The 144,179-nt window shown below is 43.9% G+C and overlaps 3 protein-coding genes and 1 pseudogene across 10 annotated transcripts; 2 read left to right on the top strand and 2 right to left on the bottom strand.

Moving 5' to 3' along the window:
* Positions 1–38,654: 38,654 nt before the first annotated feature.
* On the top strand, positions 38,655–42,410 carry NXT1 (nuclear transport factor 2 like export factor 1). The gene is made up of 2 exons (XM_045981122.1): positions 38,655–39,081; positions 41,670–42,410. Exon 2 carries the CDS (start codon positions 41,723–41,725, stop codon positions 42,143–42,145), a length of 423 nt encoding a protein of 140 aa, XP_045837078.1. The 5' UTR covers positions 38,655–39,081; positions 41,670–41,722; the 3' UTR covers positions 42,146–42,410.
* An 8,755-nt stretch (positions 42,411–51,165) lies between these two features.
* On the top strand, positions 51,166–74,535 carry GZF1 (GDNF inducible zinc finger protein 1). 6 transcript variants are annotated; one of them, XM_045980689.1, is made up of 9 exons: positions 51,166–51,233; positions 56,867–57,000; positions 60,559–60,642; positions 61,080–61,333; positions 66,712–68,110; positions 69,441–69,535; positions 71,109–71,276; positions 71,852–72,009; positions 72,424–74,535. In XM_045980689.1, the coding sequence occupies exons 5-9, from the start codon at positions 66,735–66,737 to the stop codon at positions 72,670–72,672; spliced, it is 2,046 nt and encodes a 681-aa protein (XP_045836645.1). In that variant the 5' UTR covers positions 51,166–51,233; positions 56,867–57,000; positions 60,559–60,642; positions 61,080–61,333; positions 66,712–66,734; the 3' UTR covers positions 72,673–74,535. The 6 variants fall into 6 exon arrangements, with proteins under 6 accessions (XP_045836645.1, XP_045836640.1, XP_045836642.1 ...); XM_045980684.1 differs by having other exon boundaries at positions 51,167–51,233; positions 72,378–74,535; XM_045980686.1 differs by lacking the exon at positions 60,559–60,642 and having other exon boundaries at positions 51,167–51,233; positions 72,378–74,535.
* A 1,761-nt stretch (positions 74,536–76,296) lies between these two features.
* Positions 76,297–128,703, bottom strand: NAPB (NSF attachment protein beta). 3 transcript variants are annotated; one of them, XM_045980690.1, is made up of 11 exons: positions 128,531–128,703; positions 106,823–106,902; positions 103,995–104,111; positions 101,985–102,031; positions 101,753–101,830; positions 90,177–90,232; positions 89,926–90,010; positions 81,808–81,912; positions 80,743–80,811; positions 80,321–80,371; positions 76,297–79,303 (listed from the first exon to the last, which is right to left on the bottom strand). In XM_045980690.1, the coding sequence occupies exons 1-11, from the start codon at positions 128,626–128,628 to the stop codon at positions 79,193–79,195; spliced, it is 897 nt and encodes a 298-aa protein (XP_045836646.1). In that variant the 5' UTR covers positions 128,629–128,703; the 3' UTR covers positions 76,297–79,192. The 3 variants fall into 3 exon arrangements, with proteins under 3 accessions (XP_045836646.1, XP_045836648.1, XP_045836649.1); XM_045980692.1 differs by lacking the exon at positions 128,531–128,703 and adding an exon at positions 121,388–121,558; XM_045980693.1 differs by lacking the exons at positions 101,985–102,031; positions 128,531–128,703 and adding an exon at positions 121,388–121,562.
* Positions 96,486–97,127, bottom strand: LOC123926696 (annotated as a pseudogene).
* Positions 128,704–144,179: the final 15,476 nt, after the last annotated feature.

Raw genomic sequence — 144,179 nt, 5'->3', positions numbered from 1 at the left:
TTGCTAGGAGTTCATGCCTTACCCTCTCAGCTGATTTTCTCAAACATTTTGCAAATGTCCCAGTTCCCAGAACTCTCTGTGCTCATCCAAGATCCATTGGGAACAAAAAATATAAGATAAAATAAAGATCAGTTGCCCACGCCTCAACACGAGCAAGTCTGAGAATAGGACCAAGCTCTCAGGGTTAAAGCCCCTGCTTGGGAATGAGATTCACCCATTTCTGAAAAGGCCATAAAACAAAACTACACATCTGCCTTCAGCCTCTGTGGGAAAGAATTTCTGGAAAGGCCACCATTATTCCCCTACAACACTTTGCTTGGGAAGCCCTCTCCTGCAGGCCCCAGCTGAAGCCCACTGAGAACCACAAGAAGGAATCACATGGTGCCCAAACAAGGAGAACTTCTCATGAAGAGCCTGTTCCACAAACGGCTTGTACTTGAGCTGATCCCACCTCAGCCTCCTTCCTTCCTTCCTTCCTCCCTCCCTCCCTCCCTGCCTCCTGTTTCCCTCCCTCCATCCCTCCTTCCTTCCTTTCTTCCTATTTTTGTTTGCCCTAGTCCTCAAAACAAACAACTTTTAAGCTAACAACAAGGAGAGGATAAAACCAAAATAACCTTCCTGTGTGGTTGCTGCCTCCAGATCTTGCAAGCACAGAGCCCCATCTGACTCTGCTTTATCATCCTTCTCCCGCCCTGACCCCTGAACACTTAATCCCCAAGGTGAGGTGCTGCTGTCCTAAATGGGTCCCAGGGTAGTGAGCAGCCTTGCTCTCTGCCTGTGGAGCCCACACAGAGAGCTGTGCAAAGGGTAGGGCCAAGTAAGAGAGGAATTCTGGTTTCCATTAAGTTTACACCAAGTTAACCACACAGACCTATTCTCCTCTGCTAATTCCAGACATTCTGATCTCTAATGTGCTATGGGGTGCAAAACACTCTGGAAGCCAGAGAGGGGGAAGACAGAGGGAATGAAGCATACTGTCATAAACACCCAATGTTGACTACGTAGACAGGTACATGGAAAATCAAATTATGGCCAATCAGGTCACTCACAGGGTGCTGAAGCTGGTGGCCCTTTAGAGGAACCCCATTCTGATCAGGCTACCCTCAGAGGCCCCAGCCTTCCTCCTTTTCCTGCTTAACCCCTGCCAGGCCCTGCTTGGTAAATTCTGAGTTTCACAGGATGTAAGAGCTCATTCATCAGAATAAAAATGGCCACAATTTTCAAACCATCACCTTTTGATTATTCATTTTTTAAGATGAAGTCCAACAACAGAAACTGATATCTGGGATTACCTAGAAACTAGAAACGATTCACATTTGAATTTTCCCCATAAAATTTGAGAATGCAGAACCAGTTAAATACATCAACTTGGACAGATGCTATGCACCCCCTAGCTGCCCCCTTCATTACCCAGCAGCCCAGCATTTTCTACTAAAGTTTCACTGCTGAGCCTCCCACCCAACTCTGTGAGGACAGTTACACTGAACTCCATGCTGTCTTCTTTCCTGCACGTACTTCGTGTGTTCATTTATTCTCTCATTCGCTCATTATTAGAAGAGTTTCAAACTACAGTAAATCTGAAAAAGTCTGGTGGCCAGGGCAAGGAACCAGGTACACAAGGGAGCAGAGGTGGGAGAGAAAGAAATATAATGTAACTAATCAGCATGCAGGCACACATTTACTATTCAGTGTTTATGGGATCTCATTGATCTACTGATGGAAACACTTGTAAATAACTAAGGACTGACCAGGCTGAAAGCAATGCACAGTCCTCCTTTTACCTTCTCTGAAAGAGCCTCATGGAATTCTGTATGCAGCAGCACAATAATGAGAGTAGCATTCCACCCACAGGTGTGGCAACAGACACTGTCTCAGACACTGACAAATGTCCTCTCAGAGGTAACATCGGTCCCCTTGAGAACCACTGGTTTAGAGTGACAACCAAGAAGAACTGAACATTTCTTTGAGGGGAAAACCATGATTTATCTAACCTCTGTTCTGCAAGATCCTTTTTCAGTAAGAATTGGCCTTAAAAGGCTCCACCACCGCTCCTCCATTGGCAAGCAGAAAGCAAGATCCCAAATTCTACAGTGATTTGTTCCAAGTATCCTATTCTTCAAGATGTTTTTGTACGCAGTCTCCCTGAAACCAAGGTTTTACTATATCAAGTTTTTATCTCTTCCCCCCTGAAAAAGCTGTAACCCCTTAGCTAGGAACAGCTTCTTTGTTCACGCTTTCAATAAATATTTCCCGAGTACCTGTTGTCTTCCAGCTCAGTTTTTAGTAATGAGGATAGAGCTGTCAACAAAGCAGAGACAAGCCAGCCCTCAAAGAGCTTTCTGTCTTGTAGAGAGGAAGGGGGATCTTGCACAAGACAAAGAATGCACAGTCTCGGTGGCAGTCTTGGAGAAACCAAGGTGCCAGATGAAGCGGGGTGGGGAAGTGTGAGCTGTTCCAGGCAGCAGGATCAGAGAGAGTCTCTCAGGTGAGCTGACACTTGAACAAAGACCAGGATGAACAGACAAAGCCAGCCCTGTTTGTGTCTGTGGAAACACATTCCACCTGAGTGAACAGCAACTGCAAAGGTCCTGAGTGCTCTAGGAAAACAAAGAGGGTCTTCTGGCTACGTGGGAGCAGACGCGTGAAGGTGTGAGTAGGAGATGAATTAGGTGGGATCAAGGGAGGCACAAATTCCATATCATGCAGGGACCTTTTTGGTGTTGGCAGATTTCAGTTTTGGGTCAGAGAGGGAAGACTTTGGAGGATTTGGAGCAGAGAACAGTGAAGGACTTGGGACTAGGGCAGAAGCAGAAAGACTATATAGGACATGTGTGTTCATTGGGAACAACACAAAATCCCCAAGTAACAGACTCCAAAGACAGACATTTCTCTCTAACGTAAGCCAAATCGAGAGGTAAGCAGATCAAAGTTGATATTATGACTCCAAGGGTCCTTCCAGCTGGCTTCCTTGACAGCCTGAAGTGCTGCCTCACAGTTCCCAGTTACACTTCAGCTTCGGCCAGCACACGGATGTTCCAACCAGCAAGAATGAGGAAAAGGTGAGGAAGGACCTGTTCTACACACGTAAACTTATTTCCTGGGAGCTGTATATGACAGTTCTGTCTTTTCCTATTTCAGGTCTCCCTTCAGAGCCACCATGTGCTTTTCGTTAAGAAACAAAAACAAAAACAAAATGGTTTCTACTCCTAAAGAGAAAAAGGAACATAAGTATTGGGGAACCACCAGCTGGCTTTACCAGGAGGCTACTGCCCCTGTGCAGGTGAGGGGACTGGGAGTGGTCAGATTCTGGAAGTATTTTGGAGGCAGAACTGACGGCTTTGCTGAAGGTTCCGGCGTGGGTGTGAGTGACAGAGAGGAGACAGAGTCTCCTTTCACTGCCTTAACAAACTCATTACCACAAACCAGTGGCTTTGAGAAACACATGTATTACCTTACAGCTCTGTAACTCAGATGTCTGCCTCAGGTCCTGCGGGGCTGCAGTCAAGGTATCGGCAGGGCTGTGCTCCTTCTTGATGCTCTAGGGGGGAGCTTGCTCCCTGCCTTTTCCAGCTTCCAGAGGCCCCGCATCCCTGGCTTGTGCTGCGACACTCCAGCCTCTGCTTCTTCTCCTCCTCCTGACTCCAAGCCTCCTGCCTCCCTCCCATCAGGAGCTTGTGATCACATCAGACACATCTGGATAATCTGAGATAATCAAGACCCTCAACTTCCTCACACATGCAAGGCCCCTTTGGCCACGTGAAGTAATATGTTCCCAGAGTCCATTAAGTAGGGTTTGGGCATCCTTGGGGGCCATTACTCAACCTCCATAGAAGTTCTGACAGAACAACTGGGAGACTGGACTCGCCCTTTAGAGAAATGGAGAAGGCGAAGTTGTATGGGGAGTTGGGGGAGTCACGCAATGGGTTTTGACTGTGCTGGTTTGAGATACCCTACTCTCCCCAAGAGGAGGCATGGGACACGGAGGCTGAAACTCAGGGATCCGATCAGGGAGTGTGAGTTGGGAGTCAGCGAAGCTTGGGTGGTTGTGCAGCCTCAGGACTGGATCTGACTGTGTAGGCCTGGGAAGAAAGGATGGGGCATGACAACTGAGTGCCACACACAGATACCATGAAGGTAGGGAGGAGAGGCAGAACCAGCATATGAGACTCAGGAGTTTCTGGTGGGGAGATCCCAGAAAGTGTGTGCTGTTCTGTCGGTGTCACTTGGGAACAGAGAGAACAGGAACCCCCTCCCTGCCTTTTGCCCTCTGCACCACCCTCCTCTCAGCTCAGGATAAACACCATCGGCTGAAGCAGAAGCAGGAGGCCAGGCAGGCAGCAGGGACAGCTGGATGGCCTGCCTCTCCGGGCCAGTGTTGTGGTCCTATTAGCCACGTGAGGTGCTAGGCTGTCTTTACTGCCCATGTGACCCACAGACCCTCCCCACCCCTGCCACGGCCGATGCGGAGGCTGGGCCAGCCCCTGCAGGTTCTTGTAATTGCAAGCAAAGTCATCAAGAAATCATGACGAACAAGTTTTATTACTCACAGTTTCTAGAGGGGTACACAGCACACCAAAAGCCATACAGCCTGGTCTTGGGGACTGGGGGGAACACACACGCAGACCTGGGGCCCTGCCTTTACTAGGGTCCGGGATGGAGTATCTAGGGTTTCACAGGTTCACTCTGCACTGGAAAAATTAAGGTCTAAGAGTGGGAAGGGAGAAACAGGGTCACTCACGTGGTCAGGTGTCTAGGCCATCCAGGGGTTCCTGAGAGAGAACCATCATGGGTGGGGCAGCCTGTTCCCTATACAGTTATGTAGCCAGAAGCTGTGTCCTACACCTGCCAATACATTTGCTTGAGATGGATGTCTGGAACGGTCGCCTCAGCAAAGTCTCAATGTCAGGCATTGGTGCTCCGGGCACCCGCATCCTTTGGGACCAGTTCTTGTCTTTCAAAGAAAAGCTCATTTTACTGGGACCAGGCCCCACCCTCCTCAACCAACGGAGGAGGGTGCTATCCTTTCTGCAGCGGTAGTTCTCAACCTCAGCTAGACAGCTTTGAAAAATGCTCACGCTTGGGGACAGCCCCCTGCATTCTGAATTTAATGGATCTGAGGTGAGGCTTGGACCTGGAAATTTTCAAAAGCTTTCCGGGGTCTCTCGTGTGCATTGAGGGTTGGGAACCTCTGCTCCACAGCAACCAGCAGGCTCTGAATTAACCACAATCCTGGCAAGGGGCGACAGCACTGTACACCTCGGCAGCTGGAAGTCTTTGTGTTCTAACTCCTCACCAAGTGCCGGTGACCCCGAGGAAGAGCGAGGGCTCTCACGTACAGCCCGCCAGAGGGGGAAACAGGGCAATCACTCTGGAACACAGTCTGGCATTTCTCACAGAGTGAAATGGACCCTGAACCACAAGACAGCAAATTCGCCCAGATATTTACTCAAGGGAAATGAAAAGACAACACCACAGAAAGACTTCCCTACAAATGTTCCCTGGAAGCTTTATTTCTAATAACCCCAAACTGGGAAAACCTGCATGTCCAGCAGCAGGTGAATGGAGGAACAGACTGCGGTCCCACCATACAAGGGCTCCTACTCAGCAGTCAAAAAGGACAAACTGTGCCTACACCTGACATCATGGGTGACTCTCAAAGGCTTACGCTGAACAAAGGAAACCAGACATAAAGAATACGATTCCATACAAGCGTGATTCTATTCCCAGCAGTTCTAGAAGAGCAGGAGCTAATCCGCCTCGACAGAGAACAGATTGCCTGGACCTGGGGGGCAGGGGGACTGAACTTTGAGGATGATACGCTATTATATATCTGATGGGCGAGATGTCTACACAGGTGGTTTTTTATCAAGGTGAGGCCTTCATCAGGGTGCCTAGGCTTGGTGCAGCACAGATCCACTCTCTCAGCACTGTCCATGTCCCCCCTTCAGCCCCCACTTCTCCCTTCTGAGAAAACACCAGCCTGCAGCCACCTGTCTCCCCTTTGTCCTTCCAGTCCTGCTCAGGACTCCTGGGTCTTTCCACCTTTCGCTCAGCACCACAGAGGCCCCCATCCATATGAGCAAAGGGCCCTCCCTGCAAATATGTTCTGTGGCCACAACCCAGATGGTCCTTGCCTTCCTGCATCGTATCCCATCAAAAAGCAGACGGATGTAGCTAGTAGCTGCTGGACTGATCAGGGACGTAAATCTAAATGAGGCTCAGACACTTAGTGGGGGTAGGGGGATGTGCTGAGGTTCCCACCTCTGTGCAGGAGAGACTCCTGGACCACCCCCAGCCAGAGAGCCTATACCGAGAGGGTCGGGCCAGGATGGGGGACTGCGTTGGCATGCAGATCCTGACTGCAGCTCTGGGTGGGCTCTGGGCGGCCAGTCTCTAAGCCGTTTGGACAGAGCAATAAAGACAGCCCTAATGCCCACCGTGGCAGAACGGATTAATGGATCATAGCCTAATACACAGTGGAGCCATCTCTATCCTGGAGAATAAACAATCTGCAACTCCACACAACCTCACAGTGAGCCTCAGATCATAACGTGGAGAGAAAGGCACCGCCTACAGAGGCAGCGGGCTGGGTGAGTGCATCTACGGGAAGTTCAAAAGCAGGCAGATCAAATCTGGGCTGCTGGCTGCCCAGACTGTGGTTTCATGTGGGGGGTAACGGACTGGAAGCATAGGGGAGATTATAGGGTGCTCAGTATGAGTGCAGGTTTCACTAGGAGCTAGACACAGAATGTGGGAACATTTTGGAATGTTTTGTGTGTGTTATGTTTCAATAAAACAATTAAGAGTTGGGGGCTACTGTTTGCAGCCTTGGTGGGGACCTATTTCCGTACATGTCACCACCTCAGGCCCACTTGCTGCTATTAGAGTCTACACAGGAGAGAACTGAGGACTGGAGGTGATAACCCCCTGCCCCACATGAGGGTGGAGGTGGGAAGCCCCCGCCCGGAGCCTGGGGCACTGGGTCCTTGAGGGGTACAAACAGATCCTCACTCTCTGTGCTCCAGCAGCCGGCTCCATCTGCCCACACAACCACATTATCAGAAGGTTCACCTGCAGGAAAGCCTCAGGGACATAGTTACCATCACTAAGATCAGCAGGAGGCACAAGGAGCCAAGATGCAAGGGCTGCTCTGGCGGGTGCTGGGCTGCTGTCTGGGGTGGAAGCCCCTCATCTGAGAGGACACTGGGCAGGTGCCTGGGAGGCCACCCAAGTAGAGGGTCAGCACTAATGCTGACCTATGCTTCTCCTTTACTTTTTTTGTTCTTTTAAACTCGACTCCCAGGGATCAGGGATTTACCTGAAAGTTTAGAGTCATCCAAGAGCCATTCAGAAAATGCCAATAGGTTTGCAAGCTCAGCCCCAGCCTGATAGCAAGAGTGTCTGCCCTTCAGGGACATGAAGTCTCCTGCACACTCTAATTCATACCGTCCTCCCTGGCACTGATGTGTGTGTTGGGGGGGGGTGGTGAGGGGGGGGATAACACCTCGAGGTCGCTGTTATTAGGATGTATGATGTAAGTGGTAATACCTTACCACTATGGTGGGATATGCCACGTGGAAACAGCTCACTGTTGTGGTGGGATATGCCACTTGGTAACACCTCATCGCTGTGGTGGCATATGCTGTGTGGAAAGAGCTCACTGCTTTGGTGGGATATGCCACGGGGTAAGAGCTCACCGCTGTTGTGGGATATGCTGCAAGGGAACAACTCACCTCTGTGGTGGGATATGCCATGTGGTAACACCTCATCGCTATGGTGGGATATGCCGCGTGGAAACAGCTCACTGCTATGGTGGGATATTCTGCGTGGAAACAGCTCAGTGCTGTGGTGGGATATGCCCTGTGGAAACAGCTCAGTGCTGTGGTGGGATATGCCCTGTGGAAACAGCTCACCGCTGTGGTGGGACGTGCTTCGTGGTAACACCTCACCGCTGTGGTAGGATATGCTGTGTGGTAACAGCTCAGTGCTGTGGTGGGATATGCCATGTGGAAACAGCTCACCGCTGTGGTAGGACATGCTGTGTAGTAATAACACCTCACCGCTATGGTGGGATATGCCGTGTGGTAACAGCTCACTACTATGGTGAGATATGCCATGTGGAAACCACTCACTGCTACTGGAATATATGGTAGGTGAAAACACCTCGTTCCTGTTATGATATATGTATGATAACAACTCAAAGCTATTACAATACTCGATACATGATAATACTTCCCTGATGTCATGATATGACGTGTGATAACACCTCCCTGCTCTAATGATACAAGCCTTGGCCCAGCTTCCTGCACACCTCTTGTGTGTTCACAGTGACAGCCTCTGACCCCGTATTAGTGCCAACATGTATATCAAGAGTCCCTGGGAGGACAGGATAGAGGGAGGGCTAGCCTGTTTCATTGACTGACTATATTTAAATTAAGTTTTATAAGTGTATGTGATTTTTTGAATCACATAAAAATAGAGGAAGATATCATATGGGAAGTAAAGTTCTCCCTCCATCCCCACACCACTCTGTTACCACAGGGCCCAGGGTGGGAATGAGGATGCTAGGCAGACCCATGCTGCCCAGGGTGTCCAGCCAACAGCAGCAGCAGGGTAACTGTGGGCCCATTGTCAGTACAAGTGTTCTGAGCCAGTCAGACTGCTGGCTTCAACCTATAGCTCCTTCTTCCAGACTTTGCCAGGGAAAGTAGACCCTGTCATGGAAATCCAGGATTTTAGTTCATGCCTGTAAACCTGGTTGGTCATGGGTGTTAAGCCAGGGAAAGAGGCATGCTGGGGGCAGGGTAGGGTGATCAATCATCCTGGGAATGAGGGTTTCTGGGGCCATGGTGCTTTCGGGGATGAGATCAGGACAGTCCCGTAAACTGGAGTGAGCAGACACCCTGTCTCCAGCCAAAGAGAATGAAGGAAGGTTGGAATCCTGAGGCAGGGCCTCCTCCTCCACCCTTAGCCATCTTCTACCCTTAGAGAAGAGACACTACATGGTGTTCTTGGTGGGGGAGCCTCTTGTGCTAGTGGGTAGAGTTGATGCAGAGCCATAGAGATGGTGTTTACCCACATTCCCAGGGACAGCCATACAGCAGAGCAATCCAGGGCCACACGGAGCTACATCACCTGACCATGTCAATACCCCCACCCAAGGAGGCAGAAACCCACTTTTAACTTGTGTGCATCCACCTCCCATGGGAGGACTCTGGATTGCACAAAGCTCACTGACTTCTTCAGCAGACGATGGATGGCTGAGCTCTTTGACCCTTTCTGTCTTACTATATCAACTGCTTCTAGAAAGAAATGGCACACACAGAGGTCTGGACACCCTGGCAGGGTGGAAATCACCACTTAGTCTGTACCCCACCGTCAAAGTCAAGTGATCCAATTGTGACATGTGGAACAAGGAGCCCTCCCTTTGTCCCACAGTCTGAAGACCAACTTGGGAACTCTCAAGGTGAGCAAAACTGCCCTAACCAGATTGCAAAACTGTCATTTCCTGGTATGGGCCTATACCTGCCACATAAAGGGGAGGAATTTGGGGTCTGGAGTTAGTTCCTTAGGCAGGACAGCCCAGAAGACATTGAGTCAGCCCTTCCTAGAGCCCATTTTGTTGTTACTCTGAGTTTAATCAGAACACCATATTTCCACTTGTCCCACCACAGTCCACCCCTACCGAGGGGCTATGAAGTCAGGCCCTGGAGTAAAGGGACATGGTCTAAGCTCTGCTTTTCCTTCCCAGAACTCAGAGATTTGGCAACCAGAAGGCAGTCTCTAACCTGCATCAAGCTAGTGCCAAGAGTGAAGAGGCCCAGGGAAGCACCATCTCATGGTTAGCATAATTCCTGACGAAGGTACTTAATAAATACGAGGCATATTTAGCCTGTACTGGGTAGACGGTAATGAGTTTTGGCAGGGTCTCGGAGAACATATGAGTCCCTCCCTACTCCCTGCCCCACCCCCTAGAGCCTAGCAACCACATGGGCAGCCAGCCCAGGCCACTGTATCTGTGCAAGTGCCAGATGCTACCTTAGACCCCCCACAGCAGATTCCCACTGCTGTGTGCACCCTGGGCTGGCCTTTCTAGCTGCTCATTGAACACCACCATCTTGACACCCATTACCAGCCTCTGCTGCAATGTACACACATGAGAGGGGGAGACTATGTAGACATGGGCGAGCCTGCCAACAGCCAAGGCCCTTGCAACTAGCTACCACTAAGCTTGTACTTTGTCCTGGACCCTGCTATCTGCTCTGGCCCCCAAGGCTGCATATGTGCCTGCACCTAGCCTCTACCACTAAATAGGCACCTGCAACAGGCCTCTGTGGCTGAACTTGTGCACATCACCAGCCCCAGCTACCACCACTGCCTGCTCTGGTCCCGAGCCACTGGACCTGGAGAAGAAGATTAGGACCTCAACAGCCCTTGCATCCACCTTACAATGCTTTCCAAGGACCACCCAGTTTTGGTGCTGAGCTGGAGACATCAAGCACACCAGACTCAGTGCTGTCACAAACCCCCCACACTTGGCATCCTGCACTTCCACACCCAGGGTCACAGCACACACCAGCATGCCCCACCTGCAAATGAAAATCTTCCCTTACCAAAGTCGGCTCATAAAATCTAGAAGAGGTGATTACTTCCTTAAATTCATAGACAAAAGTCTACAGGGATCATGGAGAATCATAGGGGGATAAAAAATACCCTAAGCCTCCAGTCACTGCCCTGAAGAAATGGAGATTCAAAATCTTCCTGACAAAGAAAAAAAACAAAAAACAAAAACAAAGAATTGTTCTAAAGATATTCAGAGAACTTCTGGAGAACACACATAAAGAATTTAACATATAAAAAGAACCAAACAGAATTTCACAATTACTGAAATAAAGAATTTAACAGAGAGCTTCAACAGCAAACTTAACCAAACAGAAGAAACAATCAGTGAGATAAAAGACAATCTACTGAAACAATAAGAAACCAATTAGTAATGGGAAACTATATGAAAATAGGGGCACCTGGGTGGCTCAATGGGTTAAAGCCTCTGCCTTAGGCTCAGGTCGTGGTCCCAGGGTCCTGGGATCAAGCCTCTCATCAGGCTCTCTGCTCAGCAGGGAACCTGCTTCCCCCTCTCTCTCTGCCTGCTTCTCTGCTTACTTGTGATCTCTGTCTGTCAAATAAGTAAATAAAATCTTTAAATATATATATGTATATATATGTATGTGTGTGTCTGTGTGTGTGTGTGTGTGTGTGTGTGTGTATGCAACACAGGTAAAGGCAGTCTGTGGCCAGATTCATAGTGCTCAAATACTCTAATATGGGAGGGTGCTAACTACTTAACTCCACCACGAAGGTTCAAGGACAAAAGTATAAGAAACAATTATGGCCACAAAAATTTGCTAATGGATATGCAATATAAAAACAGGTACACTGTGACATTAAAAACATAAAACTGGGGGAGTAAATGGGTGGAGTTTCTGTATGAGATTCAAGTTAAACCATAATCAGTGTAATATAAACAGCTATATCCCTAAGAGGTCATATGTAAACCTCATGATGACCACAAAGCATAAACCTACAGTAGGTCCACAAAAGATAGAAAAGGCCATCAAAGCATATGACTGCAGAAAAATCAACACTGAAAGGGAGGCAAGAGGAGGAGAATGGAGCAGGGGAACTATGAAACAGCCAAATAACAATGACTAAGACTGTATTAAAAGTCCTTACCTACGGTAATTACTACAAATGTAAATAAGTTGAATTTTCTGATCAAAGGACATAGAGTGGCTAGATGGATAAACAAACAGACAAAAAGACCACTCAAGACTCACTCTGGCATTAAGGACACACACATAGACTCCAAGTGTAGAGATGGAGAAAGATATTCCATGCAAAAAGAAACCAAAGACGAGGCCAAAAGCTGTAACAAGAGACAAAGAAGGTAATTATATAATGACAAAGAGGTCAATAAATCAAGAAGATATAAATCATAAATATATATATATATACACACCCAACAGTGGAGCATTTAAATATATTGAACCAAGATACCTAGGAATAAACCTAACCAAAGAGACTAAGAATCTATACACAGAAAATTATAAAGTACTCATGAAAGAAATAGAGGAAGACACAAAAAAATGGAAAAATGTTCCATGCTCCTGGATTGGAAGAATAAATATTGTGAAAATGTCTATGCTACCTAAAGCAATCTACACATTTAATGCAATCCCTATCAAAATACCATCCATTTTTTTTCAAAGAAATGGAACAAATAATCCTAAAATTTATATGGAACCAGAAAAGACCTCGAATAGCCAAAGGAATATTGAAGAACAAAGCCAAAGTTGGTGGCATCACAATTCCGGACTTCAAGCTCTATTACAAAGCCGTCATCATCAAGACAGCATGGTACTGGCACAAAAACAGACACATAGATCAGTGGAACAGAATAGAGAGCCCAGAAATCGACCCTCAACTCTATGGTCAACTAATCTTCGACAAAGCAGGAAAGGATGTCCAATGGAAAAAAGACAGCCTCTTCAATAAATGGTGCTGGGAAAATTGGACAGCCACATGCAGAAAAATGAAATTGGACCACTTCCTTACACCACACACGAAAATAGACTCCAAATGGATGAAGGACCTCAATGTGAGAAAGGAATCCATCAAAATCCTTGAGGAGAATGCAGGCAGCAACCTCTTCGACCTCAGCCGTAGCAACATCTTCCTAGGAACAACGGCAAAGGCAAGGGAAGCAAGGGCAAAAATGAACTATTGGGATTTCATCAAGATCAAAAGCTTTTGCACAGCAAAGGAAACAGTTAACAAAACCAAAAGACAACTGACAGAAAGGGAGAAGATATTTGCAAACGACATATCAGATAAAGGGCTAGTATCCAAAATCTATAAGGAACTTAGCAAACTCAACACCCAAAGAACGAACAATCCAATCAAGAAATGGGCAGAGGACATGAACAGACATTTCTGCAAAGAAGACATCCAGATGGCCAACAGACACATGAAAAAGTGCTCCACGTCACTCGGCATCAGGGAAATACAAATCAAAACCACAATGAGATATCACCTCACACCAGTCAGAATGGCTAAAATTAACAAGTCAGGAAATGACAGATGCTGGCGAGGATGTGGAGAAAGGGGAACCCTCCTCCAATGTTGGTGGGAATGCAAGCTGGTGCAACCACTCTGGAAAACAGCATGGAGGTTCCTCAAAATGTTGAAAATAGAACTACCCTATGACCCAGCAATTGCACTACTGGGTATTTACCCTAAAGATACAAACATAGTGATCCGAAGGGGCACATGTACCCGAATGTTTATAGCAGCAATGTCTACAATAGCCAGACTATGGAAAGAACCTAGATGTCCATCAACAGATGAATGGATAAAGAAGATGTGGTATATATACACAATGGAATACTATGCAGCCATCAAAAGAAATGAAATCATGCCATTTGTGACGACGTGGATGGAACTAGAGCGTATCATGCTTAGTGAAATAAGTCAATCGGAGAAAGACAACTATCATATGATCTCCCTGATGTGAGGACATGGAGAAGCAACATGGGGGGGTAGGGGGATAGGAGAAGAGTAAATGAAACAAGATGGGATTGGGAGGGAGACAAACCATAAATGACTCTTAATCTCACAAAACAAACTGGGGGTTGCTGGGGGGAGGTGGGATTGGGAGAGGGGGAGCGGGCTATGGACATTGGGGAGGGGAGGCGAACCATAAGAGACTATGTACTCTGAAAAACAACCTGAGGGTTTTGAAGGGTCAGGGGTGGGAGGTTGGGGCAACCTGAGGGTTTTGAAGGGTCAGGGGTGATAGGTTGGGGGAACAGGTGGTGGGTAATGGGGAGGGCACATTTTGCATGGAGCACTGGGTGTTGTGCAAAAAGAATGAATACTGTTACACTGAAAAAATAAATAAAATGGAAAAAAAAAAAAGAATGTTAAATATATTGAACCAATGCTAATGTATTTGAAGGGACCAACAGACAACACTGTACTAACAGAAGGGAACTTCAGTATCCTTTCAACAGTGAGTAGATCATCCAGATGGAAAATCTACAAGGAAATGTTGGACTTGAGTAATACTTTAGACCAATGGACCCAACAGACATGCACAGAGCATGTCATCCATCAGAAGACTATATATTCTTCTCTAGCACACACAGAACATTCTCCAGGATGGATCATATGTAGGTTATAAAATGAGTCTTAGCAAGTTTAAGAAGACTGAAATCATACCAAGTATTGCTTCTGACCACAATGGTATGAAATAAGAAATCAATAACAGAAGGAAAGCTTAAAAATTCACAAATATGTGGAAATTAAATAACACAATCTTGGACAATCAAAGGGTCAGGGAAGAAAACAAAACAAATAAAAAATATCTTGGGACAAACAAAAACAGAAACAAAACTTGTCAAAATCTATGGAAAACAACAAAAGCAGTTCTAAGAGGCAAGTTTGTAGTGATAAACACCTACATTAAGAAAAAAGAAAGATCTCAAATAAATAACCTAACTATATGTTTCAAGGAAGTAGAAAAGTAACAAATTGAGACCAGTTAGCAGAAGTTAGGAAATAATAAAGATCAGAGGAGAAACAAATAGAGACCAGAAAAAAAAAAAAACTATGAAATATGAATAAAACTGAGAGTAGGATTTTTGAAAAGACAGAATTGACAAACTTTTAGCTAAAGACTCAAATAAATAAAGTCAGAAATGAAAGAGGAAACATGACGACTGATAACCATAGAAATATAAGGGGTCATAAGAGACTGCAAGGGCCAATTATATATCAGCAAATTGGGTAATCTAGAAAAAATGGATACATTTCTAGAAACATATAATCTAATAAGATTGAATGAGGAAGAGTGAAAATCTGAACAGACAAATAACAAGCCAGATGATAAATCAGTATCAAAAACCTCCTACTGAAGAAAAGCCCAGGACCACATGGTCTCACTGGTGAATTCTATCACCCATTTAAAGAAGAATGAATACCAATTCTTGCCATACTTTTCCAAGGAATTGAAGAGGAAGGAACAGTCTCAAACCCATTTTAGAAGGCTAGCCTTGCCCTACTAAGCCACATAGGACACTATAAAGAGCTCTTTCACTAAAAAGAGAACTATAGACCAGTATCCCTAAGGAATACAGATGCAAAAAAATTAACATACTGAATTCATCTGCAAATTTAAAAGATAATGCACCTTGATCAAGTGAGATTTATCCCTGGGGTGCAAGTACAGGTCAATGTATGCAAATCAACGAGTATGACACATACATACGTACAATGGACCATGATTCAGCCTTAAGAAAGAAGGAAATCCTGCCATTTGCAACAGAGTGGATGAACCATGAGGGCTTTATGTTGAGTGAAGTAAGTCAGACAGAGAAAGACAAATACTGTATAATATCACTTATATACGGAATCAAAGAAGCCAAACACATTGAAACCAAGAGTTGAGCATTATTACCGGGAGCTGAGAGGGTGTGGAGGAAATGGGGAGATGTTGGTCAAAGACTACAAGCTTCCAGTTATAAGATGAATAAGTTCTGGGGGTGCCTGGGTGACTCCGTGGGTTAAAGCCTCTGCCTTCAGCTCAGGTCATGATCTCAAGGTCCTGGGATTGAGCCCCGCATCGCTCAGCAGGGAGCCTGCTTCCTCCTCTCTCTCTCTGCCTGTCTCTCTGCCTACTTGTGATCTCTGTCTGTCAAATAAATAAATAAAATCTTAAAAAAAAAAAAGTGGGTTAAAGATGAATAAGGTCTGGGAACATAACGTACAGCGTCATGACTATAATTAATACTGTACTATATACTTGCAAGTTGTTAAGAGAAGGGATCTTGATGTTCTCACCACACACACACACACACACACACACACACACACACAAATGGTAACTGGGATATGATGGAACCATTAGCTAACGCTATTGTGACAGTCATTTTGCAATATTTAAGGGCATCAAGTAACATGTTGTACACATTAAACTCATACAATGTTATATGTCAATTATTTTTTAAAAGTGTATTTATTTATTTATTTGAGAGAATAAGAGCAGGGGGAGGGGCAGAGAGAGAGGGAAAGAACAGGGGGAAAGGCGGGGGTGGGGGGTGGGAAGAGAATCTCAAGCAGATTTCCCGCTGAGCATGGAACCTGACATGGGGCTTGATCTCACAACCCTGAGGTCATGACCTTAGTTGAAATCAGACCCTTGACTGACTGAGGCACCCAGGTTCCACGTTATACATCAATTATATCGCAATAAAACTGGCGATAAAACCCAAAACAATATTTTTTAAAAAGAAGAGGAGATTAGGACACGTGCACAGTGGGAACACCACGGGAAGAGAGGGAGAGAAAAGACAGCCACCAACAAGCCAAGGAGGAGACCTCAGAAGAAGGCAACCCTGCCTACTTTGTCACGGTAGCTGGGGCAGACTAACTCCCCACCCAAACTAATGCCTCACCTTGTGAACCTGGGGTTCCTTATCTGTAAAATGGAAATAATCTTAAAACCTACCTACAACAGAAATGTTGTAAAGAATTCTGTAAAACATGTATAAAGCCATACACAGATGGAAGTAGCTATTATTTAAGACAGTAAAAACAGTTGTTAACTCAGAATCTTGAAAAACTGTTTCCAGTTTTGAACATCAATTTGTCTTCCTTTAAAAAAAAAAAAAAAGTCTTGCAACTTGGGAGCTCCTGCCAGTCACGAATCCTGACAGTGCAAGATGATAAGTTTGCCATCGTTTTATACAGCTCTTTAAAATGAAATACCACCTGATCTGATTTCCAGATCATGAGGTTTGTTCCTAAACAACAAGCACAGGCTTCAGGAAATACTGACAAGAACAGAGCTTTGAAAGAGGGCCTCAACTATGTCAGCAGGGTCATGGTTGGTGAAGATGAGCCATAGCTGGGTGTGTCTATGTCCTCTCCCTCAGAGTCACCTTCTCCTCTTCTTCAGGGAAGCAGTGGATCCCCAAGGCAGACCCCCAACCCTGGGGGTCTAGGACCTATGTCCCTGGGGCCACTCCATATGTCCTGCCCCAGGCCCAATGTAACCCCGTAGCTCCTAGCTGTTTCTCCTGTTCCCAAACCACCAAGGTTTCAAACACCACACTCTTATTCTGGGCCAGGAATGTAGGCTTCATGATGCCACCTCAGGCTAGTTGATCTCAGGTTGGCTGAGGCTTGTGTTCTGAACACCCATAGAATGAGCTGCTCTCCTCCCTCCACCCTGTGGGCTCCTCCAGCAGCCGACCTTCATGCACTAAGACCCACACCCCCTCCCAAAGTGAGCTGTGAGGTCTCCTGACTGTCATGCAGCATGGCCCCACCAAGGTACACCCCCTCTTCCCAATCAGTACCTTAGAATCTCACCATTCCCTGGGCCCTGTGGGTATCCCAGCACGTTCTGACCTAGTACCCATCCATGCCTTCTAGTTGGATCCAGACCCATTTTACGCTCAGCAAGCCTGAAGTTAATGAGACCCTGTGAGGCTCGCTGCTGTTAAAACCAACAGTGGGTTCCCTCCATTTAAAAAAATTGGTTAAATAAGGCTGGGTCAGTCTCCCCAGGACAGAGGGACACCTTCTCTTTGGTTACATTGCCATGCTCACCAATGTGCTTATTTGCTGCCTTCTGAAAAGATTATGTCCTTGAGAACTGAAATGTCTACCCCAGGTTAAGAATTTGATCAGAAAAAGTAAGATATCGTTCTTGGTTCCATGATATGTCTTGGATGCATTTTTTGGCACACCATACACAGACTGAAGCTGGGAGAATTTCTCCATCAAAGACAACGGAACTCACTCTTCTTCTGAGTGACTACACTCCACTCTCAATAGTTTGGCACACACAGCTCAACCATGCAATAAAACTTCACGAAGCACAGTGGAACTCCATAATGTCCCCCGTGATCACCTGCACATATGCTGTGCCTCCTTGGCCTTGCACTTCTCCTTTTGACTTTTCTTCTTTTCTCCTTTACCAAACACATATGATGGGGGATGACTGTCCTTAGAGACAGGGCTAATATTGTCTTCCACAGAGGAGAAATTCTGCACATTCTCTCCTTGAAGTTGCTCCAGAAAGAACAAAATGGGCACAAACACTTCCAGAAAGTGGGGAAAAATCAGTCTCACAGAAAGCCTACTTCTCAAAATTCAACTCACCTGGATGGGAGGGGATTTACCAAATGTGCATGTTCCCAGGCCCTGTCCAGGTTCACTGACGCAAAACATCAGAGATGGGTATTGGGAATCTATCTGCATTTTGAGCAAGCCTCATGGTTGTACATCGCACACAGTATGAGAATCAAACTACAGATATTTAGCAACAAGGACCTGTATGAGGGAGCTGATCCAGCAGCTCATGCAAAATGGATTCAACTGGGGAATGCTACACTCCTGGAGGAGGTAGAAGAAGCCGGGAGGCGGTAGCAATGACCCAGGTATGAAGTCATGGAAGGGAGGAAGGAATGGAGAAGAGCAGGGCCACATACAGATGGAGAGAGAAGGGGCTGAGATACTCCTCTGGAGCCAGGTCTGTAAAGGCTAGCCTGAGACAGAAATATAGGTGCCCATGATTCAAGGGAGGGCTCAGGAGAAAGACTGAGGGATCCAGAACAGGTCAGGTAATTAGCTGAACAAGGTCCTTAGCTTCAGCCTGGCCCCGCAGGAGTGCTGGAGCCTGAATGGTAGCCATGGGGCTGCTTCCACCTAGAAACATAGGCATCATTGGTGCAATGACCAGAATAAGGACCCAGGCAGGGCAGGGACTACCATGCACCCTGGAGACAACCAGGACCTTCCAACTTACCCACAAAGCATACAAGCTTACAGGACAAAATATATTCCTCAAGAGCATGTTAGTGTCCTGATGACGGGAGGCAGGATTTATTGGCATTTAAAGGAGAAGGTTAATGACATCTGGAGAATATGCTGCTTCTTCCAGGATCTGATGGTTTTGTTTGCCTAGTTTTTCTGTTTTTCTTTGGTGTTTTTCCTAAGTGAAGTACTAGAAAATACAACATGGGACCTATGGTGGGGCTGGGGGTGGAGGGAGAAGGGACCAATGCCATGTTTTAGGCATGACTGACTGGGAAGATGAAGGTATCATTAACAGAAATGGATCATATGCACATCACTTTTTTCTGTTTTTCAGCTCTTCCCTAAATCTGACCAGCTCTTCCCATATCTGACCAGGCAAGGCCCTTTTCCAGGGACCAATCCAGAGCACAAAATCCTCAAAGCCATCACAGCAGAATTCTGATGAGTCCCCATTCCTTCCCACCATAAATCTTAAAATACATTAGACTCAACCCCTTCATTTCCACTGCCAGACCACCTATCTCAACTTTTAGGATAAAGGTGAACTATTGATTGACATTTGCACAAACCTTTGCTTAGCAGAAATTTTTAAATATTTCTCGAGAATCATTCAAATAAAATGCCAGACCCCGGGGAAAAAGAATCACTTCACCAGAGGTGGAACTCCTATTTTCCTACCAATACCAGTAATGTCTCCCTCAACCACTCATCCACACACACCCAGGCACTCCCTTTTCTGGTTTTAAACTGGTTGGATGTGCAACATGGAGGTCACACAGGTTGTTTCGGGTGACTGAAGGTCAGCTGTGGGCTCTGATCTCTCCCGCCAGTGGATCCGTGATGGGAACAAGCCAGGCATAGCTGCTCATGGAACTGGTTTCCACCCGGGGTAAAAAATGATGTTTCACAGAATTAGGTTCTCTTTGGAAACTCCTATTCTGCATTGCTCATTTATAAAACATGATAGCCTTGTTTTGGTCAGTTTTGATTGGTCAGCAGTCCGTGGTCAATAAGAAGGGCATCAACCCTATCATCCTCTAACTCATCCTTGAAGGTTTTCATTAAAATTTTTAATTACTACCCAATATTGTAAAACAGCATCACCATCTCCTGAATAAATACTGCTTTCATAACCCTTGATTTCCATTTTATGTTTTTTATCATAAGTTTCTCAAGCCCTTCTTATATGGATTCAACTTATAAGAGCTATAATCAATGAAAAACAAGCAAAACATATGAATAAAGACAAATCATTCAGAACCAGGATGTCACTTGTCTTTGCCTCTGTCTGATGCCAACTAAGCCCTATTTTTCTTGTTTTCATTCCTCTGCTAACTCTGTTTCCCCAGCCTGTTTTATGTGGAGAGAGGTAAATCAGGTGGATATTCGAAGCCTCCCCAATCTCATTTCTCCTCTCCTTCATGAAACCAGAACATCTTTATAAAGCACTGCCCAGGGGGGCAGCCCGCTGCATTCACACCTTTGCTAAGGTGCAGGGTCCCAGATGTGACCTAGTTGCCTTTCGGTGCATGCTTCCTTTATCTGTTATGGATGAAAACTTTGGCTGAGGGGCCTGCACAGATATGCTTCATAAAAGGTGTTGGATGGATATCTACAAAGTAGAAATCTCCAGAGCTGGAGGCTAAGGAGCTGCTTCTGGCTTGGGAAGCCCAGACTGCCCCTCCAGGTTCCTCCCACCAGCACTCAGCCTAAGGCCGGCCCTTCTTGGTGGCTATCACCCCCGGATTCTCCCCTCATGTCTCTCCGGTGGCTTCAGGCCCCTGTCCTTCTTTCTGGGAACTGCATTGAAGCCCCTCCCCCTTAGCCATTCCAAAGATCCCCTAGTTCTCCCCGGTGGGTTCCCCCCACAAATCACCCACCTGCTTTGTTCTTTCAGGTACCTGAGTCATTGAGGCCTCCCCAGGTGACTGCATGAGCTGACCCATCGCACCTCTGCAATTTTTTCTGAGCTCATTCTACTCTGAAAGCAGCTCTGTTTTCCCATCTGATTCACCATGCCCACTTCTCTATCCCACTGGAAGTATAATAAATTCTAATATTCGACAGAGAACGAAGCACCGTGGAGAGAATAAAATACAGATAATACATTGGCTGATGCAGCAACACAAGAGACCTTTGGAAAAACATACGATGTGGTATGATAATGATGGCTGTCATTTATTGAGTGCCTCCTCTATGCCGAGAACACCAAGAATTGAGCTCCTTTGCTTCTCATTTTGTACACTCCGAACCAAGGCCAACCCAGTCAGCCAAGCCTGTGCTTTGTCTTCCACTTGTCATCAGTCCCAAATGCACCTTACCCCAACGCAAGATTGGGACATCCATACCCACCTCAACACAGTGTTCCAAAATTACACCAGTCCCCTCCTTCTGTCTCCCCTGTGTCATCTGGTGACATCACCACACATGGAGGGGTCCAAGTGAGGACCTGGACTCATCCTCATCCTTCCCTCCCCCTACCACCTGCGATCAGCCTCCATGACTTTGAGACTGTCTCCCAGATCGTATTTCATTTTGTTTCATCCTTCCCCACTCCCTGTTCTACTGCATTCAATAGAGTCCTTGCACTTGTCCTCCTGCTTCCATCTAGCATGCCAAAAGCTACCCTCCATGGTGTCAGATCATATAACAGCTCCCAGGCTGCCCTTTCCAAAGATGGCCACTCAAGCTATATCCCATCCCAAACGCAACACACATCAGAAGAGACACTGTCTGACTGCCAAGCCTAGGTCATAAAAGGGCTATCTGTATCCACCATCCATCCGTCACCTGCTCTCTCGCCCTCCCTCCTGCCTCTACCTCCTCTGCCCCCCTCTATAGGTGTGAATCTATATTGGGTTGGGAAGTGCATCCTCAGGTCTGGGAGTTTATACATACTCAGGTTGGGGAGCCTAGTTCTTAGGTCAAGACATCCATTCTCAGGTCAGTGGTGCATTGTTGGGTGGAGGGGCCCATTCTTGGGTGGGGGGACCCTACCTAGCAATGCAGTCCCTGACTGGAACATCAAGGTGGCCACTCTCCAAACTCCAGTTATTCTCTCCACACTGGAGATGCACAAGCCTCCCACAGTGTTTGCAGAGAGCTAAAGGACTCCATGCTCCTAAGGTACTTAGCAGGGGCCTGACTGTGGCTGCCTTTTGTATGCAATAGCTAAAGAAGTCTACCTCCTCACCCACCTTCCCTCCAGGTACAGGGGGCCCGGGCTCTGTCCTTTCTGAGCACCAGCACATGCCTGGCTCCCAGTGGAGGGCCACAGGATGTGTCATGAATCCTCTTCATATCAAGAAGGCTGAGCAGGAAGTGGGAGGGAGTTCACTGAGAAAGCACCATGGGGAGTTAGAACCTGAACTGGACCCCACGGGATGAGCAAGACTTGGCTGGTGACCAATGAGAGAGGCTGGCAACAAATGCTGGGGACTACTTCCCCAAGTGTTGGGGGAGGTCACTGAGAGGACATGACAGCCAGTTTACCCATGAGGTGGACTTCAGCAATCAGACACTCCTCACCCCCTCCCCGTCCTTGGAATGTGCATTCTGCTTGTCTGGCTCCCAGAGGTTGCCCCAAGGACATAGCCTTCAGATAGTGACCATCTGGATAGTATACATGAGTTGACCCAGCTAAGGCTTTTGTAAAAACTTTTTACATTTTGTCGGGCAGGTGTAGAGGGTGTGTGGGAGGAAATGAGGTATGCTGGGACCCTACAATAGCTCCCAGCCAACCCTAGATGGGCCTTACAGGCAATGCAGGTTGCTGTTGACAGGCTGAGCACACTGGGCTGCGTGCACGGCCCATGACCATGGAATACGAACCCATCTGCCCGCGTGTCTGCCTCCAAGCTGGTTACTGCTCCAGCATGTCTCCCGTGGACTCAGATGGACCAGCCGCTTACAGTGGCAATTCAGTTAAGCCTTCACTGTGACCACATTTGTCACAGCGGGAAAGTGAGAGGTAGACTGGCTATGTGGTCAGGACCTCTGGGCCGTGGGACAATGCCGCCCCCAGGTGGGTTTATCCCCTTGTGCAGGCTCTTGCTTTTCAGAGCCTGCTTCTTCTGCACTTAGGAAAGGATCCTGAGAGTACCCGTGTGCAGGGAGTACTGAGCTGAGCTACCCTTCCCCTCCTCCAGGGCCAGAGCTCTCATTCCCCCACATGAAGGGAGCTGCCCTGCCCAAGGGCCTGCCCCCTCCCTGCCTGCTGTGGTATGCCCTGGGCTCTGACCCTTTATTCTTCTCACTGTTGCCCACAGTCCTCACTCCCCCATGCTCCTGATTGAGGAAACCGTCCCCAGGGGCCCGAAAGCTGACCGTGGAGATTTCAGTGTGGCCCGGGCAGCAGCTTGGCTCTGCAACCACTTCTGTTTAACTTCTTGGTACAGACTCCTCCTGACTTCAAATTTGGCTCTTCTTGCTGTGCTGATGGCTCTGAACAAACTTCCTTCGGAAACTGACCATAGGCTAGCTGTTGGCTACCAAAGTGAGGCTGCTAGGGGTTCCACAGCAAATCCAGAGGTGAGCTAGATGTTCCCTGTCCATCCCTCTGGCCCAAGGCCCAAGGCCAGGCAGGATGTGGGCCATGCTGCAAGGGCTCACGGTTTCAGTGTCCTCTGAACTAAAGACAGATGTTTCCACGGAAAATGGAAGGGCTTTTCCAAGAGCAGCTCTGGTAGCATTTCTTGGAGACTTTTGTTCTCTGGGGCAAACTCGATGAGCAGCCTCACACAGGAGTGTTCTAGACCGTCAGATACCTCACAGCTGCCTCAGTACCCTCAGTCCTGCCACCCCCCAGGGTGCTGTGGAGCTCCCAAGCAGGGTTCTTGTTGGAGCCATGTTCGGCAGGTGCCCCGGAGGGCAGTGGTCAGTGTGGCAGCCTCTGCCTAGGAGAGCTTTCTCAACTTGTCCATATCTCTGCACACCAGGCTGCCTGCATGGCTGCTCCCTAAGACCACGGGCTCTGTGTGCTCCCCAAAGTCTCTGTTCTCCAGGGGAAGGAGACCTGTGCTGGCAGGGCATCGGGGTGCCACGTGGCAGACACAGAGCTGCACAGCCTCTGGGTCTGTGCTTTCTCTCACTCAGTGATTCTTCCAGCACGTTTTCATTCCTGGGGACCCTGGGGCACTTCAGTTTGGCTGCTGTCACAAACCCCGCCCTGTACCTGGGTGCAAGGCTGGGCCTACCCAATCAGATCAGTCCGTGCTTGGTCACAGCAGAGGGCCTGTGGCACTCACTCTGACTGTGTAACAAATCAGCCTGAAACTTAGTGGCATGAAACAACCATTACACTCATGACGTCTGTGGGTCAGGAATTTCAGTATAGTGTAGAAGGCTGGTTCCTATTCCTTGCTCTCTGGGGCCTCAGCTAGAAAACTCAGAGGCACGAGGCTCATTTACTACACACCTGAATGTCGATGTTGACTGTCACCTGGGCCTGGGCTCCTTCTCACATGGGCCTCTCCAAGTCCTCTTTCAGACTGGCCCTGTTCAAGCTTTCTCACAGCATGGTAGCTGGGTTCAAGAGCCAGTGTCCTGAGACAGAGACAGGGAGAGATGGGGAGGGATCAGGTGGAAACCATCTCACCTTTTATAACATGGCTGGAAACTCAACTTCTGTCCAGATCCCGGGGTGGGGGGGTGCATTAGCCATATAAAGGCAGGTGGGATGGTTGATCTACAACACTGTGTGGCCACCTGAGACAACACAATCTGCCACAGCCCTCACCAGAGACTTGACAGGTGGTAATAATGAGAGGGCTTCTGTTGCCTCCCCTATTTTATGGTTGATGAAGTGTGGGGGGTGGGGGGATGATTAGTTAACTTGCCCAAGACCATGCAGCTGTAAACAGCAGAATCAGGACTTGAACTCAGACTGCCCAGAGGTTTCCATGGACTTAATCATGGTCTCAGGAAATCTGAGAAGCTATTGTATGCATTATATTAAAAATAAAGAAGAAGGAGGAGGAGGTGTTGGAGGAGATAAAGAAAAGAAAAAAGTAGGGTGGAACAGAATATGAGAAAATAGGACCAGTCAGAGAACATGAGATCATGCAAGAAATCTTAGAAAATAAAAATACAGGGGCACCTGGGTGGCTTAGTTGATTAAGCCTCTGCGTTCAGCTCAGGTCATGATCCCAGGGTCCTGGGATTGAGACACATCCAGCTCCTTGCTCAGCTGGAGAGAGAGAAGAGCAAGGAATCTGCTTCTCCCTATCCCTCTGCCTGCCTCTCCCCCTGCTAGTTCTCTCTCTCTCTGTCAAATACAAATAAAATCTTAAAAAAAAAAGAAAGATATAATTGGCAAATTATGACAAATAATAAATCAAAAGAAAGGATGCAAGATAAAGTGTTTTTGTTGTTGCTGTTGTTTTACTTCCCAGATGTATTAGGGATATCCAGAGAAACATACGACAGAGAGAGAGAGAGAGAGAGAGACTAATACTACGAATTGGCTCATATGATTATGGAAGGCAAGAAGTTTGATGATCTGCAGTCTGTAACCTGGAGAACCAGGAAAAGCAGTGGTCTAATTCAGTCTGAGACCAAAAGCCTGGGAACCAAGACTGCTGATATCAGAGTGCAGGAGAAGATGACCATTTCAATGGCCAATGAAAAAAGAAAAAATCTGCCCTTCCTCTGTCTTTTTCTTCTGTTCAGGGCTTCAATGGATTGGATTAAGCCCACCTGCATTAGTGAGGGCAATTGTCTTTTCTTCTTCAGCTTACAAATTCAAATGCTAATCTCTTTCAGAACCACCCTCACAGACATCCCCAAAATAATATTTTACCAGCTATCTGGGCATCCCTTATCCCAGTCAAGGTGACATGTAAAATTTATTATCACACAGGTCATAAGCAAAAGAAAGAGAGAGAGAGAGAGATTTTCAAATTATGAGAAAAGGTAAAGAAAGTAGAGAGGAGAAATTCAGGCAGGAAAAAGAACAACAACAAAAAACAACATTTCCCAAGTTGAAAGAAATGCATGTAAATTGGAAAGATCCAAAAGTCCATAAGGAATGACTCTAGTGGGGCATCTGGGTGACTCAGTTGGTTAAGCATCTGCCTTAGACCTGCACAGGGTTCCTTGCTCAGCAGGGAGCCTGCTTCTCCCTCTGCCTACAACTCCCCCTGCTTGTGCTCTCTCTCTCTCAAATAAATAAATAAAATATTTTTTAAAAGGAATGACTCTAGTAGTAAAGGGTATTTCAGTCAATTAACTGTATTCTTGAAAGGCTGAAAAACTGTAGGAGGTGATTAAGGCACATTATTATCTTGTCAACAGCAAGAGCAACAAAGATAAAAATGATTTCGAAATTCCAAGAAAAAGGGATGCCTGGTAGCTTAATTGGAAAAGCATGTGACTCTTGATCTTGGGGTTCTGAGTTTGAGCCCCAAGTTGGGTGTAAAGATTATTAAAAATAAATAAATTTAAAAAAATTAATTCCAAGAAAAACAAAATGTTACACCATAAAGACATGATCCAAATAGGAAGCAAAGGAAAGTGAGCAAGATTTAAGAAGTATAGAACAAGAGAACATATTGAACTTTGAATCTGAGAACATCATCCTTGGGGTGGTACAGATTTGGGAGAGAGAGAAGAGCAAATCCTCACATACTATGTGGATGTGTAGTGATCCAGAGTTACACAGGCATAGTAATGTAAACTCTATTTATTCTCAATATTTAAATTCCATCTAGACAAAGAATAAGAGATATAATCATTGTAGAATGGAAGGTAAATATACTCAAACCTGACACTGTAAATGCAAAGGTATTCCCAACTATATTAGTTAGGATTAGATTTTATAGGATCTAACAAATGAGCCCCAAATGATGTAAAGAAAATAGGCTTGTATTTCTCAGTCACTTAAAAGAAGTCTGCATGTAAGCAGTCCAGAACTCTTAAGGCAGCTCCATGAAATCACAAGGAAGCCAAGTCCTTCCACCTCCACTCCACCATCACTGGGATATAGGGCACATCTTCCTGGCCCAAAAGGGCAGTGAGAGCACCAGTCATCACATCTGCATTTCAGGTAGTAGAATGGAGAAAGGAGGGAGATTGGCCCAGCCTGCTTACTTTTGGGAAGTCCCATAGAACACTTCAGATCATATCTCATCAACCAAAAGAGTCAGACATCACAGCTAGTTGTGAGAGAAACTAGTCAGCACAGTCTTTAGGCTGGGTGCCCGTATGGGACAGCATCTCATTCTGTATGATGATGAGACTTTAGGAAAGAGGGTTGAGAAAACTGCTAACCACCTCTGAGAGAGCAGAGAGCTGATATTCCCTACCAAAGGTGGAACAAGAAGCAGAGGGGTGATCATTTATTTAAAGCTACAAAGGTCACTAAACGTGATGGAACTAAACATGATGAAGTTTGCTAAGAACCTATCTTGTAGGCTGTTACTGAGCTCTCATTGTAATGGGGTCATTGAAGATTGTCTAAACTTGTTAAATCAAGTAATTGAATCACAAGTTGATTGTTTCGATTTATAGAAATAACAGAGATCAAAGTCCCTGAGGCAAACACTTGCAATTGTTTCTATTTTAAAAATCACTCTACAATGATCTATTTAAAAAATAGAAACAGTTGCAAATGTTTGCCCCAGGGACATGGATTGGGAGGGGAAGAAGGGTAGTACAAGAGGCACTAGCTTTGCTTTATAAACTCTTCTACACATGTGCCAGAAGTTTGACTTAAGTTTTAAAATTAAATTCAAGGCAGCCTCTGCTTCCACTCAGGGGACTGTCAGAGGACTGACAGTTACAAGAAAGTGGATTGAGCTATCTAGCCATTTGCTGACCCCCAGGAAGCCAGGCCCCCCAAGGACTATGGAGGGTGAGAGGAGGAGGCTTGGGGCAGGGGCAGCTCTCCTGGTCAGGGCCCCGAGGGTATGCCCTGCAGAGATGGGATCCCTTGCTGCCTTGAGAACCTCCAGAGGTGCATGGAATAGGAAGCCCAGACTGCAAGTGCTGACCATCTGATGCCCTGGGGAGAAGCCAAAGGGCAGGCCTCTGTGGGGGTCAGTGTCATAGCAACTCCTCCCCCATGTGGTCTGGATCTGGCTAATAAGAGTTGGCCCCCTGGGGGACCTGAGCTGATTCTTCCACCCTCTCACTCGTTTAGCCATTTTGTCCTATTGTATACTACTCATTCATACTGCCTTGAAACTACCCCTGGACAGAAATTCAAAATACCAAACATCTGACCAAAAACAGTAACAAAGTGGCATTTTACGACAGCATCTCAGGGATTCTAAAGAGAAAACACCAAAAAATGCAAGCTCTGCTGCTTTGGGAAGGCAAACGGACATCCATTTTCCAAAAGGCTTCTAAAACTTCCTCTTAGGTAAAGAAAAAAAAAAAAAAAGTCCCGCTGCACAGCCACCTGTCAAGTCAAATAAGATGTCCTTGGACTTTGCAACATTTTCAAATATTTGGTCTTGGAATGGAGTCCTTTCGTTCACGGTAAGAACTGACTCAGAGTCCCGGGGCCATCTGCTCTGAGGCTAGCTCAGAATCCAAGAAGAGCTCTCTCTAAAGTGTAGACTGCACTCCTGTGGCCGCTGCTGTGAACAGCAACTCAGAATGAAGACCTGGAGGAGTCCAGACAGCTTCTTAAGTAGGAAAACTATGCTCCATGTGCAGGTCTGAAGTAATTGCCAGGAGAGTGGAAAATACGCTTTATTTAGTACTTTAACATCATGAAAGACATTATAACTCCAGGCTTGGATTTGGGGGTTATTTTTGTAGCAGAAACTAGGAAACCTCTGCGTCAATGAGCATTTCCCACCAGCCCTCAGCCTGGAACACCTTTGCGCCCTTATCCACAGGTGCTTTGTTCTTTAATTGAGAGCAGTGGTTCTCAAAGTATGGTCCCTGGCCCAGCAGTTCTAGCATGCCCTGGGGATTGGTTAGAAATGCAAATCTTGTCCTCACCCTGTCTGGAACTCTGTGGCGGAACACTGTCTGAAACTCTGTGGTGGAACAGTCCGGAACACTCTGGCAGAAACTCTGGGGCTAAGACTCTGGCATCTGTGAGCTAAAAACCCCTCCAGAGGATTCTCAAGTTTGGGAACTTCCACTTATAGTTTGTTAGAATTAGATATGGTTGGGTTTATTACTGCTTGTCACTGAAACAGACCTAATAACCAAAACACTGACCCTTCAAGGGACCAGAAGAACACCTCTGGAGATTCCCCAGGAGTTTTAATGGTGAGAGTCTTGTCTTCTTCTTCTTTTTTTTTTCTCTCTTTTTAAAGATTTTATTTATTTATTTGACAGAGAGAGAGCATACAAGCAGGGAGAGCAGCAAGGAGAGGGAGAAGTAGGCTCCCAAATGAGCAGGAAGCCCGATGAGAGGCTAGATCGCAGGACCCTAGGATCACAACCCAAGCTGAAGGCAGATGCTTAACCAACTGAGCCACCCAGGCGCCCTGAGAGTCCTGTCTTCTTGCTCAAGGCTCAGAGTGGATTCCCCCAGCAACAGACTCTGAGACTCAAGGATAAGCAGTGTATTGGGGAAGTGATCACAAAATACACCTGTTGGGGCGTAGGGAGAAGCCAGAGAGGGTGTGTCCATGAGCAACTTGGCACTGTCAGAGCCTGAGTTCAGTCCTGGGGGAGCTCCTGAGGATGCTGGAGGGCATGTCCCACCCAAAGGTCATGAAATAAGGGGTATTTATCCTCCCTTCCCCTTCTGTCATTGATGAGGGAGGATCCTGGGTGCAGCCCCTTGACACACACATGACCCTGGGACATCCTGCCCTGCCCCGGGTGAGCCCAGAGTCTGTGGCCAGAGGACCTTCATCCAAAGAGGAAATGGAAGGCATCCCCATCATCTGCTCCCTGCAGCTTCCCCAGATTGTTGGCAAGAAGGAAAATTCTTGTAATTCCATTCTGAGCTCCCAAGACTCTGGTTCATTATTCAAATCCTCCTCACCCATCAGGGCACCAAACCCATCAAGTCAAGTACAATTTTGTTTTTTCTTTTTCCTTTTTCTTCCTCCTCCTCCTCTTCTTTTCCTTGTTTTTTCCTTGTTTTTCTTCTTCCTCCTCCTCCTCCTCCTCCTCCTTCTTCCTCTTCTCCTCCTCCTTCTTCACAGACACCCGAATCTCTTTCATTGAGAGGCATGGGGACCCAGAAGGTGGGCATGAGGCCCTCTCACCATACTGCTTATTCAGCAGCTCTGGTTCCAGAGTCCTCCAACTTTATCTCATGATGCAGCTCCGGTGGCTTCCCCAGACACTCCCATAGCTCCCAGTTTAGAGCTGCCTCTCGGAAAACAAGGATCAGCCCAAGATCAACTCACCGCTCAACTATCTATGCTGACTCTGAATAATGGAAGGCCCACACAGAATGCTGCGCCCAGCCCGCATTTGGGACAGAGCTCTTCCACAGATGACCGAGATGGATCAGACAACACAAAACAAGAACTGTCAAAGGGGCACAGGAACAGTTCAGAGAGCAGATGCACCACAGACTGTTTGGGAAAGTGGGGAAAGTTGGGAGGACAGGGATACCTGGACCTGATCCTGAAGCTTCGAGGGAATCTTTGCAGATGTGGGGAATGCCAGCAGCACAGGCATGGTGAGAGAGCAGGCTGAGGGCTGTAGAAGGCAGCAAGCACCCTGTGTGGCTGGAGCTTGGCAGAGGGAGAGAGGAAGAGTGGGAGCCCATGTTGCATGGTGAGAGCCCTGCTCTGGGCAAATTCCTGATCAGAAAAGCCAATATCCCAGTAAGGAAAGGAAGAAAGATGGAAGCAGATGTTGGGATGCTGTCGTAACAAGCTGTGCCCCTCAGGGACAGGCATTGCCTATCTATCCATGTGTCAGCAGTAGGTATGTGTAGGGGCCTGGTTAGCCAGAGGAACTTACTTGTAAACCCCGGATATAGGGGCGGGCCAGGCCAGATAGCCATATCCAATCAGTGTGGCACACATATATTAACTGTGGTGAGTTGACATCTCATTGGTGTGTGGGCCGGGCTCAACCACCTCTATAAAGGTTAGTCTGTGAGGCTGGGGGTAGGAGTAGTAGGAGGAGTTAGAAAAGCCCTTAGAGGCGTGCCTGGGTGGCTCAGTGGGTTAAAGCCTCTGCCTTCGGCTCAGGTCATGATCTCAGGTTCCTGGGATCGAGCCCCCACATCAGGCACTCTGCTCGGCGGGGAGCCTGCTTCCTCCTCTCTCCCTGCCTGCCTCTCTGCCTGCTTGTGAGCTCTCTATGTCAAATAAATGGATAAAATCTTAAAAAAAAAAAAAAAAAAAAACGACTAGCCCTTAGAGTAGCCATTGGGAGCCAGAGTGATAGTCCTCGTTGGGAGCAGCGCTGTCCAGAGCAGCCTTGCTGCTGCCAGCGGCCTCGTGGCCCCGAGCCATGGCCCCACCACTACCGGTCTTGCGGCCCAAGCCTCGCCGCCTCAAGCCACAGCCTCGCTGGAGTGGCCTCGCCGGAGCCTGAGTGGCATCATTCCGGGGAGCAGCCTCGTCGTGGAGCGGCATCATCTGGGGAGTGGCCTCATCCAGGGAGTGGCCTTGTCGGAGTGGCATCATGGGGAGCAGAGTCTGTGTCGTTGGGGTTGTCGTCCTTGTCGTCCTCGCCTCTTCATCATCGGGAGTGCCCTCGTCGGGGCAGCGGCCTCGTCCGGGGAGCGGCCTCCCAGGGGAGTGGCCTCGCTGGAGTGGCATTGTCGTCCTCGTCGTCATCGCCTCTTTGCCGTCGGGAGCGGCGGCGACGTCATCGTCGCCTCTTCGTAAGAGATGGCCCTGACAGGTCGGTTTGATTTTCAATGCTTGGCGTGAAATAATACTTTGCTTGAATTTCGCTTTGTGTCAGTCTCGTTCCTTTGATCACAGACCCTAACAGTATGGTGCCCTGGTTTTAGAGGAGGAAACTGAACGCTCCAAGGGTTAGGTCACTCAAGTCCATCTGTCTAAGTTCCCATGTTCTCTCTGCATGACCCACCTGGATTGTTCTAATGGCTCCAGAGAAAGACAACTGAGCCTGAACTCCAGGATCCCCACAGCAGCTACGGGGGCAGGAGCGACAATTAGACCAAAGTGAAGTGCAGGAGGAAGGCACCTGCGCTCTCCCAGGCAGACAGAAGGGACTGACTGGCACACAGCAAGACAGAGCTTCATGAAGCAAGAAGAGCTTAACACACTGTAGAAATCACAGTCACTCCAAAAGGAAACCCTTCAGCTCCGAAGCAGTTTCTCCCCCTTCCTCCCTGCACACTGGCACATACCAGTCTGCATTCTGTCTCTCTGGATTTATCTAGTCTGGATATTCCATATAAATGGACTCATAGAACTCATAGGACCTTTTTTGTCTGGTTTCTTTCACTCAGCATAATGTTTTCATTGCAACATATGTCAGAATTTCACTTATTTTGTGACCAAATAATATCTCATTGTGTGGCTAAACCACAATTTCTTTATCCATTCATCCATAGATGGACATTTAGGCTATTTCCACCTTTTGGTTATTCATGTTCATATATTTGCGTGAGTACCTGTCCTTCATTCTTTTGCGTGTATACCCAGAAGTAAAATTGTGGGGTCACATGGTACCTCTCTGTTTAGTTCTTTGAGAAATAGCCAGTTTTCCACAGTGGCTGCACCGTTCTGCATTCTACACCATTATACATTCCCTCCAGCAATGTAGGAGGATTCTGATTTCTGCGCATCCTCACCAACAGTTGTTATTTTCCATCTTTTGATTATAGCCATCCTAGAGGGTGCTACAGAGAATCACTGGGGTTTTGATTTGCATTTCCAGGGCAAGCCATTTTACGGATCATCCATCATTCCCCGAGGCTCTCATGTTGACAGTTTTCACCCCTAGGCTCATGAAGGGCAAGAGACATCTTACTCTCCCCCATGTGGTCAGCTCAGGGCACCAGGGCTTAAGGAGGTACACAGAGGAGTTGGGTCACCACCCCCCAGATCCGTAGTTAGCCCATATGCCTGCGTGTCTGGGGATGATAACCCTGTCACGAGCCACCTCATAGGCCACACCCTCTAGTGATGTCTATGAAGGACACTGAGTGTGCCAGCTCACTCACTCTGCACTACGACTTACAATGTCTGCTGCAGTGGATACCACGGGTCCACCACGGGCCTGGGAAAATTCAACTGAATAAATATGGAGATCTATTTGGCTTTATTCAACAATTCATAAATTTGGCAGCATCCCGTCTAAGAAGGAGAGAGGAGCTCCCCTGAGTTGGAGAAAAGGAAAGGTTTTTAAAGGCAGAAAGGGAGCAGAAAAAGAAATTATTAGCAAATAATGCATTGTTTCAGGGAAAGTTGCCTTCCAAAGGGGAATGGAAGGGCCTTCAGGGTGGATTATCTCATTAGTGCAGAAGAGGTAATTCACGTGACTGGCTAAAGGTGACATTTCTGGGGGAAGCTGGAACTTTTAAGTCTTAAGTCTCGGTTTGATGGCATGAGATTTAGCACAACCGATCTCATTTGGGGCCTGCTGTATCCTTTTCAACAGTGAACTACAGGCTGATTTCCAAATGCCTAAGGGCTTTCTCCATATTTGGAAGGGAAACCTCTTGGCCCCTCTTGCCAGGGGCCAGAAATGCCAGGGAAATGACATCCTCCCCAGCAGCCCTCAACTCTCAGGAGTTGGTGTGTGAATACCCCAGCTCCCTCCTACCCTGCCCTCTAAGGAAGATCTATCTGAAGCCTGTGTTCTCCCACTGTTCTAGGCTGAGCCCTGCAGCATGGTTAGGCTCCACTGACCATGGTGGGAGCTGGCTGAGTAACAAATTGGGACCACCAATTCCAGTGTGTGGGATTTTCCCCCTGACACCAAGCAATTCTCCAACACCAGTTAGTTATCCTACAATTCAACTCAATGCTGACATTATCTACCTGGAGACAAGCATCAGATCCCACAGAGGAAGGGCTGAGTCCTAAAGACTGCCCCCTGCACACACTTCAGGTGTCACTTGCAAGTACAGGTTGTCACATATTTCTGATCTACTGGCTATAAATCAGAGGTTCCCATGATGCTCCCTTCTTTGGGTTCAATTAATTTGCTAGAATGACTCACAGAACTTGGAGATACATTTTACTTACTAGATGCTGGTTTGTCATAAAAGGATATAACTCAGGAATAATCACACAGAAGAGAGGCACAGGACAGGGATGGAGAGGATGCAGAGCTTCCCTGCCCTCTCCAGGCACACCACTCTCTCCAAATCTCCCTGTTTTCACCAACTTAGAAGCTTTCTGCACCCCATCCTTTTGGGCTTTTAGGAGGCCTCATAACACAAGCATGATTATTACATTATTGGTCAGAGGTGATTAAAATTCAATCTTCAGGCCCTCCACCCTCCTAGATGGTTGAGGGGTGGGACTGACAGTTCCAATCCTCTAATCACAAGGTTGGTTCCCCTGGCAACCAGCCCCCATCCTCAGAGATCCAAGGACTTTCCCAAAAATTGCCTCATTAACATAACAAAAAGGCTTTAATTAACACTTTTATGGCTCTCAACACTTAGGAAATTTTGACAGCTTTAGGAGCTCTGTGCTAGGAACAGAAGACCAAATATATGTTTCTTATTATAAATCACAATACTACATCTACTTTTTCTCAATTCTCCGCTCCCCTACTGGTGCTCCTGCACCTCCCAAACCAGTGACTTCCGCCTCTTGGAGAAGCAATCCAAACCAAGACATCTGCCCACCAGCCACTACATATACATTAATTCATGAAACCTACTTAGACACAGAAAACTAAGTCCATCCCCTCAGGGTTAAAAGTGAGTGAAACACTGACTGGAGCAGATAAATGAAACGTCATCTTTAAGAGAAAGGAGGCTTCTAGCCCCTACCACTATGAGGTCAGAGAACAGCTTGAAGTATTTGCCAGCTGAGTACTGAAACTCACATGAAGAGGGTGGTGCTGGTAGGAGAGAGCTCTGCTCATGAACTCAGTCTCTGGTCGCCCCCAGGGACACTTCTCTTCCTGAAAACACAGGCCCTTCAGCCCAGTCAGCTCCACAGCTCGTTGGCTGCAGGGATCATGTAATCACTGCCTCTCCTTGTTCTGACCCATGCTCCTTGGGTCACCTACTTGTGCTGCTGGGGCTCCTCCTCACCTGCTCACAGAGAATACGCCTGTCTTGCAAGGGGGCATGTGCTAGTGCCTGGGAAGTTGGTTCTGACTGTAGATAACAAACTGATACCTTTCTCAAAAGTACAGTCTTGACTAATTCTCAGAGCTCAGGAGAGAGCCACCCTCCAGACAGTGGTGAGTGGTATTGCCTTATAAGGCCTCTTGGGGCCCCATCTTCAAGGTTCCTTTGGCAGCAGGTGACAAACCTGATTCATACAAATGTCAATTTAAAGGGGAGGTATTGTCACTTGAGACTTTCTCCAAAAGCCTCAGTGCAGGGCCTTAGCAAGACTTGGGGATGATGGTGAGAAAGAGTCCTGGCTCTCTTGCTTTTTAACAGACAGCCATGAACCCTGGTGGCTTAACAGGGCAACAATCATTTATTTTGCTCACAAATCTGCTATTTGGGCTTGGCCAGGAAGCCTCGTTTCTGCCCCCATGTCACTCCAACCCCAGGTAGCCCAATCCAGGACCAGAGGGTCCATTTCCAAGGCCATCCACTCAAAGGACTGCTGGCTGCCAGGGTTCCCCTCCACACAGGCCTGCCCATGTGGCCTGGGCTACTCACAGCACATGAGTACCAAGAAAACCTGGTAGAGGCTTTATTTCAGAAGTTACACACTCACAGGAGCCTGCCTGAGTGGAGGGGAGTGTGGCGAGCAAGGTTCCAGACAAGATGTGGGACTAAATATTTTTGTGGGCATTTCTGGAAAATATAATCTGTTGCAATAAGGAAGAAAAACTACCTGGAATCAGGGGAGCCACTCTCCACAGCTTGTGAGTGTGTATGTGTAAGTATGAGAAGGGTGTGTGTGTGTGTGTAATCTGTTTCCCTCTCTTTCACTCTGGCAACTTAATTCTCCACATCTCCTTAATTTATTCTCTGCTCAAGGCTACACCTCAGCTCCTAAGCGTATGGGCAGTTCTTTCTGCCTTCCCAGAATCTTCCCAAACTCAGGGCCTCAAGTGACCCAGAAATATAGCCCCAGCTCACTGGTCCAGCAGCAGCTCATTCGATTCTGCTAAGACAGGGGGAGAAAAACCACACACGTTTGTTTTTGGTGACAGTGCACTGAGGGCACAACTGCCCAGCCACGGCTGTAAATTGCCTGTGGACAAGTGAAGCAGCCTCTCATGGTGAACAAATGCTGTTAGATCCTGCACCGGAGAGCTACGCTGGTGATGGGGAAAAGCTCAATCCTGTGTTTGTGGACCCAGACATCCATAAGTCTGTCTTCAGAGCCACCAGAGGCTCAGCCTATGTGACCAGATGTGCCCTTCCTCCCTGAACAGAGTCCACACAGCAAATGGGGCTGCTGGTTCCACCACTGCATAAGCTAGGCTCAATTTCCAGAGGATGTGCCTCTGATTTGGTGACAAATCCTACGAATTTGTCACTACACTTGTTCCAAGTTTAAAAGCCAGCTGTTGGGAGGAATTGTTGGCAAATAAGGAAGTTGCTGCCAATGCAAAACATCAAGTGTACTAAAGTTTTCTGGATGCTTCCTTTGTGCTTGGCCTGTGTTAAGCACTTACCAGGCCTTGTTTCATTTGTTCCTCATATCAACCCAAGGAAAGGAATATTATTACTGTTCCGCTTCTACTGATGAGGCAGCTGAGCCTCTGGGAGGTTAACTCGACTGCCACTATCACAATGCTAGTGAATGGCTGTTAGAGAGGACTCATCATATCTAGAATGTTGTGGAGCAATGACTTAAACCCCAACCTCCCTGTTTATTCAAACAGCACTGACTGAGGGGCGCCTGGGTGGCTCAGTGGGTTAAAGCCTCTGCCTTCAGCTCCGGTCATGATCCCAGGGTCCTGGGATCGAGCCCCGCATCGGGCTCTCTGCTCAGCAGGGACCCTGCTTCCTCCTCTCTCTGTCTGCTTGCCCCTCTGCCTGCCCCTCTGCCTGCGTGTGATCTCTATCCGTCAAATAAATAAATAAAATCTTTAAAAAAAAAAAAAACAGCACTGACTGAGACCTTGCTGAGGGTCAGACACAATTCTAGATGCTGGAGACACAAACCTGGAAGGTTCCTGCCCTCCTACCCTACGGTCGCTGGTGCTGGCTCTGCTCCCTCTCAGGGCCAAAGTCCTGTGCTTTTTACAAGGCTTCGGAGCTGGACTTGTGTTCTAACCAGCTTTTCTAGTTTTGAAGCAGCTTTGTGGCACTTAATTTCTGTCTTTCAGCCTCCTCATCTATAAAAACAGGAATAACAATACCTCTCCCAAAGTTACAAGAATGAAACAAAAAAACTTACATGGGAAACATGATGAGACCTGAAGCATCACAGCCTCCAACCTACCACACAGGCAGCAAGTCAACCCTCGCTCCATTGATTCGATGATTTGGATTTTTGTACATTAAATCCTAATTTCACTGTCCCAGACTTTATAAAGACATGTCTGGGTGGAGGAGGTGGTTTGCCTACATGAAATAGCCCATCCAGTTTCTAAATGTGTCATGCAATCTGAGAGCAAGGGCTCTCTCAGGAATGCAAGCAAAGGTACAGCAAAGGGTAGCCAAGACGGTGTAAGTTAAAGGCACGACACTCCAGAGTTATGGCAACATCAGTAAATTCACCATGTTTAGAGGGCTCCCAGTTTTGAAGGAATCATTCAGTCTCTCAGACCAGTGCATGGAGTTGAGGATCTTGTATCTGAAGAAACTTTTTTTTTTTTTCCTGTAAACTCTATTTCCCAAGTCCCACACTAACGGTTTCCATCCTGTTGAGTCTACCGTTTTAAAGAAAAGTTCAGGTTTCAGATTGGCTGAAATGCAGCTAGTTTCAGGACTGGAGAATAAAAGCACAGTACCAGCCAGGCCACAGCTGGAGCCTCGGAGCTCCTCAATTCCCAGGACAAGAGAGGAGGCTGCCTTTGTTTCCTTTTCTGGCACACTTCGGTTGCCTCCTCAAATTAGACTCCTACCACCCTGAACTCCTCTCTTGCTTTCAGCTGAGTTTCTCACTTAACCAAAATGGGATTTCTTCCATGTGTCCTTTAGGACGTCAGCTCGTAAGTCCGGAGGGACTTGAACTATCCAGGAAAGTAACCTGCTAAGATGCTTCACCAGGCAGAGTCAACACGGGTCCTGCTGGATTCACCTGCTCGACCACCGCGGGACATTCTGGCGCCCACTTAACTACGTCTGTGTGAAAGCCTTAGTTGGGTCACTGTTGCCGGTGGTGGTTTCCCGAGGTTGCTTCAAGTCGTCTTTTAACTAGAAATTTAACTAGAATTACCCCAACTGCAGGTGAAAGGAGGTCGTAGGGCAAGGATCTAACTCCGCCTCCCACACTTTCCCCATCCTCTCCGTCAAGCGGGCCTCCACTCAGCTGAGAGAGACTCGCGCGTCTCTACCTCCGGGGGCGAGACCTCGGAGATTTCATCCAATCAAGAATCCCACCTGACCAGTTGGACCGGTTTCTATGACCGGTTAAGCCAATGAAAACTCGACCGCTGATTTTTTTCCTGCGGTCTTCTGGGAAAGTGTCTCTCCCGGAAGCCGCTTCCGCCTTTGAGCCACAACTGGGCGGAGCTAGCCTCCCGGTGTTCCGTCCCGCTGGCTGGCACAGCTGCCCGTCATGGGAGGCGGGCGTGGGTGGAGCCGTGGGCTCTGGCGTCTGCGCAGCGCACGGCGGACCGCGCGCGGGAAGCCGCGGACAGCGCAGACAAGTTTCCGGGCTTAGGGATCTCCGCGACCGGGCGGATCCAGGAGGAAGGGTGGGAGAAGGGCGGCTCTTCCGGTTCCTACTGAGGCGAGCGGCGGAGGAACGCGGATCCTAGGCAGGCCCGCCCCGCGACCTTCGGGGGCAGGCCCTCCGTGGAGCTGGGGGTCGCGCGGGGGCGGGTGCTGCCGCGCAAGGTGACCGGCAGACGCCTGCGCGAGCCGAGGGCCTTGCCCCACTAACCAAGGTCGCCCGCGCTGACTCGAGCCGCCCACGTTGGCCGAGGTCGCCGACCCCCGCCTATCGGGGGTACCGCCCCCTCGCTGACCGTGGACGCCACCTCCGCCCGCACTGACCCCGGACGTCACCAGCCGCGAAGGTAAGTGTCCCCCACCGTCCCCCACGGCCGGCAGTCTGAAGACCCCAGGGCCGGCCCATGGACTCGCGAGATATCTGCCACGTGCAGCCCCACGGTCTCTCCCCATTGTCAGGAATCAGCCGGGTCTTGTCTTTTCCCTCGTGGTGTCGTTGCAGTGTTGCTTCGGGTTTTTGCCCTTGCGACGTGCTTGGCGATGAAGAGTCGGGGCACTGGAGGTCTCGACCCAGAGATGGCCAGGGCGGGCTGGCTTTGTTTTTTGTGTGGATGAAAAGCGAGTCACCGCCAGAAATGAGGCCTGTTGCATCTTCTCTGGTCCAGCTCCAGAGAACTTGATGGTGTGGGCTTGGGAGAGAAGGCGGCGTCCTCACAGCCTCATGCTTATCTCACTTTTCATGATTCTTTTCCCTGATTAAGTAGAGAAGGGCAAGCTTCCAGCCTGGTGGGTGGCAGAACCACAAGACAAGGAAGTGTTTATCCTACTGATACGGGGCCCGGACAGGTTGCTGAGGTGTGTTTAGAAAGTCGCTTTGGCAGAACTGAGCAGGGGTGGTGGAGGGGGTGTTTCTGAGAATGACTTGAGATGGTGGAGGGACTGGGGCACTTGAGGGTGAGGAGTATGTGGGTGTCCGGTGGTCAGGAATTCCAGCAAGAGAGAAATTGAGGCCGCTGAAAGGACAGCTTCAGACTAGCAGCCCTGGAATGGTGCCCTTAGAGACTTGATTTCTTAAGTGCAGGTAAAGGACAAGTGAAGGCTGAAGATAAGCAGGTAAAGGATAGTTAAGCAAAAAGACAGCATAGTCCTGACATTTTCAAAGTCCAGGTGCCTTCTTATAAAGATACATCAGGAGTGTGCCAGGACCTTGATCCAACCCCTGAGTTTCTCCCTTCTCCTTTGTAAAATTGTTTTATTCTTTTGTGGTGACCATTAATGAGGTGTGATGTATGTAAAGTAAGCAGCAGATACCCAGCTCAGAATCTGTGTCTGCTGAGGCTTGACTTTCCGAGAAGGGAGTGCAGAGATCTCTGTCTGTGCCTGGTCCTGTCACTGCTTACTTCTAGGACCAAGCTCCTTACCTGCTCTTTATGGTTCTTTACTAGAGGCAGTGGCCTCCACCTTGCTCAGTCCTTAAGAGTACTTGACTCTTTCCCAACTCTATGTGAAATCTGTTATCTATTTCATGACATGATATTTAAAAAAAAGGTTAATGTTTTAGAAATAAAGTTTAAGTTTGTATATTTAAGCATATCCATTATTTTAGTAACGTTCTCTCATGAACTTTTTTCTTTTAGTGAAATATTTTTTAAAAAATTTTTAAAGACTTATTTATTACAGAGAAAGGGCGTGAGCAGGGGGGAGGGGTAGAGGGAGAAGCAGACTCCCCGCTGAGCAGGGAGCCCACTGAAGGTCTGGACCAGAGTGACCCAAGCTGAAGGCAGATGCTTAACCAACTGAGCTACCCAGGTGCCCCACTTTTAGTGAAATATTTTAATGACGCAGAAGAGAGCAGAGAACTGTAGCAGTTCTACCATACTCTGAGAAAAACAAATAATAATATTTCTTTATGCTTTTGGACTTCCTTTTTTTTTTAATGAAAGGTGACATTTCAGCTGTAGTTGAGATTCTTTTTTTGATGCCACCAGCCCCACCTTCTATCCCATAGAACTTGTTTTTTTTTTTTTTTTTTTTTTTTTAAGATTTGTATTCATTTGTTGGGGGTGGAGGGAACGAGGGAGAGGGAAGAGCCAACTCTGCGCTGAGCTCAGAGCCAGATGGGAGCCTGGATCCCACAACCCTGAGATCATGACCTGAGCTGAAATAAGAGTTGGACGCTTAATAGACTGAACCACGCAGGCGCCCCAGAACTTGCCTTTCCATTTTTAACTCGTCTTTCATTTTGGCTCACAGGATTTGCCTGGTAGGTATTTGTGCTCACAGAAGCTAGGTGCCCTCCCTTCTTATTCCCAGTCAGATGCCAGGGTTGCTTGTCATGGGTTTGTGACCACTATTTTGGTACTGTCCTAGTGACATTTGCTTTCTTATCCTCTTAAGAAATCTGCCTTCTCTTTGCTCTCCCAGTGTCTGCTGGGTGAGCTCATGATAGGTTTTCTCAGACTCGCCACCAGCTGAGGATCATATGCCATCTGATTGGTCTTTATTGGGCCACTGTTGCCTTTGTTGTCTGTTTCTCCACTTCTCTAGGGGCAATCACACCCGGTCCATGCTTCCAGGAAAAAGTGACCTTCCATAGTCAAATGTACTGTCTTTTACAAAATGAGATTTTTAAAATTTGTAGTAATAGCTACCATAATTTTGAACATGTAGGTATCAGGCTTTTTAAATTAAGCACTTGGTGGACACTGTCTTGTTTAAGTCTCACATTACAACTGTGTCATGAATGATATTTCCATTTTAAAATGGGCAAACTGAGGCTTAGTAAGATTAGGTGTCGGCAAAATTTGAGCCTAGAGTCATCTCCCTACAGTATGTAATTGTTTTGCTACCAGTAGAAAAGGAGAATTATTCCACTGTTGGGGCAGAACGAACTGGGGTATTCACACAGGTTCTCTTCAACCTTCCTGCTTCGCAGCCTCCACTCCCTCAGGCGAAGGGGCACCTGGACCTCCTTCATCAGGGCCGGAGATGGCATCAGTGGACTTCAAGACCTACGTGGATCAGGCCTGCAGAGCTGCTGAGGAGTTTGTGAATGTGTACTACACCACCATGGACAAACGACGGCGCCTGCTATCCCGCCTGTACATGGGCACGGCCACCCTGGTGTGGAACGGAAATGCTGTTTCAGGACAAGAGTCCTTGAGTGAGTTTTTTGAAATGTTGCCTTCCAGTGAGTTCCAAATCAACGTGGTAGACTGCCAGCCTGTCCATGATGAAGCCACCCCGAGCCAGACCACAGTCCTTGTTGTGATCTGTGGAACAGTGAAGTTTGAAGGCAACAAACAACGGGACTTTAACCAAAACTTCATTCTGACTGCCCAGGCCTCACCCAGCAACACGGTGTGGAAGATAGCAAGTGACTGCTTCCGGTTCCAAGACTGGGCCAGCTAGTGGGGCCAGGAAAGGCCTCTGTTGTAGCCCACCTCTGTAGGGAAATGCACATCTCAAAACGTGGAGACACAAGTTCCTTTCTCCTATTCCAGGCCACACTGCCCTGGCTTAACTCTGCATTTGCTGGAGTCCTGTGAGCCCCTTTCTGAGTGTATTCTTATTTGTCATAGATACCTTTTCAAAGTAGTCAACTTTTCTATTTTTCTACTTGTCCGGTAGAGACCCTGGTTCTGGAAATTCTGACAAATAAAATAGTACAAATGTTGCTGCTTTTCCCTTCCTTGATGTGTTTGTCCAAGTTTTGAGGAGGGCAGAGTCAAAGGAGGGTTAAAGGCAGAAGCTTAATAGAAAGCACCTGAAATGAAATTCTTCAGGAAAATACTAAAAAGTTAATAACTGCTATTAAATGAAGCAGCTGTATTAACTACTCTTGTAAAGAGGAGGTGAGGAACTGCTTTTAAGAGGAAGCTAATTTTATGGATCCCAAAGATCGACTCTAATTGTGTTTTCCCACTGTAAAAAAAGAACAGAACTAGAAGGTTCTATCATCCTGTGACCAATAAATGAGATCTCATGGCCACGTGGCTTCCCCAGTTACATTTTCTTTAACAAGAGTGCTAGGTTTGAGATAGGTTTATGGGCTAGGATATTGGAATGGGAACTTCTGAGAAAGAGAAGAATACTGATGGGTAATGGAGGCACAGATGGCAGTTTCCTCCTCATGCCCCTCTCATCTAATTTCTGAATATCTAATGAATAGTGAGCGGGACAAAGTACCCACTGAAAAGAGGGTTTGACATAATGACTCAAGTTCTGGCCAATGATGGAGAATTGTGGGAATTTTCTTGTTTGTAGACCCTTCCATCCTCTGTCCTGCTTCCTAGAGAGCAGTTAACAATGGCCTGACCGCTGGCTCTGGCTCATTCTGGGCTGTGGAAACAGCTGTACTTAGAGGTAGGGTTGTGTTAAGTTGGAAAGAGCCTGGATCCTTGATAACTATGTGGAAACATCCAAATGGACCTAGTTCACCTACCCTTAGATTTCTTTTTTTTTTTTTTTAAAGATTTTATTTATTTATTTGACAGAGAGAGAAATCACAAGTAGGCAGAGAGGCAGGCAGAGAGAGAGGAGGAAGCAGGCTCCCTGCGGAGCAGAGAGCCCGATGCGGGGCTCGATCCCAGGACCCTGAGATCATGACCTGAGCCGAAGGCAGTGGCTTAATCCACTGAGCCACCCAGGCGCCCCCTTAGATTTCTTTTTAAATGAGAGAGATTTTATCTGTAAGACATTATTGGTTTGGGGCATGTCTCGCCTGCCATAGCAAAACCTAATCCCAAGTGAGGAAAAAGATTTGCAACAGGGGCAGACAGTGAGTGTGTTGTAGGGGAATGGTTCTGCATAGTGTCCTGGAGAACCACACTAGTCCCAGGTGCCCTCAAGAATTCAGTTCACAGGGGCTCCTGGGTGGCTCAGTGGATTAAGCCACTGCCTTCGGCTCAGGTCATGATCTCAGGGTCCTGGGATCGAGCCCCGCGTCGGGCTCTCTGCTCCGCAGGGAGCCTGCTTCCTCCTCTCTCTGCCTACCTCTCTGCCTACTTGTGATCTCTCTCTGTCAAATATAAAAAATTAAAAAAAAAAAAAGAATTCAGTTCACAGACTAATTGGGAGGCAAGACATTAAAATGGTAAATAAATTCAGTTTCAAAGCCACATATGAGTAGCAGTCAAATCACTCCGATAGAGATACATGCCTAGCAAGCAGAGACAAGAAGTTCAGCTGAGATGCTGGTGAAATACTTGCAAGATAGGAAGTGAGGTCCCAAATCACTATGTGGAATTGTCAGACCCTGGAGCTCTGTCCCATAGAGAGGCCGTGGAGTGGGCTGGGATTAGTGCAGAGACTGATGTGGTGGAGATGCTGGCCTTCAGATCTGAAAGCCCTCATCCTTAAGGGGTGAAGTAGGATGCCACCTGTCATCTTGGCCTTGGATAGAGGGTGTGAGTCCCATTAGGCCATCAGAGAGCTTGACATGAAATCTCTGGAGTCTGAATCACATTGGCCTGAAAAGCTTCAAGACAGCAGCTGTGGTGTTCCCGTGGGACAACAGGTTTGGGAAATTAAAAGTCTAGACAGCATTCTGAAGAGCACCAGGGCACCTCTGGTGGCCTCCCATTTTCCCCTCCAGGAACAACGGAGAGTGGGTTTAGTTGGGAAAGCACTCAGATGAAAAAGACCACCCTTCCCTAGACTACACAGTTAGTGTGCCCTGAGACCCGATGAGGACAGTGAGGTATACGAGGAATGGTTATGAGACACTTCAGGGAAGTCTCCCTGAAAGACTGGGGCAGCCAATCTTCCTTTCCTCCCACCCAATCTTCCTCTGCCCTGTCATTTGGAAAGCAGGTATGACAGTTGATGTACTAGAAGCTCTGTTGGGCCATGAGGCTTATTTGGCCATATGCAAGTGGTGGAGGAATGGGAAGCAGATCTTGGGGTCCCTGTCAACCTCGTGGAGTCCCTCAACAGCCTTGGATGACCTCCTTTGGCTCTCAGGGGCAACAAGAAATGCACTTTCATCTTCTTGAAGCCACTGTTGTTTGACTTAGACATGCAACTAAATGTACTCATCAGTAGCAAACTGGAGAAAAGTACGTACAACAAAGGACAGACATAGTATTTCTTTCCTATGTAAAGAACTCTCAAATCAGTAAGAAAAAAATAAGAAAAAAAAAGAGTAGTACAAGAAAAAGACAGGCAAAATAATATATGGAAGGGCGATAGGAAGGAGGGAGGAAGGGAGGAAGGAAGATGCATAAACTAACAATTTCCATCCCCCTCCCTGTTAAGCAACCACTTCAGTGATGGCAGGAGTTAACCATCTCCCATCTAGTCAGACTGGCAACAGCCAGAAAACCCCAGACCCCACTGCTAGCCAACATGGACCATCGGGGTGCGAGTGTCGATTTCTTCATAAGATGGGAGAGTGAGGGTGAAGAGAGTGAGAGGGAGGGGAGTTAAGCATTTTGGGAAGAGATTTCCTGAGAGGAAGTTGTCCCCCCACCCCAGCTCCAAGGGCCCTCAACAGGGAAGTGTGTGGTAGGGTGCCACTTCCCTTGCCTCTAGCCCGGGAAGAAAGGACTTCAACAAGGTCTGGCTACCTTGACATGGATAGTCAGGGGTCTATGAGACCCTACTGGACACAGCCTGAAGCAACCCAAAGGCCAGTGCTGTGGCATCCACCTGGGATGGCTGGGTTAGGTAGGCCATTGCTGCCATGTTGGGAAGGGTCTTAACTTTCCTCTGACATGGAACAAAAAAGTCTGAACCCTGGGGTTCAGTACTGAGGGGACAGTGTAGGAGGAGGAGCAGCGGCTGCTGCACTGGAGTGAGCCTGTACACAGGAGCAAGCCTGGGTCAGTTTTCCAGGCCGAGACATGGGCCTGAGCAGGGAGCGCAGGCTGGATGGCATCTGGGAAAGGCTGACAGGAATGTGGAGGTGGCCCTCAGGGTTCCTCAGAGTTGCTAGGGAGGCATGAGCCCCCAGAACAAGAAGTCTGTTTTCCAAGGCCAGAACACCTCAGTGATGGGGGGGTGGGGCTCAGAAAACCCATCAAGTACCCTCAGAGAGGAAAAAAATCACAAGTTCAGAGAGCACAAACTCCTCTTACCAGAACATTCACCTCCAAAAGCTCATGCTTGAGAAACTCAGGAGTGACAGAGGTGGGTGCAAGCGACCAGAGGGGGACCTCTGCTTCCGCCAAGATGGTGGCTGACCCAGCTGAGGGAAGGGACAAGGCACAGAGCCTTCTACTCACACTTGAGGCTTTGGGGAAGGAGGTGGAATTGAGGTGAATGCAGGACTGTTTCATCTAAGAGTGAGAATAGTGTCATCAGGGTAATGGGGAAGGTGTCCCCACCAAAGGGACCATGTATGGCAGCATGAACTGTGCTCTGGCCCCATCCCACAAATAGCCCCCTCAGACATTATTTGCTCTGTGGGTCTTAGCCAGATAGACTGATCACCCAGTTTGCCCAGGACGGGGTTCCTTCAGGTGGGCTTTCAGTGCTAAGATAAATAAAGTCCTAGAAATACTAGGACTAATTGGCATCCTGCTCTTAGCCCAATTTATGCTGCAGACCAGTAAACTCTAAATCACCCTGTGATCTCTGGAAACAGAGAAGAAGGGGAGTGATGGGAGCTGCGGCCACCAGTGCTGAGAATAGGAGGCCACCAGCCACCTGGGACTCCTGAGCACCTGAAATGTGACTCATGTGACTGAGGAACTGGGTTTTTGTTTTATTTTAATTAATTTAAATCTGAATAGCTACATGTGGTTGGTTCCGTCTGTACTGGATGGTACAGTGGAAGCAGAATTGCTGGTCTAGACATTCCCAGGTAGCTGCGAAATCCTGAAATGAAAGAGTGTCACCACCACTGGGGCCCAAGTGTCCAGAGGGGACAGGGAGCTCCTTAACTGGAATATGTCTCAGAACCAGACAGGGTTCCACAGTCCTTGTTGGGCACAGGACAGGAAATGCAGAAACCCCACTTCATCTAATGAGAGATTTCTCCTGCCCATCAAGGTTTCATGGAGGCAAGGTGGGAGAGACCTCAGCTCCCTGCCTGTGCTCTGCTGCTGTCCTTCTTGGGGCTTTACCATTACTGTTTAGTTGTCACCTCCCAGCTCGGAGAGGGAGATGAGTTAGGTGATTATTTGGCTTCTTTTCACTGACTGGCACAAAGAGATGAAGGCAATCCAGTTCCAGAATATTCTTTCTCCGGACAGGGTCAGGTGGGAGTGGAAAGGCTAGAGTATGTGCCTGACTCTTCTGCTCTAGCCCAAGGATGAGCTTTTTCCCTAAGGAATGTCATGCATATGTGTGAACTGTGCATGTGGGGGCCAGCTGCCATGGGTGAACCTTCCCCCAACACTCCTCCAACCACCCCCCACCTCCAATCCCAGCTGCACTAACTTGGCAACATTGCCATTGCATTTTTATACTTCAGGATTTCATAACTAGGTCTTTTTATAGGGCAAGGGAAAAAATAGCTTACAGAAAACTGCCAGTTACTCAGCAGATAGACTGCTCATATGCAAGGTGTGAACCTCAGTAGAGAACAGGGCTTCAGCAGCCCTGTGCACAACCACAAGGGAAGTGAGGCCTGCCTCTACACTACAGACCATGTGGAGGGCACCCCCCTGTGGAGGGCAAGCCCCTCTCCACCCCTGGCAGCCCTGTGAAACCTGTCTGTGGGTGGTGAACAGGTGAGTGGTTTCAAAACCCAGGGGTGGTCTTATGGTGATGGCAGAGGTGCAAGAGTTCAAGTAGGAAGAGGCCTGGCCCCTTGATGCCAAGGCTTATAACCGGCACACTGTGACTTCTGCACACTCCATTGGCTCAATCAAGTCATATGGTTGAGTTCAAAGTCAACAGATTTGGAAATAGACGCCACCTCTTAGGGAAAAAGCAGAAACACATGGGAAAGAGGGTGGTCATATGTGGGGTGAGGATGAGGCCAATGATCGGTACAATTTAGGCCCAATCCTGGAGCATGGGGGGGTGGGAGGAAGAATGGGAAGGGCTTCCTTTAGGAGTCTGACCCTGCAGCTAAGACCTGACAGGGGAACAGGACTAGGGAATCCTAAATTCTCCCACTAATCACTTAAAGTTATGTTGATTCTCTCAGACTGGGAAGGGCAGTCTGGTAGGAGCTGCTTTCAGAGCAGGTAGCTTTGGTGTCTTGGGGGGAAGATCAGAGATCAGATGCTGCATTGGTTGACTTAAAAACCAGCCCTGCCTCCTCTGAATTAGCCCTGGCCTAATTCTGGCACCATGTCTCCTTTATAAAAAAGCTGCAGGAGGGGCACCTGGGTGGCTCAGTGGGTTAAAGCCTCTGCCTTCGGCTCGGGTCATGATCCCAGGATCCTGGGATCGAGCCCCACATCGGGCTCTCTGCTCAGCAGGGAGCCTGCTTCCTCCTCTCTCTCTCTCTCTCTCTCTCTCTCTGCCTGCCTCTCTGCCTACTTGTGGTCTCTGTCTGTCAAATAAATAAATAATAATCTTTAAAAAAAAAAAGATGCAGGAAGTTCCTCTGTCCCATCTAGACAGAAGGCTAGGTCTGGGTGAGATGAGGTGCCTACGGTGCAAAATTTAAGGAGGTGCCACTGTCAGAGCCTAAAGGATGCCAATAAATTGAGGAAAATATCTGCCACAGGACAATGATGTTTTCTTAACAATTTAAAGAGAACTTCTTTACCATCTACCAGTTCCTTTACCATAATTTCTATAAATCAGTAAAAGGCTTAGCAAACTGGAAAACTTGTAAAAAGATTCATGCATGCAGATCATAGAAATACAGATGACCTATTAAGATCAGACAAAGCACTCCAACCTCATTTTTTTTATTTTTAATTTTTTAAAAGATTTATTTATTATTTATTTATTTTAGAGAGAGAGAATGAGAGAGAGAGAGAGCCCAAGTGGAAGGTGCAGAGGGAGAAGGAGAATCTCAGGCAGACACCATGCTGACCTTGGAGCCTGACACAGGGCTCAACCTCACAACCCTGAGATCATGACCTGAGCTGAAACCAAGAGTTGGATGGGACACTTTACTGACTGTGCTGCCCAGGCCCCCCTAATCTCACTTTTAAATTACATGTTGCTATAGTGGATGTTGTGGCCATTTCCCTGGAATACCCCTTGTAATAGATTTTTAAGGGACTGGACCCCTGCTCATCTCTGGGTAAACTTCAAATGGGTCTCAAGCAGTCAGAATAATCCTGTTGCCACTGCAAGGTTCAGGGACCTGGGCCAAGCAAACAACTGAGGAGCAGAGGGAAAAAGGAAATTGGGTGCGTGGTGATTTGATGCACCATAGAACTAATCCAACCACAAACCCCATGTGCACCACCTCCAGGTCTTTTGGAAGTCAATTCATCTTTTTTTCTTTTTTTTTTTTTTTTAAAGACTTACTTATTTTAGAGCAAGCCAGACAGCTCAAGTGGGGGGAAAGGCAGAGGGCAAGCTCATGCTCAAAACCAATGAGATTATGACCTGAGCCAAATCCAAGAGTCAGACACTTAACCAACTGAGCCACCTAGGCACCCCTCAACTAATCTTTTTTAACATGTAAGTCAGTGTGATGGGCCACTCAGCAACTTTCAATAAAGTTGTCCAACAGACATGAGTCATCACTCCTTTTCATTCATCATAATGATAATGGACCAAAACATTTTGCTGTACTCCATGTTCGTTAGGGTCCAGGGAAAGGAGCATTCCTGCTCGGTTTTGGGGGATGCTGATTGGTACAGGTTCTTCTGAGGGCAAGTGACATTTCAAACCCACTCTCTTATCCTTGTAGTTCCATTTCTATGTGGCAGTTACCATGGGTTTGAACCACATGGGTCCACTCAAACATGGATTTTTTACATTACAGGACTGTAAATGCATTCTCTCTTATAATTTTCTTAATATTTTTCTTTTCTCTAGCTTATTCTTTTGAAAGAATATAGTATATAATATATATAAACTATGTATTAATCAATTATGTTATCAGTAAGGCTTCTGGACAACAGTAGGCTACTAGTAGTTAGGCTTGGGGGTAGTTAAAAGTTGTATGTGGATTTTTGACTATAGGGGGGTCAGTGCCCCTAACCCCCTGTTGTTCAAGGGTCAACTCTATGAATATTTTGCAGATGGCCATAAACACACACCACATCTTCATACAATATAACTCGCAATAGCAGTCTTTGTGATAATTATGAAAACATCTCAAATGTCCAACACGAAGAGATTCAGCAAATTATAATATTCCCACAGAATGGATTATTGTGCAGCCTTGAAAATAATAAGAGGCAGACCTGTACATGGTATGAATGACATGAAATCTTGGAGATAAAAATGTAAAATCTTTGTAGATTATTAACAATAGTTATCACAGGCAGTGCAATCAACATTCCAAGAAGTATTCGAGGTGTTCTGCACTATTTCCAACCTCATTTTACAGTTGAGAAAATTGATTTTCATGTTTAAAAAAATGAGATTCCTTTTAGGCTTACTCTGTATGTGTGGGCTTTCTGGAAAGATTGGCAAAAACTTAACGATAGCTGTCCTTAGCGTTTGGATTTTAGGGCCTTAATGTAGGGACAAGGCATTTGGTGTATATTCTCTCAGACTCTCCATTTTTATAGTGTGCATGTTTTGCTTTTTCGATTAAAATTTCATTTAAGAATTGGGAGTATGTCTTCGTAGGCAGGTGTAAAGAACACCTGCAGGTATCCACGATGAGAGGCCTCACTGCTCCCCACAGAGCAGCCAACCTGAGGCTGACCTAGCGCAATGAAGTCCCTAGGAAGATGTTTCACTGAAACATACTGGGGTCTCAAAAAAATACACATTTAAAAAATTTAAAAGTCACCAATTAACCCTGTGAGAAGTAACTTAAAGTTCTAATGATCTGCCCAAATCTAAGGGGTCTCAAAAAAATACACATTTAAAAAATTTAAAAGTCACCAATTAACCCTGTGAGAAGTAACTTAAAGTTCTAATGATCTGCCCAAATCTAAGGCGGGTGCTAAAATTCAAACTTTGACTGACCCCCAAGCTGTGTAAATATGCTTCATTCCATCTGGGATAAACCACTTCTTGGTCTTCGGAAGCCTGGGAATACAAACGTTAAGAAAATGACCCACTAGGCGGCGCCGTCGCTCCTTCCCGAGAACCAACACCCTGCCGGGCTCCGGGTCGCCGCGGCCTCGACGCCTGACTGGCTACTCTCAAATCGCTGGTACTCGGGGACCCCTGCAAACCGGCGCCCTTGCCCGAAGCCGCCCTCTGAACCAAGAGCTCCCGCCCCTTAGCGGGACTTCCCGGGTCTCGGGATGGCGCCAACATCATCATCCTGTGACCACCGAGGACGAGCTGGAAGGCGGCCTGACAGCACCCGCGGCGGCGCGCCCCACGTGACCCAGCGCCCTAGCTCCGCCGCCTGCCCTCGGAGGAGCCCTGAAAAGGAGACGGCTCGGCGGGGTGGGGCGGACTTCCCAACAGCCAATGCGCGGTGAGCCGCCGGGCGCTCACTTCAGTGGTGAGCCTGGGAGTCCGTGAGGGGCGTGGCCTGGCCTGCAGGGCGGACTCGGGTGGCGCGGGGTGAGCGGCTGGGCGGTGTCCTGGTGGGCGGGGCCTGATGGGCGGGGCCTGATGGGCGGTCGCGCGCGTCTCCCCAGTATAGAGTTACGTAGGGTTCCCTCTCATCTAGTTTTATAGATTTGTTTTTTGAATCAGATCATTTCTTTTGAGACTAGTGTAATCTTCTCTACTCATTATGATAAAGTGTGCATTTCCCCAAGGTTTTCCAGGTTTACTGGAAGTAACAGCTGACAAAATTCCATTTATAGCATACTTTATAAATGTATACATTGTGTAATAATTACCACTAGTTCCAGTAAATAATTTTAAACGTTACTTCAGTGACTGCATAATAAACCAATGCATAGATATATGTAAATTATTCAGTCCTCTCCTTGTGGGTAAGTACTTTGTTTCTAAACTTTTAGTAATATAAATGCATTCCAGTGAGTGCCTTTACGTGAAAATTGTTCACTCCTTGTATTTCTTAAGGATAGCTAACGGGTAAGGACAGTTCCGTGGATAGATAGATTTTTTTTCCCCCTAACTGACCCTGAGATTGCATTCCCCATGCATACTTGTGCTGCATCAAACGTTGTGTTTAACCTTGGGCAATTTATCTAGATATTGGTCTGTCATTGTTTTTATACTATTTCATTTGTCGGTGAAATCTCTGTTATTTGCACACCTATATGTGAATTCTCTGTGTTCTTTGCTAATTCTGTTTTGGGTTGTTGGTGTTTTTTTTTTCTTATTGATTCCCAAAATTTCTGTAAAGAAACTTGACATAATTTCTACCTTTGAACCTGATTGTCTGGCATTTCTAAAGGGAACTGAATATAAAATTTATGATAATCATATCTGGTTTCTTCACTTGGTCAAGCACTAGAGTTATTATGACACCCAACTGAAGAAGTCTTTCTGGCAGTGAATGCTAACTATCGTACATGGAATACAGAATGCTAGCTGCTCTTGTCCACATATGTTGTTGTTTTAAAGATTATATTTATTTATTTATTTGACAGAGAGAGAGAGAAAGAGAGAGAGAGAGAGAGAACACAACCAGGTGGAGTGGGGGAGAGAGAAGCAAGCTTCCTGCCGAGCAGGGAACCTGATTTGGGGCTCCATCCCAGGACCCTGGGATCATGACCTGAGCTGAAGGCAGATGCTTAATGACTGAGCCACCCAGGCATTCCCACATATGTTGTTTTATGTCCATTTAGACTTCTAGCAGATTCTAAATACTTCTTGTGGTGTTTTAAATACTTACATAAGATTCTTGATAGTAAGATTGCAGTAGTGTTACAGCAAGGTTTTATTTGAAATTGTTCTATAAAAAGTGGTGCATCACCCTTTTTGACATTCTATGTAGAAGCAAAGTTGATTTAAAAGACAGATTAAAATAATGTAAATGTGATGGCTGGATATACTTATCTGAATGTGATGCTCATGATGAGAAGATATAAGCATTTTTAACTCTTAGTGGAACCTGAACTCTTTTCAAAATAAAGTGTCGTTTATCAGTATGTTCCTCATCTCCTGCCATGAATTATCAGATCAGCTTTTCTTGGAGACATTTTATTTGGGCTCAAATCCTGAATACTAAGAACTATTTTTTTAACTATTAAGAGTATTGAGAGTTTTGATAAAACTATTGAGAATATCATGCAGAAAAGATTATATATGTGCAAAAATCTCTTGCTTAAAAATGCATCAGTCCGTTGTTGAGGATATAGAGAAATTAGAAACACAGAATTACCATGTGATCCAACAATACTGCTTCTAAATATATACCTGAAAGAACTGAAAACAGGAATTCAGATACCTGCACACCAGTATTTATAGCAGTATATCACAATAGCAAAAAGATGGAAACAACTCAAGTATCTATCAACAGATAAATGGATAAACAAGACCAGTATATACATACAATTGAATATTATTCACACTTAAAAGATAATGAAATTTGACAGATGTTATGACACGGATGAACTTGTGCTAAGTGAAATAAGCCAGATCCCAAAGGCCACAGTTTGTATACTTCCATTGAGATGAGGTCCCTAGAGTGGTTAGATTCATAGAAACAGAAAGAATGGTGGTCGCCAGTGCGGGGGGAGGCAGACTAGGGAGTTATTGTTAATGGGAACAGAATTTCAGTTTGGAATGCTGAGAAAGTTCTGGAGATGGATGGAGGTGATGGCTATAGCATACTGTGAATGTACTTAATGCCCCAAAGGGCACACTTAAACTGGGTTCAGTTGGTGAAGTTGTTGTTATATATATTTCCTCATAACACAAAAGAAAGATGCAGTCCAGAAGCACTGTAAAAAGATAAACGAAGATCTTCAAGGAGCAGTGCCTTAAAGATAAAAAGTGTTTTTAAAAGGGAAATGACCTTTCCTTCACCTTTAGTGCTTAGAGCTTCCTTCACCTGTTTTTCTCAATGCCTGTGGTGAGCTGGAAGTCATGCAGTTGTTGCTGGCAAAACTGGGACTGTGCTGCCAACACCTTGCTGTTCTCAGTGAGCACAGGAAGAAGCTCACGAGCCTGTGTGAGATGAGCTTAGGACAGCCGAAACCAGCAACTTCCACAGCTCCAATTCCACTCAAAGCCATCAAGCACATCAAACCAAAAACTTCCAACAAACTGCATCTTAGAGATCTTTACAGATTCCTGTATAGAAACTGGGTCCCTCTGTGGGCTCAGCTGTGCTACCAACTAGCATGCTCTGAGAGAATGCATCAGTGGTCTCCACCAGAGAGTCCAGTGGAGAGAGGTCTGGTGTGACTGTCATTGTTGCAAGCCGGGATGGAAGGACGTTTGGAAGTGAGCTGAGGTTAACTTAAAGGAGGAGCGAACTTTGGCCTAGACATATAACTCTCTTAACATTTAAACACTTAAAAATAACCACAAATTAATATCTGCTGAAAGAGATTAGCCTGAGAACTGGTCTTCCTTTTCCTTTAGCAGATGGGCCTCTGGAGGCCTGTGAAGACTCTGAAACTATGTGCAAAATGACCTATGTGTATATGGTTGCTTTTTTTCCAGAAAGGAGATCCATAACTTTCAATTAGATTCTGCCAGAATTGTGCATCAATTTAGAAAAGTGCTCATTACAGATGTACTGTGCGCTGCCACTTAGGCATTCTGCAAATATCATCTGGTTTAGAATCCTGGAAACTCTGATCTGTGATCATAACCTGAATCCCAAGTGACAGGAGCACCGCCGCCGCGTGGAGTAGTCCTCAGTGAAGGTCGAAGCAACCCCTTCTGCCACTGGGGCTCCAGAGAACCTCAACAACCTTCCACGAAGTAGGCGCACTGAATATGTTCCTCTGGTGTTAGGGAAATGAAATGAAGCTGTGTGATAAGTGTTTCTTCCTTCTTGCTCAGTGCATCAGAACTGAATTCAGCCAGGAGAAGCTGGAAATAGTCACCTGAAATCATGTAGTTTTCTCCAGTTTGGCTTCTTTAGGGCATAAGACAATGCCCATTTCCCACATCACCATGTCCAGGACAGCACTGAGAGTCAAGTCTGTCAATTAGACAGACCAGGCATTGGCAAAAGAATGAGGAGGTTATGAGGATAGGAAAGGTTGGGAAGCTGCGTGGCAACTGCTGTGAAATATTCAGGGAACGGATGACACCAAAGGCAGCTGGCAGCCTGGGGGGGCCCTGTGCAAGAGACAAATGAGTGGTCATTCCTTGATTTATTCACTCATTCATTCATTCATTTAGCAAAGACTTAGGTGCCAGGATGCAGAGCTGGCTGCTAGGGTTTCACCATTCTGTGCTCATAAACCCCACAACCTAGTTGGAGGAGGAGGATTGTAATCCAACGACCACAAAATAAGTACTACATCACACTTGTCATGTGTATGACTACTGAGTGGTACTTGGAACCGTGAGCCTATGGAATGGGGGGCTCTGTCACAGTCAGGGCGCTTGGCTTTCCTGGGGAGGAGACAACTGAACAGAGGCTGAAGGGATATGTGGGCATTAAGTGGGGGAAGAGGGAAGATCAGGCCAGGATGTGCAAATGGCCTGTGCTGTGGGGCTGTGCAGCCATTGCCAAACTGGAGCCCTGGCCTCAATGCCCAGGAGCGTAGAGGTGAGAGATGGTGGTGATATGGCCAGAGAAGGGCTGAGTTCCTGGGCTCTTGCACAAACCACACTTCTCAATGTTCACTTTTGGATTTATGCAAACGGAATATGTGGCACTTTTCAGAGGCTATTTAATCACACCCTCTCCAGCTGCCTTTGGATTTTTACTGGAGCTGGGAAGCCTTATGGTCTGGGTAGAGCTTGCACTCTGGAGCTTCTTGGCTCCGTGGATCAATTTCTGGCTCTGGCCCTTCAGATCCTTATCCTCTGTGCCACAGTTCCTTCATTTGCAAAAAGGGCTAAAAATACTACCCCTTCAGAGTTTTGTGAGAATTGAGTAATGCTAGCAATATACTTGGCATTGTGGCTCACCCACTGTGAGCATGCAATGCATTTTGGTCTTATTTTCATTTTTATTAACCTGAGAATTAGGACCAGTTTGTAGGGAGGTTGAGGGGGGGGACCTATGTGTGTAGGAGAAAGGGAAGGTCCTGGGTGTGGTAGGAGCAGGAGCTGTCCTGGATTGCAGGAAGGCCACATCCTTAGCGCACATAGCTAGGGTAAACCCCATCCTGTAGGAACTGAGATAGCATCAGGAAACCCTCCTGAGGAAGGGGAGTGACTGTGGGATCCACTTCCCGGTGAACACCAGGGCTGCGTGTGGGTGGAAGGAGGAGGAGCCAACAGGTGTGGGAGGAGGGCAGAGATGTTCTAGAATGATCAGAGTTCAGCCATATTTTTTTTTAAGCTGGAACAAAGATAGCAGAGACTATACGTAGGTTTGTCCAAATCAGAAGCTAGAAAGTAGGGTGGGGACAGTCGGTGGAATTGCTTTGTCACTATTGGGTGTTCACCGTGCCCAGTAGCTAACCCACTTCCCCGAGGTCACTGACTCCTGTCCACACCCAGTAGGAGCAGGTGTGTGCAGGTGGCTTGAGGAGGGCCCAGAAGAATCTGCCCTGCATTGAGGAGGAGCCTGTGGTCTAGGCAAGCCAAGCCATCATCCCAGGCCACACAGTTTCCAGGCTCACTGACCCCAGGTGCCCTTCCACCAGGGCACACTGCTTTCACAAGGGCAAGTCCTTTTCATGCTGTAATTCACCCCTGAACAAAAAGAGCTACACGACAGTCATTAGCATTGTATTCAATTGCTCCTGTTAAGTTCTGCTTATTAGTTTTTCCTCTCTGATCAGATGGAGAAGCAGCAGCAGCTCATGAGTCGTAAAGCTGCTAACTGGATCCTCTGAGTGTCCTGCTCACTGCTGCAGGCTGAGTAGATCATGGGATCTGTGGGATCGTGGGCTGTGACGCTGCACCTTGCTCACCTGGGGACCCTGGAAGCTGTTCTGGTCCACAAAGTATCTTAGCTGTTTCAAGCAGCTACTTCAGGGACGGTCTCAGAAATGAGACACCAGACATTAACAAATAGATTGCTTTAGATGACATTTGCATTGATGAATTTGCCTCATTTCTGCAATTTATTTACAGGGCACAAACTGAATCAGAAAAATTGCACTGAAAGAGAAGAAGCTGAGAGACCTGAGTGCCAGGGTCTGCTGGAAATCTGTGAAGAAATGAGAGCCAATGGAAGGTTTGGAGGAACATCCCAGAATACCAGCTGTGTGAGTGGCGGGGCCTCAAGGTCTGGGGGCCAGGGATGGGAAAAGTAGATGTTTCCTACCAAGAAAAAACTGTGGCACGCGTGTGGACAGAGCCTTGTCAGCAGGTAGGCAACTAGAGTGGTCAGAGGCAAAGGGCACGGTGGGAGGAGCATGGAAACTAGATGTGCCTTGTGGGCAGATGGAAGGGAGCCCAGCAGGTAGGGGCTGCTACCAAGGTGGTGAGGGAGCTTCTAGGCCTTGATGGGGAGGCCCATGCCGTCATGGCTGCACTCTTCAGACCCCAGGGCCCGCAGTCCTGAACGACTGAATGACTGCAGTTGGGATCAATGTCCTCCAACTGCCTGGAGAGCAGCCTCATCCCAGCGTCCTCTGACAAAGTTGTCAGGAGAGTGTCTTGTCCTCTGGGGACCCAGAAAGAGGAAATCCTCTAGGCTTGTCCTTTCTGTCAGGAAGTGCAGTGTGCCAGGCACAGTGGAAGTCACACTAGGGGAGGCCCTATGAACGTGGGTGCTGCAGAGAGCTGTGCAGGTTCTGTAGTGAGCTGCTTGCAACATTCATGGTAGGGACTTGTGTGTGTGTGTGTGTGTGTGTGTGTGTGTGTGTGTGTGTGAGAGAGAGAGAGAGAGAGAGAGAGAGAGAATCTGTGTTCACCATAAGTTACGGCAGGTTTTGTCAGGGTTTAAACTTCCAACACTTTGACTTACTATCGGAATTGCTTAATGAAGAACCAGCAAAAAAGATAAGATGTTTAAATGGCAGATAGAAACACTTGCTTCATCACCAGAGAGCTGAGACTTATAATTTGATTTTAGAACTTGCAGGTTGGACTCTTATTTTGAACCTTACAGTTGGCAAGTGAATGAATTATCATTTAATGTTGTATTTATAAGAAGTTGAACGTGCACCAGACATTCTTTTGAAGATAATCAAAAATATAAAATACATAAAAATATAAAATCAAATTTTAATAACAACAGTAAGAATTTTTATATTGTAATGTAGATTCACTAAAAAAGAAACCTCTTTCAATTATAAATTTGAATGCAGTGTAATGGACTCATATGAGAAAATGTGACACATATTTCAAGAAGAGGCCATGATTTAATAGGTTTTCTGTCCTGAGAGTGTATCTTAGTGCCAAGAATTTTCAGACAGGGTCAGAAAGTGACAGTTAAATGGGAGGCAGGGGGGCAAGGGGAACCACTCAAGGTCAAGGTGGTTAGAGGATATGGAATGGTGGATTTGCCCTGGTGTTAGTCCATGCTCTCCAGAGAAACAGTAGCTAGATATATTGAGATAAATAAGAGGAGATTCATGACAGGAATTGAGTCATGCAGCTCTGGAGGCCAAGCCCCACACTCTGCTGGCTGCAAGGTGAGAAACAGGAAAACCAGGGAATCATTCAGTCTGAGGTCAGAGACCAATGGTGCACATGCTGGAGTCCAATGGCCCAAGAACTAGGAGCTTTGAGCTCCAAGGGCAGAAGATGGACGTCTTGGCTCGAGAAGAGAGAGAGCTGGCCCTCGCTTTGCCTTTTTGTTCCACTTGGGCCCAATGGATTAGATGATGCTGCCCACATTGGTGAAGGTGGATCTTCTTTATTCAGTCTACGGAACCAAATGCTAATTTTTCCTACCCCTGCAGACATATGCAGAAATACTATTTTACCAGCTATCAGAGCCTCCCTTGGGCCAGTGAAGTTGGAACAAAATTAACTGTCACACATGGGCTAAGACCAGAAACTAGAAAAATTGAGAGGAAGAAAAATCTCAATTCTTGAATGGGGAAATTTGTTTTGCTGTGGAATTCATCCTTTTTCGTTTCCATCAAGAAGGCTGCTACTTGTTCTTCAGCATTTCTGAAGCTGAATTTATGGTTGCCTGTCTCCTTACCTTCATCTGGAGGCCCTCCACATGACTCTTTTCAGATTGCACGCTTCCTTTTATAATCTTAGATAATCTTACTCAATCCTCTCTGGTCTCTGGATAATTCTAAGATCTCTTTGGTTCTGTCATTCTATAGTTTCATTTTATTGTGATTAGATATAAATTTATTTTTATCCATCCTTCCCAAACCTGAGAGTTTCTTTATTTAGTTCTGGAAAATTATCAGCCACTATCTCTTTGACTCTTGCCTCAGTCTTTCTTCCTTCTTCAAGTCCTACTGGGAATATACTAGACTTTATTATTCTTTCCTCCATCTTCCTTAGCCTCTCTTTCTTATCTCCCACCTGTGTCTCCGCTGCATTCTTGGTAATATCCTTAGGTCTGTTTCCAGCCCAGTAATTCTTCAGCTGTGCCAAACCTGCTGCTTACCTCAATGCAGCTTTTGATTTCAGTGAGTATATTTCAACTTTCAGAAGTTTTATTTAGTCCTCTTTCATATCTGCTTGTTCTTTATCTTATTCTCACATATTTAAGTCCTCCTTTTGTTTTAAACAATGTGAACATATTTATGGTGGAATCTGAGAGTCCCAGTAAAGTTTTTACAAGTCCAACCTGCTGTCTGTTCCACCATTGGTATCCACTTGCTCAGGAATCTTGCTCCCTTGTCCATCCCTCCAGAGCAGCTTTGCATTAGCTTCTACGGGTGCTCCTGGAATGTTTCTGGCCAGAGACCAGGCTTTCTGTTAATTTCCAAGCTAACGGGTTCCCAGGTCTCAGGGCAGCATAACTTGAACGACAACTCCATGTGCAGAGGTAGGCCCATAGTTATAAACCTTCAGGGAAGACTTTTATACCCCTAACTCAGGGTAAACTCAACAACTGCTTGATTCTCTGTGCTGATAGATTTTGTTTTCTCTAAACCATTTTTTCATTGAGGGTTGGGTTCTCAGCTTTCTGAGTCCCAGCTTTACGCAAGGTTTCACTGTTCTTACTTTTCAGACTCTGTGTGTGTGTGTGTGTGTGTGTGTGTGTGTGTGTAAATCCAGACTCCTAGCTCTATTATCAAGACCAGACCCACAGCCCCTTCTAGGGCAGTGCAGCTCACTCACCAACAGGCTTCATATTGAGCTCCCTCTTTATTTCTGGACCCCAGAGATTTTCCAGATTTCTTGCAAACTTGGCCATGAATTCAAATGACAGTTGCTATATTTAAGCTACCATTTCTAAGGATTTGTAGCAGGATTGTCAAGTTATTATATAGTTGGCTCTTTTGCTGGAATTTTTCAAATCTTGTTTCTACAGCCTAACTTGGGAAAGATCTTTGGCTCCTGGCAGGGTCAGCAATTCAAGGTGACACATACCATTCCTTTTGCTTCGCTTGCGGGAACAAAGTGGGGTTATAACGTAACTGAAGACACCCTGCTGGTGATCTGAGTGATCCAATAACTACCGTGTGGGAAACAAAAGACCAAGTAGAGAAGTGGCCACACGTCTGCAGTCAACAATGGAGCATGCTCATTGACTGAACACATGTTCCATGGTAGAGAGGAATAAGCATGCCTTCTTTATCTCCTTTTACTTTCTTTTTACTGAAAAATAAGACACAGATACAGAAAACTACATAAAGCAAATATTAAGCTGAGTAACAGACCTACTTGTAACCACCACCCAGGTGAGACAGATGTGCAGCCCCTCCAGCAGCCTGTCCTGTGCCCTCCCCAGAGCCGCTGCTCTACACCCAGGAGGTCTCTGAATGGTATGTGCCATCTTCTTGCCCATCTCTGTAGGTTTTAGGCTCTCCCCCAAGGAACTGCCATGTTTGGACACTAAATACCAAGGAGCTGGCACCACTAACCCACTAAAGCACATTCTTTTAGTGTGTCTAACACCACGGTGATAGGAGATGTTCCCAAGGCCTCCACCTGTCCAGGGGCTCTTAGAGAGGCATGCACTGACAGACTGGGTGAGCTGTTTGCCTCAAATCCTGTGGTTAAGAAGGAGTAATTTTTTTTTTTTTTAATCTAGAACCTACCGGTCTCTCATCAGCCTGTTTCCCCCTTGAGTCTTGATCCCCACACACAGGATGTGAGCTGTGCATTATATCTCATTCCAATGTTTACTTTATTTCTTGTAGTTTCCCAGTTCATGTAAATGAGTGTTTATCCACTGCAGTTACATCTTGTTTTTCTACAGAAAAATACATGAATCCAGACAAGACAAAAACTGCAGCCAGTGTGCTGGGTTGTGGTCCTACTTACCAGCTGACCAGGGGCAAGACAAGATGAAACAGATGTACCTGGAGGAACACAGGGGCAGCATCAGATCCTGGATCAGCAGGAACCAATCACAGGGAATCTGCTGGCTGTGAAGAGGAGGGAACAAATTCATTTAATGCAAATTTGAAGAAGAGAGAAAAGATAAAAATGATGATGGAGAAGAACATGGAGGTCAGTTCATCTTCAGAATGCTCTTTAGGACATATATTTCCCACACTGTATGTAAAACTTCCTCTGAGCAAACTAAATTTGCATTGTTCTTTCTGTAGACAAAGCTTTATGGCCTTTTTCTCTTTGGCTACCAGGAATCTCAGAGCCACATGTGCAGCCTGTTCTGGACACTGTAGGTGCTCTGGGCACCATCTCTGCACTTTTGTTTTTCCTGTTCTCTCTACTTTACATTTAGAAGTGTTTCCTGAGCTTAAAATCAGCAGAAGAAACCCAAGAGAAAAGACTGGCAGATCAGCAAGAATTTTAAAACCTCTCCATGATAAAGGAAAACTCTACACTAACTGAGACAGTGTGGTACTGAGGACAGTCCTGTGGATCAAATGAACAGAGTCCAGAAGTAAATGGTGGCATTCACAGTCAAATGATTCTCGACAGGAAGGACAGACAGTTTAATGGGGGAAGAATGGCCTTTCCAACAAATGTTGGAACAGCTGGATAATCTCCTGCAATTAGAATTAAGCAGGACCCCTACCTCATATGTATACAGAAGTTAACTCAGAATGTATCAAATTTAAATGTAAGAGCTAAAACTTTTAGAAGAAAGCAGGGATAAATCATCATGACCTTGGATTAGGCAACAGTTTCCAAAAGCAAGAAAGAAAAAAATAGACTGGAGTCCCTCAGAGTTAAAAACCCCTGTGCTTCAAGATACCATCCAGAAAGTAAAAATAGATACTTACAAAATATATCTGATAAGTGACTTTCATCTAGAATATAAAAGGAACTCTTATAACTTAGTAATAAAAAGAAAAATAACTAAAAAAATAGAGGATATGAATGAATAAAAATTTCTCCAAAGGAGATACACAAATGGCCAAAAAGCACTGCAGATTTAAGTGAGGATGCAAATCATCTTTTAGCAATGTAAAACAAAATAATAAAATAAAAAAAATTATTCTGGATCTGGGGCCACAAGTGAAAATTGTGTTCATACCAATTTCCTGGAATCATGGATTACAAATGGGAGTGTGCCTAAGCAAAGATGCCTCTCTTTCACTCTTCAAATACTTCAAATACTCTTCAAATACTGACTTAGTACCTACTATGTGTGGGAAGCTGGCTCCTGTTGAGATAAAATTGAAAATAAAATCTTCTCCCCAAATCTCTATAAAGGTAGTAAAGAAAACACTTGTATTACTGAATATGCCTTAAACCAGAATGTAACATGCATGACAGGCAATTGACAAAGAAATCTCAATCTTGTCATGTTAGCTGACTAGGTACAATCTGTCTCAATGTAAACAGTAATAACTAGTGCTCCAGTAAGAGGACTAGACACTACTACTGATCACACATAGTTCATGCTCTCTACCTGGTGAGTGGGATGACTATCTAGGTCATCTACTTGGTTTATCCAGAGTAAAAACACACTTCTCATACCTTTATGACAGGAGTTAGTTGTGCAACTTTGGAACAAGGCGCCCATTAAAGTTAGTCTCCTAGGAAACCGGGAGATTGGGCGCTTCTCACTGGATGCTTACCCTGCGAACAGATGGCTCCGGGAGCCCTTGAACAAAGCTGTTCTAGGTTCTGGATCATAAAGCTGACTCAGGGTCTAGCTAGTCTTCATAAGGAATTAGGTACATCTCACAGAGAGAATACTTATAATTATCACTTTTCTAAACTACATGTTCAAAAAGGAGAGGGAAATATTTGCAAGAGAAAGTTAAGCGTCTTATTTTTAATCTGCGTTTTATAGTCCTACAAGTTACTGACACACTCTGAGGGTAAGACGCCGCCCAGGGCAAGGCTGGCCACAGTGAGCAACAGGATCTCGAAAATCTTTAGCCACTGGCTTGCAGCGGAAAGTCAGGCCGGATTAACGGAGAACTAGAAATTTAATTTAAGTAAGGCAAGTCCTCCAGAGCGGGATTTTGATTAAGAGTGCACAAGGATGCATGGAAGCAGCAAGGTTTCGGGCTGAAGGATTCAAAGACGGAGCATGGATTCTTTCCACCGAAGGGTGGCTGGGTCTTTGGGAAGCTCCACAATGACCACTCAAACCACGTGCGCGGCTGCAGACTCCCGGGACACTACACGGTGCGCTGAAGCAAGTCGAGAGGTGGGGTCTCGTTGCTCTTGGGCCGGGACCAACTCTGGCGGCGATCCTGCGGGAAGAATGCCCGCAGAGCACCCCGCCCCTAGCCAACCCCATCCTGCAGCACGTGGAAGCGCTTTGTCCGCCACCGGCCAGTCCCAGGACGCAGGCGGAACGCCAGCTCATTCCCGGTGCCGGCCGGCGTCGTAGATCCTCCCCTTCTTCGAGTGGCGGACAACGCACCGGACTACGTGTAGCACCCGGACTACAAGTGCCGCCCGCAGGCAACCGAAAACTGGCCCGAAAGTGACCACGCACCCCTCCCCCACTCACGTGACCTTCTGGGGCCGGCCCGGCTCCGCCCCCGCCGCGCCAAGAACAGCCGCGGAACGGCCTTCGCTGTCTTCTGCGCAGGCGCAAACCTTGACTCGCGACTGGTGACGCAATCCACCGTGGACTTGGGCTCCAACCATCTATCGAATCATGTAACTCTGCCTGAACGGCCTCCGCAGTCGGACGTGCGCGCGCAGCCCCCACCCCTAGACACGGGAGGGGGCGGGGCCGTCTGGGGGTGGAGCGGGCCCGCGGCAGCCAATCGGCGGCTCCCGCGCTGTTGTCCCGCCCCGCCCAGCCAGCCGTCGGTCCCCGGGGGCCCGGTCCGGTGGACGCGCGGTAGCTGCGGCGGCGGCAACGCCGGCTGAAGGTGAGTGTGCGGCCCACGGGCCGTCGGGACTGCTCGCCCCAGCCGCTGCTTCCCGACTTGTCCGGGCTTGGCGAGTGGGCCGGCTGCGCGTGCCTTCCCGGAGAAGCGGCGGACCTCGGGGGCGCAGGAGCCTCGGGCGGCCCGGGGTCGGGGTTCAGGCCCGATCTCGCGGGCGCCCTGGATGCCCGCGGCCCAGCAGGCACCGGATCGGTTTGCAGAGGGAGCGTGTGTCCCTTGGAGGTTTGCGGGTCGGAGGGGCCGAGGGGGCGGGGGCGTGCGCCATCCAAGCGAGAAGCCGACCGGACGCGGCCGGGAGGGAGCGCCGCACCCTCCTTAGTGCGGAGGAGCCGCGGAGAACGGCCGGCGGGAGGGAGATGCTCGGGGACAGAGGTGCGGCCAGGCGCCAGCCAATTACAGTGGGAGATGCAGCTGTCACCCAGGCCCGAGGATTCCTGTCGCCATGATCAACGTCTTACCTTCCTGTGCTCAGACGGGATGGGAAATCGTACTCAGCAACCACTTTATTGATTGACTCAGAAATCGCTGTCCGCCGCCGGTAGGTTCGCACGTCTGCTTGAGGGCCGGGTTGGCAGAGGTTTGAAGCAGTGGAGGGCTACTGGTGAGGATGGGCATCGGATTGAGAGAGCCCTCTGCAGCCATTTCTCCGGCGCTGGGGCTGAAATCAGTGATGGTCCTTGGCCTAGTGTACCGCCCCTTCCCTGCCTTACCTATTTGGGCTTGGTGGGCGTTTTCAGTTGACTGTGGAGAGTCTTCAGGTGACTGTTCAGGCCTCCTGGATGTTCTAGTTACGAATGAATTCTCAGAGGGCAGTCTTTTTCATGTTTTGGGGTGGCTGATGGTTGTAGGAAGCCAGCTGTAGCCCCAGGTCCTGGAAACAGTATTGCTGGTAGGACTGGAGAACTGGGTAGAGGTGAGGATGGTTTTCCAGGGAAGATGAAGACAAATTCTGCCCTAGACATGTTGAGTCTGAGGCAACATCTAAGATCTGGCTGAAGGGGGATAGAAGGAGGATGGGAACTTTGGACAGGGGTGGAGATTTAGGAGCCAAAACATACTGTAGATTCTACAAATGAAGATGGATTCTAGAGCATAGGGTTGGGGTGCATCTTGAGAAAGCACATAGGGAGTCTGAGGAAAGAGTAGCTCCAGTAAAGAAGTAACCTATGCTGGTGTAGGGGGCCACGGAAGCCAGGAGAAGGAGACCTTGGAGTAGGGAGTGAAATTTGCAGTTTCCTGTCGGAAAGATCTAGGGAGGAAAAGCAGCTCTTTGCATTTGGCGCTGCTTAGGTGAGGGGTATGCTGAGCAGTTTCAGTGTGAGTCTGGAGTCCCTGGCTCAAGCCCCAGTCTAACCACTTAATCTTGTCAGTTCCTCTTCTGTGAAATGGGGAAGGTAGTAGCGATAATAGCAACTAGGCCTCGTGTATGGGAAGCCAGTAGCAAGTAGCTTACAAGCCTCAGGTGAAGCTGTAAGCACTTGACATGTTTGTACTCACTGGAGCCTCATGGGCTCTGCCATCTTTCTACAGAGGAGCAGACTGTGGTTCAGAGAAATTAAATTACTTGTTCAAGGCAGCATAGCTCGTGAAGTTAATCTCATAGAGTAACAATAATTCATATGTGGTGTCTAGGGGTGCTGGAAGTGGCCATGGATTATGGACTTGTTTTTTTAAATCAAGTTTTCCTTGTGGAAAGTAGTTACAGTTGGTTGTTTTCTTAAGATTTTATTAATTTGTCAGAGAGAGAGAGAGAGAGCATGCGCCTGTGTACAAGCAGGGGGAGCAGTAGGCAGAGGGAGAAGAAGGCTCCCCACTGTGAGAGAAGTGGGATGCAGGGCTTGATCCCAGGACTCTGGGATCATGACCTGAGTTGAAGGCAGTCATTTAACCAACTGAGCCACCCAGGCTCCCAAGTTGGTTGTTTTCTTTCTTATTTTTATTTTATTTTATTTTTATTTCTTTATGAGAGAGAGAGAGAGAGCACCAGCACGGGAAGGGGCAGAGGGAGAGGGATAAGCAGACTCCAATGTGGGACTCCATCCCAGGACACTGAGATCATGACCCCAGCCAAAGACAGTCAACCAGCTGAGCCACCCAGTCTCCCCAAGTCGGTTGTTTTCAAAGACAGACATAATCCTCTAAGGTTTGGTGGCCATGTGTTTTAATTATTTGATTTCCTGGTCAAAGAGCTAGACATTATTGTTGTTGTAAATTCTATTATGGTTTTGAGGTGTGTCTATAAGCAAGTGAAAATGATCTAGATAAGCAGATTACTGCTGTAATATATTTCATTAAGTATAACTTTGGTTAATTATGTTTATCATTGGGAGAAATCATAGTAATTTGTTTTTTTGTGTGTGCAAATACTACCTTAGGATACATTAGGACTTCACTTTAGAACTCACTAAGAAGTAGTGTGATTTATCTCTTTAGATGAGGAAAGCTAGGTTTTGGTTGTTAATCAGTTGATATCCTTTAGAGAACTGAAATAATCCTAATTTTTAATCCTTTTACTTTGGTGTTTTCTCAGGCATGAATAATTCTTGTTTCTGTTTTTAGAGCTGTTATTCAAAAGAAGAAACATGGAAAGTGGTGCAGTTCTGCTGGAATCCAAATCCTCACCATTCAACCTTCTGCATGAAATGCATCAACTACGCCTTCTTGGTCACCTGTGTGATGTGACTGTCAGTGTGGAGTACCAGGGCGTCCGTGAAGAGTTCATGGCTCATAAGGCGGTATTGGCAGCCACCAGCAAATTCTTTAAGGAGATGTTCCTTAATGAGAAGACAGTGGATGGTACGAGGACTAACGTCTATCTAAATGAAGTACAAGTTGTTGACTTTGCCTCATTTCTCGAGTTTGTGTACACTGCAAAGGTACAGGTGGAAGAAGATCGGGTGCAGCGAATGCTGGAAATGGCTGAGAAACTAAAATGTCTGGACTTATCGGAGACTTGTTTTCAGTTGAAGAAACAGATGTTAGAATCTGTACTTCTGGAGTTGCAGAACTTCTCTGAGTCTCAGGAGGCAGAAGGGAGCAGTGGCTCCCAAGCTGCTGTTGCTCCTGACCCCAGGGCAAGTTCCCCCGGGGACAGTCCTCTCACTAATGGCCTTGGGGATTCCTCAGATCCCCTAGTAGAGACAATCAGCAATGGCGTGTTGTCAGATATGCCCCTGAAGAAGTCCAAGGAGAAACCTGACAAGAAAAAAGATGCAATCAAACCTCCCTACCCCAAAATCAGAAGGGCCAGTGGAAGGCTGGCTGGAAGAAAGGTGTTTGTGGAAATCCCTAAAAAGAAATACACAAGAAGGCTGCGAGAGCAGCAGAAAAGTGCCGAGGACGACATGGGGGACTGCTGCAGCCCCCAGGACCCCAACCCAGCGGCCATGGGAGCAGAGGTGGAGCCCGTTACAAAGCGTGAGGAGGGCGGAGTGGGAGTGGAGGTGGCCCAGGAACTGCCAAAAGCAGGCAGCAGGAAGGATGCAGGCCGCGTGGAGGAGGATGACGACGAGGAGGAGGAGGGCGAGAAGAGGAAGAGCAATTTCAAGTGCACTATCTGTGAAAAAGCCTTTCTGTATGAGAAGAGCTTCCTGAAACACATCCGGCATCACCACGGGGTGGCCACTGAGGTGGTTCATCGCTGCGACACGTGCGGCCAGACCTTTGCCAACCGCTGCAACCTCAAGAGCCACCAGCGCCACGTGCACAGCAGCGAGCGCCACTTCCCGTGCGAGCTGTGCGGCAAGAAGTTCAAGCGGAAGAAGGACGTCAAGCGGCACGTGGTGCAGGTGCATGAGGGTGGCGGCGAGCGGCACCAGTGCCAGCAGTGTGGCAAGGGCCTGAGCTCCAAGACGGCGCTGCGGCTGCACGAGCGGACGCACACGGGCCACAAGCCATATGGCTGCACCGAGTGCGAGGCCAAGTTCTCGCAGCCCTCGGCACTGAAGACCCACATGAGGTAGGGCCGGGGCCGCTGGCCAGAGCCACTGTGAGGGTGCTCTTTGCCTGCCATGTGGCCCGTTTGTGTTCTGGGAATGGGGTTGGGGAGAGGTCGAGGTCGTTCTAGGGTTTGACCAGTGTGGCTATGTCTGCAGACGTTCCACTTCTTAATTTGTGGCCTCTAGAAATTGGGGGTCTGCTTTGGGACGTCTGTGAATTCTCTTCCTTGGTGGAGGTGTCTCTTCTTTATTCAGCCTTCCTACAGGCCCCGGGCTGATGGCTATCCCCCTCACCCTGTGCCCAGTGCCAGCGCAGAAGCCTGGACATGGAACCCAGGCCCTGCCAGTCTTGTCGCACGGCCACTGCAGGCCAGGCTTTCCCAATCCCAGAATAGCCTCTGGAGCTTACGGTGCCCGCCATGCTTATACTTGAGGGCCAGTTGGGCTAATGACCTTCATTGCTCTTTTCCTGACTCTTCATTTAGAACTTGGGCCTGTGACCAGCTGGTCCCACGGTCCCATTGAAGATCTCAGTGAGAGGACTCTTAGGGCTTTAGGACCCTCCTCTGGTTGTAGGTGTTCGTTCTCAGCACTTGGAAAGTGCCACTGGTTAGTCTAACCTTCAGAATGAGGACAGTGTTATCTGTTCATAATTTTTGACCTGTAGGTGGAGTATACTGGATTTTAAATAGGTTTCCTTCCAGTACTGACTGTTTATGCTTGAAATCCAGAGAATCAGTTTCTCCTCTTTTCTAGACCTGCCGTCGTCAGGCTGGGGCGTCTTTGGGGTGGTAGCCTGGTGTTCATTATCTTTTTACTCTGTGATCAGTTAAAACCTTGACGTAGGAAGTGCGCAGTGAGTCGTGGTTGATGGCTGCTTCATACTAGTTGTGAAACTCAAATGCTGATGCACATTCCTCAGAAACCAGCTTTTTTCAGCATTTTGAGAACCGTTCTTTCTGGACTGCTCATGTCATCTTAGGAATCGTCGGTAATGGTTTTGATCACATGGTGCTTGGTCAGCCGTAATCCCCAAGGTGTCTGTGGTCGATTACTCTGATGAGGAAGCTTTGCAAATACTGCATGGTACTATTCAGTGGTGAAGAGAGGGAGCAAAGGCGAGTGTCTGCTGGCCTGGGCCCTGCAGCGTCCCCCGGGGAAGCACGGCAGCCAGCTGGCCTCCAGCAGAAACGAACTTGGGGATGGAGGTCATGGGCCTGTGTACTTCCCCTTCAGCCGTTCTCATTCCGTCTCTTGGAATAACCGTCTTTGCAGGCTAGAGTGGAAATTGTATTGCAAAGTGAGCTTTGAGATACATCCTAAGTTATCATCTGAATGTTGTACTTTCAGAATTCATACAGGGGAAAAACCTTTTGTCTGTGATGAATGTGGTGCAAGATTCACTCAGAACCACATGCTGATTTATCATAAAAGGTGTCACACAGGTAAATACTCAATGCTGTTGTGATTGAATGTCTTTCTAGCTGTAGAAGAAACTGCCATTTAATTTAGAAGTTGGCATCTATTGAAGTGGTGCAGGCTAAGGCCATGATATAGCTTTTCCATCTCGAAAGTGAGCAAAAACAAATAACTCAAATATGCCCATGGCTCTCTGGTGCTGGCGTGCTCGTGGTGGCAGCCGTGCACAAGGTGCAGTAGGAGTCTGGCACGTGAGTCTTACATATCAAGAAGTATGAAACAGTTCCTACTGTTCTGGCCCCAAATTCCATTTCCAGGAATCTGTCTTAAAGCAATTATTTAAAATATGGGAAAAGCTATATGCTCTCATCCCCCTTCTTGCTCTCCCTAATAACAGAGCATTGGAAACAGCCTAATGGTCCAACCACAAGGAAGTGGTTCAGTAAACTGGTAAATCCGTCCCTTCTCGGCACCTGATGGGGCTACTCCCAGGGCTATGAACGTTATGAAAAACACCTGTGCTTGGATATGGATTGGAAAATGTACAGTTGTGCACACAGCTAATTCCAGTTACATTGAAAACCTGCACATAAAAGACTAGATGAAAATAAATTGCTATATAATGTATTAGGTGGTGGGATTATCTCATTTTTATTTTTCAAATTTTTGTGATGTAATTTTATTATGTGAGGGAGAAAATTCAAGTTGACTCTATTCAAATTGAGCACAGCCATCCTGAGGTTCAGAACCTTGTTGTATAGGATGCAGAATCTGTCGTACACTGCTGTTATCATACTGATCCAGTTCTTTCTTGCTTGCATTTAAAAATTTTTATCTCTAAAGACTGCCATATGAGCCTCAAATTCAAATGTAGGCAAGGCAGAGCTGAGGCATTTAATGATGGGAATTACTGACAGCCCTGAATAAGAATTGGCGCCTAATGGAAGATTGAGGATGGAGGTGAGGTCAGGTCACACTGAAGCATTAAGTGAGAACTGGTCAGTTGATGAAAATATTAATGTGTTCAGGGTCTGTTAAAGCCAGTATTTTTATTTTGATGTTTGTAAAGTCAGGGGCACACCTGATAAACAGATGAGTCTGATTTGTGGGATTAAAAGACTGAAACTATGCAACATGAAGTGGAAACGTTTTTCTCCTGCCCAGGAGAAACCAGCCCAGGATGGTTGGCGTTGCTGCCCCAGAACAGTGATGCATACGTGTCCATGTAAACTTCCTCTCCTTTCAGGGGACACTTTGGTCTTGATAAAGTGCCACACCAGTGCTGCTTGGAAAAATCCAACAATTCCCCCAAACAAGTTGTAATATTAATTTCTTGTTTGGAATGACTAAGTTTACAAAATGTGGGCTGACTGATGATCTAATTCTAGGCTAGTGGAACCCTTCTTAGGATTCCCAAGGATATTTCACCTGAATTTGCAGGAAGTAGCAGGCATCCTACACAGATAGATGTTTTAGGACAGTTTCAATGTGAAGATGTCACGTGCTATGACTTCATATGTGTTCTAGAGTGTGGGCCAACTCCTGGAGGGTTCTGGTGCCTGTAGCATTTCTAACTTTCTGTCTCACCTTTTCATGTAGGTGAAAGACCTTTCATGTGTGAAACATGTGGCAAGAGTTTTGCTTCTAAGGAGTATTTAAAACATCACAATAGAATCCATACTGGATCCAAACCCTTTAAATGTGAAGTTTGTTTCAGGACTTTTGCCCAGCGGAATTCACTCTACCAGCACATTAAAGTCCATACAGGTATGGCTGGCATGTCTCTAGGGAAGGGAGTTCCTTCCCTAGTGTGGCAAGGATAATGTTCCAAAAGTTTTATGTTTACTAGAAAACGATTTAGAATTTAGCATTGTTTTGTGTGTCATATGGCATTTTTAAATTTCTGAGTTTCTAGTTTCTGGCTCTCACAAACTGGAAAGGTAGGAGTGTTTGGATGTAGATGTGGATATGTGGACATTTTAACATTTTGAGATTAGAATGCAGGGTAATGGTCTAGATATATTAGTGTACACACACACAAATTCAGTTTTATGAGACTTGGAATTTTATATTCCATTACTGTGGAAAACAGGTGAAGTTCTGTAGATCTAGTACCCGCTTTTGGCTTTGGCCCTTATGGTAAACCCCCAGAAGTTTAGCATAAACTCCTTATATCACAGGAATAGATTTGTACCTGTCAGTCGACTCTTGAGTCGTTCCCTGCATAGCCTTCCAACTGCTGCTTTCCAGTGGTCTCCTAGCAGCATGATTCCAGAGCATACAGAACTCAACACAGTAGGCTGGAGAGATCAACCACTGACTTTCTTCTCTTCCCATCTCAGGGGAACGTCCTTATTGCTGTGACCAGTGTGGGAAGCAGTTCACCCAGCTCAACGCTCTCCAGCGTCACCATCGCATCCACACGGGGGAGAAGCCATTCATGTGTAACGCGTGCGGGCGGACATTCACCGACAAGTCCACCCTCCGGCGGCACACCTCGGTAAGCAGCAGCGCAGTTTCTGCACGACAAATCGCTGGTCCCAGGTGCACGTAACTCTAGACAGAAATGCCGGCCGTCATTCCATCGGGTGGTCGTAGAAGACGACAGTGGGCCCTTCCTTTTCAGGTTTTCTCTGCAGGGAGCACATTCACAGTGTGAATGAAGAACCGAGTCTCGGGTCCCCAAGAGCACAGTCTATGACACGTGCTTCTTAACACTGACAGTGGTGGTAGAGAAATAGTTGGCCATTAGTGGAAGGGTATTTTGCCATGGTGGAAACTAAATTGAAGTTGAAAAGAGACCATTGTTGTAAAAGATGTACTTGTTCAGAGACTCGTTGTGACTTCTGTTTTGTGTTTGATTTGTAGATACATGATAAGAATACTCCATGGAAGTCTTTCCTTGTTATTGTAGATGGCTCACCCAAGAATGATGACACGCACAAGACTGAGCAGCCGGATGAAGAATATACGTCATCCAAACTTTCGGATAAATTGCTGTCTTTTGCAGAAAATGGCCATTTTCACAACCTCGCCACAGTCCAAGGCAGCGTACCCACGGTGCATGAGAACAGTTCTGCAGACACAGCCTGCAAGTCGGACGATTGCGTGGTGTCTCAGGACACACTGCTGGCCACCACCATCAGTGAGCTCAGTGAGCTGACTCCACAGGCAGATACCATGCCAACACAGCTTCACTCGCTGACCAACATGGAATGAGAGCTTTGGTGCCTGCCAGGCAGGTCCTACGCTGCGTCTCCACATGTGTGATTGCTGTATGCAGGTTCACGTCAGGGGCTAAGACGAAGAACTGTCTGCGGGCAGAGTGGGCAAGAATACCTTCTGCACATTTTCCTGAATCTCTGCTAACTTGCACGTGTTTATCAAAGCATTTTTAGAGCTTCCCCTTAAAAAATCCCAGTCTGCATGATATCAGCTATGCTCGATCGACAAAGCAGTTAACATGACCTCACTGGATCCTGGTGCAGGTCGTATGCATAATGCTTGTCCCGATGTGTAGGAAGTTTGGACAACTATGGAACTGTAGAATACAGAGCCCTGGCCCAGCTCATGAACTTAATGTTAGTGATCTCCCTGGTCTCCCAGCCTGCCTTACCCCTCTGTGTGGGTTTAGTTCCCTGATAATTTTAAGCTATTTTTCTACCAAGCTGAAATAAAACTGGGACCATGTATTTTCAGCTCTTTGCTGTTGAACTGAAGCAAGTCGATTTGCTCGGGAACCCTTGAGTTGGGACTGAAGAAATGGATGGTTGCATTCATTCTCTTCCACCTCCTGTCTGTAGGCACTAAAAAAGGAATGACAAATTGAACACTTGAAAAATGGCTTTCTGTAATCTGTACTCACAGCACATTCGCAGCTAGGAAGTTGGCCATAGAGTAACTGCTGAAATGAAGTGTGGCTGTTGGGTTTCATTCCTAAAGTCTGATTAGGTAAAAGCTGTCCTACCAAAGATTCTAGCAGCAAATGGTGTAGTGTTCTTGCGTAAGTGTAAAAAGTGAAGTAAGAGGCTTTAGAACACTTGAACTTGGAGTCCTTTTATTCACAAGTAGCAATGAAGTGATCTGGCAAATTAGAACACAGAGTGTTAGTATTTTTGGCTAGGTTTTCCTGACTTAACTCTGTGACTTTCAGAAATGCAGAATTTCTCTTTTATGTATCAAGAGCTTGAAACAGGCAAGTAGTTCCCTCACATTTCTTTCCTTGGGAACATGTGAGCACATAAGCAGAAGGGACCAAAGCCTTGGAACTTATCTTTGATTATGCCTTAAGAGTGGATTGTGAAGAACCAGGAACTTTGCCTTCAGTGCTCCTGTGGCTGGCTCATGCTGGCCTTCTGCTTAAAATGAATTTGCAGTGAAGTTAATTATTTGCTAAGCCTGATTCTTGGTTCCAGTGGCTTGGGTGTGTGGCCGCATGCTAAGTGCTTTGACTCACATGTAACCCTAAGCATAATAATTTAAAGAGAGAACCCGAAGAATTTTTTTGTTCACTAGTTGTTTTCCTTATGTTTTAATTTATTAAACTTGCTGTGAAAACATGTTCACTTTCTAAGAGAAAGGTACTTTATCCTAAGTTCCAGGATGAAGATACAGCTGTACCATGCCAGAGACTAATGTGGGAAGACTCTCCCTAAATGCTTATTTTGTTTTAACTTGTAACATGTTAAGTAAATACTAAAACCACTCTAAGATGTTTTAGGTGCTGATAACATGTTTCACACTTGCTCTTGAAGAAGGCAGTACTGAATTTTCAGTGATGACAGTGTATCCTGGTTGTGTTTACAGAACAGCAACAGTAAAACTGTCACACAAGCATTTTACTTTTGGTAAGAATGAGCCTGCCCAGCTGATGTACTGTTTCATGAAATAAAGTCATCTTAATGGAAGGAATTTAAATAATAGATTATTTTGTTACCTACTGGAAGAATTTTTGTCTTGAATTTGTTTCTTTAGAATTCTACAAAAAAATTGTTTAATGTGTTAATAAATGTTTGCTTTCTAAAAAGTTTTGAAAATCTAAAGTTTATGTCCACTGTTAGAATCTAGGCTCTGTAGAAATAAGATTCTTAACTGGAACAGGTATAATTCTCTTCCATTTCATGGGCAATGAAATGTAAAATCAGGGTCCGTAGTCCTAGGATTGTCTATGTAACTGGACTACATATTGACTCCAGACGTGAAAGCCTGGTGGTGAGGGATGGCTTACCATCTGTGCAGTTGGTGCTGGGGCAGTACAGAGAGGCCTTTTCAGTGTGATGTGACAGGCTCCATCACAGCTGTGTCTCCAACTAGACCCATTTCTGTCCTTACCAGGAAAGTAAGGCTGCACCTGAGAGCAGAGAAATGCAAAAACCCTGTAGAAAACCCAGCACAGAGATTTGTGGGGTGTCATGATTCCTCTTAATCCAAGTACAGTCTTGCTGAGAGAAAAGAAGGCTGCCCTCTGAGTATGTAGGTCCCAAAAGTGTGATCAGAAAGTGCCCAAAGTGCTGGTGCTTTTCCTCCCACAGCATCATGAAAGGCAACGGGGTGATTTAAGTGCCTTCCAAACATTTTGTGGGAAATGCTCGCAGCACAAAGTCTAAAGCACTCTGCCACCTTTGATTTTACCCAAATTTGTTGTACAGAATTTGAAGAAAGCCATGTTGTGGTGGTGGTGGGTGGAGAAGACCTTTATACTAACCGACTTTAACAGAAATATGGTTTTGCTATATGTGATAATCCAGACCAACAAATTTGAGAGTAAGTTTTAATTCTAACCTATTCAATTTTATAACCTTGCCACGCCAGGGAAATTTTTGGAGACCAAATGAGTGCTTGTCTCTTAACTAATAAACTTGGTGGTGGTCATGTTACTTGAAATAATATTATTTTGGTGGGAAGTATGAGGCCTGAGACACTCTTACAAAGAAAGAGGCATTCACTTGTACCAAGGTGACCTTAAATAACCAAGCAGGCTATAAGCATGGCTTAGAAGGCCATCTGGCGTAACATCCTAGTTGAGCCCTGGAAAGCACCCGCTTACCTCTGCCAATCTGTACGAGGACCCTTACCACAGCTGACAAAACCAGGTTCTAGAAGAGACATCTGAATGAGATAGATTAACTCAGAATGCCTAGACTGGAACAGCCTGTTCTACCATTCATTTTTTAAAATTTGCTTTGAAATATCTATTTAAGTTGTTGTGAATATACTGATGGACCTGACCACTGTTCTCAGAGGGGAGAAGCCGGCCTACACTAGCCCCTACCCCCAACCACATCCCCCTCCCCAGAACTTGAGTCCCAAGTGGCCTGTGACTCGACCTGCCTCAGGGACATGTCACCCCCCCAAGACATCCTGCAGAGTGACATGAATACCCACACTATGAACAGACTTGAGGGGCTTCAGGATTCCTCACTCCCCCTGCGCCCCCCCCCTAACAGTTTTCTAGAAACCCATCCTCCTTGCACTTGGCAGGTGACTGTGGCCTAAGGGATGACAGCAAAAGTCCTTGCCCGGTGTGGCCAGAAGGGACACCATGTGAACCCAGGGACTGCACCTACAGGCTAGAACCAGGGCTTCCACATAAATCCTCTGCTAGCAGATCTGCTACAGTGCCTTGCATTTTCAAGTGATGGAGGTTTTGAGGTAAACTGTTTGGATGGATATTCGAAGAGCCCAGCAAATATTAATATCCATTGCTTTAAACCTTAATGGAAACTCCTTCAAGGAAAGGAAGCTACCCTTGATTTGTGTAAATTTACATAGGAAAGACCCATCAAAATACTCGTAATTTCCACTTTATTTTCTGTACAGGGTGACATAAAACATACATATTCTTTCTGCTAAGGTAGAGTGATCGTCACATGGTTAGTTTTCATAACATAATCCTCCACCCGAGAACACAAGGGAGGAGACCCCGCAGTGCCGGACACAGCACTGTGCAGGTGGGAGCCTGCTCCAGGCCACAGCTCACACTGCAGGCAGGCGGGTCGCAGGTGCCATGCGGTGCTGCCGGGTCCCCTGAAGGAAGCCACAGAAGTTGCATTTGGACATTTTAAATGCACAGTATCAGAGAAAACAATAAATGCACACACTTTGGTTACAGGGATGTCATTACACACTGTCACAACTGTGCAAAAAATACTGTTTTCAAATCATTAAATAAAAAAGGAACTCACACAAGCTATAAAAATGTTGCCACAAAAAGCAAAGCTTTCCTGTAAGAAATTTTAACTGACTCTGACTGTGAACTAACTCCAGATTTGATAAAATACAAGAACCGGAACATAAATGATTATATTTTATTCATAAAGAACATTCTGTAACTCCTGAAAACCTAACTCGGGCCTCATGGTACTACCCTATGTTGACAGGACATTTCAAAAGAAGGAAGTTTGGATAATGTTAATAGACTTTCTTCTCATTCTCTTATCTTCTGGCAGTTCTGTTCTAAACCAATACAAGTATTTTTACTTTTTTCATGTGAAATATTAAAAATAAAAAATTCTTAACCTAGCCACTGATCCCAATGTTTATTTCAAGACAAACAAGCAACTCTCCAACTGACATAACAAAATGGTACCAGTACTGTTTTTACAAACCACACCTCTTTCTCACACAAGGGTCTGACGGGACCATGTTGAAAGCTAAAGGAATCCTAGGAGAAATCATTTGGTTCTTACTTTAAGTGGTCACATCAGAAGGTCCTTTTAACAACTGAAAACAAACCTTGCACACTAGTGATGAAACAAGCATCCTGGCAGGCTAGGATTTAAATGCTCTCCAGATGAGAGAGACTTACAATCTGAGGACACAGACAACAAAAGCACCCTCCTTCCCAAACCTCACTTTTACAAAAGTGCATTTGGCTTGTTGTGGAACAGATGAGGCATAGGAACCCACTCTCGGCTCTAATCATTTCTTCATAAGAGATTCTGACAGGAAGTGAAAAAGTATCAAATGGGCTGCATTCCAAATTGTACTATAAGTGATAGCCAGCTTTCTTCTAAGAATCCCAGACCTTTAAAGGAAGGAACATTCATCAGATTCCAGGGTGCAGGGCCAGAGTGTCCATGTCTTCTGGTCCATTCGGCCAACCCTGTGACATCTCTGACTTTCCTCTCCATGAGGCTATGTTGGCACAGGTGACCCCACAACCGCAGCTAGGAAATCCACAGTGACCTGAAGGGCAGCCTCTACTACCAGGCGTCAGCTGGCCCTATCCAGCTATTTTCTTGCTACTTTCTCCCTCATCTCAGACCAACCTGCTCACCATCCCCTTGCCTTCCTCCATGCTCAGCCCTTTTTGTGGCAATACCCTCTACTTCCGCCCAACAAAAGCCTACTGATCCCAGTGGAGGGACATCCAAAAATGAAAACACCCTTCAAATGCCAGTTTCCATCTGACCTAACATGGGAAATTTCATTATCTGTTTTTCATGATAGCAGCATAATTTTAGAAAGACCTACAAGCTAGGACTGGCAAAAAATACACATCAAACTTAAGTCAGTTAAGCATAATAATACAGAGAAGATTCAGAAAACAAGACCATGTCTAAAGCACAGTATCAGCATGTTAAATTCATAAATCAATAGGGCAAATGTTATGTAAACCAAAATGACAACTAAATTCAAACATTCAAGCCAAAACGACTCCATTAGCTGAGAAGAAAATCAATTCTCCTCAGAAGCTCGTTGCCCTTCTCCCCCAACTGGACACATGGTAAACCTCTGTACCGTACTTACCCCAGCTAACCCATCACGTTTAATTAAAGGGTAAAATTAACGACCTGGTCTCTCTGTGGCATTGACAAGGATTCACATGGTGGTGACACACCAGGCATCATCTCAACGTGGACAAGTGTATGAACGTGAAAGTAAACAAAAGGACATGCCTTTCAAATCACTTTTATGTGAATATAAAGGGTTCCACCCCAACTAAAAGTGGGAACTATCACCAGGAAAAGGAAAAACTGTTTTGTACAGATCTCTAGTGTGTGAAGGAGTATAAATCCATCAGACTCACCCTGACATTGGCCCACACACATCAGCAAGCCCTGCCAGGAAGGTCCCTTTTCTCACAATGTTAAGTAAGTGATGCTGGCAGACCCCGGCTGTTCTGAATTTTCGCATGCATGTTAGCAAACACAACAATATAAAAAGCAAACAAATGGTCACTAGCACCATCAAAAGAATCACAAGAACAACAAAAACCATTTCTAGTAAGTGAAGCCATAAAGCTCATTCCTAACAACCATCCTGAACTAAACACGTAAACTTAGAGAATACATCCAGGTGCGAATTTGTGGAAAGTGTGCAAAGCATCTATTACAATGATTAGGCTGGGTACTCCAGTCTAAGAAAATGACATAAAAATACACAACAAAGTTAAACACAGGCTCTGCTGATATCAACACAACAGGAATAAGATTCTGAAGTAGTTCTCAGAAAACTCTGGGTCTCTGACAAGCATGAAATAGCCCATCACACCCACAATATGCACGGGAGCTTCCCAGCCATCCACTTCACGAAGACACAAACACAGGGAGCTTAAACACACAGATGGTTTGGCCCGTGTGCAACAGAATTAAGCCATTTAATGGGCATCCCGTAAAGATCATGTGGCCCTAACATGAAACTAAAGAGGAGTCAGCTGCATGCCACAAAGACATAAATGTTCACTTTAGGTCTCCATCTCCTTCTCCATCCCCTTGGATGGACTTTTTGATACGAAGCAACATGGTCGTGAGCCACTGATCCAAGCGAGATATTGAGTCAAATTCCTTCACCTGTTTAAAAAAAAGGGGGAACAGGAATTAGTCTATGGAAATATAACCAAAACACAAAAAAACAACACCCCAAGCTATTTAAACATTACTAAATGATAATCCTCCAACTTTCTTCATTTAAATCCTTCATTCTAGTTTATAAATTTTCTTCATGAAAAAATGGTTTTGTTTATATAATTCATTCCAGTTTATAACTCTCTTCATTAAAATGGCTTGTGTGTTCTGTGACTATTTTGATGGAGCTAGTGACAAGTTCCTGTGCTTTTTAAACTGCTCTATGTGCTAACATGCTGAGCTCCTAACTGCCTTTGTAACTGGAAGAGCATACTTAATGTGACAAGGGAAATGAAACCTTGTATAAGAACAGAACATGGAAAATGCATGGTGTTCTAATATTCCCTGAACATGAATCAGAGTACTCGCAGAGACAGGACATGTGGAAGTGGAATCTCTTTAACTCATTTCAGTGCATTACCAGAGAGTGATATTTTAATAGGATTCAAATGGTTTGGTAGCCAAAGTGAAACGGGAAATCATTCCTTTCCACTATTGCTTCAAGCCATGAGTAAATTAATGGAGGATACTGAGCAATCTGCTTAATTACAAACATAAGATGGCAAATATGGGAAAACAGAAAACTAATGAGTATATATAAAAAAAAAATCTTCCATTTCTTTTATGCCAAGAATATACCAAATTCTGTTTTTTATATTTCAAGCTGTATTTAATGGATTTTACTTTAGACTTATTTATGGATCAGATTATTTTCAAAAGAAAACATTCAAACAGCAAATTTTAACAGTATGTGATAGTCTCTTAAATTTGCCTCCCACCTAAATTCAACAAGCTAATGGAACTAAGTAATTGCAAAGGTTTGTGGAACATATAAAACATAGCCTTTGGGAAATACAACTTAGGTATATTGGAAAAATCTTCAAATAAACGTTTAGCACTCATACAATGAAAAGATGTTTCTAAACTTCTGAGAATGTATTACATTGCAAATGCATAACTTACTGCTTCAGTGTAAGCTTCACTGTTCTGTTCTTCATGAGCTTCTAGAAGTTTCTGGTAGCGTAAGCATGAAAAAATTAGTTTGGTAGGCTAAAATGTTCCACCTATGAATAGATACTTTAAATACAGAAATAGCCTTAGTATCACATTAACTGATGTTGTCAAACACCTTACAGAATAGAGGAAATTCTCAAATATAAGCCACAAGTTACCCCAAGTCAGGAACCTAGTTTTTGTGCTAACATTTCTGAGTTGCTTGGTTTAGAACACAATGCTTATGTCTTTGACTCTGCTGGCATCTGAGACCTATTCTACAAAAGCAGGAGAGTACCAGTGCTCCTCAGAGAATTAGAGCTTCATTTTAGACCTGATCCCACCTGACAGCAAAGGGTGTTTTTCTTCTTCAAAGTTGTGGTGTTACTTACTTTCAATAACTTACATTCCCTTGAATCAGTAAATGCTGGAAACATCTCTTCATATTTCTCAAGAGCAAGCTGAAAGAGAAAAGCCACTCATTAATGCCCCATTCACTGAATAAGGAAATAAAGCCCTTTCTATCTGAACATCTTATTACTTCAGTTAAGATTTATCTGCAGCCTATTTAAATATATAAGAAGTATGCTGTTAAACTCAATATCAAAATCAACACAGGAAACCTTGCTCAGTTTGAATTACCAACTTCAGTTAAGAATAAATTTCTAAACTAGTTTTTCTGAATTAGGTTGCTGTAGAGAAGACAACATGGACCAAATCTAATTTGTAAAAACTCACAAACCAGGTTTCTGTTACCATCCACTACATAAAGAAGCCCTTCCTTAACACTGTCCAGATTCCACATAAATACTACTCTGCTTAAGACTGGAGGGAAGGACACCTTTCCTCTCAGCCCCTTTACTTCCGTTGTTCCAGCCCCAGACAAAATGACAGTCCAAGTCTCTGCCTCCTGTCTCCCCAGTCCATGTTCTGAATTTTGGAGTTTAAAACAAAGGATGTTATTCCACTTTTATTGTCTCACGCCTCTGCCCCCTAATTTCTTTTTCTTTTTTTTTTAAAGATAGATTTGTTTGAGAGAGAGAGAGAGAGAGCGAGAGAGCGAGCATGAGCAGGAGGGGCAGAGAATCTCCAGTAGACTCCCCACTGAGCAGAACCTGACACAGGTCTGGATCCCAGGACCCTGAGATCATGACCTGAGCTGAAACCAAGAGTCCGATGCTTAACCAACTGTGCCACCCAAGTGCCCCAACCCCCTAATTTCTTTAAAGCAAAACTACTAAAAGGAACACAGCTACCACTTCGGCAACAGTTTCAAGATTACAGCTGGGATGCACAGTGTAGTATAACTGTTACAATTCTTATTATTATTATTAACGCATGCAGCTTGGTCTTGCTATAACCAGTATCACGCAACAAAGCATATCATGAATGACAGAGGGCCTGAGGCGAGTTCTCATGGGTAAAGTGCAGTGGAAACTGGCTGTGGGACTCCTTACCTTGGCATTCAGCTCATCTACTATGAAGTGACAGAGGGCTGCTTTAAAGAAGTAGTCCTTTGCACTGTATTTCAACAAAGGATTATCCATGGTGTTTGCCCCAACCTAGGCACAGAAAGCAGAATTAAATTTCAAAGGTTTGCTTTTTTATGGTAGGCAAACCGATCCTTATCTGCCCTTTAGAAAATACCTGTGTATCTTAATCAGTTTTGCTATGAGTATATTTTTTAACCCAGTATCACACACTAGAAAATTTTACTATATAAGAAACAATATTTGATACATAAAGTGCTAACATGTTAAAAATGACCCAGAAGACTTATACTTCCAGGAAGATGGAAAAGACATTATTTTTCTCTATCCCTCCTGCTAAGAGCAACTGAGAGCCCCAGTCATTTTATATAAAATCAACAAAAGGAGACTGAAAAGTAGAGACAAGATAGCAGGCTAGCTAGGTTCCTTGAGACACACAGAAAATAAAGCAGGGAGTTCTCTGGGTTTTTTCTTTCACCTATCCCCAAGTTGAAATAGAAAAAGCCAGCAACTCATAAATGCCACACTAGATGCAGGAGGAAAGAAGCAAAGAAAGAAAGAAAGAAAAAAAAAAGACTATTCAGAAGTTTGCTTTCTCTAGCTGAAGGGCCCGGAAAAGGGCAACCTAACAAGACAGAAAAGTTTAGGTAATTACTGCTCACTCTAGCCAAACGCCATAGAACACTGTGGTCCCTACCCCTACTCACTTCAGTAAAGACCCTAGATGGAGCTGAGATGTCAATGCTTTTGAGACTGCAATTGTGGAGGAGCCCCAAACCCCTGCTAAGGTGGCTTCACAAAGGCCCAGAAGGAACTCATGTCTTCATCCCTTCCAGCTTGTAATGGCCCATCCTCCTTCATGCCTGCTGTGAGGCAATGGAGACTATGTGGGGATCCTGGCCCTTGCCTCCACCCAGCAGGAATGAGACATCATCTCTCATCCCCCAGCAGTTGGTTTCAGTAGAGGCCTAGTGTAGGATTAAGACTTCTATCACCACTTGGCAATAATGAGAACAATCCCAATGTGGTGTTGGTGGAGAGCAAGCAAGGGTGGGAATGGCCACCCCCACCCAGGAGTGAAGCAACATGCCCCTTCTGCCAGAGCAGGGTCACAGAAAACCAGCTGAAGGAGAAGGTTTATTTATTTTAAGGAGAGAGAAAGAGAGCATGAGCAGGAAGGGCAAAAGGAGAGGGAGAGAAACTCTCAAGCAGACACCATGCTGAGCACAAAGGCTAACAACAGGACTTGATCTCATGACCATAAGATCATGACCTGAGTCAAAACCAAGAGTCAGACGCTTAACTAAATGTACCACCTAGGCACTCGAGAGAAGGTTTAAACATGATCCAGTCCAGCTGTCATAGTAGCTCACAACACTAAGAAACAAGACCTTAAGCTAAATGAAAACCAACAGATGACAGCTCTGAGGTAACAGAAATGTTAAGATTATACAACAAAGATTTTAAAGGAGCCCTCAAAAAAAAAATACTTCAATAAGCAATTATAAAAATGCTTAAAACTAAATAAAAAACAGAAAGCATCAACAAAGAAAAAAGAAATTTCCAGCAAAAAAAAAAAAAAATCCCATAAGATATAAAGAAGAAACAAATGGATATTTCAGAACTGAAAAGCACAGTAACTTCATAAAAAGTGAATAGGCTCAACCTCAGAATAGACAGGTGAGGAAAGAATCAGTGAACTAATGACAGAACACTAGAAATTACTCAGTCTGAATAACAGAGAGCAGACAACAGACTGAAAAAAAAAAAAACCACAAGTGAACAGAGCATCATCAGGGACCTAAATGACTATAAAATAAGGTCTAACATTCAGGTTGTCTAAGTCTTGGGAGGAGAGGACAGAGAGAAGGAAAGAAAGAGTACTTGAAGAAATAATGGCTGAAAACTTCCTAAATTTGGCAAAAAACATACAACATACAGAATGAAGTAGTGAATCATCCAAACTGGATGAAAGCAAAGACACCCAAGCCAAGTCACATAAACTTCTCAAAAACTGAAGCTAAGGAAAAAACTTCAAAAGTGGCCAGAAAGGGGCACCTGGGTGGCTTAGTAGTTAAGTGTCTGCCTTTGGCTCAAATTGTGATCTCAGGGTCCTGGGATCAAGCCCAGCATCAGGAACCCTGCTCAGCGGGAGGCCTGCTTCTCTTTCTCCCATTCCCCCTGCTTATGTTCCCTCTCTTGCTGTGTCTCTATCAAATAAATAAATAAAATTTAAAAAAATAGAATAAGTACAATCAGCATTTGAAAAAAAAAAAAAGCGTCCAGAAAAGGAAACAATACCTCACCTACACGAGAAAATTAACTTGAATGAAAGTAGACTTCTCATCAGAAACCACCGGGGCCCTAAGTGGCACATTTTTCAAGTGCTAAAAGGAAAGAATTATCAACCCAGAACTATATACCCCTGGAAAACATGCTTCAGGAATCAAGGGGAAATCAAAACATTCCCAGATGAAGGAACAAGGAGAATCTGCACCAGTAAAACCTGCCCTAAAAGAATGGCAAAGGGATGTTCTCTAAATGCAAAGGAAAGAATGAAAGAAGTAATCCTGTAACATCAGAAGAAAAAGAACACAATAACTAAAATATGGGTAAATACAATAGGCTTTTCTTCGCCTCTTGAGTTTTCTAAATTATGTTAGAAGACTGAAATTAAAATTATATCCTTGACTGAGGTGGTTTTCAAAATACGTAGAGAAAACAGTTAATTTATACTGAATGGGAAGGACAAAGGGACAGAAAGTAAGACTTCTATATTTCACTGGAAATGATAAAATGGTAACATCATCAACTTGTGATAAATCATGTACATATTACACCTAGAGCAACTAGTCAAAGACTAGTATTTAGTCAAAGACATTTACTTGAAAACACTATAGATAATCAAGCAACCCACTATAAGGCAGGAAAAAGAAAACAGAAAAACAATAAAGGGCTAAATAGAAAACAACAAATAAAATGGCAGACTTAAGCCCGAATATATCAAGAATTACATTAAATATAAATGGTCTAAATACACCAATTAAAAGAGATTCAGAGATTAGATTAGATTGGATATTCAGAGAATAAATTAGAAACTACCATAACCATATGCTATCCATAAGAAACTCACTTCCATTACAGTGATAAAGGCAGGTTCAAAGAAAAAGAATAGGAAAAGATAACATAATATAAATATTAATCAGAAGAAAGCAGGAGATACTATATTAATATCAGATAAAGTAAACTTCGGAACAAAGAAAACTACTAGGGACAGCAGGGGACATTATATAATGATAAAAGTGTCAACCCACCAAAAGACATGGCAAATCTAAACATACATACATCAAACAACAGAGCTACAAAATACATGAAGCAAAGACTGATAGTAATGAAAGAAGAGGGACAAATCCACAATCACAGAGACTCCAACACTCCCCTCTCAACAATGTATTGAGATAGAAAATCAGCAAATATATAGAACTCAACAATCCCATCAACCAAGAAGATCTGATCAACACTACAGAACATGTTATGAAGCAACAGCAGACCCACAGAACAAATGCCAAGTCAGACCATATTCTGAGCCATAAAACTTTAACAAATTTTTAAGAATTGAAATTATAGTGCATTCTCCAGCTACAACAGAATCAAACCAGAAACCAACAACAGAAAGATAAAGAAGAAAATCCCCAAACACTTGGTAATTAAGCAAAACATTTCTAAATAATCCACAGAAATCAATATATACAATGAAATAAATAAAATAATCACAGAATTGTGAGACGTAGTGAAAGCAGTGTTTAGAGGGGAACTTATAGCACAAAACATGCATACACAACAAAGAGGAAAACCAATAAGCTCAGTTCCTATCTTAACTCCTTAAAAACAGAATAGTAAAATAAATCTAAAAAAATAAGCATGAATGGTGAGTGCTATGAAGTGTGTAAACCTGGCGATTCACAGACCTGTACCCCTGGAACTAATAATACATTGTATGTTTATAAAAAAATTAAAACAGAAAAAAAAAGTAAATAATCAATTAAAAAATGGACCAAAGATCTTTAAAGACATCTCACCAAAGAAGATATACAGATGGCAAGTCAACATATGAAAAAATGCTCCAGATCATATGGTATCAGGAAAATGACATTCAGATAATGATGAAATACCTCCACACACCTATTAGAAGGGCCTAAATCCAGAACACTGACAACACCCAATGCCTGCGAAGATGTGGAGCAACAGGAACTTTATTTTTATTCACTGGTGGTGGGAATGCAAAATGGTACAGCCCTACTGGAAGACAGTTTGGCAGTATGTTATAAAACTAAGCATATTTTTACCATGAGATCCACCAATCGTGCTCTTTGATATTTACCCACAGAAGTGGAAAAAAATGTCCATGCAAAAATCTGCTTGGGGATGTTTATAGCAGCTTTACTCACAATTCCAAAACTTGGAAGGAATGAAGATGTCTTTCAGTAGGTGAATGGATAATAAGCTGGGGTACATTCACATAATGGGAAATAATTCAGCCCTAAAAATGAATGAGCTCTCAAGACATCAGAGAACATGGAGGAACTTTAAATGCATATTACTAAAATGAAAGAAACCAATGGGCAAGTCCATACACTGTGTGATCCTAACCATCTGACATGATGAAAAGGCAAAACTATAAAAAATTTCGTGGTTGCCAGGGGTGTGAGGTACCGGGAGAGGGATGAGTGGCCAGAGCACAGAAGATTTATAAAGGAGTGAAAACAGTTAAAAAAAAAAAAAAGGCATGAAATAATAACATTAGAAATTAATGAAACTTAAAACAGAAGTACAGAGAAAATCATTGAATTTTACCAAATGTTTAAAGAATGAACACTAATCGTTCACAAATTCTTCCAAAGAGAAGGGGATACTTTCAACTCATTCTAAAAAGACAGTATTACCTTTCTACCAAAACCAAAGCTCTCACAAGAAAATTTAAGATCAATGTTCTCATGAATATACATTGAAAATCCTCCAAATACACTAGCAAACTAACTGAGACAACTTAAAAAAAGGATTACACATTATACAGTACAGGATTAGTTTTCTCCTAAGTGAGGTCTTGCCTTTGTGGCTCCTGGGGAGTCACCTCTAAGCCCTTGCTTGGAATGTCCTGCCTGAAAGAGTGTTTTTGCTTACGTGGATGTCTCTGACAATATGGTTCAGCTCAACCTAAGGAGGGACTGGAGAATCTGTGACTGAGCCACAATAAAAATTCTAGACACCCAGTAAGGTGAACTTCTTCCCTTGTTGGCAATACTCCATGGATATTTTCATCACACATCATTGTTGGGAGAAGTAAGTACTGTCTGTACAACCCCACTGGGGAAGGACAAAAGGAAGTTCTACACTTGCAACTCTCCTGGACCCTGTCTTAAGCACCTCTTCTTTTTGCTGATTTCAATCTGTATCCTTTGGTATAATAAGCCATAACTGTGGCATAACAACTTTCACTGAATCCTGTGAGTGCTTGCAGAGAATTATCAAACCTGAAGATCCTCTTGAAGACCCCCAAACTTTCCAATAATCAAGAAGGATTTATCCCAGGAATGTAAGAGGTTGGTTCAAAATATGAAAATCCATCGATGGAATACAGCATATTAATAAAGAACAAAAAACATATGATCATCTCAACAGATGGATAAAAAAGTGCTTGACTAAACCCAACATGCTTTGAAGATAAAAACACTCTACAAAGGAAGAAAAGGGTACTTCCTCAAACTGATAAAGCATATCCACCGGAGACCCACAGCTAACATCCTATTGAATAATGAGGACTGAAAGCTTTCTGTCTAAGATGAGAATAAGACAAGGATGTGTGCTCTTGCTACTTCTATTTACCATTGCTCTAGAAGGTCTAGTCAGGGCAAATAACAAGAAAATGACATAAAAGGCCACCAAACTGGAGAATAAGTAGAGCTACCTGCAGATGACATGAATACATGATTTTGTACAAACAAAATCCCAAGGAATCAAAGAAAAACAAAAATCAAACAAAAAAACCCCAAACCCATTAGAGCTAATAAACTAGTTCATCAACGTTGCAGTATATAAAACTAGCAATTAACAATCTGAAAAGGAAACTGAGAAAACAATTCCATTTACAAAAGCATCAAAAAGAATAAAATACTTAGGAGTATATTTAATCAAAGAAGTGCAAAGCTTACACACTAAAAACTTCAAGATATCACTGAATGAAATTAGAGAAGATCTAAACAAAAGCAAACACACCTTGGGTTCATACTATGGAAGACTTAACAATGTTAAGATGTCAATATTTTCCAAATCGGTCTACAGATTCAATGTAATCCCCATCAAATTCCAGCTGGCTAAGAAGTATGGACTGACAAACTGATCTTAAAGTTCATATGGACATGACAGGGTCCCAGAATAGGCAAATAATCTTGGGTTGAAAAAAAAGATCAAAGTTGAAAGACTCACAGTTCCTGATTTTAAAACAAAGCTATAAAATCAAGACAATGTGATACTGGCATACAGACAGACAAATAAGACTAATGGGACAGAATAGTCAGAGTATCAGTCAAATAATTTCCTACGAGGGGGCCAAGACAATTTAATGGCAAAAGGACAGTGTATTCAACAAAAAGTGCTCAGAAAACTGCATATCCACAAGCAAAAGAGTGAAATTGGGTCCTTACCTAACACTATATACAAAAATTAACTCAAAATGAATCAAAGACTTAAACCTAAGGGCTCTAACTATAAAACTCTTAGAATTTCATCCAATTAAAAACTACATGTCAGGGGCACCTGGGTGGCTCAGTGGGTTAAAGCCTCTGCCTTTAGTTCAGGTCATGATCCCAGGGTCCCGGGATCAAGCCCCACATCAGGCTCTCTGCTCGGCAGGGAGCCTGCTTCCTCCTCTCTCTCTGCCTGCCTCTCTGCCTACTTGTGATCTCTGTCTGTCAAATAAAATAAATAAAATCTTAAAAAAAAAACCAAAAACAAAACTACATGTCAAAGGACATCAACAACAGAGTAAAAAGCAATCCACAGGAGAAATATGTGTAAATCACATATCTGGTAAGGAATTAATATCTAAAATATGAATTAAAATATAGATAAAATATAAATATATAAAACAAGAATTTCTAACTTCTTAGAAATAAGAATTCCTAAAATGCAATACTAAAAAACAAATACCCGACTTCAAATATCGGCAAAGAAATCGAACAAAAATTTCTCTAAAGATAATAAAATGGCTAATAAGCACATGAAAAGGGTCAACATCACCAACCATGAAGGTAATGAAGTAATAAATGGAAATCAAAACCACAACGAATTACTTCATACTCACTAAGGTAACTATTACCAAAAAGACAGTACTCGTAAGGATGAGGAGCAACTGGAATCCTGGCACACTGCTGGTGGGAATGTAAAATGGGCAGGTGCTGTGGATGAGTCTGATGGTTCCTCAAAGAATTAAAAACAGACCTGCCACATAAACCAGCAATCCCAATCCCAGGCATATAACCAAGACAATGGCAAGCCTCCCTTCACAAAAACATGAACACAAATGTTCAGAGCAGCATTATTTGTAAATAGTTCAAAAATGAAGAAAACTCAAACGGTAAACATTCAATGCTAAACAGGTAAACAGACTGCAGAATATTAGTCAGCTATGAAAAGAAACGAAGTATCATTACATGCTAAAAACAAAGATGAACCTTGAAAAAACTCTGCTACGTGGAAGCAGTCCCAAAAGGCCACCTACCCTAGAAGGCCTAGAATAAACAAATCCATTGAGAAAGAAACTAGATACTGGTTTCTAGAGACTGGAAGGAGGGAAGAATGGAGTCCTCCCCACTAGTGGATAACAAAAATGGTTGGAATTAGGTACTGGTGATGGTTACACAATTGTGACTATACTAAAACCCACTGACTTGTATTCTTTATCAGGGTGAATTATATGATGTGTGAATTATATCTCAATAAAAAGCAAAATTAAATAAAATGTATAATTAAGAAAGAACAAGATTCAGTGACTTCTACCAGAAGCTGTTGAGACCGCAGCAGCCTCACCTGCTCGTAGATCTCGATGGCTTTCTGGTACTGCTCCAGCTGGGCAGCATACGCTGCCACTTTCAGCAGACACTTGTTAGCTGAACTGAAATCAAGAACCAGAGCAGATCAAATAACAATTCAACAGAAAAATTAAAAGGTATCCAGTACAACACCTTTATTTGGTACATACTCACAGAGTACAGTAAAGGTTTGTCTTTTATCGCACATAATAAAACCCATTTAATTATATTAAGAAAAACAGCACTTGCCTGTTGGATTCTTCCCCTTTGTAATAATCAGCTGATTGTTCATAATGTGCAATAGCCTGAAAAACACACATGCATTTTATTCAAACTACTTCTCAGAAGAGCTACAATTACACATTAAATTTGCATTGGTATTATTCCTAGATATACCTATTTCAACAGCACACCTTTCACAGCTGGCCTCCTTTATTTGGGGAAGACAAGAGAGCATGCACATCCAGAAGCCTGGTGAAAGAATACTTACCATCCATCAACATCTCTTCCTCTCTTCCCCCGAAGCAAATGCCCAGCTACATCATTTCCCCAGCCCCCAATGCAATTCCAGGTCATTGTGACCTGTTGTTTCCAACAGAATATAAAGGGCATGCTGTGAGCCTCTTCCAGGCTTGGCCTGTCCATCTAACTGTGCACCCTTCTCCAGGTCTCTTCCCCTCCCAGGAGCTAGAATGCCAATGACCAAGTCTGGAGTGATAGTGGAAGCCAAAAACTGAAGACAACAGAACTGCTGTCCGCCTGATTCCTAAATTACTACAAAGGGCAGAATATACTTCAACCACCATGTACCCACTGCTGCCAAACCCAGGACAGCTACACTGGATGGTTATTTTAGAGATATATGAAGCATTTTAGATGTACAGCTTACTACAACAGCACAGAATTTCCTTCTTAATACCTTAAGTGTCATCTAGAATAAGGTGTTGCCTTCAATCTAAAATGTGTGGTGCTAAATTAACAGTCAAGTGGCAAGGAAACAAGTTGCAGGCTGGAAAGCTAGAAACCCTGTGGCATAACATAGAGTGAAATCAAGCATATGACAACTCAGAAGGCAGAACACAAACACATCCCTACTGGAGCCAGAAACTCCAAGGGAAGCTCTATGGAGGCAAAGTTTAGTGAGAGAGAAGAACTCGGTAAAGAATTAGCTTGTTTGGGGGCGCCTGGGTGGGCTGAGTGGTTTAAGCCTTTGCCTTTGGCTCAGGTCATGATCTCAGGGTCCTGGGATCGAGTCCCGCATGGGGCTCTCTGCTCGGCAGGGAGCCTGCTTCCCTCTCACTCTCTCTGCCTGCCTCTCTGCCTACTTGTGATCTCTGTCTGTCAAATAATAAAAAAAAAAAAGTTAAAAAAAAAAAAAGAATTAGTTTGTAGGCAATTATAAAAGGAATAGGCAAAGTCCAGTGATAGCGCCTTGTAAGACTGGAAAGGCCAATGACCTCTATATCCCCAACAGCAAAACATAAGTTTGAACAACATTTTAAACTAGGTGTCTGACAAACCTTTCTGTAATTGCCCAAATTATAAATATTTTAGGTTTTGTGAGCCATACGATCTGTTGCAACAACTTAGCTCTCCTGCAGTGCCACAAAAACAGCATGTCTACGTTCCAAAAACTTTATCTGTAGACAATGAAATTTTGACTTCATGTGATTTTTGTGTCATGAACTGTTTTTTTTCCCCAACAGTGATTAAAAAATGTAAAACCTATTCTTTTTTTTTTTTTAAAGATTTTATTTGTTCATATGACAGAGAGATAGATCACAAGTAGGCAGAGAGGTAGACAGAGAGAGAGGGGGAAGCAGGCTCCCCACTGAGCAGAGAACCCAATGAGGGACTTGTTTCCAAGACCCTGAGATCATGACCTGAGCCGAAGGCAAAGGCTTAAACCACTGAGCCACCCAGGCGCCCCGTAAAACCTATTCTTTGTCAGAAAGAGAGAGAGCACAGGCAAGCAGAGTGGCAGGCAGAGGCAGAGGGAGAAGTCGTCTCCCTGCCAAGGAAAGAGCCCGATGTGGGACTCAATCCCAGGACACTGGGATTATGACCTGAGTGGAAGGCAGCTGCTTAACCGACTGAGCCACCGAGGCGTCCCTATAAAACCAATCTTAACTTGTGGGTGTACATAAACAGGTGGTGGGTCTATAGAGCTCTGCCTTAAATTTCAAGGTTTTCCCAGTAAGTCCTAAAGAGGAAGCTGGTATTATGCAAACACCAGTCTACAGGTGTTCCCTTCCCACTAAGCCCATAGCTTCAAGGAAGTCCGAAGTAATGACTTAAGAGGGAGGCACAAAGACAAACAACAAACCAAACAGGCTTAGGGAACCATGTTAAAGCTCTGGGTATGGCTCCTCAGAGCTGACTGGAAACAGACTTGGCCATAATGCCTCAGCCCCCACTTTCTGCAGGTACTAGTACAATGACCAACACCAAAAATGACTTGGTTTATAGAATTTGTTTACCTCTGTGGCCTCAGGATAAAGAGGCCACAGCCAATATTAGCCAAGTCTGGACTACAAAGCGCAATGACAGTGTGTGAAAAACTGACATTTCTGGGCTTATTTTTTTTTTTTTTAAAGATTTTGTTTACTTTGCAGAAATGTCTGTTCATGTCCTCTGCCCATTTCTTGATTGGATTGTTTGTTCTTTGGGTGTTGAGTTTGCTAAGTTCCTTATAGATTTTGGATATGACCCAGCAATTGCACTACTGGGTATTTACCCTAAAGATACAAACATAGTGATCCGAAGGGGCACGTGTACCCGAATGTTTATAGCAGCAATGTCTACAATAGCTAGACTATGGAAAGAACCTAGATGTCCATCAACAGATGAATGGATCAAGAAGATGTGGTATATATACACAATGGAATACTATGCAGCCATCAAAAGAAATGAAATCTTGCCATTTGCGACGACGTGGATGGAGCTAGAGCGTATCATGCTTAGTGAAATAAGTCAATCGGAGAAAGACAACTATCATATGATCTCCCTGATATGAGGACATGGAGAAGCAACATGGGGGGGGTAGGGGGATAGGAGAAGAATAAATGAAACAAGATGGGATTGGGAGGGAGACAAACCATAAATGACTCTTAATCTCACAAAACAAACTGGGGGTTGCTGGGGGGAGGTGGGATTGGGAGAGGGGGAGCGGGCTATGGACATTGGGGAGGGGAGGCGAACCATAAGAGACTATGTACTCTGAAAAACAACCTGAGGGTTTTGAAGGGTGAGGGGTGGGAGGTTGGGGCAACCTGAGGGTTTTGAAGGGTCAGGGGTGGGAGGTTGGGGGAACAGGTGGTAGGTAATGGGGAGGGCACGTTTTGCATGGAGCACTGGGTGTTGTGCAAAAAGAATGAATACTGTTACGCTGAAAAAATAAATAAAATGGAAAAAAAAAAGATTTTGTTTATTTATTTGATAGAGAGAGAGCACAAGTAAGCAGAGCAGCAGACAGAAGGGCAGGCAGAAGGAGAGAAGACACAGGTTTCCTGCTGAGCAGAGAGCCTGGTGCAGGGCTTGATCCAGACCCTGGGTTCATGACCCAAGCCGAAGCCTAACCGACTGAGCCACCCAGGCACCCTGACATTTCTGAGTTTAAACAATTATGGTTTGGGTCTTTTTGGACAGCCTACCCTAACTAATATGCTCCCCAAATAAATTTTCTGAGTATTACTTATAACAGAGGCAAAATTAGAAACAAGGTAAGTGGTTAAATATAATAGACTACTACCCTAAGATTAAGAATAATGATGGGGTGCTTGGGTGGTTCAGTTGATTAAGGGTCCAACTCCTGATATCAGCTCAGGCCTTGATCTCAGGGTTGTGAGTTCAAGCCCTGTGTTGGGCTCCATGTTGGGTGGGTGGAGCCTTCTGGAAAAAAAAAAAAAGATAAAGACAGATAGTATCAATATGGAAATTTCTTCATGAAATATTATATTAACAAAAATACATGAAGACACACTGTGGCCCTCTTTTTACAAATACATAAACACATATAGAAAATATCCGGGACAGATTCCTTTGGAGCATTTGTCAGAGCTGTCACATACACATGCCTGTGGGATGAACTGATCAATGTATTTATTCTCCCACGAAAATGGAAGCTCTGCGAGGGCAGGTTGTATGAGAGTTTCACTCGCCATTATGTCCCTGAGCCTAGCATGTCTATCACACAGTAGTGCTCAATAAATAGATGCTAAGTGAATGAAGGCAAGCTGCATTTCAAATGATGGCTCCCTTTACGTCTTTGGGGTGGTGGGGAGTGTCACTACTTATCTCTACAGTTCTTACAACACCAGAAATCAATGAACAGTGTTGGTTTGAACGGTCTGTAACTGCTGTTTTGGGGGTAAAAATAAATGGCCAAATGTGGACAATTTGGTTTAACCTTATAGTTTGTAAATAATGATACTGGTTCATCAAAATGTTATAACTGTAAACTATGGCTAGATTTATCATAGTAAAAAAGAAAACCAAAGCTTGGTTTTTAATAATTCTAATTAAAACAATAATCAAACTTTATGATATTCCCAAGTTTTGACAGAGGCTGTAGTTGAAAGAAAGCCTTACCTAGTGGCTTAACAGAGACGTTTCAGAGAAAAGAGGTTGTCACAGCTCATTTTTCGTTTTTTTTTGCGGGGGGAGCTTTAAAACAGAATTTCAGAGGTTGAAATTCAATTCATTCATTCAACAAGTATTTATTCACTCAGTGTTTTGCTTTACTATGTAAGCAAAAATATGTGGTTATGACAGGTCTCCTGCCTTTACAAAGCATGCAGTCAAGTGGAAGTAACATTATAAAGTAACACAGAAGGTTCAAAGTGCTGCAGATCATGACGGATATTTATGGGAGGTCCAAAGGAAACTCATGGTGGGGGGTGATAACTAAAAGGTTCCTGAGGTTTAAGAGTCAGTAACCTATAGCTCATTAAGCCATGTGCCCACATGGCTCTAGCAGTCTAACGTCCAGGCAAGTTTAGTCAATGGTGACAAGAAAAAACAGGCTAAGCAGAAGAGCTACTGTGCCACTGCATGGCAGTCAGCTAAAGCTTCGGCTGGCCAGGGGTGTCACTGGTTGTCATTAAGTGATTTGGTACTCGCACTGCCAGAGTTGGACAGTAAGTACCGGAGGGCATGTGGAACACTCAGCTACATGAATAGCTTCAAGGCTGCTGACCCACTCTGGGTAGCAAAGATAGCAGAAAGGCCTGATAGTGAAAAAAAATGAACAAGAAACCAAAGAACACACAAAGACAGTCGGTACTCAATGACTCCAAAACAAATGATGATGACACTGCTATATAGGAGCTAAAACTCTGACATACGCTATCCTCCTTTTAGAAAGAACAGAAATGCCAATGGTCTTCTGTCCCAGAGAAAGGCATGTAAATGTCACTGAAAACATCGTAAGATGAACACACATCCACTGTGGTTCCTATATACACAATTCCTCCAAAGACATGAGAATTTGGAAATATCCTCTCAGTAGGAAAACATCACCTCCATGATTTAGCCTCAAAGACCACAATTTTATACATAGAGTAAGTACATGATACCATTTGACAATGATATAGGAGTGTGTGAAAATAATGATAACAAATACAACGTGGTGACGACCTCCCACTTAATTCCCATGTAGCATGGAAAAATCTCCAAGACATACTGTCGAGTGAAAAAAAAAACTAAGTACATATTGATTGTATATTAGTACACAGGATGATATGTATAATCAAATATACACACACAAAACTAATATTATATATTTTCTATAGATAACACAGAAGAAAGCTTTTAAAGATATACACTGGAGTGGAAACAGTTGATTGCCACCTGAAAAGAGGTAACTGACTAGGTTATCAATGAGATTCATGATTAAAGGGATTTGTCTTAGTTAAAATATTTTGAATTTTAAAAACAATCATAAAGTAAAAGCATATCTCATATAGGGACACCTGGCTGTCTCAGTCATTGGGGCAACTCTTGATCTCAGGGTCCTGAGTTTGAGCCCTAGGTTGGGTGTAGAGATTACTTTAAAAAAAAGTCTTAAAAAAAAATTAGTATGTATTCAGTTAAAAAGCCAAGATGCAAAACTGTATGGTTAAGCCCATTTGTGTTATGTTAAAGGACACGTATTTATAATTTACACTTATATAGGAAACAACTAGAAAGATACACATCAATTCTTAACAATGGTTACTTCTGGGGCGCCTGGGTGGCTCAGTGAGTTAAGCCTCTGCCTTCAGCTCAGGTCACAGTCTCAGGGTCCTGGGATCGAGCTCCGCATCGGGTTCTCTGCTCAGCGGGGAGCCTGCTTCCCCCTCTCTCTCTGCCTGCCTCTCTGCCTACTTGTGATCTTTCTCTCCATCAAATAAATAAAATCTTAAAAAAAAAAAAAAGGTTACTTTTGGGAGGTTGGAATGGGGAAAGGGCACTTGTCTTTACATTAAATGCTTTTTACTGTTTGATTTTTTAGTCTATGAACATGTATGACTTTTATAATACATATATAAACTCTGTTCATTCCTCACTCTGTAGGGAGAACATCATAATGGAAAAAAACACATTAACCCATTTTGTGACCCCATCTGATGGTTCTGCTTTAGATGATCCTAAGCCCCATGACTCTGCCACATGCAACATCGTCCCAAATAAAATGAACTATGATCCCACACAAGTACTTCCCACTCTGCCCTTCCTGCTTCATTTGGACTAGACACACCCAGATGTGAAGTAGTGTGATAAGAAACCATGAATTGAATGTATCAGGCATCTGACACCTTAGAAAGAATTCCTCGAAGTCAGCTTTCTCCACATAGCTAGTATACATGTGCAGGGCTACAACCTTAATCTTCCATTTACTGCATTTCAAAGGTCCTGTAAATCCCATGGCTATTAGCTTCATGAAGGCACCAACCTTCTCCTCCATAGGCTGTGGAGAATACTTGGTAGTAGAAAGCTTATTTGTGGTGTGACACTTCCTACTCCACTGAACATCTGCCCAGGAATCAGTTCTGATCCACCACATTCTAGGGACTGGCTCTTCTGAGGACACTGGAAAGTACCAGACAGAGACCTGCCCTACTATCCCTGTGTAGAAGATACAGGTACCAATCGGCTGCATACTGGAACCCACTGGGAAATAGTAATCTGGTTCCTAAGGAGTTGCAACAGCAATACCATGTTCCTCTACAACTGTTTTTTTCTGGGTAAGGGCGGGGGGCTTCCAGAGTCCCCGTGGCCCCCACCCTTTGCCTACGTTGTCCTTTCACCAGTGGGTGCCTGGCAACAGCCTCACAGGTCATCTTTGGACGTCCACACCTGGTTTAGAATTTTAAAGTGTAGTGAAATTTACCAGGCACAAATAGACCTTTCCCATTAGAAATCTGCTTGCTATTTCTTACAATTTCAAAGACCATGATAAATATCAAAAGTAGAGCACAGTCACCAATAGCAACACCACACATAACAATAAATACAAAACCAGCTTGTTATCCTGTTATTTAAGTAGCCCACCAAAGGAACTGCAATAATATTCCTTCCTGGGGAATCTGGTAAATATCACGATGCTGGAAAATATATGAATCCTGAAATGAGAAACAAGACCCTCTAGGACTGCGGTCCTCATCAGTGTCCTAAAGCAAATGCAATTTCCAAGTCATAAGAAGAGTGTACTTTGTAGATAGATTTAAACGGTCTTCAGATGGGATCAATTCTTTTAGAACATATACCCCTAGATAGGACCTAACATGAACTTGTCACAGGCACACCTACACAGTAACAAACAGTATTAAATCATGTTCTCGAGGGGCTGAAACAGAAATGGATCACAGTTCCCCTGGGTCATTTAAAAGCCCATTTAGGGGCGCCTGAGTGATTCAGCTGTTTAAGTGTCCAGCTCATGGTTTGGGCTCAGGTCATGATCTGATGGGTCATGGAATAAGATTGAGCCCTGAGTCAGGCTCTGCACTCAGTGAGGAATCTGCTTGAAGATTCTGTTTCTCTCGCTCTCCCTTTGCCCCTCCCCCTGCTCGCGCGCTCTCTATCTCTCTCTCTCTCTGGCACACACGCACACACACACGTGCACACTCTCTCTTTAAATGACTAAATATTAAGAAAATTTTTCTAAAAAGCCCATTTAAAGAGGACCCATTTATTATTGTTTAATTCATAAAATCAAATAAATGTGAATCTTTGAAACTCCACACTTTGTTGTTCACTAAAGAAATCAGAGAACATATAACAGCTTGTATTAACAGGGAAAAAAATCATTTGTAGTAAATGAAATGTAAGGTGCCTTACGTTATATATATACAACTGATTTTTCAAACAATATATATAACTGATAATATAACTGATTTTTCAAACTTAAACTTCAAGCACCAAGCAAAGGCAATAATGTTTCTAAACTGGTGGCTCAGTCAGTTAAGTGTCTGCCTTGGGTTCAGGTCATGATAGGGGAGGGGTGAGGGAGGGTTTCTGCTATGCAGGAAGCCTACTTCTCTCTCCCTTTGCCAGCTGCTTCCCCTGCTTGTGCTTGCTTTCTCTCAATATCTGTCAAGTAAGTAAAATCTTAAAAAATAAATAAATAAATAAACACAGGAGCCCAAATATCAGGGAACACCACAAGGTAACCCTGCATGTGCTGAGTAATACTCTTAAATTGCTTTTAAAAGGGCATAGCACATCAGCGAAGGGAGATGCCACCTGCTGGCCAACTCATAGAATGGCAGGAAAACCATCCGGGCATTAGAAGCTGCCATGACAAATCAAAATTTTTTTTTTAAAAGAAGGAAAACAAGAGTATGCTATAGATCATTTTATCCACTCTGATTTTTATGGAGACCCATGTGTGAAGTGGTTGCCTGAAAACATTCCTGGCAGCAGAGGCAGCACAGTGCTGTGGGCTCCTGACTCAGAGTTCCTTCCAGACCATGCTGGGCAAGGAGCCGACAATGCAACCTCTGCTAGAAAGACGCTCTGCATGACTGCTGTCCCCGCAAGATGATTCAACCTCAATAAAGATATTGAGCCCTTCAAGACACCCTGACCAAAAAAATATCCCAGCCACACCAGACACATCTTCTTTCTGTTCATTATCAATTCTGCACCAGGGAGCAAAGAAGGGTTCAGGTTTGGGTCTCCTCACCCTCTCGAGAGTCTGCAGACAGCTTCCCCAATGAAAAGGGGCACATGCAACACACTCAGTGGCCCTGATTTAGTCACAAGCAAAGTATTCTTAGAAAACCATGGCATATTATGACAAAAAATGGCCAAATCATGAATTCTGTGTAAAAGTCAGTGAATTTTGTGCTGCACAGCTACAAGGTAGTGCTTAGCATGAAGTCAGAGGGCAAAGGTTAACAATGCCAATCCAACTTTAGCAGTAAGAGACAACTCCCTGCACCAAGATTCTATGTGCTTTGGTAAGTACGCTGCTATGGCAGAGATGGGTGCATTATCTGCTTACTTATCAGAGTTCTGGGCTCTTGGGATACATTAGTAAACCAGAGGCAAAGCTCTGTGCAGATACAGGCACCCACTCTAGTGTAGGGAAAGATGATGAATAACAGGAATGATGAGCAAGCATTTGTAGCATATGATGTAAGGCAGTAAGTGTGCTACAAAAAAAGAAAAAGCTAAGGTGGGGGAGGTGTCTGGGTATGTATTCGTGACAGGCCAGGGTTCCAATTTTAACTAGGTGGTCATGATAAGTCTCATGGAAAAGGTAACAAATGAGCAAAAATTTGAAGGACAAGTGGGAGTTAGCCATGTAGGCATCTGTGGAAAAGCCCCACAGAGGAAATAGCAGTACAAAGGTCTTGAGATAGGAGCTCATCTGGCATGTGTGAAGATCAGCAAAGAGGCCATGGTGGCCACAGCATGGTATAGCGTGGGGGAGAAGGGTGAGGCAGAGCAAGAGGAAAGTTCAGACAAGTACAAGGGTGAAGTGGTAGATCAGTGGGGCCTCAGAGTCCATCTCCAAGGCTATTCCTCTGGGTGAAGAGGAGGCAACATCAGGTTGTAAGCAGTAGAGACACAATCTGATGTACTTTTGACAAGGATTGCTCTGGCAATCCTTACACTGGGGTAGAGGATCACTATTATTGACAGTATCAAAACCAGTGTAATATATACGAAATTACCATTTCGTATCAGGAGGAAATTTCTTATGTTGGCAACAGCTTGCTAACTTGCTAACGTATTACACCTACCCTCTTGATGGTCCCCTGGAATTTTGGTCAACATGCTATTTGTCAGTATAAAGCCCCCATTCCCTAAGAAAATGCAGAGAAACAGAAGAGGGTGAATCCAAAAGAAGGGGTAATGAGGACCCTATGCCCAGGACTCAGAACTCCAGCAGGAAGAGAAGGGAGGCCAATTTGGAGGCTCTTTGCAGAGATCCAGGGAAAGCTGACAGCAAGGTAGTGAGAGGTGCCCAGACGTGGGAGCATGGAGGACACCACCAGAGAAATCGCCTTTAGGCTGGATGTACAGAAAAGGAGAAGGCAAGGATGCCTATGGTTCGGAGGGGAACATCATGGTGGGGTATCAGAATTCTGACTCAGACACACTGGGTTGGAGGTGATGGTCACAGACAGGAGGGTAGAATCTGAGGTGTAGAGAGAGGTGCAGACTGCAGATGGACTTGCGAGCCATTGGCATACAGATGATCTGTAAAGCTTTGATGCTGAGTGCACAGAGAGTACCAAGGGAGCAATGTGGAGTGAGGGAAGACAAGGAGTCAACCCTGGGTGCCCCACACTAGAGGGTGGGGAGAAGAGAAGGCACCATTAGGCACCTGTGCGAGAGGCTGAGAGAAACCATGAGACAAAAGAGAGGAAGAGTGACACCTGTCTGATGCCAGAGCAGGCTCAAGGAGTGCTCTGACTATTCAGATAGGACACAACTGTACTCCCAAGCACATGCCTGGTGCTCAGCAGCCTGGCAGGAACAACCAATGGACTCCACTACTGTTTGTCCTTCTCACTCACACCTCCTGTCTTCCTTCTACAGTACTTAGGACAGTGTTACACAAACATATGTCTCCAGAACTGCGGCTGCCTCTGGAGTCTGACAAATGTCTTCCTCTTGCCGAGGTACCTTGAGCCCTGCCAGCCATCTCCTGACTAAGAAGACAGTATGAAACAGGAGGAAGCTGCATGCTGGGGCCAGCTTTGCCTCAGCTCCGCTGGTTCCAACCTAAGTGGTTCCAGGCAGTGCAGTCCTTCCAAGTCCGAACTCCCACACCCATAAAGGGACCTCTGTGTTGTAAAGCTGGCAAACAGTTAAATCCACAGCATGCCAGCAGGAACAGAGCCTGGGAAACACTGGTGCTCAGTAAGCATTTTCTCCTGCCTCTCTTCTTTTGCTACTATAAACCAGAGCTCAGCAAACCAGACCAGGTGTGGCCAACCGGGCATTCAGCATCCTTCCTCCTCCAGGGCAGGGCCTGAATATAAAGGTGTGAAGATGCCTATAGTCCTGAAGCTTCCTTCACAGGTCCACAGAGGCCTTGGTGACTAAGAGAAAGACTTGTGCTAACACCACCATCCTGACATGAGTCATCCAGAGCAGAGATAACAGGAAGGCCTGGTAAACCTTACCTGGCTCTCAGGGGCCATGTGCTCACCCCAGTAGAGGCCCATCTAGTCTTCAGTCTGTCAGACCCCCCCACCCTCCATATGAAGCCATCTCCATCTCAATGGAGCTGTACCACTTAACTCTGCTGGAAGGGAGAGGGCTCCCCGAGTCATGCCATCCACCTGCCTCGTACCCAGCTGTGGAGGAACTGTGCCCTGGCTTACCTTCTCAATGTCTACCAGTTCAGTCTCATAGATCTCTGCAATGGTGATGTGGTGCTTGGCTGCGATTGTAAACCTTCCCTGGGGGAAAAAAACCAAAAATACAGAGTCACGTTCTGCTTTTACCATTTTGAATGCCAATCCCTTTGGGAAGCAAAAAACAACGACAAAAGTACAACTATAAGCCATCTCCAGGATTCCACCCCATAGCCGCTCAAGCAAGGCAGTGTCTTACCATGTCTGTGTAAATGTCGATGGCTGCATTTAAGCAGTTGATAGCCTCTGAAGCGAAGGCATTTAAGAAAAACAATGAAAAATCCATTCAGTCAAAGAGGGTTCTGGGGAGCCTATCTTCCTGGCTGTTACTAGAATGTTAAAGAGGTTGCATTTGCTGTGGATGGTGGGCAGGTGAGTTAGTAAAAAGCAAGCAGAAATCACACACAAGGCCAGACCCCTCAGTATGGTCAGTCCCCAGCAGGGGTAACTGCAGCTGGCCTGGGACTGGCTCAGGACTCTCAACTTGACAGTGAAGACTCCAGCCAGGGCCAAGACTACATTAAAAAGCAGACAAAACCATGTGGGCTGTCATCAACACTGATCAGCTCTAGTTGCTAAAACATAAATGTAAAAGCATTCTTCAAATGCTTTTAAATGAAAAAAAAAATCATTTTTCAAATGATATCATCTATCTATATATAGATATATATATCTATATATATTTCAAATGATCTATCTATATATAGATAGACATACATCTATATGTATATATAGATATCTATATATAAAGATAGATATAGATATATGTCTATCTATATATAAATAGATAGATAGATATATGATATATATGAATTCTAGAAAACGGTCCTTCATAAGGAAGATCATTTCAATAGATTTGATTCTTCATGCAGCCAAAATCGAAAGCACTTCGAAATACCTGTTCAAACAACTCAAAGTCAACATTTCATACAGCATTAAAAGACGCTAACTTTTGGTATATTGATACATGCAAAAAGAAGGGAAAAAATCTAGTGATACTGCTAATAAATTCTATTAATTTTCTGAAACACTGAGCCAACAAATTTCCTGTCACAAAATGGTGGTCTTTAGAAGGCTGACATATGGGTGACAGCTCCAAATTTATTGCTTTTGCTTTAAAGGAGGTAGCAAAGAGAAAAGGCCTGACTGAAGCATTAGAAAGGCGCACAGATTAACAAAATTAAAAGCAACTTCCTCCCAAGCTATATTAAGAAATGTGGTTTATTATATCTTTAAAAATACAGAAAAATAATCTACCCACAATGCCACTCAAACCCAGTGCTAGTATTTTGATCCACTTTTCCTTTCAGTGTTTTCTGGATGCATTTCTATGTGCACACATTTCTTCATAAATTTGAGATCTCAATTCTCATGTGGTTCTTTGGTTACCATGTAGATATCTACCAGCTCATTGAAGAAGCTCTGAATCCAGGGACTTTATTAATGCCTGCATCGTATTCTAGAATACTGATGCATTATAATTTTACCATTCTATCCGTGCTGTTCATTTAGGCCATGTCCAGTTTTTAACATGTGGAAACAGAATGTGATTAATCTTTATACAAAAGCCCTGGAAGCAGCTTCATTCTCAATTATATACTCATAGTAAAAGTTGGGATTTCTGTGTTAAAATGCACTGCTAACAGAGAAAAATGAGACTCCACAGCTACTAGTGCATGTGCTATAGGAAGAAGTTAGTGCTTTTAATCACTAAGTGTATACTCTTAACTAGAAAAGAAATAATATTTGCAAAATTCTGCCACTTTAAATACGCAAGTTCATTCTTTCTTCAAAACCAGTACTTTGAAAAACACTCCTCAAAAAGTCAGATGAATATTATGTGAATAAGTTGTTTTTACCTATCAGATATTATAATCTCCCATTAACTGAATCTTAAAATGCACCAGGTATGTAGGAGTGAGGGACCATTCCTTTTCTTTACTGAGTAATAATATATTCATAAAGTTAAATGGCATTTAAGAAAACAGTGCTGTCAACTAATTAGCCAGGACAAATTGAACATAATTTCTAGTCATAAAACCTCAAAATGATTATGGAAAAATTCCTAAAATTACTAAAATGTCTATTATCCCAAAGCACAAAAATTTATTTTTCCCAGGACTCCAAGGTCAAGCAGCATACCCTGTGAGAAAGGTCCCTGACATTGACCCTATGGATCTAGTTACGCAGAGATGGAGGTTCATCTTACCTTGAGGGTCTGCCTTCTTGTAAGCATTGCCAGCATCCACAAAGCTGGTGGCAGAGTCATGCTTGCTCTGAAGCTGCATATGGAGCTTGGCTGCCTGACAAAATGCATTTCCTGCAGCTGAAGAAGACAAGTCACTACAATTAATCACAGAGAAACAGGTGTTCCTGGGGTGGTCTGTGCTCTTAAGTACTGGACCTACCCCTGGAAAAGTTCTTTGTCACTGAAAAGCAGCATTTCAGTCAGAAGCACATGTAATGTAGTCAAGTGCAACTCAGATATGTGTAAAGAAACTAGAGCCAAGTTGAATGGTGACAAAGTATCTCTCAGCCCCAGGAAACCTCCAAGTGGCACCTGGGCAACAGGTCTCCATTTAGTACCAGAGCCAGTCCTGTTCAACTCCAGCATATACTGAACACTGACCAGGGCTTCAGGCTACAGGTGTTTAAAGAAAGGTAAAACACTGAGGTCAGGGATACTTATTTGCTCATCTTTTTTCTCACAGTGTCCAATGGACTTGGCTGTCACTGTTGAAGAAAGCGCTAATGGAACCTTCTCAGACAAAGTAAGTATCTCAAAGAGTGAAAATTAGGCCCACAATTTCAAAACTCAAAGTTTCCTTAAGTTATAACAAAATCTGACTGAACTTCATATGAGGTTTAACATGTTTTTTTCTGCCAGTTAGTGTGAAAACTTGCGCATTCCTTGTGGGATGATGGATGGGTTTGGTTAGGTGCAGTCCAGGTTTCTGCAGGGACAAGACATAATGTGAAAGGTTTATACAAAGAATTTTTTCAGAAAACGTTTTGATCAGGGACTGTAGATACTTAGTGGCAGAAAAGAATGAGGGAAGGAATGCCTAGTCACAGGAGTCACATGAACAAGGAACAAACGCTTGAAGGCAAGAAAAAGCTCGGAACAGAGGCCACTGATAAGCCCACACTAGCTGCAGGAGGGATGAACACAGCGGGCAGGGGAGATGAAGGCTGAAAATGCTATGGGGACAATTCTGGAAGGCTTTAATGCCTTAATGCCAGCACAAGGAACCTGGACAACGATGAGCCCCCAGTGTCATGAAGTTCCTGGCTCAGAGAGAACCACCACAGACTGGGAAGCACAAGGCCTGTGGGGTCACAGCTCAGTGTGGTCTGGAATAGGGAAGTCAGCACTTACAGGAATAGATGGGAAAGAGATCCCTCCACTAGGAAAAACATGATGATGAACATCATAAGACCTTTTGGTACTTAAAAAAATATTGTTAGTCATTTCAAAAAGATTCAGAAAAGTACAGAAAATTGTGACATACACCAAAAAACCCATTGCTGGTATTAAGAAATAAAGCATTCAATTCCACAAAGCTTTGGCTATCATCCCTTATTCTGACTCCTCTTCCAGAGGTAACCACACAATTCCTACTCAGGTTTCTGGACTTCCACCTGAGGGAAAAGAAAAGAATCAGTACAGACTCCTGATTCAGCCTGCCCAGGCTCAACACTGGCTCTGGACAGAGAAAAAGAGTGCCCAGGCAGTGTTGAAAATCTCAGACATCAGCATGGCATAGGCACTGAGCAATCAGAGAGGAAGTGGCCCCCCACTGGAGTGGGGCTGGGGAATTCTTGCCCACCATGCTTTAACCCTTAAACTGATGAATCATGAGGTTGGCGGTCCCACAGGAGGGGTTGCCAGGGGAGTAGGCAGGCACATGTGGCAGCAGCTAACTGAATGGCAGCTCTGATGGGCTCTGCCTCAGGAGAGTGTAGTAATAGCTTGGGCCTCCCAAGTAAAGTGCTTCCAACAGATTGACTCCTATTATGCATACACTGGCCAATCTCATCAGTACATGCAAATCTATCCTTAGACCATACCTTTATACGATACAAAAAAATACAAATGGTGAGACAATGCTCTTTTCTCCTCTACTGTTTTCAATATAAGTCAGGTGTAAGTACATTTTGAAAACATAACATATCCTTTTAACCTAAAACTGAATCTATAAGTGAATTTTACTCAGAAAGGGCCTTTCATTCAGATTCTTATATTTCTACAGCAATTTCTTCACTGAAATGCTCTTAAAGTGTCATCCCAATGGGTAAATCAACACAGTATACACCCTAAGCTTATACAATATTAGAGTCCATTATATCTCAATAAAGATAGGGGGAAAAAGCAGATGGGGAAAAGATTTGCATAGAGGGCAACGCCCCTACTTTAGATCATAGCAGGTGCAAGCCAGGACCAGAGACTCAGTCCCTGTTCTAGCTGAAGGCTGGCTCCATTTTCATTACAGAAAGACCCTATCACAGAGACATAACAAGCCCCTTTTTTATAGTAGGGGACAAGTTTGTTTCTCAAATCACTCTTAGAAAGAGCCATCTTTTCTCAGACCAATAAAATAATTCCACTATTTTGGAATTGATTTTATTACGTGTAATTTCACTGGATAGAAAGCATTATGTTAAAAAGTAACAATAAATCTGTTGGAGATTATAGAAATAACACTCACTGTCACATTTCTCAATGTAACCTCAATCAGCTACCACAGAGCTCCTCCCACAGTAAGAAATTCTCAACCAATGTTTAGGTAAAAAAACAAACAAACAAACAAACAACAAAAACAGGTTTTGTTCACTTAGATCAAGGTTCTTTTCTCCCAGGCCACAGTTTCACACCAGTTATTCCAGCAAGCACACCTGTCTCAGCCAACAGGAGGAATGCAGACAGTTATTTCTTCTTTCAAGATGATTTTAAAGTTACTTGCCTGTAAAGCAAACAAAAACAAAAACAAAAACAAAACAAAAACAAAAAAAACACACCAAAAACTTTATACATACCACTCCAATTTTTAGCCATCTTGAACATATTTGCAGCTCTGGTATACATTTCACAAGCCTCTTCTATTTTTGTGTTTCCTCTGAGAAAAATTTAAAAATGAGGTTAAGTTTTCCTACAGCAACCATCCACATCTCTACTTCTCCCTCCCTCAAATAATAAGCATTTAAATGCTCATTTACTATGCGCCAGACAAGTAAAGAATCTTAGCTGCTCGCTCAAAGGGTACACATTTATTATTCCTGTTTTCTAAATGAGGAAACTGAGGCATACAAAAGTAAAGTAAATACCCCAATACCACACAGCAAGGATGCCACAGAACTGAGACTCAAATACAGATCTGGCTCATCTCAGAGCCAGAGTTGTTGTTTTTTTTTTTTTTTTTTCATTTTATTTATTTTTTCAGTGTAACAGTATTCATTCTTTTTGCACAACACCCAGTGCTCCATGCAAAATGTGCCCTCCCCATTACCCACCACCTGTTCCCCCAACCTCCCACCCCTGACCCTTCAAAACCCTCAGGTTGCCCCAACCTCCCACCCCTCACCCTTCAAAACCCTCAGGCTGTTTTTCAGAGTACATAGTCTCTTATGGTTCGCCTCCCCTCCCCAATGTCCATAGCCCACTCCCCCTCTCCCAATCCCACCTCCCCCCAGCAACCCCCAGTTTGTTTTGTGAGATTAAGAGTCATTTATGGTTTGTCTCCCTCCCAATCCCATCTTGTTTCATTTACTCTTCTCCTATCCCCCTACCCCCCCATGTTGCTTCTCCATGTCCTCATATCAGGGAGATCATATGATAGTTGTCTTTCTCCGATTGACTTATTTCACTAAGCATGATACGCTCTAGTTCCATCCACGTCGTCGCAAATGGCATGATTTCATTTCTTTTGATGGCTGCATAGTATTCCATTGTGTATATATACCACATCTTCTTGATCCATTCATCTGTTGATGGACATCTAGGTTCTTTCCATAGTCTGGCTATTGTAGACATTGCTGCTATAAACATTCGGGTACACGTGCCCCTTCGGATCACTATGTTTGTATCTTTAGGGTAAATACCCAGTAGTGCAATTGCTGGGTCATAGGGTAGTTCTATTTTCAACATTTTGAGGAACCTCCATGCTGTTTTCCAGAGTGGTTGCACCAGCTTGCATTCCCACCAACAGTGGAGGAGGGTTCCCCTTTCTCCACATCCTCGCCAGCATCTGTCATTTCCTGACTTGTTAATTTTAGCCATTCTGACTGGTGTGAGGTGATATCTCATTGTGGTTTTGATTTGTATTTCCCTGATGCCGAGTGACGTGGAGCACTTTTTCATGTGTCTGTTGGCCATCTGGATGTCTTCTTTGCAGAAATGTCTGTTCATGTCCTCTGCCCATTTCTTGATTGGATTGTTCGTTCTTTGGGTGTTGAGTTTGCTAAGTTCCTTATAGATTTTGGATACTAGCCCTTTATCTGATATGTCGTTTGCAAATATCTTCTCCCTTTCTGTAAGTTGTCTTTTGGTTTTGTTAACCGTTTCCTTTGCTGTGCAAAAGCTTTTGATCTTGATGAAATCCCAATAGTTCATTTTTGCCCTTGCTTCCCTTGCCTTTGCCGTTGTTCCTAGGAAGATGTTGCTACGGTTGAGGTCGAAGAGGTTGCTGCCTGCATTCTCCTCAAGGATTTTGATGGATTCCTTTCTCACATTGAGGTCCTTCATCCATTTGGAGTCTATTTTCGTGTGTGGTGTAAGGAAGTGGTCCCATTTCGTTTTTCTGCATGTGGCTGTCCAATTTTCCCAGCACCATTTATTGAAGAGGCTGTCTTTTTTCCATTGGACATTCTTTCCTGCTTTGTCGAAGATTAGTTGACCATAGAGTTGAGGGTCGATTTCTGGGCTCTCTATTCTGTTCCACTGATCTATGTGTCTGTTTTTGTGCCAGTACCATGCTGTCTTGATGATGACAGCTTTGTAATAGAGCTTGAAGTCCGGAATTGTGATGCCACCAACTTTGGCTTTGTTCTTCAATATTCCTTTGGCTATTCGAGGTCTTTTCTGGTTCCATATAAATTTTAGGATTATTTGTTCCATTTCTTTGGAAAAAATGGATGGTATTTTGATAGGGATTGCATTAAATGTGTAGATTGCTTTAGGTAGCATAGACATTTTCACAATATTTATTCTTCCAATCGAGGAGCATGGAACATTTTTCCATTTTTTTGTGTCTTCCTCAATTTCTTTCATGAGTACTTTATAATTTTCTGTGTATAGATTCTTAGCCTCTTTGGTTAGGTTTATTCCTAGGTATCTTATAGTTTTGGGTACAATTGTAAATGGGATTGACTCCTTAATTTCTCTTTCTTCAGTCTTGTTGTTGGTGTACAGAAATGCAACTGATTTCTGTGCATTGATTTTATATCCTGACACTTTACTGAATTCCTGGACAAGTTCTAGCAGTTTTGGAGTGGAGTCTTTTGGGTTTTCCACATATAGTATCATATCATCTGCAAAGAGTGATAGTTTGACTTCTTCTTTACCAATTTGGATGCCTTTAATTTCTTTTTGTTGTCTGATTGCTGAGGCTAGGACTTCTAGTACTATGTTGAATAGCAGTGGTGATAATGGACATCCCTGCCGTGTTCCTGACCTTAACGGAAAAGCTTTCAGTTTTTCTCCATTGAGAATGATATTTGCGGTGGGTTTTTCATAGATGGCTTTGATAATATTGAGGTATGTGCCCTCTATCCCCACACTTTGAAGAGTTTTGATCAGGAAGGGATGCTGTACTTTGTCAAATGCTTTTTCAGCATCTATTGAGAGTATCATATGGTTCTTGTTCTTTCTTTTATTAATGTGTTCTATCACATTGATTGATTTGCGGATGTTGAACCAACCCTGCAGCCCTGGAATAAATCCCACTTGATCGTGGTGAATAATCCTTTTAATGTACTGTTGAATCCTATTGGCTAGTATTTTGGCGAGAATTTTTGCGTCTGTGTTCATCAAGGATATTGGTCTGTAGTTCTCTTTTTTGGTGGGATCCTTGTCTGGTTTTGGGATCAAGGTGATGCTGGCCTCATAAAATGAGTTTGGAAGTTTTCCTTCCGTTTCTATTTTTTGGAACAGTTTCAAGAGAATAGGAATTAGTTCTTCTTTAAATGTTTGGTAGAATTCCCCTGGGAAGCCGTCTGGCCCTGGGCTTTTGTTTGTTTGGAGATTTTTGATGACTGTTTCAATCTCCTTACTGGTTATGGGCCTGTTCAGGTTTTCTATTTCTTCCTGGTTCAGTTGTGGTAGTTTATATGTCTCTAGGAATGCATCCATTTCTTCCAGATTGTCCAATTTGTTGGCGTAGAGTTGCTCATAGTATGTTCTTATAATTGTCTGTATTTCTTTGGTGTTAGTTGTGATCTCTCCTCTTTCATTCATGATTTTATTGATTTGGGTCCTTTCTCTTTTCTTTTTGATGAGTCTGGCCAGGGGTTTATCAATCTTATTGATTCTTTCAAAGAACCACCTCCTAGTTTCATTGATTTTTTCTATTGTTTTTTTGGTTTCTATTTCATTGATTTCTGCTCTGATCTTTATGATTTCTCTTCTCCTGCTGGGTTTAGGGTTTCTTTCTTGTTCTTTCTCCAGCTCCTTTACGTGTAGGGTTAGGTTGTGTACTTGAGACCTTTCTTGTTTCTTGAGAAAGGCTTGTACTGCTATATATTTTCCTCTCAGGACTGCCTTTGCTGTGTCCCACAGATTTTGAACTGTTGTGTTTTCATTATCATTTGTTTCCATGAATTTTTTCAATTCTTCTTTAATTTCCTGGTTAACCCATTCATTCTTTAGAAGGATGCTGTTTAGTCTCCATGGATTTGGGTTCTTTCCAGCTTTCCTCTTGTGATTGAGTTCTAGCTTCAGAGCATTGTGGTCTGAAAATATGCAGGGAATAATCCTAATCTTTTGATACCGGTTGAGACCTGATTTGTGACCTAGGATGTGATCTATTCTGGAGAAGGTTCCATGTGCACTAGAGAAGAATGTGTATTCTGTTGCTTTGGGAGGAAATGTTCTGAATATATCTGTGATGTCCATCTGGTCCAGTGTGTCATTTAAGGCCTTTATTTCCTTGTTGATCTTTTGCTTGGATGATCTGTCCATTTCAGTGAGGGGAGTGTTCAAGTCCCCTACTATTATTGTATTATTATTGATGTGTTTCTTTGATTTTGTTATTAATTGGTTGATATAGTTGGCTGCTCCCACGTTAGGGGCATAGATATTTAAAATTGTTAGATCTTCTTGTTGGACAGACCCTTTGAGTAGGATATAGTGTCCTTCCTCATCTCTTATTATAGTCTTTGGCTTAAAATCTAATTGATCTGATATAAGGATTGCCACCCCAGCTTTCTTCTGATGCCCATTAGCATGGTAAATTGTTTTCCACCCCCTCACTTTAAATCTGGAGGTGTCTTCGCGTCTAAAATGAGTTTCTTGTAGGCAACATACTGATGGGTTTTGTTTTTTTATCCATTCTGATACCCTGTGTCTTTTGATTGGGGCATTTAGCCCATTAACATTCAGGGTAACTCTTGAGAGATATGAATTTAGTGCCATTAGTAGCCTGTAAGGTGACTGTTACTGTATATTGTCTCTGTACCTTTCTGATCTACTACTTTTAGGCTCTCTCTTTGCTTAGAGGACCCCTTTCAATATTTCCTGGAGAGCTGGTTTGGTGTTTGCAAATTCTTTCAGTTTTTGTTTGTCCTGGAAGCTTTTGATCTCTCCTTCTATTTTCAATGATAGCCTAGCTGGATAGAGTATTCTTGGCTGCATGTTTTTCTCGTTGAGTGCTCTGAATATATCATGCCAGCTCTTTCTGGCCTGCCAGGTCTCTGTGGATAAGTCTGCCGCCAATCTAATATTTTTACCATTGTATGTTACAGACTTCTTTTCTCGGGCTGCTTTCAGGATTTTCTCTTTGTCACTAAGACTTGTCAATTTTACTATTAGGTGACGGGGTGTGGACCTATTCTTGTTGACTTTGAGGGGGGTTCTCTGCATCTCCTGGATTTTGATGCTTGTTCCCTTTGCCATATTAGGGAAATTCTCTCCAATGATTCTCTCCAATAGACCTTCTGCTCCCCTCTCTGTTTCTTCTTCTGGAATCCCAATTATTCTAATGTTGTTTCGTCTTATGGTGTCACTTATCTCTCGAATTCTCCCCTCATGGTCCAGTAGCTGTTTGTCCCTCTTTTGCTCGGCTTCCTTATTCTCTGTCATTTGGTCTTCTATATCACTAATTCTTTCTTCTGCCTCATTTATCCTAGCAGTGAGAGCCTCCATTTTTGACTGCACCTCATTAATAGCTTTTTTGATTTCAACTTGGTTAGATTTTAGTTCTTTAATTTCTCCAGAAAGGGCTTTAATATCTCCAGAGAGGGTTTCTCTAATATCTTCCATGCCTTTTTCGAGCCCGGCTAGAATGTTCAGAATCGTCATTCTGAACTCTTGATCTGACATATTACCAATGTCTGTGTTGATTAGGTCCCTAGCCTTCGGTACTGTCTCTTGTTCTTTTGTCTGTGGTGATTTTTTCCGCCTTGTCATTTTGTCCAGATAAGAGGATATGAAGGAGCAAATAAACTACTAAAAGGGTGGCAAAGACCCCGGAAAAATGCGCTGTAACCAAATCAGAAGAGACCCCAAATTGTGGGGGGGAGAAAGGGGATAAAAACAGCTTCTGAAAAAAAAAAGAAGAAAAAAAAAGAAAGAAAAAAATTTAAAAAATAAAACAAATAAAAAATATAAAAAAGAAAGAAAAAATATATATATTTAGATGAACTAGTCAAAAAATGTTAAAAAAGAAAAGGGTAAAAGTTTAAAAAAAATTTAGCAGAAGAAGAAAAAAGAAAAAAGAAAAAAAAATTGAAGTAGCCGCAAGACTAAAGAATCATGGGGAGAAAGCCATGAGTTCCGTGCTTTGCTTTCTCCTCCTCTGGAATTGCTCTGCTGTCTTAGGAATTGAATCTGCTTTCTCCTTGATAGATGAACTTCGTCCTGGCTGGATATTTTGTTGATCTTCTGGGGGAGGGGCCTGTTGTAGTGACTCTCAAGTGTCTTTGCCCGAGGCGGGATTGCACCGCCCTTACCGGCGGCCGGACTAAGTAATCGGCTCGGGTTCGCTTTTGGGAGCTTCTGTTCCCTGAACGCTTTCCGTAGAGTTCCGGAGGACGGGAATGAAAATGGCGGCCTCCCAGTCTCCGGCCCGGAGGAGCCGAGAGCCTGGGGCCCCACTCCTCAGTGCGCCCCCAGAGGACAGCACCCAATCACTCCCGTATCCCCAGCCTCTAGCCGCGCTCCGAGCTCACCCAGCCCGCGACCAGTTCAAGGTAACCCCGAGCTGAGAGTTTAGTCCTCGAGAGCCAGAGTTTTTAATCAGAGTTTTTCCATGTATGGAAATTTAAGTTTTAGGTCAACTGGAGAAATAAGAAGTACAATATTCACAAAAGATTAAAATTTGAAGATTAAAGACATTGTTTACCCTGTTTTTTAAGAGTTTAGCACTATGTTTATCCAGACTTTAAAAACAAAAATGAAAACCTGAAGCCATGCTTTTTGGCTGCAACATTATCACCTCTGGCAGGAGAAAAGCTCTTCTCCAACATGGAAGGGCCTCAGTGTCCAGCCCATCATCCCATGTGGAAATGCATTTTATAACATCCTGAGAGAAGGAAACTCTACTGCTGCTTGAATACATACTGTTACGGAAAGTTCTCCACTAGACAGATGATTCCACTGAGGGACAGCTTTAGCTGTCAGACATGTCTTCTTACACAAAGGCAAAAATAATCCTCTGTAACTTGCACCAGAGTTTTCTAATTCAGGCTTCGTTCTTCCTATGCTAAACTAGACCCTTTTATAATGATGTTTCTCTACCTTGTCTATCCACACTATAAACATAAATAACCAAAGAATGAACACAAAACACCATATGCAGTGAGGAATTCAGAGTGGTTTAAGGACACAAGGACTAAAAGAAAGGGGAAATCAAGGCTGACCCTTGGAGAGTGGGCACAATATGAATAACAGTGAGCACATATGCATATGTCAGAAACTCAAAGAAGGTCTGAGCTCTAGCAGAGGGCCATAGACAATTCTGTGTCAGTACGCCTCCAGTGCAGTACACTGACTCCAGTGTGACTCACACCTTAGGCGGTAACTACTAATTGTCTTGCCCAAGCTAATTCTTTAACTTCTCTGGGCCTCAAGTTTTTGCATGTGTAAACAGCAGATAACAGAATCTCTACTTGTGGGTCATTATAAAGATCAATGGAAATAATCCATATATAGTGGCCGCTGCAGGGCTTGACCCAGAGTCCGTACTCAATCAAGATGATTATTATAATTAGGTGCAGGTACTGAAGGCATAAAGACTTTTGGGCATATTTGTATAAATAAGGGACATGCCTGTCTGCTAAGGGACTTATATCTGGAATGTGTAATGAACTCTTACAACTCAATAAAAAAAGAAATGACTTAATAATTAAAAAAAATAGGCAAAGGATCTGATTAGACAATTCCTCAAAGAAGATACACAAACAGCCAATAAGCACATGAAAAGTTATTCAACATCATTAGTCATCAGGGAAATGCAAATAAAAACCACAAATGAGATCCCATTTCACACCTGCGAGGATGGCTAGAATCAAAAAACAGATAATAACAAATGTTAGGGAGGATGTAAAGAAATTGAAACCCTCCAATACTGTTGGTACAAATGTAAAATGCTGCAGCTACATTTAGTTAGTTGCTCAAAAGGTTAAACGTAGAGTTACTATATGACCCAGTGGTACACACCCAAGAGAAATAAAAAGACTATGCCCATACAAAAACTTGTATACAAACATTCACCCTAGCATTATTCATAACTGCCAAAAAGTGGGAACAACCTAAATGTCCATCAACAGATGAGAAGATAAAAAAATGTGGTATATGCACACAATGGAATATTGGACAATAAAAAGAAATGAAGTACTCTAATGCTCTAATGCAGATAAGCCTTGAAAGCATTATGTTAAATGAAAGAAGCCATGAGCATATTATAAGATATCATTTCAGAGTAAGCAAATCTATAGAGACAGAAAACAGATTAGTGATTGCCTAGAGTTTGGGAAAAAAATGGGCAGGGGCAAGGATAGTAGAGTTTCTTTTGGTGGCGATGAGAATGTTCTAAAATTGGATTATGATGGATGCACAGCTTTGTGACTATGGTAAAAACTATTGAACTGGACACTTTAAATGGATGAATTATATAGTATTTACTATATATAAAGCTGTACCACTCTATTCCTTACCCCACACACAAAAAAAGAAAAAAAAAAACCTTTGGGGGCTATGTCACACAGTGAATGACAGGATGGCGACAAGCCACACCAAAAATATATTGTCAGAATTAGCAAAGCTTTCTTTCAATCACACCCTTATATATTAAACAACAACAACAAAACAATTAGCTAATTACCGCAATGGAAAATTCCTAAGTTTTTGATCTTAGCCATCCATAACTCCCTGGAGCTAACAAAGGCTTACCACTTTCTTGTCTTATTTTTCTAAAGTGTACCAGGAATCTTACACTGTAATTATAGTTCAATCATTCTTATTAAAGGTTTCCAAATAAAACTAGCTTAATTAAAATGTACTTTACCCTATTATTTTTGGAGACAGATTCAGCTAGGAATAATAGAACGCCTATGTTATGCTAGGTTTTATGCTGGATATTTCCACATATGTTATGTCATTTCCATCATTATTACAATCAGAGTGAAAGATGCCAAATCCATTTGACAGAAGAGAAAATTCTATCTGCGTGTGCCTGGCTCAGGTCATGATCCAGGGGTCTTGGGATTGAGCCCTGGTTTTAGGATTGAGGCCCTCGTCAGGCTCCCTGCTTAGTGGGGAGCCTGCTTCTCCTCATTCTGCTTATGTTCTCTCTCAAATAAATAAAACTAAAAAAAGAAAAAACAAAACTATATCTGGAGGTCAATGGCTCACCCAAGGTCATCTAGCCAAGGTCAGTGGTGGAGCTGAACCTGATGTCAAGTTCAGTGATCATTATAAAAATAATGAATATATTTTTATAAAAACTAAAGACATTCGCCTCTCCTCACCTCTCCTAAAACAGAATCATGAGAAGATATTCATTTTATAAGCACTAGAAAAACTCACTTGTCATAAACAAAACATAACTTTAACAATTTATGAAGAAATGTACTTCTGAAATCATTCCAAATGCCTTACTGTGTTCTATTCATGTGAAAGTTAACGTTTCTGAATTTTAAGGACAAATACTCAGAACTTATGTTCAAATAATTCAAATAGTTGTTATTCAAAGCCTCCATAAGTGAGGTATAAGATCCTTGAAAAGAGAAGTAAGTTCTAAGAGGGAATCTACATTATAAAGTTATAATAAATATGAGTACGGGCACTGAACTGACATTAAGAGAAGCTAAACTGGGCCATACTTAACTATTTGGGGAGATTATGCTACCACGAACTTAAAGAAAACACCTTCTGCACTACAAAAGGAAACTGACCAGCCCTAAGAACTACCACTGCCACCACCATCACCTCTACCACCACCATCACCACCCCACCCATGCAGCCTCAGCTGACTCCACCAACTCTCAATTTCAGGCGCAAGGCAGACTCCCTTCCCTTCTTGACATTGCTTATTCAGGACACATTCACTGAGATCAGTGTCAGAAAACACTAAGAAAAAAAGAAGTTCTCACCCATAAAGAGATCAGAATACTCAGGAAAAAATATTTAACTTCAGGGCTTGGAAAAGATCTGAATGCCCATCCCACCTCCCATGTTCCACTGAAGAAACATGGTGAGAGCCCCAACATGTCCCACCAGGAGCCAGTGAACCACAGAGCTGTGCCTTGAGCCCAGCCTGCAAGTCCCTCCCTCTCTTCACAATCCCACCCTGTCTGTTCCAATTCAGATGCTGCGGGGCATGGGGAGGAGAATCCAGCCTAGGAAACTATAGTCCATTATTTCAAAGAACTCCCATAACATCTAAATGCAGATCAGTCATTGATTTTTTTAAAAACCAATTAATCCTTAAATAATCTAAAATCTTGATTTTTCCTCATCTTGAATAAGAACTATTTTTGGAGCACTACAAAACACTGGCAATCAAAGTACATGCTCTTCTAGGACTGTGGGTGGTAAGAGAGGGATGTTAAAGTAGCATCATGGGGACTACCAGCACACACATCATGAGATGTACCCAGAAGAAAAGGAGGCAACTACTGAGGGAGAAGTAAAGTTGCTTCTAAAATCACAGAGTAGCAGAGAAGAAATATAAAAACGACACTGACAGTGCTGTTTCAATGTGAAAGCAGAACTGAGACAAAATTCGACTCTATTATAATCGAAGTATCCTGAATGGATGTCAAACTACATCAGAGGACTGCAAACAGAGATAACTTTTCCGAGTGCCTGGGACCCATGGGGCAAAACCCCACCAACTAGGACATACTTTCACTATTTGTGAGCGACATTACTTTAGCCCTTAGGCTGACTCTGAGGACAGGGACCAAAACAGGACCTGGCACACAGGTCTCAATAACAATGATGACCATTCAGGATCTGGGTGGAAGAAACTACCCACATTACATTTTTTTGGAAGTTTTCCCATTTATCATCCAAACTTTTAAAACAAACACAAAAAGTATCCAGAAAGGAGAGAAAAATTCAAACTCTGTTTAAAATATCTCCACCATTAACAGAAATGCTATTTCCCTACTCACAACACTTCTGACACCAAACATGTAGGTTTCCCACATCTAATTCTCCAGTTCTCTGCAGGCACCAACTAGGTGTCTTACAATTCAATTTAACTGTGACACTACCCAGAGTCAATGCAAACCCAACAGATAAGGGGCCAGTCCCACAAGACTGCCCCTACTTCAGACAGCATTCTCAAGTAGTGGGTACTCAAGGTACTCACATCTCTAACTTGACTAAAAACGAGGAGTTCCCACAACCCCCTCCTGAAATATGATTAATTTTCAAGAACTCACAGAACTCGGGAAAATATTTTCTTAAGATCACAAATGATGTAACTCAGAAACAGCTAATGGAAGAGATGCACAGGGCAAGGTATATTGGAAGGCGAACAAGGAGCATCCACACCCAATCCAGGGGCACCACCTCCTAACACCTCCATATGTTCACCACCCCAGAAGCTCCCTGAACCCACCATTTAGGGTTCTGGGAAGATTCTTCACTACACAGGCATGACTGATTAAATCACTGACCACTGGTGATTTATTCAATCCCCAACCCTTCTTCTCTCCTGGGAATGTTTGGGGGTGGGGCTGAAAGTTCCAACCCTCTAATCATATGGTTGGCTCCTCTGAGGACCAGCCTTCATTCTGAAGCCACCTAGGGCCCCAACAACAGTCACCTCATTAGCAAAAACTTCAGTAATGTTGAAAGGGGTTTATTATGATACAGAAGATCCTTCTCTCACTCTTACCACTGAGGATCCCACAAGCACTTTACAAATTTTGTGCCAGGAACCAAGGATGAAGAACAAATATACATTTCTTATTACATCACAACATCACAGCCACTGGAGCAGTAGAACTAGGGAAATGCAAGGAAAACTTGGCTAGAGGTGGTGGCCTCCAGAAGAAGTGGCTTCTGGGAGAGGCAGAGGCAGCTCCATGGAAGCTTGGTAGTGAAGGGAAAGAAAATCAGTGATAGAAATAAACTAAGAGTCCTGTGAAACAAAGGAGTATCACAGTACCAAGAGTCACACCAAACCCCTAGCACCCCTCCCTAACACTTTTCATTAAAAAAAAAAAAAAGTCCTTAATGTTATCTATGGAAGAGAGAATTTAAACTAAGAAACCTGTGAAAGCACCCACCCTTCATCTCCCATTACAGAAACACACGCTATTATGATCCCAAGAAAATCCAAGACACTCTAAACAGAAGGCAAGCAGCATCCATACAAAACTACCATGTAAGAAGTAAGAATAAAACCTTTGCAACTGACAAAAATGTTCCCCAAAACTATCACAAAGCAGACAAAAACAATTCCATACAATTTAAAGATTATTAAACAAATACTTATAGATATGAAACTACATCACAGGTCAAAAACTTAAAACTCAGAATGCAAGAGCATGCAGGGGACCAGAATATGCCACCCCAAAATACACCACTTTGGCATAAAGACTATTTTGAGCTGGAGGAAAATGAGAATAGCAGATCTAGAAAGACACCTTCTCAGAGCTTCCCCATCTGACTAAACGCAGAAATTTCTAAGAAATGAGGACTGCCATAATCCCTTCTCTTGGGAAAGTTTTATGGTCATTAAGCAGATGGAAAGTTCATACGGAAATGAGCCTGCACAAACAAACGTTAATCCTTTGTTTTCCAGTTTGTCATCCTTAGAAGCCTAAAACCTTGGTCCTGACACTTCTCTACAAATATTTTGTTCTTTGTTAAGGCACTATAAGACCAGTTCTTTTTTTTTTTTTTTTTTAAGATTTTATTTATTTGTCAGAGAGAGCGCGCATGAGAGAGCGAGCACAGGCAGACAGAGTGGCAGGCAAAGGCAGACGGAGAAGCAGGCTCCCTGCTGAGCAAGGAGCCCAATGTGGGACTCCATACCAGGACGCTGAGATCAAGCCCAGTTCTAATTACCCCTCTGAGTTACTCATTGCTACCTGTGTTCAATAAACTACTTTTTCTTGTTAGTTTGTCTGGAGAACCTAGGAGAGTAGAGAACAAAGGTGAAGTTCTTCCTTCCCTACATGCACACACAAAAAATAAAACCATGAACTCCTATTTCAAATTCTAGAAGGAAAGAAAGAAAAAGACCAAGTCATCTCAGAAGTAAAGTCTTATCTAGAACATACCTATGGGGAGAACAAATTCTATTAACACTGAGAAGAATGAAAACAGCCAAGAGCATGGAAGTGAAATAAGGGAAGGAAATGGATTCAAGAAAAAGTGACAGGATAAAAGTAATACCTGAAAATGGGAGTAAAACAAAAGAAAATATTGAAATAATATTTAAAACTCTAATTTCAGAAAATTTTATAGAAACAAAATAAGATGTGAATCTAAATACTGAAAGGGTCTGTCATGTACTAAGAAAACTGACCCAGTCAAACACATCTAGTAAGTCTATTAGTTTTTTTTTTAAGATTTTTAAAAAAGACTTTATTTATTTATTTGACACAGAGAGAGATCACAAGGAGGCAGAGAGGCGGGGGAGGGGGAGCAGGCTCCCCACTGAGCAGAGATCTGGATGTGGGCTCTATTCCAGGACCCTGAGATCATGACCTGAGCCAAAGGCAGAGGCTTAACCCACTGAGCCACCCACGTACCCCAAGACTATTAGATTTTATAAATCAAGAAAATCTTTAGGCTTCCAGGCAAAGTCACTTACAAAATTAAGAAAATCGGGTTAGCTTGACTTAGACTTCAACACCAACATACAAAGCAAGACAACATACAAAGCAAGATGACTGGGGAACAACATTTTTGAAGAAACTCAAGGGAAGAAAAGATCACACAGCCAGCCAAGCCAACGAATAAATACTACTGATGGAAGCAAGGACTTAAGGAATACCATTCTGGCTTCCAACTATGAAGATGACTAAGGAACATCAGTGAAAAGGCTGGTGGTGGGGGCACTGAATATGTTTTACTACAGATCAAAGAGAAGAGAAAAAAATGTAGTGACAGGATAGAAAAATAAAATGGAGACATCTGTTCCAATAAAGTATAAATAACTGAACTCTGTCCTTCCACACATATACTCTGGACAAAGGGAAAATTTTAGAATAAGCTCAAGGACTGGCACATAGGTAAAGGGTGTTTTCCACATCAAACAAATACTAAATGCCTACCAGAGCTAAGGGCATTAAAAAAGATTCATAGTATAAAGGTTACCAGTAGAACAAAAATACAAAATACAAAATCCATCCCCCCAAAAATGCACAGAAAAGAGATCACATGGGGGTGCCTGGGTGGCTCAGTTGTTGGGTGTCTGCCTTTGTCTCGGCTTGGGTCAAGATCCCAGAGTCCTGGGATCAAGTCCAGCATCTGGGTTCCGGCTGGGCAGGGAGCCTGCTTCTCCCTCTCCCACTTTCCCTGCATATGTTCTCTCCCTGCTATCTCTCTCTCTCTCTCTGTCAAATAAATAAATAAAATCTTAAAAAAAAAAAAAGATCACCTAAAGAAAGAAAATAAAAGCATCATACATAATCAGTACAAAGACATAATAAATATAACAAAGAAGGATGACAGATTTAAAAACCAATTATATACCAGTCATATAAACAATGTAAATGGACTGAAGGTTTTTAGATTTGCTCGTAAAACAAAAGCCAACTGCGTGCTCAATAGGAGAGACACAACTAAAATAAAGCTATTCTGAAAAGGCTTAAGATTAAAGAGATGGTCAAAAGTATACCACATATATCTACCAACTTTTTTTTAATTTGTTGCAACAACAAATAACCCTCAAACCTTCAAAGGCTTCTCACTCACTTTACCTGTAACTGCAGGCCAGTTCTGCTTGTTCTTTCTCCAAGTGTCATCTCTCTATTCTGGCATGTAGCCCTATCTGGAGTACTCTTTTTTTCTTTCTTTTTCCTTTTTGTTTTTAAAACAAAACAAAACAAAAACAGGGCAGAAGCAAGAGATGACCCCTGCAGCTTCCGCTCAAGTAGAGTGTGCATCCCCCTTCCACACACTCCCTCAAAGTCAGTCATGGGCCAGAGAATACTCAATGGGGAGGGGAAGTGTACTCTGCCCAGGGCCAGGCAGCACAGGTCACATGGCAGCAGGCTGAATGTATAATCCTCTTATATAATACAGTCCTCAAGCAGGCAAATGCAAATAATAAGAAAGCAAGGGTTGCTACTCCAGTATTAGACAAGGCAGAATTTGGGCTCAAAAATACTAAATGAAAGAAAGAAATTCACTTGCTAATGCTAAAAATACAATTCATAACAAAATTATATTAATTGTGAACATCTACTTACCAAAATATAAATAGCCACCTTTATAAACCAGAAACTACAAGAAATGCAAGACAGACAGAAATGCACTTATAAAAGGAGATATGACCATACCCCTTTTAGTTCAAGAAAGTTAAGTGGACAACAAATAAACAGATGTGAAAGGCCTGACAACATAATCAAATCAGGGATCTCTATCAAGGCATACACTCCAATAGGAGAACATCTGCCTTCTTTGCAAGTGTGCAAGGGCCATTCATAAACACCAATCATATACCAGGGGCAAAGAAAACCTTAGTAAGTTCTCTGATTATAATGAAAGAAAACTAGAAATCACAACCCCTCCACCTCGAACACAACCCATAAACCCTTGGGTTAAAGAGGAAACAAATTACAATTAAAAACACTATGTATCAAAATGGGGGGGGATACAATTTAAAACATTAATACCGTTTTAAAGGAAAATTCATCCATGAATATTCAGATCCATATAAATACAATAATGAAAATATTGAAAGAAATACCATATTCCATTCACCCCAAAAAAGCCAGAGGGAAAAATGGAAGAAAGCAATGGAGGTAAAAGCAGAAAACAGGAAAGTAATAAAATCCATAAGTCAAAAATATTAGTTGTTTGGAGGAAAAAGATCAAAAGAATCAAGAAAGAAGGGTAAATGCAAAAACACAGAAGTGACAGAGGGAAGAAACTACTGAACTAAAGAACGTTCAAAAGAATCCGTTTAAGGGTTCACTTAAATCTTCAAAACCACAGCATGAGGTTAAAAGGAAAATCTCTACATTATTTTTATGAGGCACCTATAACATTGATACTTCAACCTGATGGGCTATACACAAAAGAACCATAAAGAAAATAATTCAAAAGAAAAGAATTAAAAACAGAACTGAATAGCACATTAAAAAATATAAATTATATCATGATCCAGAGGGGCTATTCAAGGAATGCCAGAGCAGTTTAATATGAGAACATCCATTCATTAAAATATTAGTAACTAAGGAGAAAAATCATGTTTGTCTCCACAGATACTAAAGAGGCCTTCAAAATATAAGCTTGGGACACCTGGGTGGCTCAGTTGGTTAAGAGTCTTCAGCTCAGGTAATGATCTCAGAATCCTTGGATCAAGCCCCAAGTCAGGCTCTTTGCTCAGCAGGGAGTCTGCTTCTCCCTCACCCTCTGCCTCTCCACACCCCTCATGCTCTCTCTCTCCCTCTGTCTCAAATAAATCTTTTTTAAAATATAACTCTTCAATCTTTAATGAAAACACTCATTAAAACAGAAGTTGACAGAGACTTCCTTATCATGAATATGTACTTTAAGCCAGAAAGTAATGATCTGTTAGTTATTTCGATTATAATTAAATTACCGTTACTTATAATAAGTCCATTTAAATACAGAAATGGTTAGCATTCTGAAATTCTACTTCTAGCATTTCCTTACTGTGAACCCTAAGTGTTAGTCACTGAAAATGCTTTACAGGTACAAAAGCTTTACTGACCTTACCATCTAATCAAATGAACACAAAGTGAAGCATAAGAACAGATAGCAAAGTCTACCAGAACTTGGATGATCCTGTGTCCTGGCTGGAGGGACAGACACCCTTAGCTTACACCCATCTTCCTGGCATCTCAAAAACATCCCAGTTTGGACAACCTACTCATGGCCACTATGTAACTCACGGAAACAGGGAACCATTGGAAAAAAAAATTAAAAGTAGAATTACAATTTAATTTAAAAAATTAAATTGTAAAATTAAAATTTAAAAAAATTTTAAAAATTAAAAAAATAAAAAAATTAAAAGAATTACAATTTAAATATGTTATTCATATATAAACGTTAATATTCAGAGATTGACAGTTAACTAAGTAAAATCAAGAGGTAAGAGAGAAAATACAAGGCCATGAAACTATTCATCATTTTTAGCAGAGTCAATAGATACTATCTAAAATTAGTAAATCAGGAAGTAGAAGTATTCCAAAATTATTTAGAATTACAGTGGTAACCATCAGAGAAATTAAAAGGAAATTAAAAATCATTACTTCTTGGGAGTATCATTCTTCTTTAGGAGAGAGGAGACTCGGGGAATACTTTACTTTTTAACTGGAACTTCTCCATGGTCCTTGCATTCTTCTCACATATGTAGTAGCTACTACATTTATAGTAAACACATATTTAAGTAAAACATAGACGGAAGTGACATGAACTCCCCTTCACTTTGTTGCCTTTGCTCTTGAAAACTAAACAAAAGTAAAAGAAAAAAAAATCAGCATGGTAGGAGGATTCACATTCTCTCCACCAATATCCACCAAGTGCCTACTGCATGACACACGTCGAGTGAGGTGTGGGGTGAGAGCAATGACAGAGGACAGACTCCCCAGGAGCTTACATTCTGGAGTTACACACCACCATGGGTCCTCCCTACCTCTTCTAAACAAGTGCACCTCACAGAGCTCACAACAATGAGAGAACAGATGGTGAACACTGCAAATGCAAACAGAATAAGGCCAATCTAGAAAGATTTTATCATTTGATATACAAACTATAACTTGGCACTAAAACTAGAAAATAAAATCAAAAAAACCAAAACACCCCCCCCTTTTTTTTTAAAGAGGAGTGGTGGGGAGGGACAGGGGGAGAGGGAAGAAGAAAATCTCAAGCAGGTTCCACACTCAGCAAGGAGCCTGACTCAGGGCTCAATCCCATCACCCTGAGATCATGACCTGAGCCAAAACCAAGAGTTGGTTGCTTAACCCACTGAGCCATCCAGGTGCCCCTAATGCTTTACAAATGCTATCATATGTCTTTACCACATTTTGGCAAAACTTAAAAATAGTCTTTGTAGAAATAAAGCTGAGTGAAGAATACTCATAATTAATGGCCTACAATATTTAAGAAATATTCCCAATTTTCTTTACTTTTTTTTTTAAGATTTTATTTATTTATTTGACAGATCACAAGCAGACAGAGAGGCAGGGGGTGCGGGGTGGCGGGGTGGGGCAGGCCTCCTGCTGAGCAGAGAGCCAGATGCGGGGCTGGATCCCAGGACCTTGAGATCATGACCTGAGCCAAAGGCAGAGGCTTAACCCAGTGAGCCACCCAGTTGCCCGAAATATCCCCAATTTCAAAAATAGCTAAGAAATTATGGACTCATAATTGCATCAAGATAACCCAATAGGGTCTTTCATTAAATTTGACACTGCCAAATTCATGGCTCTTTACAAGCTTTATGGCTGGGCAACATCCCAAAGTGAAAGACAGCATTAGCCATGCAGAACATCTTCCAATTGTCATTCTTAAGCAGCCACTGTCTGTGATGTGCACTGTGCAGGCTATCCCCAATCTGGCCTCCTATTAACAAGGAAAAGACAGTAAGAGAGACCTTAGTAATTCAAAACTACTTTACGTCACACTCAGGTCAGTTTAAGATCTTACTGGCAGTTCATTAAGATTCTATAATTGAATTTGAAATTAACTATAAAATTCCATAGCTCATGCCTGGGAACAAATGAAACGAAAACACTGCTCTTTTGGTGGTAGTTTTGTTATATTGTGCTAAGCTCTTCAGAAATAGTAAATTTTAATTAAATACTACAGCTATAAAAACACACCACTAACTGGCAGTCAAGGAGAAAAGCAGAACATGCATAATAGGTATTTTGTGATGGCTGCATCCCTCAGTGGTTCGCTAACATCTTGGAGACAAGAATGGGACTTGTTGTGCCTTTTACACAGAATACATGATTGACCTTTCCTCAGGAATATACAATGTGTATTTTCATCTAACCTTACTGAAAGCAACAAAGAAGAGAAAAAGAATAGTACTGAGAATACAGTATTGCCATAAAACCTGTGTGGGTGGTGGATAAACAGGGCGTGAAGAAGATAAGCTCCTAATACATTTTTATCTGCAGTTTGGATTATGAGCATGAGTCCATACAAGGTACGGCACAATATGCTGAGCACCTTCTAATAGCTGCCATGTCTTCAGAACTGCATCACCTGCCCCCTTTAAACCACTAACTGGTCAGCTCTTAACTACATTGGGCTTGGATGATACTCATGATACACATCAGTTATGTATGTTCCGTTAATTCAGGAGTCTCACACAGGGAGATGGATTACACTGTGGTTTCAAGAAAGGATGACAAGTAGATGGGAAATTTCTACATCAAAGGAAGGGTGGCAGGGTGGACTAACATGTGCTCCAGCCTAGAAGGATGAGGAGAGGTACAAATGATGCCAAATATATTGGAAGATTCTAAACATCTAAAACTGATACTTCCTACTGTTACTGACAGAGAAACTAGGCCTGGAGTTCAGCTTCAAGTAATTATATACCACTAAAACTCATAGGACCCTGAGTACTCTTCTTCCCTAAACTTTCCTGGAGCCAACTATCACTGAAAATAACACACTTCCCTATAGGATAAATAAACTTACATGGTACAAAGCTCTTTCAAATCTTTAATTAAAAGACCAAAGACCTAGTCCTAAAGGTCTTTGGCTCTCAAATTCTGGCAGTCACTTAATCTGTCTGGCTCTTTGCTTCCTTGGTAAGTAGTGGCTGACAATTTTGATGAATATGCTAATTAATATTTCATAATCACCATCTCCAATGGTTCTAAATGTTTTACAAGCATACACTCACTCAACCCTCACTTAAAGATATACTATTATTACCCCTTTTTATAACAGACAAAACTAATGCACATAGAGGCTAAGTACCTTGTCCCCCCAACCCCCCATCCAAAAGCTAAGACAATCAACTGGCCTGCCATATCCAGGCCTAGGATGAAGTTACTTTTGTGCAAACTGACTGTAAAGGGCGAAGGTTAAAGTCTTCCTATACCTTCTCTCAATGAAACAGGTGATCAACAATCAAGGAGAAAAGAGATGCTTGTTTATAAACAAAAGTCTTTTTAAAATCCTTTTAGGATTACTGGCTCAAGACTTGGCCCAATTTCATAAAAACAATAAACATGACACCTCTTCACAAAAAGGAAGGTTCCCCTGAGACCAGTATCAAGTGCTGTAAAGTTTTCCTCTGCCAATTATAGATTCTCTTCCAGGGAAGTACATTCTGACTTGAAATCTTCTGTGACATTAAGATCACCTCTAGGCAGGAGGTGCTAGGACATTAAATTTTATATGAATATATTTTAAATGTTTTGGGAATCACAATAAGGAGCTATTGTTTGGTGTTAGCATCAAGTATTAGCAGTGCTCCTTAAGTGTAACAGCATATATCAGGGTAACTTTTAAAGGGGAAACAGTGCTCCTTAAGTATCACCATATATCCGGGTAACTTTTAAAGGGGGGAACTTGTGATTAATTGCTATGTTTGGAACTACAAATCCTATGAGAAATTTAGAAACCAGCTAGGATAAATGCCCTTTGAGAGGTTCCTAAGGATAGTAACCCTTACCTTTACGCATCTTTGCATCCTACTACAATGCACTGCATGAAACCTGCATCTAAGCATTTCCTGGGGATGTATCCCCAATGGTAGTGTTTTATTATAATCAAAAGAATGCTGATAGCAAAACAAGCAGATTCCAAACTGAATTTAGTACAGAAATAAAACTGTCTAATAATGCAACGATTAAGTACTGGTCCTTCTCAAAAATAAAAATATGCTCTTGCTCGGCAGATCTTTCACTTTCAAAAAGAAAAACAACAACAAAAACCACCAGGAAATTTCAGCCTCTCTAATCTAAACAGCTGAATCATTCACATATTTAACCGCCCAGAACCGTCAGTACAAGCTCTGCTTTTTGCTCAGTCTGAATTTAAGACCTTCCCTAGGAGAACACGGGAGAATTACAGAAAATTAACGGGATTCCCAAAAGACACCTACTTAGACAGGAGCTGCGTTATCCTTAATCAAACAGCAGGCCCGGGCAAACCCATCAATCTCTGCTGAAGTAAAAATACTACGCTGAGGAAACGTATTCGTTCTCCAACGAACGTTTATTAAATATCTACTTGGCGAAAGGCAAACCCGCACACGATCTCTGGAATGGGGGCGCCGCGCCAATCTGCTCCGCCGCGGGGCCCACCGCCCAGCCAGATGCGCCCAGATGCAAGGGTCAGGCGCAGGGACGGGGGGTGGGGGGGGGTCCCCGGACCCGCCCCTCCGGCTGCCCCTGGGCTCGCCTCCCACCAACACCGGTCTCCTAGCGATGCAGCTTCAACCGTGGCGGAGTGAACAAGTCTGTCCCGCAACCGCGGCGATAGCACCCTCCAGGCGAGGCCGTGGGACACCCCCCCACCAACGCAAGGGTAACACCAGGCAGGTGGGGGCGTGGAGGGCGTGGGGGCCCTCTGGGGACCCCAGGGGCTGTCTGGACCGTGTGTGGGGGCTGAGGGACCCCGAGAGATTCTGGAGGTTCCAGGAGGTACGGGGGTGAGGTCTGGGGACCCAAGGGGATCTCTGGAGGGAGCGCGGGGGTTCTGAGAGCCCCCGGGGCATTCTTGGAGGGGGGTGCTTCTAGGAGGCCCTAAGGCTTAGGAGCTGTCCGGAAGATGCAGGGGAAATGAGGACCCACAGGCGTCTCAGGGGAGAAAGAGAATTCAACAGGACGCGCTTGGGGGCGGCTGGCTGGGGAGGGGGCGCGCGACGGAAACCCCCCTCAGGGCACTCGCAGTCTGGCGCTCACCCAAACAGCCCTCGGAGGAAGGAGTGGGAGGCTTTGACTCGCTTTTCGGCCTCCGCCATCAGCTGCACTGCCTCACGCTCCTTCCCCGCGTTGTCCATGTCGCCCGCTGCCGCCGCTACAACCTCCTCAGCCGGCTCCGACTCGCCTTCCGCGCCTTCGCCCTTCTCTCCCACAGGCGGGGAGCGCTGGCGAGGCGCGCAAGGCCTATCGGGACTTGTAGTGCCGAGTCCGGTTCTGAAGGCGGGGATGTGGGAGGCATCAACTACATTTCCCAGAAGGCCGCAGAGCGGGGCGGGATGGGGATCTGAGCTGGCAGACTGCCGGCGCCGGGGATTTCGGGGCGAGAGGCGTGACTCTCCGTAGGGGTCTTAGTCCAAGGTGAACTTTAATCTTTTAAGTATGCGGGGGAAATGGAAGATGACGCGTGGCTGTCTAGTAGGGATAACCTCAAACACGCAGTGTCACGTTGGTTCAGGAATCCCTTGCTCACCGCGACTGACATCTGGCGAAGGGATGGACGAGGAAACGGGGGATAACAGATTGGAACGTTCAGCCTACGCCAAGTTCTGCAGGAGGGAATCTAACGCAGCCACTGAAAGCAAATTCATTAACCATGTGATGCCCATCCACCCACCCACCCACCAGCAACAGCTGGCAGAAAGAGCCATTTTTATCTCCAGAGCAAGGCGTTGAAGAATTTATCATTTTCCCCAATATAAACTCAGAGTTATTTTTCAGTCTCTCCATGTTACAACTTAATGTCGGTCTTCTCTTCCTTGGTTATAAATAAGTTGCATTTAGGCTATATATGCATAATCCACTCTTAATTGACTGAAGTATTTCCCATGATTGGGAGGCTTTGAGCTCTCTTATTCTTTACATGGTGCTGGCCGTAGAGGCTGAGTCTCCTGGGGCACAATGTGGCCTGCCCAGAGGACTTCTAATTTCATAGCAGAAGTATCCATAGATAGATGCTATCATGTGCCAAAAACTTCCAGGCCTGTCCTGGAGGGAGTGGCTATTTTTGTTTTGTTTTGTTTTTGTTTTATACAAAATCTAGACCATTTACATTTGGCAATGCTAAAGCAGTGGTGGTGAAACAAGAAAATCACTGCCAAATGAGAACTTGTGACAATGTCAAACTATTAATAAATACACTGTGGGCACTGGCACATGAAATATATCTAAGAAAATGAGGCTGTCTTCAGAGATCAAGGCAACAAAGGCCAAACTCCTAGAAAGATAACTAAAGCATATGTTGCAGAGTCCATACATTGAAGGCACTCTAGAGATGGAAGGAAGTGTCAGATCTTCAGGCAGAATTTATTTACTAAATGCAGTATTCTAACTTCAAAAACCTAATTTGTGTTCTTTTGTAGCAGTATTGGAGAATAATGAGGCAGGAAATTAGAAGTGTCAGTAAATGTAGGATTAAAGAGAAAAACTGCAAAATCAGACATAAGCATTTGAAAAGCAGAGCAGTCCACGGGGATTTCATGGAGTGGGCCCAACTCAAAAGCTCTTAAGTGCAGCATCAATATGTTGATTTAAGCAGCTCCCAAAGCTGGCCCAAAGTAAAGGATGTTCAAAAATACTGATCCCTAAGTTGCTAGCTTTTTAAATCAGGATCTCCTGAGGTTGGGGACTAGGAAATGTACATTTTAAAAAGAATTCTCTGTGCACTATTGTAAAGCATACAATTCTAGATTCTCAAATCTGTGGTCAGCTCAAAAGGAGGTAGAATAGACTGCCTCCTCTAAGCCAGAATATGCAGCTGGGGTGACAGGTTACATCCTGACATTTTTTTTTTTATGTTTCTGGGTATTTCATTGATTCTCTAGTTTCTGACAGGCACTCCCATCCTTCCCCAGTCCACACCCAAGTGGGAAAAAAACTTCAAATCACAATTTTATAGAGCACTTGTTTTCTTCTTCCAGAGGCTAGATAAGGGGATGTAGCAAGGCAGAGAGACAAAACTCAAAGAAAGAGGATAACAAGAGACAGATGAAGAAGCCTCCAAGCAGGAGGGGAAAGGAGACCTGCAATGTTGTGGGCCAGGGAGAGAGTGAAGCCCTCAAGTAGAAACTGTCCTAGAATAGGCCTAAAGGACCCATGACGTACACCTGTGCTGACCAGGATGGTAGCCACTCACCACAAGAGGCCATTTAAATCTAACTCAAATAATATGAAATCAAATGTAAAATTTTATTTCTTAGTCACTCTAACCACATTTCACCTGCTCAATTGGAATGCACAAATACAGAATATTTCTGTTTATTACACAAAGTTGACATTGCTGGTCTAGACATGTCTTGCCTTTCAGCAGCTCTGGACACTTGGAAGAAGAGACTTCAGACAGTTTCTTAGAAGATGGAGCAAGAAAGGGGGAGCCTGCATGCTTTACAAGGCAGAACAAAACGCAACCTGCAGGCCTTTCCTTACCATCAGGGAAGACTCATGGGGTATTCAGACTGAATGAACACACAGGAAGTTAAACTGGAATGTCGAGTGTCCAACTATTCACCCTGAGAGGTGCTCTGCAAAGGCAAGGCTGAAGCCATTTAAGAATAGCCAGCTGTTAAAGACGCAGGATCGGAAAATGATCTGTGTGAAAAACAAGGTGTGGTCCTTTGTATGTGTTCATAGAAGGGGATGCAGCATGGAAAGAGTCCTGGGTGGAGACCAGCACCAAGGGAAGGTGCAGCAGGCACAAATGCTTTGTATCTCCAGGATTGTCCAGACTGATGTCTTGAGTGGCCAGTGCAGCGGCCCAGCGCACTGGGTGAGTATCTCCCATGCAGCTGAGTACAGCTGGCTCCCAGGACCACTGCCTGCCCCACACCTGAGCAGCAGCTACGTGAGGAGCAGTTCACTTAGTGTCATCCACCTCCCCTCCCTTTGATTCCAAAGTCTGTAGGAAACTTCTGGCCATGACTAGCATTGGGTGTTCCCATGTCTGTGGGTCCCAACTGCCAGCACCTGAAATTCTCCTGAGGGTTCTCTTTGGCCTTCCAGGCTGCTCTGTTTGAATGCCAAAGAAATGAGGAGGATTAATTAAGTACATTAATAAGGAAATTAATACCTCTTGGCCCCATAGGAGCAGCCCCCAATCAATGAGTGTTGGAAAATTGGAAGATAAATACCCTTCTGGTGGGACAACTCTGAGCAATGTTTTATACTCTCTCCTAGGGGTCCGCAGTGGCAATGAGCTCCAGCTGCTCACAGTAGAACATTGCTTGTTCTGTACTCTTTATTGACTTTCTTCCCTTGCCTTTCCCTACACTCCTACTGGTGCTGCCTTCTGGTGTCACCTCCCAGGAAATTGCTTTCCCTAGAATCCTTGTCTCAAGGTCTGCTTCTGAGACAACACAAATTAAGACAGGGGGCATAAGCACTGAGGACCAGTAGGCGTGTTCTGGTACCCAGGCACAATCAGGGTGTTCATTACAAATTCATAAACCGGTATTTTCATCCGTGGATAACTATATACTTGGGGTTCTGGTTGCCACTTTACAAGTAGGGGTGTAAAGCTATAGCAGTTGTTTATTATTGTTATCACTTGTGGCTCTGGGCCCCAACTGGGCTCAGATGGGTCGTTTTCACTTGAGGGTTTCTCAGTCAGGTGGTAGCTGGAGCTGTGGTCATCTCAGGGCTCTCTACTTATGCCAGCTGCCTGAGAGAGGAAGATTCAAAAGGCCAGAACAGCTGAGCTTCCTGGTATCTCTCTATGAATGTTTACATGGTAGCCAGGGCTCCAAAGGTGCTAGAGGAATGGTAGCCAGGCAGCTGCTGAATTACCTTTATGATTTAATGTCTCAAGTTCTGAAGCATCACTTCTGTTTTCCTGAAGAAAATTGCTCAGGTCCGCCTGTATTCAAGGAGAAGGTCTTACAGGATTTGCAGATGTGTTAAACCCACCAGAGTTGTATTCAAGGGAGCCTGGTTGCACCAACAAATTTGTGAAGCTGGACTCCCCCAGGCTGGGGAGCAGCCTGTCACCTGCAAGGACCTTGGAACCCTGGGAGCCTCTGCCCCATCTTCGGCTCCCTCCTCCACTGATATCTCAGCCTTACTTCTGTCTGTACTCTAAGAATGGCTCAGAGGTGTCGGGAGGGAGAACGCCTGGGCTGCTCCAGTGTTGTCCCCTTTAGAAGCAGGGAAGAAAAGAATTCATTCCAGAAGTTTCTTCATCCAAAAGCATCAACGTAATGAATTCATGAAAATAAATGTTCTCTATTCATGTTGATGAGGTTGGGCTTCTGCAGTTTGTGCAGCTTTGAGGATAGAATTTAATTACTCTATTTATGGTCATTCTTTTCATTTTCCTTATGGACTCGCAAAACCTGAGAAAACTGAATGGGGAACTTCAGAGGGATAATTAAATAAGTGGTTTTTATTATGTATTTTTTTAACCTTCAAGCCAGTAGTAGTGTGTGTATGTTTGTGTGTTTGAGAGATTTCACATGTTGAAATTGCTACAAATATTCCTGAAGACAGCTTTGTTAATTATTTATATTTATTTTATATTTAAACATTATATTGAAATATTTATTTATATTTATTATATTTAATTATATTTATTAATATTATTTTCTTAAGAAATTATTCTGTGAAATATAGACCAAAATATTAGAAAAAGCAAAATTAAATTTACAAAATATCTGTTAAAGGAATATAGAAAATGGTAAATTAAGTTCAAGTAAATATTTCTGAAAAAGTAGTATTGTCATTAATTAATGTTATTCTTTTCATTAACTGATATGAAATTCCACCACACAGCTTAAAATTAACTGGGTGCTTTTTTTTTTTTCTTTTTTCTACTATTTATTCTTTTAAAGTTTTTATTTAAATTCCAGTTAGTTAACATACAGTGTAATATTAGTTTCAGGTGTACAATATAGTGATTCAGCACTTCCATACATCACCTGGTACTCATCACAACTTATAAAAATCATATGCATATTATAATCACATTTATATTATGTCACTCAGACTATATCAGATCTGTCCCATATATTGCCATATATAATCATTATTCTAGGTTTATCTAGATCTAAAAGTGTAGCTAACTACTCTCTGAGGCATACTGTTATGACCCTTCCTTATTTTATAGTGAACATCAGAAATTGAAGAGTCATTCCCAGCATTCCCAAATACCGATGGGCTTGAGATCAGAAAAAGGACAATAATGACTCATTTCAATGATTCGTTTCATTGAGAATGTCACAAGTTTAAAAACACACTTTTTAAAGTGACAAAATCTGAAAAAAAAGAAGAAAAGAGAAAAATGATGGTAATGTTGGCTCAAATCAGGAGTAGAAAGCAGGTGGCCCATAACTCCAAAATATATTTTGCTTAACTGCCATAGTGTTAGAAAAGTTAATTCTGTATTAACATCTACAATGATATCCCAGTTTGTGAGGGCCCCACTTCTACTTGTTGTCTTAAACTTGGGCTGCTTCACACGATTTGGAAAAAATCAGTTATGCTCTTTAATGACATGCATTTACAAAGCACTGGTTTAAAGAAAATAATTCAAAATTTCAGCTGAATCATATTCTTTCAAAATAAAATGACTTTTCTTCAAAATGTTCTTTCTCACAGATAATATTAACCATTTATTCATTTAGTGGAGGATCAAAAAATATATTTTAAAGGCGATAAAATAAAACAAGATGGACAATTTTTTTTGGTCAACATCCTTCTAGATCACTCTTTTTTCCTCTTCATGCCCCATAGTGATATCCAGTTCACAGGGCTATTTCATGACCTGTTTCTCCTGTGTCTCCACAAAAATTATCCATTTTAGACTTGCTCTTCCATTTCAAAAACCATGTTCCAATATTCAATATTTCTTCTTTATCTTCTTTCTCCCTTTCTTTCCTCTGATTTTTCCTTTTCTTCTATCTTCTTTTTCCTCTATAAATTTAAATTTCTTCAGGAATACAGATTTGATAGGAGGAAATGTGTGTGCATGTATGTGTATGTGTGTCTGTGTAATAGATTTGATAAAGTAATGATTTATTTTAAATCACTGTAAGCAGTGTTTCTCCTACCCATAAGTACTCTTTAAAAATCTATCATTAAAAATAAAGAAAAAAATGGCTAATTCTAACATCAGAACTTAGAAGTCAAATCTCATTAGATTTGCTCATTTGCTACCTTTATATTCACAAAAATATAAATGAATTCATCATATGTGGGGATGTTTTGTGAAAATAATAGGGATTGGCTTTGATATTCATAGCAGGATAAAATCAGTAAATAATCAAGGTTGTATATTGACTTATTCCATTATTGTGTCAGAATCTACATTAGACTACTCTATAAGAATTGCTGTGACTGAGTAAACTCACTGTCATAGCAATATCCATGCAAGCAAGGGCTGGAACTGCACTCATTGACATTGATCTCACAGTGTGGACCTGCAAAGCCTTTTGCACATTGGCACTGGTACCCAAGAGGAGATATTTCCAGATCCATTTTCTTTCGAAACACAGCACCATTCTCACAAGGATCAGTAGCCTCACAAGGCCCCAAATCATGGTAAGAATCTTTTCTCTTGGTGTTCATTACCTTTAAATGGAGCCACACAACGGCAGAAGTAATTACCAGGTTGGTCAATGCAGGTAGCGCCATTCTTGCATGGATGTGAAGAACACAAATCTGTACTTATTTTATATCTTGAACCAATAAAGCCAGGGGGGAATAAGTATTTGAATTTATCCATGAACTCTGTAGATATAGTGTTATGGAGGCAGGGTGATGAGTCACATTTCTTTTTATTAATTTCACAAAGCAGGTCTTGAACTGGTCGCAGGCTGGGTGAGCTCGGAGCGCGGCTGGAGGCTGGGGATATGGGAGTGATTGGGTGCTGTCCTCTGGGGGCGCACTGAGGAGTGGGGCCCCAGGCTCTCGGCTCCTCCGGGCTGGAGACTAGGAGGCTGCCATTTTCATTCCCGTCCTCCGGAACTCTAACTGGGTGCTTTTGAAAATGCCAAATGGACATAAGAACCAAGATTACCCAACTTTTATTTATATAATGAAATATTCTAAGACTTTTTTTCTCAATAGTTGATATAGTTCTTGCCAGAGTTATGGTTCTAAGCTACAGGCACAATGGCTTACAAAGAAAATGGGTGTACTTCCTGGACTATTTTTATTTCCTTTTACATTATTATTTTAATTTAATTGATCTAAATTTCTTTAATTAAAAGAAATTTTAGGAAAAAATTCACCCATTTTTACTAGTTTTTTTTGTTGTTTCTTTGTTTCTATCAAATCTTTTTTTAAACCTACAGATGCACAGGTATTATTAGAATGTATATCTGTTTGTATTTTGCTTTTAGGATACATAAGCATTTTCCAGATTGCTACTAATTTTTGCAATTAAGCCCACTCCACGCTGTCGTAGTGACTGTATTTGAAAATACAGTAAATGCTCAGCATTCACGGATTCTGTATTTGCAAATTTGTCTATTTGCTAAAATCCATTTGTAAACCTCAAATCATTACTATGCATTTCTGCAGTCATTTACAGACATGTGCAGAGCCATGAAATGGTTTTGAGTGATGTGATATACACGTTTTCAGCTCAGGCTGGACAAAGCAACACTGCCTTTTTTTTTTAAGCTCATACTGTAAATAAGTGTCCTGGTGATCTTCAACACAAGAAGATGGTGCTGTGCCTTAGGGAGAAGATACATGTTAAATAAGATTTGTTCAGGCACAAGTTATAATGCTGTTGTCTATGAGTTCGATGTTAACAAGTCAAGATATGTGTCAAATAAAGTGTATTTAAAAAATACATATATATGTATTTGAAAACTACATATAAAGCAAGGTTTTGTGTTAATGGGCTTTCAAAAATGTGACCAGAGACTCAAGGGAATCAAACCTGTGCTTTCCTTAGGAGCAGTGGTTCGGTACTTGTTAACTCAGTGTTTATAGTGACTTTTAAGACCATAACTACTTCAACTGAGAATTGGCTATACATTGGGAGAGTGCCCAGATAAAATGAAATGCAGCCACATGTAGACTCTCTCTTTCCCAGTCCCTAAAAGACATGGACAAAAAGTAACAAACTAGCAGCTCTTCCAGGGAATTAAGATAGAGGGAAATGTCCCTGTGTTTGATCACGTTGACCCCCCTCCTCCCCAACCCACTTATTACCTTGCGTTATGCTGCTCTCTGTCCCAAGAGGTTTATCTGTAGGGACTCCACCAATAGGGTCCCATGTCCTCTGACTTCTTTTTTTTAAATTTCTTTTCAGCGTAACAGAATTCATTGTTTATGCACCACACCCAGTGCTCCATGCAATATGTGCCCTCCCTAATACCCACCACCTGGTTCCCCCAACCTCCCACCCCCGCCCCTTCAAAACCCTCAGGTTGTTTTTCAGAGTCCATAGTCCCTCATGGTTCATCTCCCCTTTCAATTTCCCTCAACTCCCTTCTCCTCTCCATCTCCCCATGTCCTCCATGTTCTTTGTTAATGCTCCACAAATAAGTGAAACCATATGATAATGGGCTATCTCTGCTTGACTTATTTCACTCAGCACAATCTCTTCCAGTCCCGTCCATGTTGCTACAAAAGTTGGGTATTCATCCTTTCTGATGGAGGCATAATACTCCATCGTGTATATGGACCACATCTTCCTTATCCATTCGTCCGTTGAAGGGCATCTTGGTTCTTTCCACAGTTTGGCAACCGTGGCCATTGCTGCTATAAACATTGGGGTACAGATGGCCCTTCCTTTCACTACATCTGTATCTTTGGGGTAAATACCAGTAGTGCAATTGCAGGGTCATAGGGAGCTCTATTTTTAATTTCTTGAGGAATCTCCACACTGTTCTCCAAAGTGGCTGCACCAACTTACATTCCCACCAACAGTGTAAGAGGGTTCCCCTTTCTCCACATGCTCTCCAACACATGTTGTTTCCTGTCTTGCTAATTTTGGCCTCTGACTTCTGGTGCAGGAGGCCAATGAGGTACCCAGCCTGAGGTGGAGGGCAGAAAGTGAGTGAGATCACGGCATTTATTCCCTGTTTCCTCTGCCAGGTGGCCAGCTGAGGCTCCCTGACATCTAGATTACTCCCCTCATCTTCCAGCAAATGACAGTCCTGTGCCCTTGGATTTGTTTACACTCACAACATATAAGTACCTCCTTTAAATAAACCTTCCTATTTTCATCGTGTCTCTATCTACCACAGGGACCCTGACTGATATGTCCCCCAGCTTGTTGTATAAGGTGCAATCTTGAGACCCAAACTAGTAAAGGCCTGTATAAGAAAGGAAAATATTGGGCCAGTCTCTCTCAGGAACATGGATACAAGAATTCTGAAGGAGATATTAGCAAATACACCTGGCACAAAAATATTGATGGTTATGGACGTAAGTGTGAAATGCTTAACTTTAAAACTATTCAAAGTTTTTTTTTGTTGTTGTTGTTTTGTTTTTTATTGAAGTATAGTTGATGTCACATGAGTTTTGGGCGAAATCTTTCAGAAGTTTTAGATGAAAATACAGGAAAGTAGCTTCATGACCTTGACTTCCTAAGTGAGATATCAAAACTGCAAACCATAAGAGAAAAAAATCAATACATTCACTCCATTAAGATGAAGGATTTCTTTTCAGTAACATAGCAGATAACTCAAATGAAAAGACAAAACCACAACCCAAAAAAGGTATCTGCAGCAAATATACCCCAAAATAGTTATTACTAAGGATAAAGAAACCCTGCAAATCAATAGGAGGCAAACAACCACATAGAAAAGATGGACAAAGGACTTGAACATTTGAAGGTTACAACAAATTTTGGGCCTCTTCAGCTTTTTCTGCTTGTTGCTTCAGGAGGATGGCTGCCTGCTCACAGGAAAACAGAAGTCCAGTTGGAGAGCAGAAGCTGGAGCACCACCATCTGCAGAGACTACATGCTTTTTATTTGCTTTCAAAATGAGATATGAGGGTTCCTTCAATGGAGTAGCCTGTTTAGGAGCTGGTAAGCCAATGCTGTATCAGGGAGAAAAGCCACAGAAAGGAAACCAAAGGCTGCATGAGGACGATGGCCTGCTGACAAACCCTGTCACCCTCGGTCCCCAGGTGGAGGTCCTACAGAGACATTGAGAATGTTCCGTGTCTTGTGACATCTCCTACTTTCTGAGCCTTGTGATTTCCCCTGTTCCCTTGTCTGGAAAGGGAAAATGTACACTGAACCTTTTGGGGCAATGCCAGCTCTGAGCCATCTGTAGTACCACCTTGTCATTGTTGACATTCTGCGCTGCTGCTGGCCTGCTCCCCAGGACCAGCGGGCATCTCCAGCCAATGTCAGTCATGTCCTTCTGCTACAGCTCCAGGGATGAGGGCTCAGGGGCTCGGGGCTGTAGTTGAGCTGCCACTAGCAGCCAAAACAATGCTCCCCTGCAGCCATGCTTGGGAGAGTCCTCAAGCAGGTGCCCAGACTGCCCAGACTGCTCCTCGCTGGGCTGGCTTTGAAGGGTTTCTGGCGGTGGGGGCCTCTCAAATAGATTTGCTTCTTGTCAATGTAATATTCAGGTCAGCAGCCAGTGGACAGCAGAACAAGGAAGAGTTTATCAAACACTGCTCAAACAAATAAATAGATAAGTAAGTAAATATGTAAGTAAGTAAGTAAGTAAATAAATAAGGGGAGAAGAACCCAAGTGAGATATTCCCTGCTTTTTGCAATGGCATATTTGTTCCCTGAGAGTTATCACACCATGACCCTTCTCTATGTCCTGTGATGTCAATGGCAATGGGGATGGAGAGAGGCCAGGAGGGGGAAGTTCCCAGGAAATAGCCTGAAGCCCCGGGGCAGTTCTACCTGCTTCACCGCCAAGGCTTCTGGAGGTTTCCCCTTCTTACTGAAATAGCCTACATGATTGAGCCCTGTGTGCCAGGCACTGCTAGGTACTTCTGTACCTTTTATAATAACCTGATGTATTTACTATTATATGGATTTTACAGATGAGGTAACTAAGACTCAGAAGGTGAAGTAGCTGCCAAGCAACTGTGGAAAGGCAGCTCCACATCTGACTCTGCTCTGCAGCATTCCTACTCTTCATGGCAGCCCCTGGCCCCACAGCGAGACCAGAACTGAGCAGCCTGGAGATCTAGACTCATTCTGCCTGGGCAGGGGATGGTCTACCTAGCTACCTGTCCTGGAACATACCCAGCATCCCGGGGCATGGATTCTCGCCTGCTAGATGACCTCCAGGTCCCTTCCCGCTTTGGGGAGCAATAGCACCCTGCTTCAGGTTTCCAATCAGAAGCAAATTGTGATGAGCAATGGTTTTGACCAGACTGATGAGTGGTCTGTGCAGGCCCAAGACCACTGGGGTCAAGGAAGAGCCTATGAAGTTCATCTGGGGAGGGGAGAGACAGTAAAGGCAAGATAAGGTAAAGGGGTAGATTAAAAGCTGCAACCAGGAAATTCCCAGTCTCCAGACTCCTCACCCCACACCAGCAGAGCCATACTGCCTGCAGTGATAAGATACATTCTCCCTCTGTTTCCTGCTATTTTTTTTTCCCCTGGGAGCAGGCTGACAAAGAATTTCCAAGCCTGTTTGGCAACAGGCAAAACTAGGCAGTTGTTTAGCTCACAGACAGCCCCCTCTAGCCTACCACCATGTCACCCACACACCACATAGCTGTGGGTTGATCTAAGACAAATCTCATGTCCTTGCCACTGTGACTGCTCCAACAGTGGCCCTGCCAGTTTAGCCTATGAGTCAGAAGGCCAGGTGTGCTGGGCTTTTGGGAAAGATACTTATTCCTTCTTAAGCACCAACTACTAATGAGCCTAAATTATCTTCCTTTGAAGGGTGCAGCAGCAAGCGAGAAGGTGGCCTGGGCCCATGCACGTGGGAGATGCTGCATTGTAGTCCTCACTGTTCTCATACTTGCACCCGTGTGGCTCTGGACAAGGGCAGCTTTTTCTTTCTCAGTGCCCTGGGTGCCAGTCATGGAAAGGGGCACAAGGGCAGCCAAATCTGTCCCATAGGAAGCTCTGTGCTTATTCCTCCACACCCTTCATCCATCCATCCAACCATCCATCCATCCATCCACCCACCCACCTAACCAAATGGCTTTGTTGAGGTATAATTGACTACAATAAACTGCACAATGTGATGAGCTTTGATGAGCTTTGAGGTCACCTATGAGATCACCACTGTACTCCATAAAATGAACATATCTGTCACCCAAAGTTTCCTCACGTCCCTTTGCATTCCCTCCCACCCACCCATCCTTATTTCATGGACATACACAGACTCCATATTTCTTATAATTTCAGGCTATCACTGGGAACCTCATTTTCCCTTCTTTTATTGACCAAAATGAGACTCCTATTTTTCATTTTTCCTGTGAACATAACCAGCCCACCTTATATACCATTATTCCATAGGTAATCAGGGTCCCTATCTTCCTCTTAGCCCATGATTGTAACTGACAATGTAATTTCCTATTATTCTATGGAAATAAATACGTTCTCTGTTTTCCTCTTGTTCTGTGGACATTATTGGGCCATATATAGAGCCAGGGCCTCTATTTCCCTTTTATTTTAGGGACATAAATAGGTTTTAATTTATGAGATAATATAAAATTATATGTATTGGCCTCTGCCTCTGGTTCCTGGTGCAGAACCCCAAAACCCTTGTAATTTCCTAAGTGGTAAGAGTATGAACAGCATCTTTAGTTATAATATTTGATCTTGGTCTTTGATCCTGGTTCCTGGTACAGAGCTCCTAAAATCCTTATATTTCCTGGGTGAAAGGAGTGCCTTTTGTTCTAATGAGGTGACTTTGAGTGATCTCCTGGGTGGGGGGCTCGTCACCAGACAGAACAACCCGTGGTTAGAAACTTGGAATTTTCAGCCCTGTCCTCTATGCTTGTGAGAAGGGAGAAGGGTAAAAATGGAGTCAATGATTGATCATGACTTATATGATGAAGTCTCTATAAAATCTTAAAAATATAGGGTTTGGAAAGCTTCCAGGTTGGTCACCATGTCAAAGCGCTGGGAGAGTTGCTTTCCAGGATGGGACAGGGAAGCCTCGCACCCGTTCCCTCATACCTTGCCCTGCACATCCCTTCCATCTGGATGGTCATCTGAATACTTTTACAATAAGCTGGGAAAAAGTGTTTCTCTGAGTTCTATGAGCCACACTAGCAAATTAATTAAACCTAGAAAGGGAGTCATGGGAACCTTGGATTTATAGCCAGTCGGTCACTGAAGCCCAGTGGACAACCTGTACTTGCACCTGACATCTGAAGGTGGTGATGGGCAGACTAAGCCCTTCATCTCTAGGATCTGAGGCTGTCTCCAGGTAGAGTGGATTTATAAAGGACACGTAACTTGTGCTGGGGAGAATTGCTTGTGAAGAAAAACTCACATATTTGGTAGGTAGCCAGAAGTGTCAGAAAGTATGTTTTGTAAGATAGAAAAGGAGACTCCCCAGAGTTCCCAGGAGAACACAGGGAAGAGCTAGGGTTTTCCCTACCCAGGTGGGAAGGTGGGAAGCTGAGTTTTTCCTTTTTACCTACTTTCCCCTTTTCCATGGAAACACCCAGAAACCCCGCTTTCTTTTCCACTAATTCCCTGAACATGACCAGACTCACTGTGTCTGCTATTAAATGGATATAATCAGCACCCCTCCATCTTCCTTATAGCCTTAACTAGGCCATATGTTTCCCCCTTATTCCATGGACATGACCGTGTTTCCAATTTTTTTCTTATTCCTGAATACCTAGGAACCTTATTTTCCCTTTATTCCTTGGGAAGCAATCAGACCTCGTGCTTTTATTATTTCACAGACACTATAAGGCCTCTTATTTTCCTCTTTATGCATGGACATGCCAAGTGCCCTGTTTTCTCTTCTTTCGTGTGTACAACTAGGGCTTTTTCTCACATTCTATGGATATAACCAGGGTCCCTATATTCCCCTTACTGCATGGACATAGCCATCTTCTCTATTTCTTTTTCTATGGACACCACAAAGCTGCCTACTTTCCTTTCATTCCATGGATATGACCAGAGCACTCTGCTCATACCCTTATTCCACTGACATAACCAAGCTCCCAACTTTCCCCATATTAAATGGGCACACCCAGCCCTATATTTTCTCCTTATTGAATGGAAATATCAATCCTAATATTTTCCCTTTCTATGGATTTTATCAGGCTCAGTATTTTTCTCTTAATTCATGGAAATTGCTAGACATCTTATTTTCACCATATTCCATGGACATGACCAGAGTCCCTCATTTCCCCTTCATTTTATGGCCTTATATGACTGCCTTTTCTCACAATCGATTCTGGATATAATCAGGCTCTTCATTTTCTCTTTATTCTATGATCTTTACCACACCCCATGCTTATCCCTCATACTACAAAAATTATTGGAATCTTATTTTCTCCACCATTTCCCCCTTCAATTATGGAAACCATCCATCCTCCTGCATTTTTCCTCTGATTCATGCATACAATGCTGATCCCTATCTTCAACTTATCCCATGAATTTTTTTGTAATTTAGAATGAAGAAAATTTATTTTATTTTATTTTGTTTTTATTTTTCAGCATATGAGATGGCGTTTTATCCCATGAATTTTATCAGGTCTCCTATTTTTCACTTATTCCACAGACATAACCAGGATACTTGTTTTCCCTTTAAGCACAGAATGGATGAGGCCTCCTATTTCGCCTTTTTCCCATGGATGTGTTTGTTTCTCCTTTTTCCTTCTCCAGGGACATGACCAGGGCCCCTGTCACCCTCCCTCCATGGAAATAATCACTCTTCCTATTTTTCCTGAATCCATGGTGTGGTAGGCTGAGTAATGGCCCCCTGGAACTTGTGAACATTATCTTATGTGGTAAAGAAGGACTTTACAGATGTGATTAAGTTCAAGATCTTGAGATGGGCAGATCATTCTGGATTTTTTGGGTGGGCCTTAAATACCATCCATATATCCTTATAGGAGGGAGACAGATAGAAGAGAATGAGGGGATAGGAAGCAGAGATGGTGTGTTGTGGCCACAAACCAAGAGACGCTAGCAGCCAGTAGATTTTCCCTTGAAGCCTCTGGAGGGAATACAGTCCTGCCAACATCTTGATTTTGGTCTAGTGAAAATGACTTCAGATTTTTAGCCTCCAGAATTATAAGACAATACATTTCTGTGGTTTTAAGCCACCAAATTCATGTGAATTTGTTACAAAACCATAGGAAACTAATATACATGGACATACTTGTACTCCCAATTTTCTTCATATTCTGTGGACAAGTTAGTGGGTTGAATTGTGTTCCTCAAAAATATATGTTCAAGTCATAGCCCCTAGATATATAGAGTCTTCACAGACATAATTAAGTTAAGGATCTCAAGATGAGATCACCTTGGATTGAGGGTAGGTCCCAAATCCAATGACTGGCATTCTTAAGAGAAAGGAGGAAGGGATTTGAGACAGAGAGACAGATGAGAAGGCCATGTGGAGAGAGGCAGAGGTTGTTATGCCAGGATAAGCCAAAGAACTCCAGGTCTGAAAGATATGGTCCCTCTTTATGTTTAATTGTATGGGGAGAACCATGGTCTATGTATTTTTTCTTAATCCACGCAAATTACTGGGAATTCATTTTTCCCTTA

This window comes from Meles meles, chromosome 16 (assembly GCF_922984935.1).
Source record: "Meles meles chromosome 16, mMelMel3.1 paternal haplotype, whole genome shotgun sequence".
In the NCBI taxonomy this organism is placed as follows: Eukaryota; Metazoa; Chordata; class Mammalia; order Carnivora; family Mustelidae; genus Meles; species Meles meles.
Note: the sequence above shows the minus strand (reverse complement) of the source record. Positions and strands in the feature narration are given on the sequence as shown.

Coding starts and splice junctions, on each gene's coding strand:
- NXT1 (XM_045981122.1), top strand. CDS start 41,723: ATGGCATCAGTGGACTTCAAGACCTACGTGGATCAGGCCTGCAGAGCT.
- GZF1 (XM_045980687.1), top strand. CDS start 66,735: ATGGAAAGTGGTGCAGTTCTGCTGGAATCCAAATCCTCACCATTCAAC. Junction 68,111..69,440: donor GCACTGAAGACCCACATGAG/GTAGGGCCGGGG, acceptor TTGTACTTTCAG/AATTCATACAGGGGAAAAAC. Junction 71,277..71,851: donor GCACATTAAAGTCCATACAG/GTATGGCTGGCA, acceptor TTCCCATCTCAG/GGGAACGTCCTTATTGCTGT.
- NAPB (XM_045980690.1), bottom strand. CDS start 128,628: ATGGACAACGCGGGGAAGGAGCGTGAGGCAGTGCAGCTGATGGCGGAG. Junction 102,032..103,994: donor CAAGAAGGCAGACCCTCAAG/GTAAGATGAACC, acceptor CCTTCGCTTCAG/AGGCTATCAACTGCTTAAAT. Junction 80,812..81,807: donor TAGATGAGCTGAATGCCAAG/GTAAGGAGTCCC, acceptor TTTCTCTTTCAG/CTTGCTCTTGAGAAATATGA.